This window comes from Ammodytes marinus (genome assembly GCF_949987685.1).
Source record: "Ammodytes marinus genome assembly, chromosome: 14".
NCBI lineage: Eukaryota > Metazoa > Chordata > Actinopteri > Uranoscopiformes > Ammodytidae > Ammodytes > Ammodytes marinus.
Window position 1 is genome coordinate 25,983,490 of NC_137218.1, and position 117,500 is coordinate 26,100,989.

The 117,500-nt window shown below is 40.5% G+C and overlaps 6 protein-coding genes across 6 annotated transcripts; 5 read left to right on the forward strand and 1 right to left on the reverse strand.

Annotated features, from left to right (window-relative positions):
* Positions 1-21,535: 21,535 nt before the first annotated feature.
* On the reverse strand, positions 21,536-43,016 carry gdpd5a (glycerophosphodiester phosphodiesterase domain containing 5a; the record flags this gene model as incomplete). The annotated part of the gene is made up of 16 exons (XM_080041249.1): positions 21,536-22,653; positions 23,630-23,742; positions 24,379-24,393; positions 25,073-25,155; positions 26,126-26,273; positions 27,155-27,300; positions 28,166-28,387; positions 29,121-29,271; positions 30,264-30,346; positions 32,401-32,546; positions 34,372-34,465; positions 35,157-35,255; positions 35,359-35,418; positions 35,512-35,605; positions 36,273-36,376; positions 42,900-43,016. The coding sequence occupies 16 exons, from the start codon at positions 43,014-43,016 to the stop codon at positions 22,574-22,576; spliced, it is 1,755 nt and encodes a 584-aa protein (XP_079897375.1). The 3' UTR covers positions 21,536-22,573.
* A 14,947-nt stretch (positions 43,017-57,963) lies between these two features.
* On the forward strand, positions 57,964-63,114 carry serpinh1a (serpin peptidase inhibitor, clade H (heat shock protein 47), member 1a). The gene is made up of 6 exons (XM_080040621.1): positions 57,964-58,141; positions 59,939-60,239; positions 60,690-61,035; positions 61,131-61,229; positions 61,405-61,637; positions 62,109-63,114. The coding sequence occupies exons 2-6, from the start codon at positions 59,949-59,951 to the stop codon at positions 62,409-62,411; spliced, it is 1,272 nt and encodes a 423-aa protein (XP_079896747.1). The 5' UTR covers positions 57,964-58,141; positions 59,939-59,948; the 3' UTR covers positions 62,412-63,114.
* Positions 63,115-65,166: 2,052 nt separating this feature from the next.
* On the forward strand, positions 65,167-72,721 carry acer3 (alkaline ceramidase 3; the record flags this gene model as incomplete). Its single annotated transcript, XM_080040382.1, has 11 exons — positions 65,167-65,269; positions 68,399-68,509; positions 68,693-68,745; positions 68,896-68,948; positions 69,568-69,649; positions 69,752-69,787; positions 70,916-70,974; positions 71,103-71,204; positions 71,837-71,941; positions 72,016-72,061; positions 72,157-72,721. The coding sequence occupies 11 exons, from the start codon at positions 65,167-65,169 to the stop codon at positions 72,208-72,210; spliced, it is 804 nt and encodes a 267-aa protein (XP_079896508.1). The 3' UTR covers positions 72,211-72,721.
* Positions 72,722-82,432: 9,711 nt separating this feature from the next.
* On the forward strand, positions 82,433-93,710 carry LOC307261061 (neutrophil collagenase; the record flags this gene model as incomplete). Its single annotated transcript, XM_080041498.1, has 10 exons — positions 82,433-82,570; positions 84,655-84,914; positions 85,923-86,071; positions 86,932-87,057; positions 87,684-87,845; positions 89,370-89,499; positions 89,601-89,737; positions 90,158-90,317; positions 90,525-90,625; positions 93,571-93,710. 10 exons carry the CDS (start codon positions 82,433-82,435, stop codon positions 93,708-93,710), a joined length of 1,503 nt encoding a protein of 500 aa, XP_079897624.1.
* Positions 93,711-96,336: 2,626 nt separating this feature from the next.
* LOC307260962 (collagenase 3-like) lies at positions 96,337-99,558 on the forward strand. Its single transcript, XM_080041370.1, has 10 exons — positions 96,337-96,441; positions 96,576-96,820; positions 96,911-97,059; positions 97,262-97,390; positions 97,519-97,680; positions 97,809-97,938; positions 98,046-98,179; positions 98,291-98,450; positions 98,562-98,665; positions 99,154-99,558. The coding sequence occupies exons 1-10, from the start codon at positions 96,343-96,345 to the stop codon at positions 99,261-99,263; spliced, it is 1,422 nt and encodes a 473-aa protein (XP_079897496.1). The 5' UTR covers positions 96,337-96,342; the 3' UTR covers positions 99,264-99,558.
* Positions 99,559-106,617: 7,059 nt separating this feature from the next.
* On the forward strand, positions 106,618-114,058 carry LOC307260963 (collagenase 3-like; the record flags this gene model as incomplete). Its single annotated transcript, XM_080041371.1, has 10 exons — positions 106,618-106,716; positions 107,394-107,641; positions 107,929-108,077; positions 110,539-110,667; positions 111,944-112,105; positions 112,250-112,379; positions 112,472-112,605; positions 112,704-112,863; positions 112,957-113,060; positions 113,949-114,058. 10 exons carry the CDS (start codon positions 106,618-106,620, stop codon positions 114,056-114,058), a joined length of 1,425 nt encoding a protein of 474 aa, XP_079897497.1.
* Positions 114,059-117,500: the final 3,442 nt, after the last annotated feature.

Genomic DNA, 117,500 nt, shown 5'->3' on the forward strand with positions numbered 1-117,500 from the left:
CATGTTTTCCTGCCACTAACTGGAGGGAAAGGCTACATGAAAAAGGTCTGCTTGGGAACACCGCAGTGCACCCTTGGGATATTTACAGGGCCTAGCCTTCTCAAGCCGACTTCTAGAGATAGCTCAATCAGGTTGACTTATGTGCAAAAAAAACCCTTTCAACAACATATCTCAGCCTCGAAATGTGCCACAAAGGGCTTAAAGGCATGAAGGCGCAGCGTAGGATTTCCACTTCGGCTCTGTTGACATTCAGCACCTCTGACTGTGACAGATGTTCTGCAGCAGTGTGGTCACGATCCAGCAGAGGCAGCCATAACATATTAAATATGCAGCCATAACATTTTTAATATGCTACAACACTAATAGCTACTTAGAGGATTGCCACTGACTCTAGGCCAGCTCCATCGGGCTCTGCAGTGAAAGGTATAGCCCAGAGGTTACAGACACATAGCCATTACTGTAAGAACTGCCCAGGAGCCTTTCAGCAAGGCACTTCTTAAAGTGCATAGTGGCTGGCTGTGAAATCCCCCTGTGGTTGCACTGGGCAGTGTCTGCACTGGGCGCTCCAGAGAAAAGGATTTAAAGGTGGAGTCAGCAATTCTGGAGAACGCTTGTTTTCAAAATCACTTTGTCAAAATCAGTGAATATCTCCGCATGATCGGCTACCTGTCTGTTGTGTGTGTTTGCTGAAAAAAAATCCAGTGTTAATACACAGTTTAGCATAGATGGCCATGTTTCTGCTTTCGGTGGGCCTGCTTTGTTTACATAGCCTTTTTTTCCATAACAGTACGGACAGGTAGAGGTGATCGTTAGGAGATATTCAATGGAATTGACAAAAAAGTGATTTTTACAACAAGCGTTCTCCAGAATCACCGAATACAACTTTTCATACTCAGTGAACTGCCCATTGACAAAATAAATGTTACAGGCATCCACCCTGAGTTTGGATTCAATATACTCATATCTATTTGTGAAATCAAAGGATTGAATAAGAATTCATTATTTTCTTAATTTATTGCAATTTACACAACTTTGACAACAGTATTCATCGATAAAGTGAGAGTGTTATTTGAAATCTCTCGACACCGTCTACCGCTAACCATGTGTTATATTACTGAGGCGAGATTTGATTTTCATATATCAAGGTCACTGTGACCTCATGCATCATGAGTGCAATATCTCAAGAACGCTTTGAGGGATTTGCACAAATGTCAACAAAGATGAACCAAATAGATTTTGGAGTTCCTTACCATATTGTCAGGTCACAGTGACATTGTTCCATATTGTAGCTCAGTAGGAGCTTTTCCTTCTTTAAAGCATTGTCTGCAACCACTGTACTTTAACCATTCTGCAATTGTATGCCTTGCAGTGATTCTAGTTATTCATAAAGCACTACTTGATAAGCCACCTCATTATATTTCGATGTTGATTGATTGGAATTTGGGTGTTCGTCTGACCCACTCAATTGACTTGCTTATGTTTAAAGTCCCCAGAGTATTTCCCAATCTTGAAAAGTATTTTGTTACAGCGCATCATCAGCTTGATAGGATCTGGAGTTTTGGACTTTTGGGTAGTAAAAGTGTCAACTCCTACGGTTTTGAACATTCTTTTTTTATTATTGTAGGCCCATCTCTTCTGATTATCTCAACTAAAGGGAAAGGATTAAGCTGGGATGTGTGTTGGAATGTATTATTACTAAATAATTGGTTTGGATCAATATCTGTCAAATGTAATTTTTTTTGTCTTAATAAATCCACAGATATGGATATGTATACACTGTTGGACCAGAAATAGCCAAGCTACTGAGTAACACATAAGTAGTTGCTCATGAGCGGAAAAACATTGTTCTCATTCTCTGACCTAATTCTGTAGTGGTGGAGGAGGCTGTGATCACACACACAGCAACATGAAAGGTCCTCTTTATCTCCGCCAGAGAGACTGAAAGACAGCGGGGCAGGAGAAGGTGTAGCAGGGGGGGGGGGGAGGGGAGGGGAGGGAGAGCTTTCAAGAGGGAGATTAACATTGAGGCTGACATCAATAATAATAATTGTAATAATGTTATTTTCAGAAGCCTTCTCCTCGCTCACTGTGGGACCACCGCCCGGGGGGGAGAAGTACAACCGGAAAAAAACTCTCTTAAAGGGAAGTGTTTTTTCCTCTGAATAGATGAAATGAAAATGACTGTAATAAGAGGTTTGTATCTTAGAGATTTACAGGATTTATCAGAGCGAAAACACACATATTTTTTTCTCACGTGTCTCCCCAGTTAGAGAAGAGGTAAATGTCTCTACTGCTTCCCCGGTAGAGACACACAAGTTTAAAAAATGGCGCCTCCCACTGCGATACTGCAATGAGGAAACATTGTGCTTTTGTGGGATAGGCCAACTATCCATTTTGCCTAATTTTTTTCCATCATAGAAATAAACAATGCATTAGCTCCAAGCAATTTGTCCAATTCAGGTTTGTTTTCTGGCACAAATTTAGAAAACAATGGTAAACATAGGATTAAAAGTACTCTAGGCCTATTCCTGGACGATTTACAAAGCGCATTATGCAAACCTTGGCTCCTCTATGCTTGGCTCCAGCCAGTGTCCTGCCGTACACACAAGAGATGCATTTGATCATGACATATGACGAAAGTTCAAGAAGTGTTTGTATTCTGCATGTTAAATTATAGAATGATGTTGTATATTAGTTCATAGACATATTCCAGAGTTTTTACAGAATAGATTTTGGATACATCCTCTTTATATTTTATAAATAAATATGTGCAGGTCTTAAAAATGCTTATTAAAGCATGATTTAAAGATGAAAATGTCTTATGAATCAGACAATTAACAACCTATGAAAAAATCCTTCAGTAATAACCTTTAAAATAGTGCTAAGAATGATTATAGAAAGTTAAGTGGATGTAAGTGCTTTAGAAGTTGAGATTCAGAGTATTGAAAAACAAAAAAACAAATGTTGAGATAATGGCCCTTGAAGATGGTTAGACACAAACAGACAAGGTTTAGTCAAAGAAACACATTTATGTACATGTTTGACCTTTGCTTTGGACATGTAATGATGGCAAAATACAAAAAAAATCTCAAAATAAACCAGTGCTTGAAAAACTGTGTCTCGCCTTGACCTCAATTTCTATCAATTCATTACCATAACCAGTGAAAACATAATGGCAAACAAAGGCCGGGCCAGTATTGTTTATTGTCTTTGTCTTGTCAGGGGTGATGGCCTGGACTCTTTCTGAGGCCACGGCGTTGGACAGCGATGGCTCACTGCATCTATTGGATTATGTGAAGGGATTTGACTCTTAGGATTAGACCATTGGGCTGTGGACAACATGGGGGCCAGCCTGAGCTTTTTGCATCACAGGGGTGTGTGTGTGTGTGTGTGTGTGTGTGTGTGTGTGTGTGTGTGTGTGTGTGTGTGTGTGTGTGTGTGTGTGTGTGTGTGTGTGTGTGTGTGTGTGTGTGTGTGAGAGTGTGTGTGTCAGGGTACATGTGTTAGGGAGGGCGGTGTGTGTGTGTGTGTGTTTGAGAGTGTATTGGCGTGACACAGAGGCCACGGTAGGCTGCTTGTCTACACTTGGCTCTATCCAGATATCTGGCACGGACCCTTAAACATGAACCTCTTTTGCTTCACACTGGTAAGTTACATCATCTTTAGTTGTAAACTTCTGTACATTTTAGTGGTGATTGAGGAGCACTTTGTTTAGTTCCCGAGCTGGTTAACAGAGGAGAGTCAGTGTGTCTCTATGGAAGAGGCTGGTGTGATGCTATTGATGTTGACAAGGAGCTGAAGTGCTCTCTCCGGGGGAAACCAGACAACACTGAAAACAACTTTCCCTCTCTCTGTGAGATATATTAGCTTCCATAGATGCAGTCGGAGCTTGAGCTGGGTTTTTCTGCATTGTGTTGGCTGCTTACAAATGTAACCGTACTAACTTCTTTATCATGCCAACATAATCCTGTTATCAGACACAACAATTCAACAACTTTCTAACTTTGTTCAATATAATCAGTGGCAAAATTTAGTGCATGCACACTATTTTTTTTATATTTAAGAACGTAGGCCATGCTTGGTCTTAATGTGACAACACTCAAAAATGTGATTAGTAATCAAGCAAGTAACAAGATTGGGTTGATGTTGGAAGTGATAACGTGCTAAAACATGACATAGCTGTCAACACTGTGCTGCCTTCTTAAGTGCCAGATTTTGGATTCACGGTACATTTTGAAACACGGGTACGGACACAGAACTAAATTCCATCAGCCTCACAAATTTAAAACCAACAGCATGAGAAGCTCTGCTTGACCCAAACTAAACAGACTGAGGGAAATGTGTCAGTGATTTCAAAACTGGGTCTCTTTTGTTAAATTTGAACAATTGTATGAACTGTTGTATAGACGTTTGCATTTGGGAATATAATATGAAAAGTATTATCTAAAAGATGCAGCCTGAAACACAGTAGCGTGCACAGGGAGGTGCCGGGGGATAACCACACCTTGGCCTTTTTGTTCAAGGTGCCTCACTGACCTTTATACAAATCAGTTAATTTAACCCTTTAAGCTAATGGGCTTCAACTCTTGCCATAATATCATTTAGGAGGCATTTGAGCAGCTCAGGTGCCCCTCTGGTGTGACCTTATAGGGCCTTAATTAAGCTCTTTTGTTTTACTAGGGGCACTCTAGAATGGCAGCTTTAATGGAATACCTAAATCATGCTTCGTTGTTTTCCATAATGTGACATCAGAGGGCTCAATTGCCCCTTTGGTCTGAGTTTGGGGGAGCGGGGGGGGGGGGGTCTGGACTTTCAGACTTCTAAAGATTATTTGGGGAATTTTGAATTCATTATTTGTAGTGAGGTGAGTCAGCGTTACAATGGGGCAGAGAGGGGAATGACATAAAGAGAATGACCATTGGCCGGACTCAAAACCCTGGTCTGCTGTGAAATGAATGAGCCTCATGAGGAGGGTGCACCATGAGCTCCCCCACTTTCAGACTTTTCTGTTTGGTCTGAACCGAAATGACAGGTGTTAAATGTCCCCCAGACCATACAGCTAAACCCTAACACTGAGATTATTAAGCACAGAAACTACACCAAAGTATAATGGATATCGATTATACAAGTATAAAGTGATAAACTGTACATGCAGACTAATTATACCAGTGTAGACGTCAGCTATTTAGATTAGAAGACATGTTGGTCCCTTTCTGATGCAAGGCTTCTCATTGATTTTGTGTTGTACAATCAGAATGATTGTCTAAAACTTCAATCTGAGACATCAATTTACTGTATTATTTGAATCAGGCTGCCTTCACCATGCAAAGTAATGACTTTCTTCCCCCCAGGGCGGCTCCACAGAAAGCATTTATAAACCAGCCCCCAGCCCCCCAACAGAAAAGGAAGTCCTACCCCCGTACCAGTGCAGCCCTGCCCTACGGAGCTGTAGGTCGGAATGGGGCGGCTCAGAACCATCCCTCAATACAGTGAGTTTATTAACTTTATTTGTGTTTTATCCAATACTATACCTAGGCTAGACCCGATCAAACATTGATGATGCACAAGTGGACAATTTCCAAAGACAGGATTTCGAATCGACCACTTTGGAGACACTCCTCAGAACACTTTCTGGCTGTGCAGAGTGCTATTGTGAAGTGGGAAGAATACTTACTCTGCACAACCAAGGGTCAACCTCTGTTAACCAGACAGAGAGCCACAAAGAGGTGACCTGCTGATACCAGCCTGGTCTCACAAGCTTCACATTCATTTCACTTCCGCAGATAAGTCTAGGATTTCTCCAATCGCTGTGGGGAGGAGACATTAAAAAAATGACCGGGCCAGTTAGGACCCGAGTTCTGAACTAATGTGTGTCCCTGGTTGGTTTCACGTAGTCGTCGATCAACTCTCAACATACAGAAATTGGGGAGGGGCCTGGTCTGACTGGAGCCTAGATTGATGACTATTGACTACATGAACCAATCAGAAGCTGCTTGTAATGTTTTGGCTGGCTCCTCCCCACAGTGATTGGAGAATTGTCAGACTGATCGAATTCTTCTTTAAATGAAAGTTATTTGAATTTGGCGAATTCAGGCCGGTCTCACCAGTTCACTGTTCAGGCATGTTGACTGTTATCGTTCATTTATCCTACTAGACTACTGGATTTAAGCCTGTTCCCATATTGTGTATTGCTTGATTCTGCACACCTGATGCAGGTACATGCAAAGCTGTGAGAGGTATTAATAAGGCAATAACAATAAGACTTTACAGCCATGCTAGTGGATCTTTGAGGCTGTACATTTGGGAACAAAATGCTAGCGTCAGCATGCCCAACATAGTGTGTTAGCAGCATGTTGGTAAGTTAGTTTTGTGTCATGCACATGGCCAAGTGTCCAGACAGGGAAATACTGTAGCTTGACATTGCATTGCAAGCATGCTTACATTTGCTAATTAGCACTAAACAAAGAAGCCTACAGATGAAGATGGAGTCAGAGATTCTGGGGAACTTGTATTGTCAAAAACTGATGTGTCAACAAAGGGGTATGTGAACAAAGGGGCACAGTAGCTAGCTCCATGCCCGTTGGCGTTTACAGATATTACGCTGTGTATAAACACTGGATACAGGTAGCAGATTTTGAGGAGATATTCACTGATTTTGACAACAAGTGATTTTGACAACAAGCATTCTCCGGAATCGCTGACTCCACCTTTAATTTAGTCCGTGTCAAAGTTGTGGAAGGACCAACATTCATGGAGCTCCATAAAGCCATGCTGCTAGCATAGCTAAACACTGCTGTTATTGCAGGGATCTGCACACCTGTTACAACAAAAGCGTTGTCCAGATTAGTTGGCTAATGGGTAGGGCATTCCAATTATCATCACTTATTTTTATCAGTTGTGTCTGTCTCTATTTCCATAAGGACCGACCACCCAGTACAACAAAGTCGAAAAAGAATCACAGAAGGTATGGGAGTTCTGCTAGCTCATTTTGTACAGTAATGTCGAAGGATTTATTGTGTTTGTACATCAATCATCATAGCTCACATTAGGAGAATAAAATATGTGTCAATTGTCTTTGTCACTTCAGGTCATGTGTGCCAACATCTGCTTCGGAAAACCAAACCTTAGGTTGGTACAAAATGGTCACAGACATTTTAATTTTTTATGATGGTTTAGGGCTCCTGTAGCTTAGCACTTTATGCAAAAGTAACTTCAGAGTCACCCTACTCTTTTTATTGAACTAATTGGTCACATGCTTCCCCTTCCCATCCTCAATTCTTTGCAGACAAAGACATTAATTGCTGGAGTGACAATAAGGACTTTTCTCATCAAATGAAAGGTAAAGACTTTCTACTTGAGCTGAACCAGAGTGCTAACCCATGGCCCACTGAGATTAAGATTTGAGTTAATGTAGAATGTCTGACTGAGTGTATGACAACTGAGTGAAGCCGGATATAAAATGGTGAGGTGAAGACGAGATGGTGTTATTTACCTTGCTTGAAGGATCAATGCATATGAATTATTATTGCTGTGGTAGGATGTCCTAGCCTAGAGAGGGAAGAGGGCTAACCACAAAGTCGCTGGTTGGATCCCCGGCACCGGACAGGAGGGTGTTATAGGTGGCTGCTATTAGACTAATACCCATCATCTGCCCATCATCTCTATCATTGTGTCCTTGAGCAAGGCCAAAAAACTGCTCCAGGGGCGCTGTACTATGACCCTGCTCTCTGATCCCCTCCGAAATGTGGTAACTCGAGAGGGGATATGCGCAAAGACACATTTTAATGCAGCCTAGTGTTATATAATAATATAAGATAAAAGCAACTTAACTGAATTATGTATTTGTATGATTGACTATATAAATTAGGAGGGAGTAAAGCATTGTCTGACCTGATTGGATTGATCCTACAGAGATGTGTAAGGCGCCCTGTCAGAGCAGCGACAGAGTAAAGAGGCCCAACTCTGACCGGACACGGACAAGTCTACCAACACAGGTAAACCATATTACTGTCACCTTAGAACCTGGTTCACTCTCCACAAGAGCAACATAATGATCTATATACTACACTACCAATGGTAAAAGTTACCCTAACAGCATGAAAAAAATCACATTTTGGATTCAATCATTTGCTCAGACACAATCATACAGAAGAGTTTTAGGGCCACGAGAGAGAATAAGAAAAGTAAGAGGAGGAACTTGTTTGTTTTTTGAACTATGCAATTCCAGAAAGAAGACAAAATGTGATAAAGTCGAAAATGTAAAAAAATAAAGAGTAAATATTCCGTGAGAATAAACTCTACAGTTGACGACTGCGGTGAAGTTAGAAAGATGTTGACAGATTCAAACTTCCAGTTTCAATTACTTGTGTGTCTCTTTTTCATATTAATGAATGTCAGTTTCATTCAAGCCATTGCCAAACGAGTTGACACAAAGTTGATCAGCTCCTCAAAACTCTCAGTATTTCTCAGTATAGCAGTGTATAAAAAGTGTTTGTTGTAATTACTTAGAATTGCTCATCGGGACGACAGAAGTTACACACTATAGCTTTAAGTAAAATGTTATTAAAATGCACAATGCATCTATGCTTCAACCAAAGGTTTTCTACCAAAGACATCTTCTAAGCTCAACTAATAATTTCACTGCATCAGAGTTAAGATATTGATTCCTTTTCTCTCATTCATTTAGGTAAATAATTCATTTGTAGCCCATTGTCTGCCTTATGATGATAGCAAAGACCCATTGATGGTGTTTTATTAACGTTTGACTTATGTGTTATTGATCCCGGGAGTCCAAATGTGTTTAGATCTTTCTACCGTTACCACAGTCATTACCCGTCGAGATCATTATCAACATCGCATTTCGTCTTTACTCTTGACATTTTGACTTTTTTTCACTCTCCCATGGCCCTAATACTCTACCATACAATCACCGCAAATTCTAATTGTTTGCAAAGCTGCGCCGGTGGCAGAGGTTAGTCTTTTTATAATCCACAGAACAGTGTGTGCCAAACGGGCTGGCAGACACCTGACCTACTCTACCTGCGTGTCTGTGCACATGTCAACGCTCACAAGCGACATGTCAGGGATTGTATGCTCGTCTCCTGAACTCTGCTTATGCAACCGAGGGCTAGACTTAATTACATTACAGCCATGGCATCTGTAAGGTCCTAATAAAGACACCCTATCAGGCTATTTTGACAGTACATAAAAGTACATTTGATCTTTTGTTAAAAATATCTGAAGTGAAACTGGCCATCCTTTCACAGATAACTCACTTCATATATGAACGTGGTACAGAGGTTATAGAGGGGTAAGAAGTGAAGGTGGAGTAAACCTGGAGGAGGTCTGTTGTTTGTCAGCCAAATCAGATCTACCGTTCACTTAGATCTGCTACATAATCTTGTATCTCCTGCTTAAGGCCGTCCCCTTTTAAAGCTGCCCTGTGCCCTTTAGAACTTAGAATTAGATTTTGTAATTATTTTCGTGCCAACAGCTGATTGTTGAAGCAGGGGGCATGACAACAGACTCACCCGCACTTAAAGGGAACATGTAAGGCTTTTTGTTGACTTTATATACAGCAGGGTTTAGCTGAGTCATCAGCTTAGTTGTAACATTAAATTAAATGGAGACAGTGACAGAAGAAATATTCAGGTCCTGTACTTAAGTAAAAGCACTAATAGCACACTAAGAAAGTAGTACAGTACATGTAAAGGTCCTGAGGCCTGAATGACTGTGTGGGAGTATGATGTGACAAAGAGGAAATCCTCAGGTAAAGTATAAATACCTCAAAACTTTACTTAAAGGTCAAGTCAGCGATTCTGTGTGCACTGAAAATAAATACCAGTGTTAATACACAGCCTATAGACTCCATAAACGGGCATGTTGCTGGCTACATTGGGCCCCCTTTGTTTACATAACCTTTGTTTACACACCCGTTTACAGAACCTAGGATGATAATAACACCATTTTTTTTTCAACATACAATGTACAGAGAGGTAGCGGATCGTGAGTTCACTGATTCACTTATTTTGACAACAAGCGTTCTCCAGAAACTCTGACTAATCCTTTGATTAGAGCACTTCCAATCCAATACCAGGCCATTCTTTTCCACTAAAAGTAAATGCCAATTATAGAGGGTTCGCAATATGTTTGTAAAATCTCTATTCCCCTTATACACCACTGTGTCTGTAATGCGTTGTGCACTGCATTGAATTTTCTTATTCTTTATTCATTCCAGGGCAGTGAAACAGCAGCTGACACAGCAGAACCAATACACAGCACAGGAAGAAAGAAGAAGTTACAGAAGCAGGTGCATCAGAGTGGTGATGAAAAATGGAGGAGCACATCTGAGAGCGATGGTGAGTTATTGTGGAGGAGTTTTCTTCAACCTATTCAAGACGCTGCATTCAATCTGTTAATATGCCTCTTCGCCAGTCTTAGCCCAAGGCCGGAGGCATTTAGTTTTTGGGTTTTACGTCCTTCAGAGGATACACTGATAACATGTTGGATGTCAAAGGTCAATGTTACTGTGACCCTGCGTATCGTGAGCACAATATCTCAAGAACGCTTTGAGGGATTTGTTCGCAAAAATGTCCACTCTGACTCAAAGATGAACTTTGGAGGGGACCTTACTATTGTCAGGTAGCAGTGACATTGTGACATAGTGTAGCTTCTTAGGAGCTTTACCTTCTCTAAAGCATTGCCCACTACCACTGTACTTTAACCATTCTAAAACGGTACGCCTGGCGGAGGAATATAACTGCCAGGTAATATTTCTAGATTTTAACATGAATCATTTTAGGCTCATCTTCATGGCATTTTGACAGATGTGTCGAGTAACAATCCAGTGTTGACCTGCATGGGCCTGGGGAGGAGAACGGAGAAGAAGCCCTCTAAGACTGCCACATCACTGCACCGGGAGCAGCAGCAACAGGCCAGAGCTCCCCAGGAAAACTCAGACGAGGAAGGGGTCTGGAGCCCACGTCTGAGAAACGATCTGTGGAGCCCGTGTGACTTCTACCACAGCTGTCAACAACCTCGACACGAGCTGCGTCTGTGCGGCGGCGCCTTGTCCCTGCCCTGGGCAACAGAATGGGATCGCTTTGAGAGCTTGATACAGGAACTGGACAGCAAGCAGTCGGACCTGTCCCCTCAGCAAACCATCTGCCCAGACCCGGACCTGCCTCTCACACAAAACACAGTAAGATGGTGTTGAAATCTTGAAATAAATAGTTTGACGACCTTGTCCCCTTCTATTTTACATTGGTTAAAGCTACGGTACGTTACTATTCAAGCCATTGGCGGAATTATTTGACAGTCACAAAGTTGATTCAGCTCTGCAAAAATCTCTGTTTGGAAATGTTTACAAACGTGTGTCGCCCCCCCACAGTGGTTACACACTAGAGCTTTAAACATCAAGTTATAATGTGTTATTCAGTGAGCTTTAGTGGAGCTGTTACCTATGATATGAGAGTGGTATGCTGTATATTTCCTTGTTGAACTCTCTGCACTGATAATGTTGAACTATTGTTACTGCATTGCTCCACTGCTCCACTGCTTCTGCCAAATATTATCGCCACAAAACTTTATTTCCATTGTAGTTGTAAACCTGCAGGCCTACTTCCTATGGAATTTATGGAATAGCGCAAACCATCACTTTTTTTTACCAGTATAGGCTTATTATGTCTCAAATGATGCTAACATGTGATCTTTAAACAGCTTTGGTTTGACGTGTTAAGTAATTCCTCCCGTGTCAAAGTACACTCTATGATTCCTCTCACTCTCTCTGTAGTTGCAGTTTAGTCATAGCCTTGCTCCCACCATCTCCAAAGTATCATCAAACCGTGCTTTGCTGGGCCTGGCTCTGTAATTGCACCTCAGAGCTCTTCAGGGAACATAGGGCAAACTAAACAGTGATTAGAATTTCCAGCTAATTCGTCATACTTTTTTTTTTATTGCTTTGAGGGAAATTCTGAACCAAACGGTTTTGGAGCTTTGTTTAATTGTTCAGCCTCAGTTTGAAACGCCAATGTGTTTTCCATTTAATAATATTATATGTAACTAGTACTAGAACAGATGATGTGTACCCTACTAACTATGTGTGTACCCAAGGTTGAGTGTTGTTGAGCCTAAACAAATACAAAACATGTTACAGTTGATATGACATATGGAGTGTGGGAGGCAGCAGCTTTTAACAAACACTTTTCAAAGTTTTTGATCAAAAAAAATAATAATAAAAAATAATAATTTATTTAAATGGTAAATATCCATGTTTAGGGGAGAGTGGCCTAAGTTGTGCCACTTTTTACTCAAAGTGACTTTAAAGTGAGGCTTTGACAGTAACATCTCCAACTCTCATATGTACATACATTTTAGGGTGTTGTGCATCCCTGGCAATAAAAACTTTGGATCTGGAATAAACTGTTGAAGAAATATAGCTTTCGGAAAAAAAGTTGTCTTGTGGCACAACTTGCCCCCGGTGTGGTGTAAGTTGTGCCGTTGGAGAGAATACCATGGGGTAAATTGTGCCATTGATATATATCTCATAAACTGTAATGCAAGATAAATCCATTAGACAATCACTTTATTTAAGGTGTATTTAAAGTAAATAAAGTAAATATTTTACAAAGATTGAAGGACAATTTTCTTAAACAAGGCCTAGCAGATCTAATGGTTTTACCTGCAAAAGCTCACAATGACAAAGTCACCATCATCATCTTTCTGGCCATCTGAACTCTCCTCAGTGGTGTCGTTAAGTGGAATGGAGATGTCACTCTCTTCTGAGCTACTGTACACAATCACTTTCTTTTGGTGAGCAGCGTATACAGCCATGCCAATGGCACAACTCTCAGAAATGTACTTTGCACTAGCTGCTCCGCCCTTTTAGAACCAACTGCCACCTGGCATATGCGATTCCCCCTCCATTTCTGACTTTAAATCAAGGCTCAAAACCCATCTGTACACCCTGGTTTTTCCTCCCCATTAACTATCTTACCTATGCACTACTATCTTTGTTTATATGTGGATGCCTGGGCTTTATGACTTTTATTTTAGTTATTTTACCTTCATTGTTTACCTACTGAATGCACTATGTTCAGCCCTTTGGACAGTGCAAACTGTTATAAATGTGCTTTTATAAATACATTTTACTTACTTACTTACTTACTTACTTACTTACTTACTTACTTACTTACTTACTTACTTACTTACTTACTTACTTACTTACTTACTTACTTACTTACTTACTTATAACTCACCTTGGCCCTTTGGCACAAATCACCCCAACCCCAGAATTTTGGATAATAAGCATGATGCAGCAGTTTAGGGCTGACATTGTGCTCACTATATAGACACAAAGTGTAGCATACTAAAGCACTAAAACATGTGTCAAATGTTTTCAAACGTGTTTATAATTGTTCAGACACAATAATAAAAAAACCTTGATCATGGAAATTTTACTTTGAAAGGCCAAAAACTGTTTTTTGAGTTTAAATGTGCTTATATATTATTCCATGTTTCTCCCTTCTTTACAGGATGAGTTAAATGGATGGCTCTTCTTAAATATGTAGTCACATTTCCAATTTCTTCTTTGGTTTTCTAGAAACAAGGGGTGGCACAACTTCCCCACCGGCACAACTTAGGCCACTCTCCCCTATAAAGAATGGTTTTCATCATAGCTTATCTGGCTACTTTGTGCATGACAGTGAGGGACTCTAACTAACGGTCAATGTTGGGAACTGAGCCAAGAGTCAGTGTAACAGATGTTCCTAGTGCTGAATGAACTGAAGCAAGCACACAGCTGACTCATTGCGTCAATACTGTCTCCTAATTTTCTTTCAAACTACGCTGGAAAATGTAAAAATGTAGGTCAGCACAATACACACATTTAGCAGGATGGACAAAAAAAACAGGGAACCTCTCCCCACGTAATACTGAAATAACATGTGTTTCTTTAACACAAAACAGCAAATAGCACAACAATAATAATTCAAATAGAGGCCACAATATTTTGACAGAGATTATAAATTATTATAAAGAACACACAGCATGCCTAACTAAGAACTGTACCACTGCCAGGGTTTAACCTAATTCATCATAAACAGGGAATAAACACCCAACTGTTTGTGTTGTGCGGTCACACTAAGAGAACAGACACACACACACACACACACACACACACACACACACACACACACACACACACACACACACACACACACACACACACAGACACACACACACACACACACACACACACACACACACACACACACACACACACACACACACACACACGGTTTGTCCATCTGTCACTACAAAACACACATTTTAATCCCTCTCTCTTTTGTCCAAACAGTTGTGCAGCTTTGGGAGATTTGACGCCTCCAAACAGCACTCGCCTTTAATGAAACCACAGGATAACGACAGCCCTCTGGTGAGAGAAGCAGCCCCCTCAGTCTGCCCGCTTGTCCTTAGACAGTCAGTGTTCACAATGTTTATTTGGCACTTGCAGGGGAGCTCCCATTTTAACAATGTGTTGTGTTATAACAGCTAAAGCAGGAGCATACCGATGATCCAACCAAGTGTACGGTGCAGAGGAGGGAGAGCGACAGGACGCACGTCAGGCCGTCACCAGAGACAAAGCTGACAGGCATCACTGTATGTCACGCACTCTACAAAGCTTATGTTAATTCAGCCAGTTTGAAGCCCATGTCACCCTGCATTCTCTTTGTGGTTCACACACCTAATGAAATAACATCTGTTACCAACCTGACACCGCTGTCAGCCAAACACACCTACTCTGACACACTTCAAATTAACAATCAAACTATAGTACGCCACTTTACAGAAAGGGCTTCACATACTAGTGTTGAAGTTAGAATGACAGGTCCAACAAGAACAGCTTTAAAAATAAAACGTGGGTAAACATATGCATTTAGTTTATGAAAAGTCTCATCTGAGGGGAGTTTCAATCATAATTGTATTTGTATATTTGCTTGCATAAAATGACATCCCGTCATCCAGCCATTTTATTTCATCTTGACCAGACTCACATTACAAGCATTAGTGATTCATGGATGACAAGTCGAGACATTGATTCATTCAAAATGCAGGTGTCACGTTATGATGACATAAGGGTGAAGAACACGTGCTTACTTAAGTGAGGCATAACTAATGCATGAGCCATGAAGATTTAATGCATGAATGAATGCCGGATGTATTATGGATTTCCTATGCACAGTTGAATGATTTTGCTTAACTGCACACATGTCATGAGCATGTTTCTCTGAATAGCCCAAAATGCTCAAGAGGACAACTTGACAGTGCTAACATTGATGCTGTACATATATAACAAGGTGCTGTCTAATTATTAAACAAGCTCTATCATCTAATAGCTGAAGTCACTTTTCAGATCTTGTTTTTTTATTCAAATTAATTATAATAGAATAAACAACATCACAATTAGCTACCCAACAAACAACACATAGTACTCTAAAGGAAAAGGGGTAGGCGTAGGCTTAACAATCCTAAATCCTATATTTAGAGCACTACAGAAAAACCTAATATTCAAATAAGGGCAATACGTTTAGCATTTCCTTAGTCCCACAACTTGAAAATAGGGTGCATTGTGCACATACACACATTGTGCTATTCGTAGGGGCCAAGGCAAACTAAAATTACATTTCATGTATTTACCAAATTAATACCGGTCAAAAAAAAATCACATTCAACTTACAATAACAAGTGAAATACAAGAACATATGGAAAGGCAATACACTCACTTAATCTCACACAACCATAGGTTTGATGTGAATCACAGGAACAGATGGCCCTCACATGTGGTTCAGTGCTGCGGCCAGTCAGAACAAAGGATATGGGTGGCAAATCTATAGATAGGTGGGACTGGGTGGAACTCCTCCACAGGTAGAGGATGAGTGGTGGGGCTTTTTTCTACAGTATATGACAAGTAATATTTGATTAAACTTTGGATAGTGTTTATTTGGTGTCACCAAACAATAATGGTAGAAAAATCTGCTTAAGAAAGCATAGTTGATGCATAAGTCATAACGATTTAAAGATGGATTTACCACCGAATCAGCATAAAGGAATCATAACAGTTTATTTTTCTCTATACTTTTTTTTTGATCAAACTGACATATGATACATTTGAAGACAAATTACATGCTTTCATTTAGACACAAAAGTTAAATAATAAGACATTGACCAATTAGCATTTTTGAATTGCTCTCATTTCTCTACAACATCCCTTGCTTTAGATGCTTGACAATTTCAATCAAATCTGATCATCATTTTCCAGTTTGCATTTTACGTGCAGCCCTTCCAGAATCTTACACCTCAGAAACTGCACATTAATAGACCAACAGGAATATGGTCCTTGGAGTAAATGAAAGTCCCCGTAACAGGAGCAGGGGAGTTAAAAAGCTGAGTACAGGTAGTTGGGGGATTAAGCTCACCATCCACCTCCTCAGTCTCTGTGCTATAAAAAGCAAAGGCAACTCTTTCAGGATTAAGTGTTTTGCTTGCCAGAGGAGCTGCGTGTCCCGGCATACACTAGGGATCCTGAGCTGTTTTTGTCACACGAGGAATCAAACACAGCGTCTTAGGGCCCTGACTCAGCTCTCTGCTGGGTTGGCTTAGGCTTTTGTTTGCTTGTAGTGGAAGATAACAAATGACAGAGGGTCAAATGCATATAAGGCAAAATAAAAAGTGTGACTGTGTTTTTACAATCCTCTCTTTGGGAAGATGTTTTTTTTTATCATGCATTTGACCCGTCAGAGTGTTTCAGGGGATGCAGGACATCCCGGACGAGCCCCCAAATCAGTTGTCTGCCATGACAGTTCGCAATTTAAAATTAAATAAAAGTAATTACATTAAATGATCAGTAGATCTTTATTGCTTGCAAGCAAGAGCCATCATCAGCATGCACAGACAGGATTGCAGATATGACTGAGAAACACCACATGACAGAGCATATATGCCAAATAAAAGTGTGACTGTGTTTTATTGTGCAGAGTGGAAGCACGCAGAAGGACGAAGCAGAGAAGAGGGAGGTTGGTGGTTGTGGGGGGACACTTACTAACGACCACAGGCGGTCCAGTCACTCTCAGGAAAGCCTCTACAGCATCAACAGTGGCCAAAGCTCTTCCAGTAAGCACCTTCAGGAATAGAGCCAAGCCTACTCTACACACCACAACCTGATGAATTATGCAACCCTTGCTTGTACTGTACACTTACCCAATCCTGAGCTCAGCATCAAGTCTTATTATTGACATGTGGATGAATCAATCAGACAATGGTAGAATTGAACTGCCTATGGGAATGCACTTGATTAAGGTCTGGTGGAAAGATGCACTTAATATACTATCACAAATTGTATCTGAGAAGCTAATTATATGTCCACAAATGTGCAATCTGGGACTATTCCCCCAGGGACTGAAAATAAATGAGATCAAGAAGAAAGTTATCATGTGTTTCTTCTCCAAGCTAAACACACAATTTCTCTATTGAAAAAAAATACTAACCATTGGTTCAGGGACCTTTCTTTTTGCCTTGCTTTAGAAAAATGGACATTTACTATATTTTATATAAAATAACTCTTTAGGCCCTGCACTGAGTAACTACACAAAATCGTCTAAATAATTAATAAAATAATCGTCTGTTTAAATTCTTGTTTTAGAATATTTGTTAGCTTTTATTTTAAGGAGGGATTTAATTTACGGTATTGCTTATTTTATTCATATGTGTAATTTTACACATGTATAACCCTCTTGTTTGTCTGCTGTTCCCTAGGTGGAGTCACCGGTTCGGGCTACTCCAGTAACAGAGACAGTCTGAGGTTGGAAGAAGATGCATTGTACACTAGACAATTGTGTGGCAGAGCCAGAGTCCATACAGAGTTTGTGCCAAGTCCTTATGACACTGAATCCCTCAGACTCAAGGTAAACAAGTCAGAAAAGTCAATGAAAATAAAATGAACTAACTGTAGGACAATAATTATATACCAGGTGTGGACTGCCAAAGGTTGTACGAAAAGTATTAACTATTGAACTATATATATGTGTGGCTCTAGGAAATGTATGGTTGTGTATTGGTAGGTCTATTTTGGTTCAGGTAAAATACACTGGTTCAGAACATTTTACTACAGGCATGCATTGTGACCAGAGGATGAATCCTAGTGACTTTAGTGATACCCTAGACTTCTCCCATGGTCCTACCATGACAATGAAAAGATATACCTTCTCAATATGTTTTCAATATTCAGGGACAAAATCCACAGTCCTCAATCATTCAGTGTGAAAAGTATTAAGTATTCAAAAGTGCATCTGAAGTTCATATGAGGATCCAGCTATCGGAGTTAGCCAAAGGTGAAGTCGGCGCGTCAAAATTACTTTTTGTCAAAATAACTTTTTGTCAAAATAACTTATCAGTGAATATCTCCTCACATCGTTACCTCCTCAGGTTAGCTTCAGTTAAACTTTTGAATTGCACGATGTGAAGACAATGACATTTTTGAAATTTGAAACCTGTCCTTCAAGTGAAATATTTTGACAACTGTTGACGGAGCAGCTCAACATTTAGTTCAGATCTTTCCTCTAGCTGCAGCATGGGGTTGTCATGTGAGTGAAATGTCTTGACAACTATAGACTTGCTTTATACTTTCATGTCCCCCTCACAGAGTATGAAGATGTATTTTGTTCATTGGTCCCAGTCAACTCAATGTAATAAAACTAAACTATACTTTCATTCAGGTTGGAGACGTGATTGACATCATCGCCAGGCCCCCCATGGGAATATGGACAGGCGTGCTGAACGGCAGAACGGGAAATTTCAAGTTCATTTATGTGGATGTGCTGAGAGAAAAGAGAGCCGACACACACGCCCAAAGAGTGAGACAGAAATCAACGGTCCAGGAGCTGTTAAAGCGACTCAGTTTGGAGGTATTTTGTTCCTATTCAAGTTTTGAATGATTGTAATGATGCAACAATCACCTTCCAAACACAGGTGCATCTCAAAGAATTAAAATATCATGGATTTTTTTTCTCTCAGTAATTCATTTCAAAAAGTGAAACTTTAATATACTCTTCTATACAAAAAGTTAAATTTTGCATTTCATTTGAAAATCAGGGTCACAGAGTCTGGTGGAAGAGTGGAGAGGCAGTGTCCAGTGTTAAGTCTCTACAGTCAGTTTTGAAGGACTGACATATTTCACTTAATGTGTAATGAATCGAGAGTATAAAATATTCACTTTTTGAATTAAAGCTACAGTGCGTAACTTTTTCATATAAATGATTGCAATTACATTCAAGCCATCGTCAAGTGAGTTGACAAAAGTTGATTAAGCCTATCGGCACACTTACAAACTGGTGTTGCCCCCCGACACAGGCACAGGAGCTCAGAAAAATCCCAAGAAGCGCCTAGGAAATGTTTCAGTTGTTGATACAACTGCGTTGGTGACGCACTATAGCTTTAAATAATCAGAAAAAAATTAAATTGTCGCTGATATATTTGAGATGTACTTGTGAGAGTGTCTTTCAGTGTCTCATTTGTTTTTTTGTTTCCCCCACTTGCTTCCCCAGGAGTATTCCCCGTCTCTGCAGCTCAACGGTTACCAAACAGTGGAAGACCTGACCAGGCTAACGGAGCATCACCTGATGAAGCTGAATGTGACTGATCCAGAGCACAGGCATCGTCTGCTGGCCGCTGTCCACTCCCTGCAGCTACTGCACTGTGAGTAATAGCAAACACAGAGGAGGTCAGGCAAGGACAGTGTCATCTCACACACATTTAGTGACATGATGAAAGAGAAGAGAGGCCCAGACGTTTGGATTCAGAACAGAAAGGGCAAGACAAGTGACAAGTAAGACTGAGAGGACCACGGCTAAAAAGACTGACTGACTACTGAAGGGAAATTAAAATTGAACATTAGAGGCCTTAGAATTTAATTGCCAATGACTGCTACTGTAATTGTTGTGCATATGACATATAAACGTCTTGAATCTTGAATCTTACAACAACAACAAAAGCTGACCCCCACCCACCCCATTACCAACCTAAACTAGTACTACTGTACTACCTGTGGTAAGCCACACCCCCAGATTCACCTGAATCTAACTGACAATTCAGTACAAACCGACAGATTCCGGGCCAATCAGAGCAGACTTGGCTTTTTGGAAGACGGGGCTTAAAGAGCCAGGCTTTTAAACGGAGCGTTTCAGAACAAGGCTGAAAAGAGGAGATTCAGCAATGGCGCTGTGAGAAATACAAAGGGTTCTGTGGACATTACACCATGCAAACAGTTTCTCCTAGACACCCGATTACATTTTGAATATTTATTTTTGACCCTGAAAATTAGCATAATATGTGACCCTTTAATGCACTGGATTAATAGCTGTGTAGAGGATAACTTACCAGTCCGTCTTCTCTGCTTTATAGCTGACAGACAGTTGGAGAATGAGGACAATCAGGAGACCCAGACCCCCAAGGCGGATATGAAGAATCGCCCAAGAGACTCCGGCTGCCACATGCCATCTGACAACAGCACAGAGGACACATACCTTCACTTTATCACCGACTCCCCTCTGCCTGCTGAGGCCACAGCTTCCTGAGAACAATCCACTCTTTGTAATGTCGGTTGAATTTCCCATTTAAATGACATTTGTTTTGTTCATTTCTTCCAAAAGGGTGATTTCTAACTATGTATAATCACATTTGCCATGCTGAGCCTTTACCACTGCCAATCCTCAACTCCACTGCTGGACGTGTGTCAATAAACTGAAAGATATTGTTTTGTTTCCTGAAATAAAATATTTTATGAATCGTGCTACTTTCATAATTATTACTGTATGTGTTTCTATGGGCTATAACAGACATCAGAGAGAGAGATGATGCGTAGGAATGCTCATTTACTGTATGTGCAACATTACAGTTAAGTCTATTGACTCCACTGAGGAAAAACTATCATCCTACAAAAACTACACTATAATAAGCAATATGGATGTTTACAACCAACATTTATTTCCATAATAAGTTATGGACCACTTATTTTCTTGATTAAAGAAATTGATCAGTCCATAAAATGAGGGAAAATTGTAAAAAAAATGCCGATCCCACTCAACACTTTATAGAAAGTAGCAAGATGTGAAGCAGCAAACAGCATCTGTGTTTAGCAGATACTCACCATCTTAATTCAATTTAAGTTGGCTAAGTACAGCTGAGACAGATGTGAAAGTCGGTAGTTTTGCAGGTTTTTTGTCATAACCAGATTAGGACAATTAACATGTATCCTGGAGGGTAGATCTTAACAATTCACATTGTCTGCCCTTGTTTAAGGTGAGTCCATTTTTTATTTGCATTTTGAGAATTAACCTCAATTTACCTTCACATTTTCCACAAAAGACAAAAGTGCACATTTGTCAAAGGGAAAATATCACATTTATTGAACAGTGGACATGTCTGCAGCTAAAAGTTTAGTCGTAACTTGACATTAAGTAGCCTAGCCCTATTATTAAACTAAAAAAACACAATATATTTTACAATATCCTACCAGTCTATTCATTAACAAAAAGGCAGCCATGTGAGTGTTGTAATATCTAGTATGACTACAATGTAAATCAGCCATGGCATGACAGAAAGGAGGCAGAAAAACACCCACCAAACCGCCTGCATCCCACTGCATTACTATGTCTGACTCAATTTGTCTTTCACACTTAGAAGAGTACATCAGTCATAATGATAATAAATGCAAACATCAAATATACAATTGAAAAATGTCCAAACCATTTAAATCCTCTCAGAGGGGAACAAAAAAAAAATTAAAAACATGTAAAACAACTCATATTTACATCTGTTTATAATACACAACACTAAGCAGCCCATTTCCTCTGTTATAAAACAACAGTGAAGTAAATCACATGGAAAAAAAATACACAAGATCACAGCCTTCATCAGCTCAAATAGAACTATTGAGAAGGTCTTTTGTTTTTTTAAATCGCGATTAATAGAATTGGGGTTTTTTTAAACAGAGAAACACAAATTCTACTTGATCGTCATTGGATATGACTGGTTATGTTATTCAGGTATTAACCCATTGGTCAGCTAACACAGAGAGACACCTGTCCCCATTGCAGCTGTATACTTGCAAAAATAAATAATGAATTTAAGAAAATGACTTCTTCTTACAGCAACTTTCAAAGTAAATGAGGAACTATTTTTGTGGAATGTGGCTGGCAGACTCTCAGTCTTTCACAGTATTACGGAAAAAAATACACATAACACAATTAAATGACATACGCTTATAACATCTTGCACATAAGCGAGTGAATAAACTGCTGAATCCATGGGCCAAATGGAAGAGACTTTCACTGTGCATACTTTAGGCAGCATTTTGGGAGCCATGCTGTCATCACTTCCAGGGTTAAGTTGACTAACTCGTCACTTTCCATGGTTGCCTCCTTTTTCTTCTAACAAGAAAAAATAATGTTCCGGTAACCACAGAGCTCTGAACACTGGTTGAACAGCCATGATTTGCCAAGCCGGGGCAGTGCGTTAGGTATCAGCGAAGAGAGTATCTGGCATGACCGTTCTCTGGAAACAGAGACAGCTCCTCTGTACTGCCGATTCCATTGTTCACTTCTGAAAAAAAGATGACAGAAGAAAAGTGCATTTTAGCGCCTAAAACAGCAAGTGTGGGTGTATATCGACAGTCCTCTTCTGCTAAAGCAAATAGTTGCTTAATAATGTTTATTTTATATTAATATGTGCCCACTGCAGTAGCTGTTTTGTAAAGGTTACAACCTCAGATTCCCAATTCAATGCATACCTTTGTCATTGCACAGTGTACAACTACATTTAAAAACTCCAGTGGATCATAAAAAGACATACAAATAAAAGAGTGTGCAGAATGATCCGCCCCATGCATCCCACAGCCCATAGCGTTGTGGCTGACCCAGGATCAGTAGCTGTGCGCGGCCAAACATAGCAGCACGCTATTCTGTGTTTTAAACTGCTAACCACGGACATATAACTGCTGCTAACGGCCACGTCTGTGTCGCGGGCGGCAGTTGCTCTCGGAAGCAACAGGAGAAACATTCTGCTCCGTTCACGGGAGGAAACAAACGTGTGCAGTTTTCAGAGGTGTGTGTGATTCATACGTGACAACAAAACGTCGGCTTTCTGTTACAAATGAACAGCCCCATAGAACGTGGTCGCGCGTGCAAACACACACACACACACGCACACACACACACACACACACACACACACACAAACACACACACACGTGAGCGAACTGTAATCAGGTTGTATTCAGGAATGCAAAACCATGGATTCACCAAATAAATGCCATTCTAATAGAGACAGCCACAGAATCCTGTGATTAATCTGATTAAAAATTGTAATCGTTTGACAGCCCTAGTAAAAACATAATGCACATACGCATCACTAATGCACAAACCCTGCTGAATAGTTATGGTTCAGAGTTAAGTATTCCTTTAAGTTCTCTAATGGCACTAGGATACAAACTGTTCTTGAATCTGGATTTAATGCATGTTTCCTCTGTCCAGTTTGAACCTGAAGAGCCATATTATTTCCAGGTGAGTGAGATGCTGACCTGAGAAGATGAGCTTCTCCTTCATGATGTTGACGTCGCGGTTGGTCTGGCGCGTCACAGCGCTCAGCATGATCTGCTCCGGGTTGTAGTTCTGCATCCCGCTCATCCTCCACCTGTTAAACGCAGCCACACATACAAACTGTTACAAGCACATGGAAGCAACGCGTCTCAGCCATGCCATTAAAAAGGTACAGTGTGTAATATTTAGAAGGCATTTAGTAGCGAGATTCTAGAGTGCAACGCACCCTCCGCTAACCCCTCCCTTTCTGAGAATTTACAGAAGCAACGGTGGCCTTCAAGGACAAGAATGCTAGTTAATAAAGATGGCATCATCCACAACTGCCTCAAGTCTTTCAACAACATCAAGTGATGAGGTGAAGATGTATCTAGTTATTTATTCTATAGAAGTTAGTAGCAATATAGTAAAAATAAAATCCAAGCCAGTTAAAAAATACTTTTGAATATTGTATTCCATTTCTACCAAGACCTGTTCTGAAAATTGCAAATAAATTCTACACAATGCACCTTTAAACGATGCAATTCAATAGTGCCAGACTGGGCCTTTAAAGATATAAAACACATGTCAAATAACACCTACACACAGTGAAAGGTACCTTGCGCAAAACAAACAAGTAGAGAGTGATTGGGCTAGGGGTGTCGGGCAGAAAAAAGCAAAAGGAGGACAGACAGACAGACAGACAGACGAAGGAGGCAGAAAAAACAAAGGCCAGGGCAGTGGCAGCAGTTACCTGATCACATGATAGCTGACAGGTGCCAGCGGGCAGCGGAGGAAGGTTGCATGCAGATCAGCCAAGAGCACAGGACAAAGTTAGAATGTTAAAAGAGGAAGAGGGACAGAGAGGAGCAGCAATGGAAAAACACATACACAAGACTAAAGACAACAGTACAGGAGAAAGAAAAGAGCAGTATGAACAAGGGCCAGTCACACTCAAGAGGCTGCTGCTCACTCTATGGTCACGGCGACCTGACAATATGTAGGGTCTCAGTAACATCTGACCTTTGACCTCCAAAGTGCATGAGGTGGAATGAGGTCACAGTGACCTATATACTATGACCTCCAGAATCTATTCAGTTCATCTTTGAGTCAGAGTTGACATTTGTGAAAACTTTGAAGGAAATGGCTCAAAGCGTGAGCACATGCCAACTGTACCAGTTATGACTCACCGGAGAAAAGCATGAATAATTAAACCCAACTTTTTTCCTTTCTAATTAGTGAATTGTCCAGCAACATATTTAAAACACTAAACTGTATATCACAAATGTTGTTTTATTAAGTTAATACATGATTTATATAATGGCTTTAAACTTTGCACATTTAGACTAAATGAGAGGTTAAGTTTATTTAAATGACGTATGTGTTTGATGTGATTTTCTAATAACAGGCGCTTGGTTAGTCTCGACATGTTGACCATCCAAACTCACTTCTGGAAGCAGAAGATCCCGATGACGATGAGGAGGGAGAGCAGATCTGAAGCCATCCAGATGAAGTTGTAAGCACTCCGGCTCTGTGAGACAAGAGAGACAAAAAACGCAGTTCCAAGTCAGCGCCAGCGGGGGGCACCATTAACATGTGTGTCCCTGTGTTCCAATCCCCATACTTCCATACTATTTAGTATACCAGAACAAGATTTAGGATGTCCCAATACAAGCACGTTAATTGAAGTATGCTGAAAGTACATAAATGCCCCCACTTATTCGTCTTTATTCTTGACATTCCTTGACATAATGAAAAAAAAAACTTCCTTATCAGATTTTTTTCTCGCCTGTGGCCCTTAAACTCTACTGTACTTTAGTATGTGTAGTAAAAAGAAAGAGTATGTGATTTGGAATGCAGGGTGAGTTTTCATGAAGCCTACACCGGGCTCTGACTGAGGCCAGAAGCCTTGTGGACAGCTGCTTTTTACTGAAGATCGTTTGCCCTTGTGTCATCCTGTCCCACACTCTTTGTCCCAGGGTCTTATTGTTGTTGTCTCCTGCTGCGCTCACTAACATTTCACTATGTCCTTGGCCCTCAAGTCTCGCCGGGCTGCCGTCAGTCTCTGTCCTCTTGTCTGGCCGGGTGACCTTGTCTATGTCTGCGTATGTGTGTGTGTGTGTGTGTGTGTGTGTGTGTGTGTGTGTGCGTGTGCTATTTTGTGTGAGTATGTTTGTATTTGTGTGTGTCAGTTTGTGTGTGTGCTATTTTGTGTGAGTATGTTTGTATGTGTATGTATGTGTGTGTGTGTGTGTGTGTGTGTGTGTGTGTGTGTGTGTGTGTGTGTGTGTGTGTGTGTGTGTGTGTGTGTGGGCTATTTTGTGGTGTGAGTATGTTTGTATGTGTATGTATGTGTCTGTGTGTGTGTGTGTGTGTGTGTGTGTGTGTGTGTGTGTGTGTGTGTGTGTGTGTGTGTGTGTGTGTGTGTGTGTGTGTGTGTGTGTGTGTGTGTGTGTGTGTGTAGTGTCAGATGAGAGACAGAGGGGAGTGGAGCTGTTTACCATGAGCCAGATGGGGTAAGGCACCTTTCGGAGGACTTGGGGGGCGTCGGAGGACACGGAAGGCACCCCGCTACACCACAGGATGGAGTACAGCCACGGATCATTGACTGGGTAGACGGTCACGCTCACGTTATTGGCCAGATACTCCCTGGAAAAGAAAAGCAACAGCACGGAAAATGTTGTCACCTGTGAGTCAGAAATACATGCTTGTGAAAAAAAAATGTTGTGTCCATGATGAGGGCAAAGTATGCGCTTCATTGATTATAAAAGTTTAATTCTGAGATGATCCCTGACTCCATGTGAGTACAAGTATACTGATTATGCATTTTGAATATGCACGAGCACAAAGTTTTCGCAACAGTTTGAGGTGATTTTCAGTCTGTGTTGTCTCACTAGTTTGAGGTAACCTTAAAAGAGTAGACTACTCCACCCACTGATCTAGCAGATAACAGTGTCAAACTCGTGATTGTTATCGTCTTTTTCATTCCATGAATTTTTTCTTCCTGGCACCTACATTACCCTCAATACAACGACGACTAGACTGTCAACAGTGCAGTTGAGATGCTGGTAGCACTGTTAGTAGCCTGGAGCCTTTAGACTGTAGCAGAGATGAGGAACGGGCTATGGAGGTCTGGTTAGCTCAACTATTTCTCTAATGCCACAATCCCAGATATGACTCTTTTTTTTCCACATAAGCAGTAGTACCCAACAACTGGAACCAAGTGTAGAATCAGTGGAGGTCCTTTTATAATATCAAATCTCTTGTAGGCATCAGAGGAGATCTGAATTTGATTACCTCCACACCTTTACCACATTCAATCAAGCCGGCTACTGTACAAGTCATTTGACCACAGCAGTAAAAAAAAACACATTACTTTTACAGGAACATTTGTTATCAATCCAGAAATACAAGAAGTTGTAGTGGATTTATTATTTGCTAAAATGTAAATATTCACAAGAGAGCATTATATTTTCAGAAAGTCCATGAGGCGATATAGAAATGATGGTTGGATTTAGGTTTGCTCTTACTGTATGTCTCTGTAGCTGGCCTTGCTGTAGTGGAGGACCAGGCTTGTGATGCCCCTCTGCCTCATCTCTTCCACTGACAGCTTGTCGTGTGCGGCCTGCTGAAGCCCCCGCACCCTCCCCCTGTCTGTGTCCGGGGTCCACGTCACCTTACACAAAACACACACACACACCCTGGTCAGACAGAATGTGCTACATATCAAGAGATGTGACACTTTGTATGGTAAAAAGGTGCTACTTCAACATGATGCTTGCAGATACACTGTACATTTTCTAATATTGCACTTTACATACTTGAATGACAGCTGGACTGCTACACAAGAATTTCACTGCACGTTGCTCTGTGCAATTGTGTGTGATGAATAAATAAAACTAAATAAAACTAAACTAAAATATACATCTAGTGTATTATTGCCTAGTAAACTGTGAAAACTGTAACACTGGTTGTCAAAGAGGATGTGTTTCAGTATTCTTTGGCCTAAAACACTAGCTTGGAATAGATAAGTCCTTCAGGCTTTCAATCTTTGCCATATTTTTCAGTTTTCATCTTAAAAAATTGTAACCTCTAATATTTTGTTTCAACTGAGCAGCACAATTCCGTTCGGTTCGGCATGAAACGGCATGAAAAGGTTAGGTACAGAACGGTAACCAAAGATCTGGATTGCGTTTCCACTGCCGAAAGTACCCTTACTTGGTAGGTGGGTTGTATTCCAGACAGCGACAGCAGCGGTCAGAGTATATACAGTCTACTGGTCAGAGCAGTCGAATGACGCTTATTTTGGTACCCTTCCCAACTTTAGACAGTGGAAATGCAAATAAATATGTGCCATGCTGAACTGAACCGCACTGCTCAAGTGGAAACAAGGCGTAAATGGCCCAAAAAAGAAATACTGAATAAATGTGCTGTGAAAGTCAGTAGGATAATACCAGCTGCCAAACTCTTTATTACAGCCCAACAAGCAGCACCTTTAGGCATTATTAAAGATGAGTAATGAGGGCACCTACAGTCCTCACCCTCTTCTGGGGGATCCCTGCTTTCTGCACGGCCCACAGTGTGTCCATGAACCAGTTGCGGTAGCGGGGGTGCTCTGGAGGGGGCCGGCGGATGTTGAGCAGGGCAGAGCTGTTAGCCCTGGACGCCAGACGCAGCATCTCCAACAGACTGGCCACCGTCTGGTTCCCTATCCGCCCCTTGTCCCTCGCTGTCAGGCTCTCCACTGTCCAGTAGGGGTCACTCTGGGAGCAGCACAGAGGTGGACACTTAACATGGAGCATACACTAGGTTCTACATTGTGTAACGTGAAGGTTCAATGTGTGGCTCACTCTTAATAAGAATAAACAGCAGGATGGAAACAGACAACTTTCGTAAGCAACACTTTACTGTTATTTTCACTTAATCAACTTCCACTCACATGTCACTCATTCGACCAATCAGAAGCCAAGAAGAATTCATCTAAGGTCAATATGAGGAAAACCACAGGGGTGGATTCAACCCATTATTGTAACTGTTTTAAAGATGCTGATTTAAGCCTGTAAATAACTGTGTAATATGGAGTCACTTTGTGCATTTTTACCTAGTGAAAAAATATAAATCTGTATACTTCATTGCATCATTTCATATTCATCATTGCAATGCCAAGCTTGTTGTCTAAGTAATGGTTTGCAATGCAGTGACCTTTACCCTCAAAATCAGCAGCATGCCGGAGCAATTATATCTGATAAGGCAAAATGTTGCCAATTTCGTCATTAGAAAAAGCTTATTTATTTCTAAAGCTCTTTAGCATTTCTGTTAGCATGTTCTGCTCTTAAAAAATGTAGGGTTCACTACCTGTTATGGTCACAAAAACTCAATGTATCATATTGTAAATACAGTCCTAAATGACTTTTGTGCAGTAAGAAAATGTGCCAAATGATATGGTGACTTTCACGGGGGGAACCTGCACGGACACATCATGGTGGATTTCAGTACCTCCAAGAACCACTGGCCTGCGTTGAGAGAGCGGATCTCTGTCCAGTTGAAGAAGGAGGCGTCCTCAAACTGTCTGGCTGGGAAGACCTTCCTAACATCAGTGGTCCGTCTCAAGGTGTGGTCTCGCATGAGGAAGGGAACTCCGTCCACACTGGAACAGACAAAATGGTCAACCGAATGTCCAACCTCACCACTTTCTTTAGTTGACATTTTTTTTTATGATTATTTTTTGGCATTTTCAAGCTATATTAGACAGTACAGAGTTGAAATGGGGAGACAGAGAGAGGGGGGATGCCCTGCAGTAAAGGTCCACGGGTCGGATTTGAACCCGCAACCACTGCAACGAAGGCCGGAGCCAATATGGTATGCGCTCTATCCACTCTCATTATGTTTTTTGTTCTTGAGAACACAATATCTCGTAGAGGGAATTTCTTCTAACTTTGCACACATTTCCACTCTGACTAAATGAGGAACTGATTAGGTTTTGGAGGTCAAGGTCACTGTGACCTCATGCCTCGTGACCGCAATATCTCAAAAACTTGAGATTGACACGACAAATTTTGCAAAAACTCACACTTGCGTATTGTGAATGCAATATCTTTGAGAGGATTTTCTTCAACGTTTGCATAAATGTCAATTCTGACTCAAAAACTGAATACATTTTGAATGTCAAATGTTACCGCGACCTTTCATATTGTCGGGTTGCAGTGACCTTGTACCATATTGTAGCTTCTTAGGAGCTTTACCTTCTTTAAAGCTTTGCCTATACCACCACTGTACTTTCACCATTCAGTAATTGTATGCTTTGCAGAGGCATAGAACCACTAGGCGGTGTATTTCTTTTTATTATTCCTTTTTGCACTTGACACGTTTTGGCCCACCTTCGGTATAAGGTAGTGAAACATGTTTAAGACCAAAACAGCAGCTCAGCAAGTTATTTGAAAAAGCAGAGTGGTCTTCTGCCCCTTACATTGCTTGTGTTTAGAAATCGGACTATATTTCGCTTCATCTCCCAGTTTTTAAAGGCCAATGTTCCTAACCAGACAGCTATATCTCAGCTGTGGGTCAACGTGTGGGACAACAACACTACATTCATTAAAACATAATCCAGGATTAGATTATTTTTAACGTGTGGATAATAACCTGATAGCGACGTCTGCCTCCAGAGAGCTGGCTCCTTGCTGCAGGGCTCGGTTAAAAGACACCATGGTGTTTTCTGGAGCCAGCTAGAGCAGAGAGAGAGAGAGAGAGAGAGAGAGAGAGAGAGAGAGACGGACTACTGTCAGTCACACAACACATAGCAAGGGCCAGTGATAGGAATATAGAAGGCAAGGCAAGGCACATTTATTTATATGGCACAATTCAGACACAAAGCTATTCAAAGTGCTTTACAGGGGCAAGATTAAAATACATAATACACATTAGAAAAGCGAATGAATAGAAATAAAACATTTAAAAGCTAATGAATAGAAGAGAACATTTAAATTAAATAATAATTACAATAAAATAAAAATTACAAGAAGAACAGTTAAAGGTGCATTATGCAGTTTCAGGGAAGGGGGATTCGTTAACATTTGCAGAACCTGCAGTTAGTTCACAAAACATATTTATTCTACATGTCATTCTTTGAATCGAATAATTCTATCATCATAAATCAAAATAAAATAGTTTGAAGGCACTTAGAACCAAACGTAAGACTAGAATATGTTTGTGAAGAAAACTGTAAGCCCTGCTGCTGTAAACAACAACAGTGAAACAGTAACTTTTAGGGATGCTTCTAACTTCAAACAGTGTTTCAGGGATTACATTTTCTTGGGAGGAAAGTTTGTTTATTCAGTTATGAGAATATAACTTACAAAGAGAACCTTTAACACACACCCTTGTAACCCCCATAAACTGTGAATATATGCACTTATCTGATCACTGTGCCCACTTTGCTCACTTTCCCAGCTCATCTGAAAGAACTACCAACTGCACATATCTCCTCTTTATACAATATTATTAAATTTATGCTTTCATCTTTAATATTTTTATTTTATATTATTTGACTTCCCTTTAACTTTGTTATCTAAGTTTATGTTTGCTGCATGTTTATTGGTATACATTACCAAAGCAAATTCATTGTATGTGTGAATGTACCTGGCAAAAAAAATGATTCTGAATCTGAATATCGTCGTAATGTTTGAATAATTCAGATGGTGCTGTGTTGATGTGTTATATTAAAAAAAAAAGTATTTATTCAAAAGCTTTTGGTCGTCGGTATATTTAAAAGCATTTCATACAGCTGAGACTCAAAAGCCAGGTTTGTGTGTGTGTGTGTGTGTGTGTGTGTGTGTGTGTGTGTGTGTGTGTGTGTGTGTGTGTGTGTGTGTGTGTGTGTGTCTGAACATCACTCTACATTTGTTGATAGCCAGTCATCTGGAACAGTATTAGCTCTCCCAGCTGTGAAATGACAGTTCAGTGTGTTGTTGACTCTCATGTGTATTGAGCCTGATAACAGAAGGCCTGTGTACTGTAGCTGTACACACTCTGCTGTGTGAAATATAAATGCACAGGCTAGGAAGAAAATAAGCCTATCCATCAGCATAGGATGTTTACCAGACAGGTCTCAAGAGGTACAGTAAATGCATCTCACCACAACACATTAAGCAGGTAGGCCAGTGCCAGGGGTGGACAAAGTGCAACCCCAGTACTTAAGTCAAAGTATAGAAACTCCTGGTCAAATTTTACTCAACTACAAGTAAAAGTTGCCCAGTAAAATGGTCACCCAAGTTAAAGAATGAGAGTTTTTGCTTTTAAAAATACTTAAGTATGCAATAGAACAAAGTGTACATTTTTGCTAGAAATAGGCAAAGGATTGACGTAGGTATCAGGTTCACAAGACAATGGGATCACATGGAGACGTGAAGGGAACCATAATATATTTCACTCAAATTATAATGTTATACAATTACATTCGTTAGTTGCATAAACCTATACAATCATGACAACATTGCATGCATTATAGTAAATAACAAATCAACATCTGACTTCAAGGCTTTGCTGAGCATGAAAGTAACGAGTAATGACAAGTTTCCTAGAATTGTAGTGGAGTCAAAAGCACAATTTTGGTTTTGGAGATATAGTGGAGTGTAAGTCACAAGTTTCCAAAAATAACAGATACTCAAGTAAAGTACAAACACACAACATGTACTCAAGATCGGTACTTAATTCAATTTAATATCCATATAAAATCCTATCTGAATAAGACAGTAAAAGGTCAAGCAACGCCCAGACTCACCATGGGAGCCCCACGTCGACCTACGATGTCCGGCCGTGGTTTGAGGCTGTGTCGGTCCATGATGCAGGGGCAGCTGAAGGTGAGTGGAGCCAGGTAGAGAGCCAGCAGGATCACTATGTAGATCAGCAACATCATCACCTGGAAATCTAACCAAAGACAGGAGTAAGAGGGGGCCTTTAAGGGTGTATTCACACTGGGAAAGTCCGCTAGTGCACTTGCTTTGGTCCAGACCAAATAGAGTTTTGATTTTTTTTGTTTGGTGTGGTCCACTTTCATATTGCCCCTTTTGCAAGTGAACCAGCATTACGAAGCAAAACCACACGTGATCTGAGGTCATTCATTCATTGGACAGACATTCTGGGGTGGAGAGAAACAGGAAGCACGAAGTTTAAACTGCGAAATATATATCATTGATATAATATGGGGCTAAAAATAATAAAAGGGCCTACATCTAACCTATAAATAAAGAGGAAAAACATCAAATTATTGTTGTTTCATATGGTCATAATGTGTAGCCTTATGTCAATGCCACGTTATGTGGCTTGTAGCCTACGATGTGAAACATAATTTTTACTGTATTTTTGGTGCTGGATGCGCGTCACGCGAGAAGAATAGGCTCAAGCTGACACTTAGCTGATTAAGCTGTGTATCAGCTGGGTCGGCGCAGTTCAGCTCCAAACTGACACGGGGATAGTATTGACGGTCCCGTACATGGGAAGCAAAATAAAAACACACACTTCTTGCGCAGCGTGAACCTGTTGGCACTGTGCGAGAGACGCTCCCCTCTCCTTCATCTGATCGCTGAACACATTCAGCATTTATATTGTTCTGGGCTCCCGGTCAAACCACAACTAATCTTCCTAATAATGGTGACAACAACACTTTCCCATAATGTGAAGCTGACGGCTATTTATTAAAAAAGAAAAGAAAGAAAAGGCACAGTGCCTCCTGCATTTGGGTCGGATCGAGTCCGAACAAATTCACACCACAAACGAACTGCAGCAGAGTGCGTTTGGAAACGCATCGAGACTACCTCTTCAGCTGGGTCTCGGAGCGTTTGTTTGGTCCGCACCCGAGTGCGATTGCTGTATTCACACCTGCCTGAAAGATGCGCACCGAAGGCAGAAGTGCATCTGAGTTCGTTTCAACCGAACTAAACACGGCATGTGTGAATACACCCTAAGAGTCACTTTGCTTCTCTTTTTCAGCCAATATCGTCTAGTCATAACAAGACACCTGTGTTGGTTAGAAAAATATATTTTTGAGTACCACAGCAAAGGAACAAAATTATTTGTCAGTGCCGGAAAATTCATCGAAAAGCACAAAAAAAAATCAAATTATGATAGATAGATATGCAGTGAAACACCAATGCCGTACCACACGACATCTTCCCGTGTTACTAAATTATTACAGGATAACACCTTGTAATTGAAACGGTAGGAAAACTATAGCTTTATTTATGATACAATCATACGCATGATCTTAAAGGTTCAGTAAGCGGAATGGTCAGTTTAGCTCACTTCCTGCAGTTAGCAGTCCTCTCCCTCGTCACCACATTAATGCACTGTGGTCTTCAAGCAGCGAGTTATCTAGCATCATCTCAGATAAGTAAGTGTGATAAAACATGATGAAAACCATCAAATCAGACATCGGGAAGGATTTTTACCTGCTCTGCCATTGTAGGCGCATAAACATTCACCCATCTGTAATTTTGCGCGTGCACCGGCAGTGAGACGGGTGCCGGAGATCGGCTTTATGAAACGCGCACACTATGTAACTGATCACTGTATGAATAAAGAGCGATTTAACACTTATATTAACATTAATAAATCGCTTACTTCACCTTTAAGTCTTTATTACTCTGGGTAACTTGAGAAGGGTTATGCGAAAAGACACATTTCAATGTGCCTTGTGTGAATTGAGTATTAAGCAAAAAACTAATCTTTACATCAAATTCAAGTCAGCACTTACTGGATCTCTCTCTGCGGACCACATATCCAGCTACCAACCAGCTGATAGCAGTGACTGTTGCCAGGGCTCCAATGTGCAGGAAAGGTGCTGTGGACTGGGAACAGAACACACATACAGAACACTGCTGTGAAATGGTGAAGAGAAAACAAACATAGTAGATCTGTGAGAACATGTAAATAGTAAATAAACATGTTGGCAGCAGGTTAACAGTGTGATGATCGGAGCTCTTTTGGATTTAAACGGGAATGCAGAATGCTTGTTTCTCGAAATCGCTTTTGGTCAATGTCAGTGAATATCTCCTCATGATGTAAACAAAGGGGAATACCGTCACTAGCAACATTCCGAGTACAGAGCTTAGGCTGTATATCAACACCGGATTTGTTTTTCAGCACACACACACACACACACACACACACACACACACACACACACACACAATACGGACAAGCCGCGGATCATGAGGAGATACTCACTGATTTTGACAACAAGCATTCTCCAGAATAGCTGACTCCACCTTTAGCCGTCACTATATGTACTAGTCTACACAGTATATGTAACTTCAACCAAAAACATAGGGAAATAGACATTTAGAACCACAATAGCAGGAAACACAACTTGATGTAAGCTTATTGCCGTTTGTCATGTCATTCTGATTGTAAAATGGTAAATGGACTTGACTTATATAGCGCTTTTTAGCCGATTTTCTCAGCCCCAAAGCGCTTTAAAATTCTTACCACATTCACCCATTCATACACACACTCATACACCGATGGCATTAGACCAACCTGCAGTGATACAAGCAGGATGTCCCACTCATCTGCCCATATGTCATCCACTGAGATGACACCAGAGATAGTGGTGATCAGCGTAGCCAACACTCCAATCTGCACAGACAAAGACACACATTATGAAGAGATCAGATGTGATGTCAAACGTGTGAGTGGATCAAAAGCATGGCAAACATTCGAGATGTGTAGATCACAGCACCTTGTGAACCCAGTAGAGGTTCAGCTGCTGGCCCAGGGATATGTGGAAAAGTGCTAAGATCTGAAACAAGAAGGAAGTGAGCATTCAGTGAGTTATATATATATATAGCATAAACAGAACAATAAAATGGAGGGCTTTGAAACAGACTGTTACCATTAAGAATGTGACGTAGCTGAATCCCACGGTGGTGGATGCCAGGATTGGGATTGTCTCATCCCTCCATTCTCCAGAGCGGTTGTATACTGACCTGCATTGTGAACAGGTTAAGGTTGGAATGATCTGTGTTGATGTAAAACTGATTAAAGGTGAAGTCAGTGATTCTGGAGGATGTCTGTTGTCAAAATCACTTTTTGTCAAATTCAGAGAATATCTCCTCACGATCCAATACCTGTCCATACTGTGTGTGTGTGTGTGTGTGCGCTGAAAAATAACCTTCTGTTAATACACAGCCTAGGCTCTGTGAACTAGTATGTTAACAAATGGTAAGTAAACAAAGGGGCACACCATAGCTAGAAACACAGCTGTTTACAGAGCCTGTGCTTTGTATGAACACTGGATTTCCCCCCCCCCCCAGCACAGTATAAACAGGAAGTTGATCGGGAGGGGATATTCACTGATGACAAAAACAGATTTTTAAAACAAGCGTTCTCCAAGTCACACACACACACACACACACACACACACACACACACACACACACACACACACACACACACACACAGTGAGTCCAACTTTAAAATTCTATCATGATATTCTGTCCTACTCTACAATAGCATTAGTTCTCAAAAGATTAAAAATGCACATGCTAGCTGACACCACCATGCGTGCTGCGGTAAGGTCAGAACCACCTATCTGTACAGTAGCTAGTTCAATGCTAACAGTCACATACAGTAGCAGCATAGTAAATGACTCACCAGTTGAACTCATTGAAATCATTTTGAGCCACCAACCAGAAGTAGGCCCAAAAGAGAAGCAGTAGGAAAGAAGTGCACAAGATGATGAACCATGCACACTCCCACTGTGAAGGAAAACACAACACAGCAGTTTACCTAAAAGGTTTTCAGAGCTTAAAGTCAGACCATTTCACACATATTGTATAAATCACTGATTCTCAAACGATAGTCCCCGCAAGAATCTCAGAAATATTTTTTCTTAACATAAATAATACATTTTTAAAATAAGTAATACTATCAAAATACTCAAACAAATCGAATGAAAATACTTAAAATACAAGCCTACAATTTTCAGCTATGATATTTTTCATAGGTTTTCAGCCTGCTACGCGCATACAAGCTAAACTGTACAAGCAAGAGAGAAGTATGGAAGTATAGTAAAGAAAATAAGTACAGATAAAATGAACGGTTCACAAACACAACAAGCGTGGCTCCAAATGGGAACTATTCAGAAGAAAAGAACATATCGAGAAGAGAATATTTCGAGCATTATTTGTATTTTAAAGTCAGTCATGATAGTGCTACTTGGAGAGCAGAAATGTGTTGGTGTGGTACGTCCGAGAACCCCTAGTCAAGAGTTTGACAATAAATTAAGATCAAAGCCACTAATATCTTTATATATTATACTAATGGCATATTAAATGTCTACATATAGAGTGAAAAGGGTTGGCCGCAGGGACAAAACCACACATAATTCACCCCTATACTCTGCAGTTTAGCACCTGCATGGCACTTGTCTTGAACGTCTGTTAATTTGATTTTGCAGCAGCTTGATTCACACCTGTGCTCTCATAATGTAGTTACCAGCAAAACCTCTCCAAAGTCCCACAGCACAGTACTTGCCCAACTCCAAACAGCTAACACACATAGCGGGTGACAAGCTGGTCAGGTAGTTAAAGGTGGAGTCAGTGATTCTGGAGAACACCTGTTGTCAAAAATCAGTTACTAACTCTGTAACTGTAAACTGGCATGTTGCTTGCTATGGTGCCCCCCCCCCCCCCCCTTGTTCACTTATATGTTAAGTCTACGTGTTAACACATTTCAGCACACACACAGTACAGACAGGTAGCAGATCGTGAGGAGATAATCACTGTTTTTTTGACAAAAAGTGATTTTGACAACAAGTGTTCTCCGGAATGGCTGACCACACCTTTAACTAGTGAAGCATTTAGCTGTTGAAGAGTCTGATATAGTTTGTGTGCAGATCAAAACCAGAGCTTACAGAACAGTGAGTAGTGGAACTACAATCACCAAGTGGCCATAAACAACTCCAAATAGATGTTCCTTGACAGCCAGCCTTATTTCAAAGCTGTTGTAGGTGTGGTGTCTCTTTTGGTGGAGCTCTAATCTGTGTGTTTTCAGTAATTATGCTATTGCTCTTCAGGCTAACTACCAAGTTCTACTATTTCCTCATATTCTATCCCTGCATTCCATTACAAAGACAGCCAAGGCCAAAAAGTCTTAAATAGCACATTTGTAATATGTGTTTTATTATTACAACATATTGTCAGGTTACCAGCTTTATTATTTGTTACCCCCTTTGCATACAGTCTTGTTGCTGGCCATGTGGGACAAAGGTGTAGAGGAGAAGCTTGTGTTGCCTTCAAGGACTCTTGCCTTCAGTAGTTAACAGGATTAAGAGGTAAAGCCATGTGAGGGGAGGTGTGTAGACTATGATAGGCCAGTGCTGTTGAGAGCATTGATCAGCTTTGCACCACACCGTGCTTTGGCCTTCCCCATCTCCAGTGGCTTATGTCGGAGCCTGGGAGATAATTAGATGTGTTTGAAAGGTATGGAGCAAATGGCTGCACTGATGAGGCACGTCCATTCTATACAGAGAGATCTATGGAGCTTCTCCAGGAATGGAGAGGGCATGGCAGGGTATGATTTAGGGACTATCTTCTAAACCTGACGTAGTATTACCAGGAGAGAAGAAGAAGAGATAAGACAAGTAGCAGTGGCACTTTAGCAGCCACCTGGAGGTCAGGTCACCGTATACAGCTAGAAGGCACAGAGCTATAGAGTTACACCTTGACCCATTACCTGTGCACCAAACCACATGGAAATATTCTCCTAAATATAAGTCACTTGATATATTGATTCCAGAATTATTCACAGAAACAATTTTTTAGCCCATTTAGCCAAATTTAATTTATTTTCATATTTAAGTCACTAGCCAAAATGTGTGACTTATATGATTCTAATATGATTCTGGTTACCACTTTTAGTGAGCCTGCATTGGAGAGAAAGATCAAAACTCTGCTGTAAAATATATTTCAGGCAGGGGGTTAACCAGTTGGCGCAAAGAAAGATTGTTAGGTTAAAGGTGAAGTAAGCAATTTATTTATGTTAATATAAGTGTTAAATTGCTCTAAATTCATACAGTGATCACTTATATAGTTTGCGGGTTTCATAACTCCGATCTCTCAGTCACCCACTCTGCATGTAATCAGCAAATACACTTTTCTGGGATCCCACAACTGATATCCAATCAGAAGAGAGAACACTACAAACCGCCACGTCTCACTGCCGGTGCACGCACAGAGCGACAGATGGGTGAATGTCTATGCGCCTACAATGGCGGAGCAGGTAAAAATCCTTCCCAATATCTGTTTTGATGGTTTTTATCATGTTTTTTCGCACTTACGGATCTGAGATGATGCTAGATAACTCGCTGCTTGAAGACCGCAGCGCATTATTGTGGTGACGTAGGGACGAGGGAGGGGACTGCTAACTGCGGTCACTGACAGGAAGTTAATTAAAAGAACCATTTCACTTACAGCACCTTTAAGGTTAGGTTAAGTTCTTCCTGGCTGAGAAAATCTGCTGACGCCTCTGAAGAACGACCCTCAAAAGGACATGATTCGGCCTTAGTTATAATACGTTATAATAAGTTAAACATTTCATAGTTGAAGGATATCTAAAGAATGGTATATACAGTACGTGTTTGACAAACAAGGTCATGGGCCAGATGTTAGAGGGTTTTTTTTCCTAGTAGTGTGCTACTGTAGGTTAATATATATGGTCTATCCATTAGCATTAGCAGGCCACTGACTCTCACTACAGTGTACAGCCTCTCAGAGCTCTGTGATATCTGACACTTTCCCCTGAGTGCTACAAGGCCTTCAAAGGTCTCTCCATCTCCTCTATTAGAACTGCCCGTGCCCAATACTGACAGCGCTCATAAATCCTGATATATGTCCCGACTTCACCAAATGACCCCACCCCCCTTCACTCTGCTGTCTGATAAATACTCAGACAAGGTCAGTGTCCTCCGGCCAGACACTTAGAAAGCAAGTACACATACACACACACACACGCACGCACACACACACACACACACACACACACACACACACACACACACACACACACACACACACACACACACACACACACACACACACACACACACACACACACACACACACACACACACACACACACACACACACACACACACACACACACAGTGTTCTATACACCATATCTTTTAAATGTGTGTCCATCCAGGGAGAGGTTATCTCTACTCTATTGCTCAGTGTTGCAATGTAGCTAAGTACATTGACTCCATTTTTGTATTAAAGTACAATTTGGAGGCACTTTACTGTACCTGAATATTTTCTTTCCGTGCTCCTATATACCTCTCCTCCACTACAATTCAGTGGGAAATATTCTACTTTTTACATTAATATTACTTTATGAATTCTGAGTGGGGGCATGGCTACCACCCTTATACACACCTGTCTGTTGCTGGCAGCAAATTAAAAAAAATCTCTATTTTAGCTGGGTTTTTAAGTGGACTCAATCTTTTGATGAAACATCTGGCTCTATAACTGGTAACTACATTTTCTCTTCTTCACCAGCTAATTATAACATTGCTGGTCAGGCACTTGCCGCTGGTTTATCACAACCTTTTCTCTCTAAAAGGACAAAGCTGCCTGCAGGTGTGTGGAAACTACAGCAGGCTGATGAGAGCAGTGACAGTGAAGCAAACTAGTAAAGGTGCAGGCTGTAAAAACCAAAACAAACAGCTAAAAGATGCTAAAAGGTCATGTGGGGCTTTATGAAGTCATTTCATCCATGCACACAAACTCTTTAGTTTACACCTTGCATCTACTTTGAGTAGCGATGTGATGTTTCTGTGAGCCACAATGCCACAGAGCCATCATTCCACTACCCAAACTGAACAAGTGAGTTAAGCAACGTTCAGAAAACTAGCAATGTCCAAGAGATCATTAAATGCTTATAGGGTGTAATCTTGCCTTACAAATGGAGGACTACAATAACAGTCAGCCACACATGACTGTGTTTCAGTGTAAACAGACAGCATTTCAGCACAAGAATGCAAACCTCTTTGCTAATGTGCAAGCGCTGTGTGTGTGTGTGTGTGTGTGTGTGTGTGTGTGTGTGTGTGTGTGTGTGTGTGTGTGTGTGTGTGTGTGACTATATATAAAGCTTTGTAAATGGAGACAGAGAGGGGAAAGAGGCGGCAGTGTGCACAACATCAGTGCCAGGCTCACACATTCAGTAAATGGACTCATTTATGGCCGAGCCGCCGGCCCCTTTGTGACAGAGAAGACCTCCAGCAGCAGTTAGCTGAGGCTGCCCCAGTGGGTATCCAACACAGCTGGGTGTCTGGCTCCGCTTTACATGTCCGCACACACTGCACACTTGCTTTATTGGAAGGATGATTTTTCTTCCCCAGTTACTATGGACCAGTCTAGAAGTTACTTAGGAATTCAGTATAAAGAGAAAATGAATGAGATGAAATCAACTATTAATGGACTGGACAAAAACTAAATTGAAAATAATGAATTAAGTTAGACTTAAATGAATGGAGCTGCAAATTCATTAGATACCTTCATACAAACACATTGGAAATATATATAAAAAGTTTGACTAGGATAACAATCATGTCTTTAAGTATAATAATAAGTTTGGATTTAAGTAGGCTTACTTAACCAAGGAAAAGCTCTTTTAACTTAACCAACATATTTATGAACTCTTGTTGTGATGGCATGGGTATGATAACATCAGAAATCATTTGGGGTGTCATGGTAGCATAGGACCTTAAGACTTAATCCCATCCATGTTATGAAAAGCACAAAAAAAGTGGAACTTCATAGTGAAACTGACTGTGTGCGTGTTGTACTTCAGCGTTACTGTTTCGTAGTATTATGTCACCGTTCACAAAGCCTGACCTATTTTTTTCTTCCCCCCCCCTCCCCCTCCATAACCACAAAATGGAAAATCATTCATTTCTTCCTGAGGTGTGATCAGGTTTCAGTGCAGACTCAGCAGGTTTGGGTTGTCTCATTATCTCTGTGCTTTGCTCTGCTGCACACTGTGGACAGTGAGCCAACGGCCGCTCACTCTCCACTCAATACACTCTCTTTACTAATGCTCATCGACAAATCACTGCAGAGAAATAGAACACTTGGAAGTAGAGATCAGAATACCTATTTGAAATGCTCTTAAGCCTTTTATCATAGGATCATGTGAGTAAACAGAATTTGACAAATGTATGTAAAAAAGGAAAATATAATCTGTTATTATGAGTAATGAATGATTTACTTTCTGTAAAGGCATATAACGCTTTACAGTCATGCTCAACTGAACTTTTTTTCTACAAAGAATAGTGCGTTGGTTTTGGAAATTCGGTTATTATAACATTCTGGTTTCTAATGGCGGTAAAGCTCTGTTACTATGATATGTGCAGGTACAGCTGTTACCTGTCTTACCGTGAGGAAGGTTGGGGTTGATATCAGTGACTCATTCATTCCAAAGCATTTTTCTATTTGGTTTTCTATCTATTTATTTATGTATTTGTTTCTGAGTTCCGGACTTCTGGAACACTTTGTACAGTGAACTGAGGCTAAGCCAGCTCTTGCTTTCCGCTCAGTGGACCACAATGTCTTGTTTACTAGTTCCACACGTGTTACATACAGAAGATATGCGTAGTGTGCGGGTATGGAGGATTTGGACTTGTTTAAAGTCTCCTCAAACAGAGCTGGAGCTGTGGAAAGCCACAAGTAACAGGCAATATATTGCACTATACTTTTTCGTATGACTAATGCAATGTAATTACTTTACAATTAGTCATTTGTTATAAGCAATTCCAAAAAATAAAATGAATCATGTCTGAGTTACAGACTGTATAATGGGAGAATTTACAAAGATAAAGGCTGTGTATTGGACCTCAATACACAGCTTTTACACGGTATCAAAAAACTGTCAAGTACGGAAAGCCATGACGAATCACATACAATAATCATAATAGCACTTACAGCAACACAGTAAGGTTGTAACGTGATAGAAAGTTATTGCTCTGTTTTTATGAGTGCGCCAAGGAAGTCAAATAAACACACATTTACTATTGTTATCTTTATGGTATCCATACTTAACGATCAGTAGCAGTAGTGTTGAAATTGAAGCTGTGAAATTTATGATTCTGTGTTATGTGTTCTTTTACCCTGTGACCTAGTAACCGTTCAAGTACCATCTGTGAAAATGTAATACATATGTGAATTACAAAAACAAACAAACAAAAAAAAAAGTAGTATAGTAGTGTTATAGTAGTCTTACCCTGGAGCTGTCGTCTTGGGAGCGCTGGTAGCGTTTCCAGCGGCAACCATAGATCCCAGTGACGAAGGACACAAAGACCTGCTTCTCGTAGACCTGTAAGGGTTGGTGTTTCACCATGCTCCGTCAGCCTTAACGCGCTGCCAGGCCCTTAACATCCCACACAGGACTGGGGGAAACCTGGGGAGAGGAACAAGGTGTCACTGAACAGAAGAACCAGCTTCAAATCAAATCAAATCAAACTTTATTTGTCATTATGCACATGTCACACGTACAGAGCAATGACATTACCAGTTACACCCCGTCTAAGAAACATAAAAAGACAGTGACCAATAACATGGGAGACAGGAGGGAGAAACTGCTTCCAACAAAGAGCTCAGGCTTTTGCTCCATATACAATTTGACTTGTCATCCACATACCCAATGTAACGTCATGTCTGAGCTATATTGTCACTAAACACAAGGGGCTATGTTGACAGTCCTGGGCCTTGTTTGGAGTGACAACACATGTGAGCGGAAGTCAACACACTACTAGACAACAGTGAGTCATGTCTGCGGACAGACATAATAACATAGCATATGCTTTACAGTCACATTACAAGGATTTACGACTGTGGAAAATAGCATAGTCTATAATAGGTAGGTATCATCCGTACAACGTGATCCTTTAACATCAGTCAAACAGAGTCTGGGTAAAGCCAGTGTGTAGCTCCTGCCTCAGTGAAAGCCCTGTTGCCTTGGTGGCAGGTGAAAATGTCTTGGCACAGAAGCTGCTGTGTTTTTTCATGGCTCTCTGGAAGAGAGTGTGTTGTGACTTGACTCTTTTTTCAGGGTCTCTTATTCCTCAAAAGAGACATTTTAGGTGTATTTTTTAAACTTTAAACATTGTCAGACCATTTCTGTGTGCAGGTTTTTATAGACATAGTTACAGTATTGTACGGAAGCCAAAAAGAGCCATGCTTGTTGTTTTATTTTTTTAATTCCTTTATATCCCGTGTTCACAAGACATTTATCTTATAAGAAAGCTTGTTTCCTCTCATTACTTATAATATAAAGGTAGCCTAACGTTATCTACATTTAAAAAGGCTTGTCTGGTTCATTTGATCACACCGGATTTTAGTATGAACTAAAGAGTTAGTCAAGATGGTTGCTGCTTAGAACATATGTTATAGCAAACACTCATATTGAATCTGGCATTAAGCAAACAATCATATTGATTTTGATATTGCACAGTTGATGAGATTGCCGCAGTTGTCAGATGCATATGCAAGCAATGTAAAGTACAGTATAGCTTTAGTATATATGCTCTGACCCATATTATCGTCGTGACTATTGCTGTCCAGCATAAACCCCGCCTACCAAAAGGGTGGAAGAGTGGTGGAAACGCAAGACAGATCTAGCTGAACCGAGTTGAACCGATCCGCGCCAAGCCGACCTGCTGCTGTGGTCTCGCTTGGCGGCAGGGTCAGGCTTTGGTTTGATTTTAACGTAGGCAACCAGAAACCCTCCACATGTGATCAAGGTATATAGGCACTGTTTATACTGCGCCAACATAGTGTAACAGAAGACCGAACCAGCAGTGCTAGCTTGGTGCCTACCGCAACAGAATGGAAAAGCCCTTTAAATGGAGGCCAGCTCAACTTTTTTTTAAGTCATCTGGACTAAAGTCAAAAGCATGCAAAGAGAACAAGCAGGGCAACACTTTCAGAGGGATTAAGTCGATGTGTTGCAAAGCCTACCTAGACTGAGTCTTACTGGGGTCAGCTGTGTGTCACTGCCCACAATCTGCTGCCCCTCTGCAGGTAGAGTTTTGCCCATACGACCAGGGAAGAAGGGATGAGGTATACACACACCCTTGAGGCCTTGTTTGGGGCAATCTAACAACCCCACCCCTGATCCTTACACCACTACCGTAAGCAGAGACAGTTAATGAAGAACGTGCTGTCTAGATTGAACACTCTCACCCCCTAAACAGATAACAAGTAGCAGGCCTACAGAGTAAAACCTAGCCGAAATAAAACGGCTACTATTTCATTGTTTATCTTTTATGATAAAAAGGGTGACAATGAAAAGCAATTTCCCAGCCAGATAAAGGTGGATAGGGGGGCGCGTTGCCTGGTCAACGGTCCTGAACCAAACAAACTGCTCCTTTGTCCTTATCTCAGAGCAGAGAAATCAGCCCATGACAGGCGGAGCGGACTGGGCTGAGTGTGTCTGGCTGTGTCCATGTACAACCATCATCTCACTTTTATTGAGAAGATTGATGAGATTCAAAAGATTTTCAATAAGGCAAATATTGAAGAGCTTAAGTCAGAAGCAGTTAGATGAACAAACAGGCCATGTAGCAGCTTTGGAGTAGGGTTTAATGTTAAAGGTGCTACGAGGAACTTTTAAATATTTCATATTATATATATACAGTCTCAGTTTTCCTCTGATGATTATAAATCACTGATTCTTGAGAAGTGGGAAAAAATACATCTGAAAATATTTAATATTGTAGATGTTAATAGAATGTATTGAACACATTAAATTACACAGTTCATTTAAAGAACACAGAGGAAAATTGTTATGAAGATGGTATTCATATAGCCTGGAAATACAGACCCATATAACGATAGAGGGTCTGGCCACGATCAATAGTAATTTCCAACTCCAGGGGCGGCTCCTACTCGTGCATTTCAAATGCCACTGCACGCAATTGGATAGCACTACAACCAATCAGAGCAATGAACAAGGTGACGTATTAAGCCCCGCTCGTTTAGCGAACATTAAGGCAAGGACACACCGGTCCGACTACCCGAAAATGGAGTCTGCCGTTTCAGGCAGCTCCAGTCTGCCCGTCGTGGCCAAAAAAGTGCCAAGAACACACCGAGCCGACTACTGACTTTCCGTACGCTCTGCGCTTGCGCGGGACGTAATGTCTCCATAACAGCAGGCGGCGCTAATCTGTATTGTGGCCCAAAAAAAGACGGAAGCTGGAAATGATGGGACAGCTGTCTAGTCCATAAACATAGATAGAAATACGTATTTATATCTCTGGACCATAAAGAGCACCATTTTTAGCAGAGGAGTGTCGAGCCTGGTGTTGAGCAGTCAAGGAGGGTTGATGCATGTGAGTACTCGCTGAACGAAACAAACAAACACATTAAAACAATGGCTAGCGATGCGATACTGTTTGTGCTACCCGCCTCACTTCCTCGCTTCACTGATTCGCTAGCCCTCCACCAATCAAATTGCTCCAACTGAAAGGCCGGTGTCGGGCCGGTGTGTCCTGACCAACTAACTGACAGCCTGACATTGCCATCACTATATAAATGAGCAATGACTCATTTATAATCTGAGGATGTAATTGTAGCCTGGTCCTAACAGACCATCGTACTTCATTTCATTTGTACAGAAGGTCTGGAACTGCTCTATTTGGCAAACGTTCACTCACTTGGAGGCGGGTGTCTGTTGAAGTTTAAAACTATTGGATCTGCCCAGTGCCACTCTGGATTAGCCAACTAATCGCATAACGTTTGGTCGTGACGTATGTCATGAGCCGGCTTCTGACGGTGCGTTCCAGTTGTACTGGGAATTCTGAAATTTCCGACTTCACTACATATTGTAGTCTATGGATCTACCGGTACCTGGCAACGGTAACGTGCCTGAGCCTAACGTTTAGTTATTTGGATGAGAAAGGTTGTAGGAGTCCATTCTTTCGCGAGCAGATGCACTGGAACACAGACAGGTCGGAACTCGGAACTACCAAGTCAGAAATATCCGAGTTCCGAGTATAAAGGAACGCAGAATTCAACTGAAACTGGAGCGCGACTTCGACGTCATCCTTCTTAGCCACTCGCTCTGTTCGCTGATTGGACGGCCGGAGATTTTCCTGAGCTAAAAATGAGAAAATCACCGCAGCCCCAGACTGACTACTGAAGGGAAAATTGAATTTGAGCGGAAGTAGGTAGGCGGGCGGAGCCAGGCTAGTACAATTGTAGGTAAACTGATACTGCTCCCAATCCGCAATCTGGACCTTGCCCTTTTCAGCGTTTATTTTATCGAGGCTAACAATATTTTAATATTCTAGTCTCCTGTAGCTCGCTGTTGGACATTTTGCAAACCAATCTTCAAAACATAAAAAAAAAGTTCTGTATGCTTTGCTACAACCCACACTTTAAGTGGCCTCTTTTAACTATTTCTGACAAAATGGTTAAAATCACCTCAAAACTATTTAAAAAATGACTTTGTAATCCACAGTCCGATGAATACAATACATTTGTTTGCATACTACAGCATAGTGCCTGAGCTGTTGATCCTATTTGACCGGATAAGAATGAAGGTTTGTTTAGGATTCCCCGCTTAATCTACACAACACTCTTCAAAAGGAGGAAATTGTTATGGGTCAACATTGGAGATCCGCAGCCTTTGATTGGTTATTATTTGGGAACTCCCAGGCCTGAGGGAGCCCCCTTCTCCACAGTTGGAAGGATCCCAGCATTCACATCCTGTCCCCATCCTCAAACAAGGACCAACTGGAGCTGAAATCACAGAGGCCTTATTCCAGCTAGGTTGGCCTATTGTCCCACTGTGGCTTTCTACCATGGTGCTTCTGTAACCATGAGGTAAACTAGAGCAAGTCAGTCAGAGAGTTGCTGCGTGATCTCAAGCTTCTTCTTTTAAGTGAAGTGAAAATAAACGGCTGTTTGGCGGCAAACTAAAGCTGTGGAAAAATCTCAGTTTAGCGTAAAATTGAGCGGATATTTAAATGGTAGGTTAGCATTTATTTATATGGTGAAAAAAAAACCATCTTTCTTCTGGCCCTGTCTGAAACAGTACAATGCTGACTTCTATCTACAGAGACGTCTCCCCCAAACTCCTTACAGTGACTGAACTGATCTCCATAAGGTAACAGACTAACTATGCCTAAGTACCCCATACTACCCCACTTCAAAAATACTGTATTACCCCTTTAATGATTATGAAATGGTCTTCTTCCCCAAATCCACCTTTCTCTTCCACTGGCTGTAAGAGCTACAGGCAAACAAAGGCAATGCTCTTTGGAATACAAATGGTTATAAAGGGTTGTTGTTATTGGGGGAAATGACATGCAAAGTGTTCCTGGATTTCCATCAACATTGGCCAGTAAAAGGTGAATCTTCTATTATGTAAATATGTACAGCATGAACTAGAGGGCCTCCGCAGGAAAGTTCTATAGACAATAACAAAAACACTGTGAGCAACCGCAAACAGATTATTGACTATGAGCTTTTGACATTATCAGTGGGTTTGGATGAACCTGCCTTTATACTCATAGGAGGAATATACTATTTACTGGTCTTAGTTAGAAGTTCAATGTGGTTACGTCTCATTCAACCACAGGTCAAGTTTACCTGTCCTGTCATCAGCCTTTGACAAAGCTCTCTGTTGTTGACGTGCAGCTGGCTTCTTCTTCTGCTGACTTCAGACCAGTTTGCTCCAGGAACCTGCCATGTATATACCTGATAGGCCTTTCACACCGCCGCAAAATCGGCGCTAGTTCTGGGCTTGTTCGGAGTTAGAGCCAGTGTTTTGGTTTCACACCGCCAGAGAGCCTGCTCCGGGCCGTAAAAACCGGGGGAACTCATACCCCAGGATTGAGCAGGGTTTGATAAGAACTGCTTGCGCGAACGGTTGGGGGAGGGATTATCCTGACCAACCAGAGCAACTCAAACCTCATGCCCGCCATATTTAAAAACACCGCTACTACGAGACGTAAACATAACATAATTACCGAACGTAGCGATCAAATTGACCGGCGAGAATACGCTGTATGGGTCCTGTTTGCTTAAGAAAGCAAAGCGAGAGCCAACAAGTGTAAAAATAAGACGTATTCGCCGCTGTTGTTGCGCTTAAAGCTAGCGGTAGCTTTAGCGTTAGCCACAAGAGCAGCGGCGTCGGGTGACGTACACACACGTTTACAGTGACGTCATGACGTTGCTCTCTTGCCGGCTCCATGGCTGTCTCCGGTCGATGTGAAACCAACCGGTTCATAACTGGGATAAGGCTGTAACCAGTTTTGAACTGACCCCAACACCAGCCTGGACCTGACTCTTGGTTCATTTTGGTGTGAAAGGCCTATGATAGGACTTCACTACTGCAAGCAGGGCTGTGCTAAAATATGTCAGCTCCAGTATCGATATTTTTTTAGAAGAAAAAAAAAATCAAGTTTTAAACGGGTTGAGAACTACAAACTCCATTCATGTAGATGTCTCAGTACTGCTAGTTGCCTCAAATTGACGGGATTTGAATTTGAATGGAAGTATGCGCTTAGTTATCAATATAATGTGATGTGATGAACCACCCAGATCTTACACAGCAACTTGTATTTCAGATCTGTTTGTATCGCAATATTAGGCAATATGTCAGTGCAGTGTCAAAGTTGTCCGTGGAGTATGAATGATGTGCTCATTGAATAATAATACCATAATCCACTAAATCTCAGCCAACCAACTGCCACGGCGCCTCTGCCATATAAGTCTAATTTTAGCCTCTTATCTCGGTCACTGTCTGTGCCTCTTTCCGGGCTTCCATCCTTCACCCCTTCATGAAATTTATATATTTATGCATGCATTAATAGCCGCCTTAATCTTTCAGTGGATTTTTGCCCAAAATAGAGTTTCCATTAGTGCCGGGGGGGGGGGGGGGGGGGGAACAAAGCTGGGGTTGAGCTTGGTTCAGTAAATGCAGCCCTCAAATGCAGGTGTTCATAAGATTTGAGCTTCTGCTTGTTAAAGGGAGACCCTGCACACCAACACACACACACACACACACACACACACACACGCACACACGCCTGCACGCACACACGCAGGCAGGCAGGCTGGCGCACACACACACACACACACACACACACACACACACACGCAGGCAGGCAGGCTGGCGCACACACACACACACACACACACACACACACACACACACACACACACACACACACACACACACACACACACAGCCAGCCAACACCTGCCAGTTCAAGAGGCAACCTTTTATTTAAAGGTGATTTGAGTCTGATACACTGTGAGTGGTGGTGCTGCAGGGAAGGCCCGGGCGCGGAGATAGTAGTCAGATATGTCTTCTGCTAATCAGGTTTGAGAGGACAGAAGGACAGGCCAATGTGATTAAAGCTTGATTAGTTTGCTTTGTAAAGATAATGAGCAATCACTAGTCAGTTGTCACATGCCTTTTAGTTAAAAAACATCTGGTTAAAAAAAGATATAAGATCACCCTCTAAATACCTTAATTGCATGTTAACATTCATTCAATTGAAAAAACGTGGAATAGAAGGATTCATTCATATTTCCAGTAATAGTTTAGTCAAAGAGCCTGTTGGCTTCAGTAAGAGCCATGTCAGGAAAATGCTGTATTGTGAAGTGGCATGCATGATGGGAAATGGAGTCAGGTCAAAATAATTCAGTGTGTATGTTCATGTAACCATGTTTTTGTTGGTGAACCGTTTCTTTCCTAAGGCCATCCCCACTCTACATCAACATACCAAATGAACATGTCACGTTGCACTCTCTCAATAACACTGGATGGGTCAATCAGACAAACTCTGGCTCTTTATATTTATTGAGTGCAATGTTTTCTCTTTTTTCAATACAATATGCTAGTGTTTAAAGGCTGTATGCAATGTTTGTTTTATCCACCAACCAGGAGTGGCACTCTTTATTCCGCTGTGTCCTGCACTATACAATGACAATAGTGGCTTTCTATTCTATTGTATTTAATGTATTTCCGTGTACATCCAAACATTAACACTGTCTTTGCTTTGTCTGCACCCATTTGAACTCTAGGACAGAGCAAGCAAAAACATTGATTTTTCAAGCATTGGTCAATTTTGGGATATTTTGTATATTTTTCCTCCATAACATTCTTTTGTACTAGTAAAAAATAAATGGTCCAAAATGTTCATTTAGGTGTTTATTTGAATACACCTTGTCTGTTTGCGTCTCTATATTTCTTCTACAACCATCTTTAACAGAAATTATCTTAACATTTGTTATATTCAATACAAAAAATATAATCAACTTCTAAAGCACTCACATTAACTAAACGTTCCATCATCATTCCAAGCACTACCCTGAAGGTTATTACAGAATGATTTGTTCTGAAGTGTCTGATTTATGATACATTTCCTGTTTTATTAAATGCCGAAAATGCATTTTTAAGACTTGGACAATAAATTAGATATTGCCAAATGTGCATATACATTGAAACATTTCTGACAAGATCAATTAATCATAATGTAAGTAATCAATTGGCAAAGTTTCATGACGACACCTAAGAACGTTTAGCCTATTCACCTGTCTCGCCTTAATACTGTAACTCTGTTCTGTAGCAGGTGCCACTGGGATTGCTCAATAAACCAGTTTCACAACTCATCAGAAAGAGAGTGAACACGAGATGAAAACATATAATCAGTGTTGTTCCACTACTTTTTAACCTGACAAATCTACCGTTATGTAGCTATGGAGATATTAGATAATAGTATTGCCATAACAACACAAATCTATATGACAAGTTCTTCACAGGATCTGAATGGAAAACACACACACACACACACACACACACACACACACACACACACACACACACACACACACACACACACACACACACAACTCAGACCGACCACTCAACTCAATGTCATTAACTGATCCCACAACAACACAACACAGCTAGCCAAAGTGACAGTGACAGATTACACAAGGATAAGCCGATGAAGTGCGCACTGACACTTACCTTACCTCCACGGCAGCCTTTTGTATCTGGGACAATGTTTGGGAATAAAAACGTCTGTCTGTCAGTCACTCAGTCATTTCCATGGAGTGTTGACATAGGCTATACTGTCGTCGGTCGCCACTGCACAAGTTGGACTTTACCGTTTCATAGAAGTCTCCAAAGTTACTGTGTGCGTCCGCGCGAGGCAGACCAGTGGCACACATCAACCCGACCGGCGAAGAGCAGCCTTGAACGCAACACTTCTGATTTTTTTTTAAATAGGCCTATAATAAACGCTTTAATAAATAGGATAGTTTGTCCTCGGTCCCAGGCGTACGTCCAGTGTTCATAGAATAGTTAAAAAAGAAAAAGAAAAGGGTGTAATCCGTCGGACACTTTGTGGGTGGAGCTGTGGAGTACACTGCAAAAAAAGAGATTCCATCCCAGCAGCTTTTAGAGCGAGCGCACAAGCGGCCGGTGTGTTGGAATCATAGATAGTATGTAAAAGGTTGGAATGGACTCTTTTTACAGTGTGCACGTCCACTGTGCCAGAGGTAAACGGACCGGGGCAGCAGCACAGTTACAGGTAGCCTACTAATATTGATACAGGATTGTTTTATTCATTCTGTAACACAGGAGAATACATAATTGAATGCAATATAGAATACCTGAGATCCTCACTGCATTATATTCCATTATATTTGTGTCACTTGTAACACAAATGTTGTCTTTCCCCTACGTAAATAAAGACATTTTGGTAACACTTTACTATAAGGGTACATTAATTAACTATTAGTTAATGCTTATCTAATGCTATATACGATAAGGTAATCCTTATTAAGCATTAAGTAACTGATGCTTAGTTATTAATGGTGAGTCAAGCATTAACTATGCTTAGTTGACTAATGCTTATTTAGGTATTAACTGCATGAGCATACTTGTTAGTTAATGCTTAGTTAATGCATATTAGATATTAACTAGCAGTTATTAACGGTTAGTTATTGCTTTGTTGATACAGATTAAGCATGAACTAAGCATTAAGTAACAGTTAATTAAGGTACCCTTATTGTAAAGTATTACAGATATTTTCAACATAAATGAATGCAGCAAAGAAACAAAATGGTGATGTGTCCACCACCTGAATGTCAAAACAAAGCCCACCCTATGCAGCAAACACAGAGTGCTTCAAACGTCCGTTTTGCTCCGTTCTGCAGACATAAATCCTTCCCCATAAATGTTCCATTACGGATATTAAACTTGCAGAAGGAGAAGACGGCCGAGACAGAGGAGATGGATGCAGAGAGGACACATGAGGAGTTATGAGCTCTCTTCTGAGATGTGAACTTTTATCCCTCTGCTGTCCCCAGCATTGGTTGTACCATGGGCAGAGGTTTAGTTTCAACATTGGGGGGGACACTTCATGTACTGCATGTTGGTGAATTTTTATGCACCAATTTGTGCCTTTTCTGCATCCATGTTTGGACAAAATGTCTTTATTTCTGTAAAAAAAAAGACAACAATTGGGGTTCACACACATATAATAGGTAATATATATATATATATATATATATATATATATATATATATATATATGGCTAAACAAGGTAGCTATAAGCTTTTTTTTTACATGTTCTAATTATCCGTCTGGCTAAATCAAGTAAGGCTGGTTTTAATGTTGTGTGTAGAAGTCAGGAGGGAGACATCAAAGGGGGATGAGAGAGAAATCACTTCATTAAACTTCTCTATGGGGGGGGGGGGGGGGGGGGTGAAGTCTCCAGGGAGAGTAGAGTTGGCATTGGCTCAGTCCCTGGGAAATGTTAGTGTTTCCCAGAATGTACCTAGCACCTCACAGTGAGGGGGGAGTTTCCATGGAGCACACACACACACACACACACACACACACACACACACACACACACACACACACACACACACACACACACACACACACGTTTTTAATGAACAACAGACAATGTATGGGGTGTGAAAATTGGGGAAGGACATTTATCTGACATTATCCATGTTTATCTCAAAGGGTTTATTTAGCCTGTGCATGTGGTCAGAAAATGCTCTCAACAAGAAGGAGAACATTTTACAACCCCTATACGGTGCTCCAATCTTCTCAACACCACTCTCTTTAGGCATTTTAATTACTTGTTGCCTTGTAACCATACAAGTACATTAGTGTATTACCAACAGCTGGCTAGAGGCGAGGCAGAGCAGATGAGCAGCGCCTTGTCACAGGTCTATTCCAGGCCCAGCAGTCCACAGATTAACCCTTGGGCTGGGGATAATTACGTCAGATCCCTTTAATCCCAAACAATTAAGCAGTGACTGTGTGTGAAGGTCCCTTTGGCTAGAGGTCCTTTTCACAAGATGAAATGCATGCTGGTCCGGCGACGGAGTCTTTTGCAGAAAGGATAAAACGTCAGAGATGGAAAATTAATAAAATGTGTCAGGAGACCCTTTTCAAATGTGCTTTACAAACATCTTTACTTTTGTGCTTGTGACTCAACTCACTCTTCTACAGTAGTAATAGAACGCTATTTTAACCCCTGATTTAACTGTTAGCTCTTTGTCGGCCTCTGGTGGTCATTGGAAGTTCCACTGCTCAGTTCAAAGTTACTATTTCATCCAGAGGGCATCTGTTCCCACCTTTGGTCAATGATTTCTCTCACTCTCTTTTGAGTGATAGTGGAAGAAAAGGCAAAACATTTGCAGTGAATAAATAAATAACAAACAAACACTGCAGGGCAGGGCCCTTTGTTGAGTTACATGAAAGGTCTTTCAAACAAATATCAAATATGAGCTACACACAGCCGGCCAGAATGCATCAAACAACAAATAAAAACATCCATTCAAAATGGATTTTCTACTGCTCATTTGAACAGAAAACTTTTCTGGAATTAGTTGGTAAACTTCAACCTGGCTGTTGTTTGGTCTGGCTATGTGAGATAACTTCAACCTAATGATATACAATGACTGGCTTCTGCAGCAGTTTGGCCCCTGAGTATACACACACACACACACACACACACACACACACACACACACACACACACACACACGCACACACACACACACCACAGGTTTCCAGCACCGGGGTTTGATCCCATGTCACGTCACCAGGTGGCGTCCTTTATCACTGGACCATCTTCAGCGCTGATGATTCATTTTGTTACAGAAAGGGTTGGCAGTTCATTCTCTAAACAGTCAGGATGGTGTCCCCCCCCCCCCTTTCACAGCCCTGTATGAAGGGGGAAAGGGATGGGTACATTTCAAGCTTGTTATGCAAATACGTTTTTTGGCTTGTTGAAACATCAACTAACGTCTGTTTATCAACTTGAATTGACTGAATTCATTTAGTAATTGGGCCTGTTAATACAATGGGTATCAGGGCCACTGAGAGAGAAGGAAAAAAAAACATCCTCAAAAATTATGAGACCGGGAATCGTACCAAGGTCTCATGCATGACAGTTGCTGATCTTTTATATACTATATATAATCTATGTCAGTGATGTTATTCACCAAACATCCATAATCATGTATTTCTTGGTAAAATACCTCTCTTCTTTCTACCCCCTTTCTTTTCAAAGTGGCCCTTATATGCTGTTAACAACATTTGGGGGCCCCCTAGTGAGTGGCAGTGCCTTGGGACCCTAAGCAGCTGCTTAGGGTCCCAAGGCAACTAATATGGAGGGCAGGCTCTAAGTGCAGCACTCCTTTTACTGTAACTAAAGAACAACCCCATAGGGACATACAATCAGGCTTTCTACCTGACATACATAGTTGTTCAATAGAACAGACTGAAAACGGACCAAAAGCTCACAAAAGTAAGAAACAACATTATCAGCAATAAATATCTTTCCCTCTGAGCCAATGCATTTTATAATATCTGTATTAAGAATGGCATACAAATACAGCAGCAGGAGCATGAATGATATACAGTATGGTTACATCAATGTTTCAACAATGAATCAAAAATAACTGGTCATTGTCGTGTCAATCTTCAGCATCATGATACAAACCTTAACAAATTCACTTCAATGATTGAGATTTACATATTTGTTAGGCCTATAGAATATTTGTTTTTCGAAACTCTCACCTCTAAATATTTACTAGATTCTTGTTAGATAGAATTTTTCGGCAGCTGGACAACCGATCCATAGTTTTTGGTGTGTGTGTGATCAAATGTTCTGCATGCTTGTACAGTATGATAGATTTTTCATCAGGCATAACAACAGCTGCAGTATAGATGTGTAGGCTATTAATCTCCAGAGAAAAGGGGACGAGTTGCTACGGACATGCATCCGCTCCTTCTGTAACTTCCTGCAGCCTGGTCTCACTTCCACACAGAGACACTCCCCAGCAGAACACCAGGGAGAAGAGAAGGACGCATTCATGGGGGAAAACAATGCAAGTGAGTCAAATCTGCCACAGGCCAAACAGAGTAGGGATACATGTCATAAACAGACAGGAACCACAACCAATCCAGTCTCTTCTCCTGCTGTCCCCCTTCCGTTGCTCATGGGACTGGCAATAAAAAAATCACACCATGTCAGCACATTTAAAGCTATAGTGTGTAACCCTCTGTCTCCCCCATGAGGAATTGTTTAGTTTTTACAACAACACTGTCGGCGCAACTTCATGAGGTGAGCCTTCGGTGATCACGCCATGGATATGTATCCTTCCTTCTGCTGTTTGTCCAGTGACTGAAACATTTCGTGGGCGCTCCTGCATCAGTGTCGGGTGGGAGAGAAATACAGAGAGAGTTTTGAGGAGCTAAGCTAAGGTGATAATCTCAATCAACTTTGTTTCAACTCGTTTGGCATTGGCTTGAATGTATCCAACATTTATTAACATGAAAAAGTTACGCATTATAGCTTTAATGACGATAACTGTATAAAGTACCTGCACTTTTCATGCCGTCACATACTTTGTTGCTGCCAAGTCTACCACAGTTGTATCAGTAGGGTGCTAAACCTGGACAAACCCAAACTATCAGCCCTGCATGTTATGTAACACAGAGGTATCAGACATGTAGCTCCAGGTTATGTCTCCTTTGTGTTGTTGTTAGACGGACCGGTATGCATTCAAAGACCATGCTGCTGTCTCCTGCAGTTACCTGTACATTTCACTGGTGGAAAAGCTCTGCACTCAGCTAACATACAGTATGTGACCTGCTTTCTCTTTTTTTTAAAGGGGCACTCCCCCAAATTTACAACATTAGGCTAAATTTACTTATGATGATGATGTCTTTTGTGGTTCTTGGGTAACTTTGTACAGTCTGACATCACTAGTGCTGTTTAAGGTGATTTGCTCAAGTTAAGCCTGAGACTTCAAATATTTGAGAAAAAATGCATTCAGCCTATGGGCGTGGACTTTGAAAAGACAAGGGGATCAACAGGCAGTGGAGGTCTAATGAAAGTAGCATTTTGAGTTGCATTATGGGATTTGTGTTTTTTAAAGCTTGACTCACAGTAGGGCCACTGCTGCTTTGGTTTTGTCAATTCATTTTTTCATATATATCATATCTAGACTCCCAACTTAATAGACATACAACACTAAATCACTGGAGTGCCCCTTTGATACGGGAAATGTGGGAAACCTTCTTGTTATTTGATTATAGTAAGAAATAATTAAAAAAGACGTTTAGCCTCAATGAATGTTTTGCTTCTCTGTTGCTGTTTAATAGATGTATGTCCTGCTCAGGTAGTTCATTCCGCTCATGGCACCTGACAGGAAATCTCGCATTTTTGGATTTGGTTGGAATTGGAAAAATGTCATGGCCTTAACAAACAGGTGAAGCTACAACAATAACTTGCTATTATTACACTTGTTTTAGGCTCAGGACCTCCTTAGGCCACCCCACTATAGTGTCTATGGTCTGTTCAGCAAAGGTCCAATAACAGTGTGGGGGAGGGAGGAGGACAGGCAGTGGAAGCACTGACACAATAGTAAGATCATTAAATAAAACAGCTCTATCATTTGCGACATGCCCTAAATGGAAAAAAAGCCAGCGTAAAAAGGAGAATTTAAAAGCATGTATAAAGGTTTCTACATCAAGATAAAAACATTGTTTGGCTATTTCTCATGTAAATTCTAACCATGCCTATCCAAAAGAGAAACATACACTAACTTAAGCTGATACTAACTTTGTTATAGGTCACTGGTGGTACTTGTGGCAGGTTTTTGAGTGTTCAAACTGGGCTACAATATCCCTGGCTTTAGGACCTGGGAGGAAGGGGAGGATTGCTCTCCCACTGCCCCTGGATACTAGGCGGGACCAGCCTGAGAGAAAAAAAAAAGATTCCAGAGCAGAGATTTTTATGGTCTGACAACCGGGGAATGAAAACTCCTGCAACTGCCTCACACTGCTCTGAATCTAACCATTAAAAATACCATAGCTTGATACAGAGAAGGCCGGCACTGGGAAGTCAGCACTTTGCAAGCACTTTGAGGAAAACCGGCCAAATCACTTGATAGAGCCTAAAAAGGTAAGAAGATACAAGTTGATGGAGTTAGGAGGGGGGGAAGGGAGATTATCCAGTGAAGTGTTCAACTGGTAGGAAATGCCCAGGCATGTGGAAGAGAGGCCACAAAAGTCAGATGTATGATCTGCCTGCGGGGCTACCAATTCTGTTGTAGACTTAAGCAGTGTGTGGTTGATTCAAAGTTAAGTTTTAAAGGGGTAGCAAAACAGGAGAACATGTTCAAATACTTTTTGTTTAGCAAAGAGTTAGAGAAACATTCAGGGAGTTGGCTGCATCCCTTGACCTGAATGCATCTGTGGCATGGGAAATCTTTGACCTCATATTACACTGTGGTTACACACAACGTCATCCACCACGCTAATCTAAGACAACAGGGAAAAGGAGCATTGTTCTTCATTCATTCATTCAGACAAAGTCAAATGTCCGGTTAGATGAACTATTCCAAGGAAACAGACTCAGGGGGAGTGATTTGAGCGCTCGAAAAAAGTATATAACAGCTTAGAATTTGTTCATGAATGGAAATACATACAAACCATATTTACCAAAGTTAGTCATTGGGGTCATTTGATCACTGTATGCTTTCAAAATGTCAAATGCAGTGTTACTTTTCAAATGCTAGATTTAGATCTCTCAGGTCTCATTTTAGAGTTGAATTCACCCTTATTTGTTCTGTTTTGAACTGAAAGAGTAATCACCAAACACTAAGAGAAGTAATACTACCAAAGACACAGTTAAGAATAGTAATGTATAGACACAAAACTAAACTTAAAGTTTTTTCAGAGATATCATCAGTGTTCTCTGTGGGCCTGTGTGAACCTGTAGAAATATGTCTGAGAAGCTGCAGGAGGGAGATTCTAATCCTTCTACCACAACTGTTCATGCATTTTATCTTAGAGGCTGATAATTGGTCAATTCATCTGTCGGAACACAAACTTATTTTCGTAGTTTATATGACCTCAGCTATAGTGGTCCTGGCCAACGTTGGCTGTGTGTGTGTGTGTGTGTGTGTGTGTGTGTGTGTGTGTGTGTGTGTGTGTGTGTGTGTGTGTGTGTGTGTCTCTCTCTAGTGGTCACTTATTTGAGGAACCAATCTGCATCAACCATATTCATTCCTCCATAGAGAATTCTGGAAATCTTAAATCTTTTGTGTTGCCAACAGCACACAGCAGCAGGCTTATGTTTTGGCTGGGATACATCCCGCAGCTGCCTACGTGGCTGCTGTGTAAGTCTTGCCTTGAGGTCTAATACTGTGAGAGAACTCATTTGAATGTCATGAGGCTAAAACCCAACTCCCCAAGCTACTATTCTCCAGACTGCAGAGGAAGCGCAAACTATGCCACAGAATGACTATGGAAAAAGTATGTCGAACAAGAACTTTTAAACTGAAATGGAAAGAAAAATTCACTCAGGCAAGATGATGACTCTCTTCTTAAAGGCAGAGTCCTTGATTCTGGAGAATGCTTGTTGTCAAAATGTTTTTTGGTCAAAATCAGTGACTATCTCTGAAAACAATCTGACTTTAATACACATCCTAGGCTCTGTAAACTGGTATGTAAACAAAAGCAAGGTAAACAAAGGGGCCTATGGTCCCATTTACAGAGCCTCAGCTGTGTATTAACACTGCAATGTTTCGAGCAGACACAGAGTATGTACAGGTAGCAGATCGTGAGGAGATATTCACTGATTTTGACCAAAAAGCAATTTTGACAACAAGCTTTCTCCAGAATGGCTGACTCCACCTTTAATTCAGTCACCTACATTATGACTGACGTTTGTATTTGTGTGTTTTTTTCTGATTAGCATTAACACTATGTGGGTGACACACCTAGTAGCCCTGGTGCTCCTGGCTGGCAGCCCGGTCTCAGCTGCCACTCCGGCCTCAGCTGCCACTCCGGCCTCAGCTGCCACCGTGGCTTCACCAGACAAAGTCCTGAGTAACCACGCCACCATCCTGGCCGACAATAGCGCAAACCTGGCCTTCAGTCTCTACCAGAACATGGCCAAGGACAAGGAGGTGGAAAACATCGTCATCTCCCCCGTGGTGGTGGCCTCTTCTCTGGGTCTGGTGGCTCTCGGGGGCAAGGCCTCCACCGCCTCGCAGGTTAATACCATTCCTTTATTTTTATACTGTTTATTTAGTGAGGAGAGACATAACAAGTGTAAAGAAAGGCAACACACAAGACAGAGGGCAGTACTTTGGGTGACACAATACTATAGGGAATGTTGGAGCAGCAGTTGGAGATATAAAAAAGCAACAACAAAAACAAAAGGCAATTTACATATTGGGAATATTAATGTGAGTCAGTGGGTGTGTGTGTGTGTGTGTGTGTGTGTTTGTGTTTAAGTCACATGCATGGCAACTATGAAAACAGTAATAAAGGGGAAGAAAAATAACAAAGGTATAGTTAAGCGAGAAGATCATTTGAATATGGTGATATAACTGATTAGAAAGATATAGGTCAGTAGATTTCAATTGAAGCCAGGGGGGAGGGGGGGGGGGGGGGGGGCACGCAAACCCCCAGTTACTAATATAATTTTTTTTTTTTTTCAGGTCAAAACCATTCTGAACGCGGCCAAGGTTAAAGACGAGCAGCTTCACTCTGGTCTGGCCGAGCTCCTGGCCGAGGTGAGCGACCCGAAGACCCGCAACGTCACCTGGACCATCAGCAGCCGCCTGTACGGCCCCAGCTCCGTCACCTTCGTGGACGCGTTCGTCAAGAGCAGCAAGAAGCACTACAACTGTGACCAGTCCAAGATCAACTTCAGGGACAAGAAGAGCGCCGTCAACTCCATCAACGAGTGGGCCGCCAAGTCCACCGGCGGCAAGCTGCCCGAGGTCACCAAGGATGTGGAGAAGACGGACGGGGCCATGATCGTCAATGCTATGTTCTTCAAACGTCAGTCTTGCATAGAGAGCCTGCTCTGCATATACAGTTCATTATTATTCCTTTAAATGCTCTAGAAATTAATTAATTTTTTGCTTTTCTCACAGCTCACTGGGACGAGCAGTTCCATCATAAGATGGTGGACAACCGTGGCTTCATGGTATCCCGTGGCTACACCGTTTCAGTACAGATGATGCACCGCACAGGTAGGTGGAGACAGTCCCGTTAGGATGTTCACAAAGAAAATGTGTATTTCATGCAATACTAAATACTGTTTTTATATTGCAGTACATTTAACCCGCGTTAGTTTAAGCGTTTCCTTGGAGTGCATTGTAGGCAGTGACTGCTGATATTCTTTATACACTGGATTTGTTTCCCCAGGTCTCTGTGGCTTCTTTGACGACAAAACCAACAAGCTGACCATCCTGAGCATGGCTCTGGCCCATAAGAAGTCTACTGTGGTGTTCATCTTGCCTTACAGTGTGGAACCTCTGGACAGACTGGAGAAGATGCTGAACAAGAAGCAGCTGGACACGTGGATGGGCAAGCTGCAGCAGACCGCAGTGGCCGTGTCTCTGCCCAAAGTCAGCATGGAAGTCAGCCACAACCTGCAGGTAAAAGACACAAGAGAGGGAAAAATGAGTGTTACCTTCTGCCTTAGCGATTTATTTTATATGAAACTGAAATACACCTTAAAGGGGGAATCACCAATTCTGGAGAACACTTGTTGTCAAAATCACTCTTCAGTCGAAATCAGAGAATATCTTCTCACAATCCACTACCTGTGCACTGAAAGAAGATCTGGGGATGATACACAGCCTAGGTTCTGTAAACGGGCGTGTTGCTAGCTACGGTGGGCCCCCTCTGTTTACATTTACTTTGTCAATATACCAGTTTACAGAGCCTAGGCTGTGTATGAACACATCCTAGTTTTTTTCTCAGTGCACAGACAGTACGGACAGGTAAGCGGATCGGGCGGAAATATTCACTGATTTCGACCAAAGGTGATTTTGACAACAAACATTCTCCAGAATCACTGACCCCCCCCCCCACCCCTCCCTCTTTTATTAATCTTCCCATTGTAGAAGCACCTGGTGGAGCTGGGCCTGACGGAGGCGGCGGACAAAGCCAAAGCCGACCTGTCCAAGATGTCTGGGAAGAAGGACCTGTACCTGTCCAGTGTGTTCCACGCCTCGGCCATGGAGTGGGACACCGACGGTAACGAGATCGACATGAGCGTCTTCGCCTCGGACAAGCTGAAGAACCCCGAGCTGTTCTACGCCGACCACCCCTTCATCTTCCTGGTGAAGGACCAGAAGACCAACTCCATCCTCTTCATTGGCAGGATGGTCCGGCCAAAGGGTGAAAAGATGAGAGACGAGTTGTAACCACTTCATTGACTTTTAGGGTCTGAACAAGTGGCTGAATATGTATGTATTATGTACGTACGTGTATGTATACTTTCTCCTGCGGTATGCTGAGAGAAGTGTTAAAAGAAACAAGCATTCCTCAAAGTCACATGTCAACAGCATTCCACAAAACAAGGCTGAATGGATGTATTTAAACATTTGTGTTTTAGGGAGCAAAGCATTGTGCACCCGATGTCTTGAAGAATATTTCATATCACTATGTGTTTTTTTTTTTTTTTTTTGTATATTGGCGATCACATTATGGACTGAAGACTTACATTAAGTATGATTTACCTGATAAATGCCTTAAAATGTCAATGCACAGGAGAACACCTGTGGATATGTTATCATTAGTATGTGTCAGCACAAAAATCAATTATGTTGTTAAGTCTTAACAATCCTTTTAAAAGATGTTCAATAATATTATTTTTGGAGAAATTTTAATAGGGCTCGCCACTTCTTTAACTAAATATCCTTTGGCTTTTTCCAGCCATGGCAGCCTTTAATTTGTTGAGTCCCAAAGATTGTGTTGGTTTTGATCTACCCTGAATGCACTGGTCTACACTGGCAAAAACAAACCAAATTATGGCTGATATATGTTTGCACATGTGGTTTGATTATTTCAAAACATGAATGGTTTTAGGCCGTTACAAATGTCTGCTTCTTGAAATAAAAGTGTGAAACATCAACACAAGTGTGATTTTAATTTCAGATATTTGGTGCTGGCGTTGCCCATCATGTAGCTGGGGTTTCACGTCAAGTCACCTTTGTTGGCATTCTGCAATATGTGTCAGACATACTGAGGAATTGAAAATAATTTCTTCTCCGACCCAAGGTGTAATAATAAGGATCAAATAAGAAGTAATACAAACTGTACAATAAATACATTCTAGATAGAGTGCAAAAAGTAAGGCAAAACCAAACAACATTGAAAAGGAAATACATTGAAAATGTGCAATACGAAGAACATTATTGACAATATGTGCCATACACAGTCAATTAAAGAAATTCAAATACAATATGCCAATGAGCATACTGAGTGTAAATTGATACACTTGAAAAGCACTACCAAAACATCTCATTCACTCAGTTTTGTCTCTCGATTTCATTGTCTGTCTCAGACTGTCTGTCTGAAAGTCTGTTTGTAATAGCAGTTCAGCCTTGGGCCGGTGTGTTGAAGTCTGGCCTGCAGCTAGTCAGTGAGCGTTCCCATCTGAATAACATGAGAAACATTCCAGTGAGGATCACAGTGTGACCTCCTGGACAGCTCTACTCGGGCAAAGGAATGCGATATAGTTTCAATGTTATGCTCTATATGGTAAACTTACCATCCTAATGATTTAGACCTCAACTAAATATTTGGGAAAGTACGTCCAGATGGGCTCCGCAGCTGCTCCAATGGAAGGAGGACTTGCCGGAAGCCAGCATCAACATTATAGGTTCAGAATTAGGTTCACAACAACAATGTCTACAAACACAGGTTTATTGTTTAATGGTTGAAAAGTCCAGTAAGATAGAATAATACGATTTACATGGCAAAAAAGAAGATTAAATAGGTGGTTAGTTTTAGTACCTGTGGGTATTTTGAAATGTTTGTATTGTCTCAGTGTATTCTGAGAGATTTATTTTAGAGATTTAAGTGTATCACACCACCTAGTGGACACCTAGAGTCATGACAGAAGAGTGACATGTTTGTCATGTAGTAAACAGTTATGTGGTAGAGTTTACACACAATTCTATCAAAAGACATAACTTCCTTCATTTTATAAAATAACAAAAAATTAAATATATTTTTCCTTTATAACCTGTTTTATAACTAGTGCATATTTCTGTCAAATGATTGCTGATGATGCAATACATGACTGAACTGGAACTGTTATTATTAATTGGTTGCTATGGGCTGCTAAGCTATTACTATATAAGTACTACATATAAGCTATACTTGTGGTATGTTTCAATTAGGCCCAGTAATAACAGAGGCCTATCACGCTGCAGGCCACTAGCATGCGATTTGGGAGAATGCTTGTTGTCAAAATAGCTTTTTGTGAAAATCAATGAATATCTCATCATGATACACTACCGGTTGGCCTGCGTCGTAGCCTACTGTGTGCACTGAATATATTATATGATAAAATATTGATTTGTTGTATTTATCTCTATTGTTTTTACTATTTGTTTTAACTAGGCTATTATTAGTAAAGCACTTTGTAACTTTGCTTTGAAAGATTTCAGGCTATATACATAAAGTTATTGTTATTGTTATTATTATTATTATTATTATTATTATTATTATTATTATTATTATTATTATTATTATTATTATTATTATTATTATTATTATTATTATGTTGCTATCTATGGTGGGCACATCAATTAAATATCACTGATTTTGACTGAATTAATTAAGCTATGACAACAAGTGTTTTCCAGAATTGGTAACTTCACCTTTGATGTGTATGCTAACTAAAAAAAAAAAAAGGAGTAGGCTACAAACCTAGCTGCAGGCTCAGGGAGTCTCCACTACTGGAAACCACCTCCATTGTGCATAGGCTGTAACAGAGAGGTGTGGACCTGGATAGACAAAGCAGTCAGAGTTTGGTGTTGTCTAGTGTAAACACACTGTCTGTTGTGTATGTAGCCTACACAGTGATAAGGATGAGGGCGGGAGCAGTGCTCGCGCTGGCTGTGATGAGACTACAAATCCGTTAGTGCACTGCCCACAGCCTCTTCCATCATGGCTCCCTCGATAGACAGGCAGGGATACTGGGGGCCGCCGACCTCAACGCTGGACTGGTGTGAAGAGAATTATGTCGCCTCCTTTTACATCGCGGAATTTTGTAAGTGAAGTACAACGTCACCGTTTACAGTAAAAAGAAAAACAATGTTAAAATGGTGTTCATAGGAGAAGGGGACTTAGCGGAGGACGGTCATATGGTCGCCCCTCAATAACGTAAACATGAAGTAGGACCAGCGGCGGTAATAGCCTACTTGGGTTTGTCTTGTCGTGTCGTGTTCGCTTGGCTCATTTTCTTTTTAGGTCACTTGGAGTAAGCTACATGTTAGTCTCACACAGCCAGACCAAACTACAGCTAGTAGTAAAGCCAGGGCTTGAAACCAACTGGAGCTGCAGTTAGGGAAGATATAAGGTGTCGCGGAACTACAGTCAACCTGTTCAATGTGGAGCTCATTTGCATACGTAACGTAGCTTTACTAGGTTATTATTCCGCTAGTGTTAGCTAACCGTGTCAATCAGAGACAACATCAACATTAGGCCTATGTCGATTTAACGTTATTCCACACTGTAGCTATTGTATTTCAGCGCAGCCCCGGGAACTGTTCTTGAACCCCGCTGTACGCCATTCATACGCTCCACTTGAAACTTGATAAAACATTTCCTCGTCACTGTATGAGGGCGCCTGTCTTAGGATAAAAACTGGTTCCTCAGGAACCTTTATCTTAGATTTAAACCTTAGTCTGTCAAACTGTTCTAAAAAGTGCCTTGTCAGCCAGACTTCATGTACAAAGGTCTAATGTTCAGAAGCATCAGACCAAACTACACCGGACAAACATTCCCACTGAAAATAATAAGAATGTAAAATAAAATAATTAAATTTTTATTGTGCAATAATTGTACATCTTTGAAGTAGCCTAAACTATGGTAAATAGGCCTGTGGCTATTCATGTGTAATACATTGGAAAATACCGTCAATTTATGACCGCCAATAACTTGTCATTCAGCCTAGAGATCATATTTTCTATTCTAGTTTATTTTCTAGTGTGGAGCATAGTTCCCTGCTACTGTTGTCCATGGTGTTCAAGGTACTAAATGATGCAATGCAACAGTCGGTCCAAAGTAAATTCAAGCTCAGTGGGTCAGAGTGTAGTGACACTTGAAAACTCCTACCCTGAGTCAACAGTCAGTAGATGCACATGTTGCAGGTATACTGTATTGACTTAATTTAAATTCTTCTGAACATTGGCTCCTGTGTGAATGCAGCTGTTGACAGTGACAGTTGAAGCCTTTGTTTGCACCAATGAGTTTACACATGCCAGCCCCTAGCTACAGATAGTGGGCCTTTTAGCCACAGCAGAAGAAGAGTTAGGCATTTAAATGCTGATACACATTACAATGGCTGGAATGTGGCTTTAGAGATATCCTCTTTTGATGAATGCTTTTGTGCATTATCTTTCTCTCTCTCTCTTTCTACCGTGACGGGGCAGGCTTCTCATCATGTTCAAGTGTTTCCAGTTGTCACTTTAAATATGTTAAACACCAAACACCAACATGCTGTAGTGTTCTTAGTGTGTGTGCACTATTATCAGTAACCAAAGTCCAGACATTTTGAAATGGTCACTCCATGCACTCCAATAAGAAAAGACCTTGTCTGTAATCACACACGTGCAGATAAAGGGATTGTGATGTGAAATACCAGTAAGCGGTATTAGTTTTCAAACTAGCTGATATCCTGGTAAGCCTGACAGTTTTCCACCCCTGGCTTTGTACATCACCACACCCAGAAAGAGCAGCTGTAGGATCAGTGTTGATCTCTGTTTTATTAGCTTCTCTGTGGGTCTGATGATGTACAGTACCTAGTGTACACAGCAGTGGTGGGCAGGGGAGGGACTTGTACGTATGATTGACACCAGTTCAACCACAGGCCAGACTTCAACATTAAGCTTGAAGCCAACTTCAAGATAGCCATTTTCAAGTCCACACCCAAGGTTTTCTCAGCTGGTTTTAGTTGCTGGTTACTTTTGTGTTGAATCACTAAAACAATAGGAAGGGTTTCTAAAGAAAAAGAAAAAGAAAAAGAAATCATTAAAGATCTACTTCACCGGTGGAAATATGAAGGTGTATTGAACTCTGAGATCCTATGTAGTATAAATGTGCAAACATTTTTGAAATCGGTTCATCCTAGCCTGAGAAAAGGCAGAAAGAGAGTCTTATGGTCTCACTGGCTAACCCTACATTTTACTTGTGTGACATCACACTAGTAAAAATGGAGGGGTTAGGATTAACAGGACAGCTGGGCCAAGGGAAGACTGAGGGAAGAAAAACCTCATTCATTATATTATAATACTATAATTTTATAATGATAGAATGCCGGTTGCATATGGGTGAAGTATTCCTTTGACTATTTGTCCATTATCTGTACCTGCAGTTTCAAACCTATATACTTCTATGTTACCAGCGTTTTAAAGTGATAAGTGCACAGCAGTTCAAGTATTTCACTGCTGCACATTCTCTTTCAGTTACATGATAGAAAATCCATGTAATGTGGCAGCAAACAAAGCCGCAGTAAGTGTGTGCATGCACTCATAGTGCACGGATCAGGTGTCTGTAATATAAGATAATACAATACAAAATCACAGTGGCGTTCAGAAGAGTTCAAATTAGGGCTGTACCCGTGTGACTATTCCTCATACTATATGGAAATCAAAAAGTGCATTTTATTTATATTTACCTGGCCTTCCGTCTACTCAAAAACGGTGAAAAACAAGTTTCTTTCACTGAGAACTAAGCTTTTAAACAACGCCCTCCAGGGTGTAGTAGATGTTTGAAAATACAATACGTTTAGCCTATATTCATGCTTACAGGTGGAACAGGGGTTTGAGAAGCAGCTAAGGCGTGAACAGGCCTCTGCCGATACAGACAGCTGCATTGATTTGAAATGAGAGTGTTTCTGTTGTATGAGACGTGTGAGTAAGAAACGCCATGGTTAGACTGATGCTTGCGGTCTAAAGAAGGTGTTCAGCTTAGTTGTTTACCAGGCAACACACATTTAAAATATTACTACGTGGAATCCACAGTTTTTTTGTTGCTCAATGTGATGTTCTGTGGTGTTTGACCTGACGTGACACATCGGCACTTACTAGCCTGGCATTATTACGCCAGTGTTAAGCCTACCCTCACACACGTTATGTGGTCCAGCTCTAATGTGTCTCTGTTTGTTGTGCCCTTACAGGGAACACTATCAGCAACCTGATCATGATTCTTCCTCCTATTTTTGGGGCCATCAAGACGTATCGGGACGGCCTGGAGTTTCGCTACGTCTGCTCTTTCCTGGGACTGGCCGGTGAGTCTGTTTATAAACCTGGCTCTACACTAGGGTTAATACTGAAGCAAAGACAGCTCTCGTTGACAAGGCACAGTTATTGACAGCAGCATTTTAGAGTTGTGCAGTATTTTCTGCCGACGCCATCATTAATCATACCTGTGTACCTGTGAGAATGTCCTGACCTGTCTGTGTGTCACACAGCTGTTGGTGTGGGCTCCTGGTGCTTCCACATGACGCTGCAATATGAGATGCAGGTGAGCATAGTTATATAACGTTACATTAAAAACTTCAATGGTAATATGAGGTAAATGTTCAGCTGCCTAATGCAATGTACGGTAATGCTGAAACAATGTCATTCTACAGTCAAGTATTAATCTGTATTTTCTCCGTATTTTCATTTGCAGTTACTGGATGAGTTGCCAATGATTTACAGTACATGCGTCTTTGTCTACTGTATGTAAGTGGCTTTTTTATTAATCAATGAATAACAAAATGTTTTACATGCCTATGTGCTGGCTATCAGTTGCCACAGGTGATGTGTCTTAAACAGTATCCACGGCAGCTGGCCAGTGGGGGTACGGTGGAGTGATAGTCTCTCCACTCAAAGAACCTTAGCCTGGTGAGACCAGCCTGATGTCACAAGCTTTACATTAATTTCTATCCCAATGTTCAGTCTGGACTTACTCCTAGCTCCATGGGGAGCATCCACGGTTTAAGAATCAGACATAACACATTTGTCCGGTTATGAAGGCAGCCACTGATTGGTTCAGGTACCGTAGTCTTCTATATAGCCTCCTAAGATCAGCCGTCAACGACTACATGAACCAATCAGTGGCTGCCTTCTGCCGAACTGACAAATGTTAGGTGTGTACGTGGGCCCTGATTAGAAAGATTGGAGAAAGTCCAGATTAATCTGCGGGAGAGAAAGGAACGTAAAGCTAAGCTAACAAGATCCGGCTAGTCTCACCATGTCAGGAGAGCCTGGGTTACACACTGAAACTCAGGCTATATACTCTCTCTTCTTATGGTCATTTGAGCTGAACACGTCAAATAAACACTTGTCTTTATTCTTTCAGATATGAGTGCTTCAAAGAAAATAAGGGGATCAGCTTATTTCCTCTTGCTTTATTATTAATCTTCAGTGTCTCTGTCACTGTGGTGAGTAAACACTTTTTATTAGAACTGGGATCATCATTAACTTTGAACTGTATTGTTAATAAAGCACAGCATAACAGGATTCTGTTTCTTTGTTTTTTGTAGGTCTACTTGCAGTGGAAGGAGCCAGTCTTTCACCAGGTAAGGCCACATCACGCCCACTGGGTCAGATGGCTCATTGTTTGCTATTTGGGCTCAGTGTGCCCTCAAGTCATTTGTACCTTGTGTACACATTGGGCTGGCCAGCACAGCACATAACTCATTTCCAAGGTGGTTGTTAAAGGGACACTGTGCAACGTTTTAAGTAATTTATACTATTTTATTTGACATAAAGCAGCATTTCATAGAGAAGGTCAATCGCAAATTGCAACACCGTTTGTTGATAATCCGTTAAGTGTTATTATGGTCTAGCATTTAATGAAAACACAATGGAACCAGATTAGAGCTATTTGTTGCTAAGAAGAAGAATCTCGTAACCTGACTCTCCCTGACAACCTTTAAAGGAAAACACAGCACTGTGTGTGTGTGTGTGTGTGTGTGTGTGTGTGTGTGTGTGTGTGTGTGTGTGTGTGTGTGTGCTCCTTTAAGGACAATGTGACAATGCTGCCATGTTTCTTTGGAGCTGACTTTGTTTAGTAATCAAACTCAAAAGCGAGGTTGATAATATTGGCCCAGTTTGTGCAAAGTGAACCACTCCATAGAGTTTGGTTTAAATGTTGATAGTATATATTTAAAGGTGCTACTACAAGGAACTTTTTTAATATTTCTGAAACAGTCTAATTTTTCCTCCGATGATCATGAATTACATGTAACAGCAAAGAAGAGCATCAGTGCAATGCTATTTTTATAAAGTTTTTCTTAATTCCTTACGTCATAGGTACGCTCACCCAGGAACAACAGCTGGCGTGGTACAAAACACCACTGCTGAATGATCATTTAGTCAAACAGCAGAGGAAAACTGTTAATTATAATTGTTCGTAATTATAAAAGAAAAATTACTAGGAAAATGAATGTATGTATTGTTTAAAAAGACTACAATTCTGTATCTCTGATAGAGAGATATGCTTTTAATGATAAGTGCTCATTCCACTTAGAGAAACACAATGATGTATTGAAGGAAACTTGAGAGACAGATTTTCCACAATTAGAGAGGCTACACTTATACGCTATGTAAGAAAGCTATGTAGCTGTATACTCAATGTCCAGTTTAGGTTGTGATGAATTCAACAAGTAAAAAACTGTTTAATAGTGTTTCCCTTCTTCTTCTAGGTCATGTATGGTGCTCTAGTAGCTTGCCTGGTGGTGCGAGCCATCTTCATCGTTACATGGTACGTTTTTTCTAAGAGGACCATTCATATGAGAAACATGAACATATCATATGAATAGTTTACATTAATATTCAATGTGTTTAACTACTTGATTGTATTTTTTCTTTGTTGTTTTGTTTCCATGTTAGGGTGTATCCATGGATCAGACCGCTGTGTTACACGTCCTTAGGAGTCTTTCTGCTAGGCTTTCTATTGTGGAACATTGACAATCTGGCTTGTGACTCTTTGAGGTGAGTGGCGGTGGGAAAGTAAGTGGTACGAAGGGTCTTGTTTTTTTATGTATTCACTTGCTCAAAATAAATGAGGGAATTCTGAACAGTAGTGGTGTGGAAAAAGTCAGAGGCATTAATTTAAGGCATTTTTTTTTTTTCAGATATTTTTTGGGCATTTTTATCCTTTATTGATAGTGCAGAGAGACAGAGGTGAAATGGGCCAGAGAGGGGAGTGACACGCAAAGAACGACCGCGGGCGGGAATCAAACCCGGGTCTGCTGCTGGGCCCGGCCCGGGGGGGGGTACGCCCTACCAACTGAGCTAAGGGCGCCCCCAATTTAAGGCATTTTCAAGTCAGGCTAACTAATATAATCATAAAAATAAATAAAAATATAAATTATAATATAATTTCAGTGTCTGGTAATGTGTCCGGCAATATACTTTGGAATAAGACATATTACTTCAACTTTATTTATGTCAAATAAATGGTCTAGACTCAAAGATGCATGTTTTAGGTTTTGATTTGAAAACCTTTATAAAAATGTGTTTTAGAGGACTCACCAGCATTTATTTCTGGAGATTTTGGTACAGTAGGGAGAAGTCATGTTGGTTTAGTTAAAGATTTTTTTTTCCCCCTTGTGCTCTCTCAGAGCCAGTAGACAAAGACTGCCCCCTGGTGTTGGAGTAGTCACACAGTTCCATGCCTGGTGGCACATCTTCACAGGCCTGGGATCCTACCTTCATATACTCCTCAGGTAAGTAGGTGACAGGAGTAAACTGCAGCGAGTATTATTGTGCATTCAGATCTAATGTTTATCTTCTTTTATAGCCTTCAGATCAGGTTGACCTACCTCAAGTACAGTCCAAAAGTAAAGGTATGTTTAGCCCTAAGCGTTTGTCTACTGTATATTGTTGCTTTGATTTAATTGTATTCATTCATTTGTCTTGTCCTTTCCTTAACTTTGTTCAGTTTCTCTGTGGAGTTTGGCCCACGTTGCACATTGAACCGCAGAAGACCAGCTGAAATGAAGAGATGGGGAAGAAGTTCTGGATGGAGACTGCCACGTCCAGACACCATGGGCACAGGGACCTGCCATATCCCACTGCTAGGGGGACTCAGCCCACAGCTTAGGGGGCAGGTGTACCCCAAGGCACCATCCCAGGGTACTGCACTTTTGGGATTAGCCAAGTACAGTATAAAACACTGAGACCAGTTTTAAGAAATGAAAGATGTTCTTGTTGAATCATAATTTATTAGAATAGCTTTTTCTGTAATTTAATTGAAGTGTAATAATTGTATATGTTTGTTCATTTTCAAAACTAATATGACATCTCATTTAGGGTTTGGGAAAAGGTAAACCAATCAGTGTTGTTTATTCAAAATTGACAGCATATTTATTGGTGTATGTCTGATTCTGCAGATATTTGAATCTCCCAAGCCGATATTTACATTGATGGCTGAACTACAGTAAATGTATGACTTTTGCTAATGTGAAGTTCTACGTGTAGCTGAGGGAGCTTTACTTACAACACAGTTGTCATATCCATTGTTAAGGTGGCCTGAATAGTTTGGATGTGCTTACTACACAGTATCTACCAGCTATAAAGCCGCACTGCTCAGTGGAAACAAGGCATTAATGAGACTGTGTTGATCCTCCTTCATTTACTTAACATTAACCTTAACATTTCCAATCAAAATATGCCAAGACTGGAATTCTTAATTTATTTTATATTTTTACGTAGCAGAAGCTGGTCTGGGATTTTAAACAGCCAATCGTTAACATTGTTATAATCAAGATAGAATTGGACTTCTCAGTGTTTTGATAAATAACATCATTCCAGTGAATTTTGATTTGGTTTATCGTCAATTTGTCCGAGGTACACAGAGCAAGGTAAACCACTTTCTCCATTTGGAGGTTTCTGTGGACAGAAATGCTCTCACATTTCTGAAAGTGATACTGCACATACATTCTGTGAAGGACTAGTATTCCACACCCACCCCTCATGCCTACAGGGGGGAAGTGAGTGTCGGGTTGTATCCCAGTCACAATGAGCCTCCCTTTAGGATATATTTTCTTAAGAAAGTCCTTTTTCAGGATTTGACCAGCAACTGGTGGGTCTGATCAGACACAAATAATGCAAAAATGCCGAACCAGCATTGGGAATGCATAAGCTCACCTTGCCTGTCTATCAAGCCATTATATGTGACAGGATCCTTGTGCATGTTCTCTGGGGCTAGTTTGACTCAAAATGCTAATAGTTAAAAACTCAGCTAATGAAGCCAACTAACACAGACAAGATGTTCATGAGGAAAGTGTCCCTTTCCTGTTTGTAAATGTTAACATCCAGTCTAAGGGCCAAGACAATGAAAGGAACAATGGTTACATTGTTATAAGCTGCAGGGAATGGGGTTGCTACAGCCAGTTCTTAGTATGCTTGTTGTCTACTGCTTGGTCACACCAAACCTCCCGTAACACCTGGTGTCACGCTATAGAGGTGAACGTTGGTTGCGTGCCATCCCTTCTTTAGACAAATATTTGATGTAAGTCAATGTCAGACTTCCCTTTATCAACGGGTGCTCTAGACTTAACCATATCCCACAATACTACTATAATGTATCACATATCATTTTTTAATTGTCCTTTTTGCATTCATTTATGCAAAGGCATGAAGTTGAATAGTCAAATGGCACATATACTTCACCTCGTAGACTAGAGGAATATCATTGTGAATCAGTGTATGATATGCCCACTAGGTGGCAAACATTTCCATCTTATTTCAGACATTGCCAAGCATGTGCACTGAAAAACGTCTAGTGAGGATGTTTGCCTCTGTTCTCATGTTCTGGATCTGTGGTGTGAAATGAAGGGCTTTTCATTTACACTGCTACTGTGAAATGGTGCCTATATAAAGGTAACGATAGAACCCGGATCTTGAAGGAGTTGTGGTAAATTGTAAGGTGCACAACATACTTGCTGTGTCGACGTATTTGTATTTGTTTGGCCTCCTAAACCGCTGAGTGTGGGATCATCTCCTAACACATACCACATTCATATTTCATTATGCCTTCATGCTGTAAAACTCACATACCGCATGCTTGGACACAACATATTGTGATCCAAGCGTTCATAAGCACAATGTATGAAAGATAAGTATTAACATTGTTCAGATGTCCGTGTGGAATCCTCATTGTATGTCATTGTCAAAGAGAGGGTGCCTTATTATCCATGCAGTGTAATCCAAGTTGCCTTGATGTTTATGACAAACCAACTATTCAAATGGTCCCTTGTGTTGCACAGTGAGCCCTTTCCCCGGACCATAAGCAATGGAAGCATCACACAGGACAAACAATAACGGCTTCTCATTCAAAGTCTATGTCTGGTTGTTTGGCCTTACACTCATTTCATGTGGCCAACATTCACGTTACAGGTCGTTCAAGCGACCGTTAACTGCAGCTCTTAGTGATAATATTTGTTGTGTGTCAGAAGAGCAAACTCGGCCAACATTTTTTTTGTTAAACCATGGTCATGTGCCAGTCTTTTATGATGTCCTACGTATTGTCAAATAAAAAAAAATGTCTCAGACAATGTGTCTACAGAAGAATTTTATGTTGTCTTATCCTTAACTTTTGAAACTGCACTGTTATTCACTTCATGTTTCCAACACCTTGAGTTTTGGTACCTGCCCAGAGCAGCCAACTTGACACAATGTCAATATGACAGGTAGGCTGTAGTATCAATTGCCTATGGAATACAAAGGTGTGACTCGCGATCTGTTTTGAGCATCTTATCACTGATAGTGTTATGTTGTAAGCTGGTATGAGATGAGTCATGAAGCTCACAGGTGTGGCAGTCACTTATTGACTGTGGCTTAAACACTGCATGTACCAGTATTCCTACTATGCTCCTCTGATAGGGATGGAGCAGATCCGATCAAATATCGATATCGGGTCCGATATGGCAGCATTTTACGTATCGGATATCGGACTGACAACTCCGATAAAAAAAATATTAAAATCTAAATGATTTAAACTTTGAAAGAAATTTGAATTTTCAGACCATATCTAGTATGTGATATAGCACAAATAAATATTAGAATTTAGCTAATTCAAAAGTTGAGTTCTGATGTTCTTCTGCATTCAAAGCAGTTCAGATAAACCTTAATGCATTTGTGTATATTTGTTGTTTCTTTAACAATAGAATTGCTGTGTTGCTTAAGCCTTCCTAACCTTCCACATAACATCACCACCAACAAAGAAATGTAGAATAATTATAATACCGGACAGTATCGGTAGTGGCCAATATCCAAAATCCAGATATCAGAATCAGATCAGAACTTACACCGTGCCACGAGTGCCCCCTGTAAGTATGGACTTTTAATACATGGGCGCACTTACTGATTTGCTCCTTTAGTATTTGAGTTCTTGGTAAGTCACATGGAACCGCCCATCGGTTCCAGAGAAGCGCCTCTGAGGTCTAGGGGTATTTTCTCAGATTTTACATACTTCTATAAATACCTATTTCAAATGTGCAAGATGATAAATTATAGCAAAGTGTTTTATATGGAAATGTTCAGAACACATTAGGCCTTTGTTTTCTGAGGTCTACTTATGTCCTAGACCATTGTGTATATAAATAATTGGCTTAAATGCTGAAAAATGTATTTCGATTTTTGAAAAACCTGGAAATTTGTGTGAAAGAAGAACCTTTAGGGTGTATTCACACATGCTGTGTTTAGTTCGGTTGAAACGAACTCAGGTGCACTTCCACCTTCGGTGCGCATCTTTCAGACAGGTGTGAATACAGCAATCGCACTCGGGGGCGGACCAAACAAACGCTCCGAGACCCAGCTGAAGAGGTGGTCTCGATGCGCTTCAAAACGCACTCTGCTGCAGTTCGTTTGTGGTGTGAATTTGGCCGGACTCGATCCGACCCAATTGCAGGAAGCACTGCGCCTTTTCTTTCTTTTCTTTTTTAATAAATCGCCATCAGCTTCACATTATGGGAAAGTGTTGTTGTCGCCATTGTTAGGAAGATTAGTTGTGGTTTGACCGGGAGCCCCGAGCGAAAATATTACATTTGATAATGATGCGTGCGGATCAGCGATCAGATGGAGAGGAGCGTCTCCCGTAGCCTACAGTGCCAACAGGTTCACGCTGCGCTTTGCATGAAGTGTGTGTTTTTATTGTTCTTCCCAACGGGACCGTCAATACTGTCCCCGTGTCAGTTTGGTGCTGAACTGCGCCGAACTGACACCCAGCTGATACACAGCTTAATCAGCTGTGTTTCAGTTTGAGCCTATTCTTCACGCGAGTCGCGCGTCCAGCAGCAAAAATACAGTAAAGATTATGTTTCACATCGTAGGCTAGAAGCCACATAACGTGGCATTGTCATAGGGCTACATATTATAAACATATGAAACAACAATAATTAGATTTTTTTCTTCTTTATTTATAGGCTAGATGTAGGCATTTTTATTATTTTTAACTCCATATTATATCAATGATAAATTCGCAGTTTTTACTTCGTTCTTCCTGCTTCTCTCCACCCCAGAATGTCTGTCCAATGAATGAATGACCTTAGATCACGTGTGGTTTTGCTTCGTAATGCTGGTTCACTTGCAAAAGGGGCAATATGAAAGTGGACCACACCAAACAAAAAAATCCAAATTCTATTTGGTCTGGACCAAAGCAAGTGAACTAACGGACTTTCCATGTGTGAATACACCCTTAGTCATCCTGTTGAGTTGTTTTGGCTCTTGAAATTGCTTCTCATATGCCTTAGCTTCAAAAATGCAGTGGACATTTTCCAAAACACAGTAGGGGAGTACACAAAACATGACTAATATGAAATTTGGTCCAGATCCTTTTTGGTAGAAATGTTGTCTCTACTTTAAAAAAATATTAGGAAATTAGACTGAATGAAGACTTTGAACCACATATGATGATTCATGGGATGTACACTAATAAAAGAGGAAGCATCACCATTTTTTTTCAAACAAACCATTAAGTAAATATAAAGACCATAATAACAAACTACTTTCACACTATATACTCTATGCACTATTTACAAGCTAAGTGGTAGCTGGGGAGCTTCTGGGTCTTGCTTCTCACAGTGTTTTCTACGCCTCTAAGGGACTGACAGTATAACAAGAACATTCCCTGGAAACAGGAGAGCCTCTAGTTTGAGATGATGTTTTCATTTTATTTATCAGCCATATCTTCAGGAAGATATTAATAAAGATATACGCGCGCCGGCGCGTGAATACACACTTTTAAAAGAATAAGTAAATATTTAATTACATACCTTTTTGTTTTGTCTGCTTAATCATACGATGAATTGGTGATATTGTGCATATTTTAAGAATAAATAAGGGTGCGGATTGCATATGTAAATTAATATGGGGAATCCAAATTAATATTATAGTAAACAAGTTGGGTTAAAGAACCTAGGGCCCTGCCCTCTATACAGGGCTGTACGCTTACATTTAAAAGTGGTAGCACTGGTGCTAGCAAGCCAAAAAATTCAGTAGCACAAAAATAATTTTGGTAGCACACATACTATAGTCAAAAAATATATTTTATTCAGATATACAGTAAAGTGACAATGCACATATTAAATAGTAAAGTGACTGTAATAGCCTTTTCTTTTTACAAATCAGCAGCCATAAGTGGTGAACACATTCAACAAAATTCAACACAGCACTCTGTCATGCATTAAAATACATAAATAGCCAGGGATAACACAAACAAGCCGAAGGCTTATTTCCATTGTGGTCCCTGTTGGGCAGGAGAAGAGGGCAAGCAGCAGCAAATCACACATCAAACAATCACAAAATTTACACAATACATAAAAATCACACACATAATAAAAATCACACACATAACAATGAACACCATTAAAACAAGTCTAATATTGTCTCTATCTTATCGTTTAGTCTTTCAACATTTTACACCTCTGGAATAAAGTGTGGCCACTCCTTGTAGTTAGGTCTCCTGGACCGTTGAGAGGAGGAAAGCCACTGCATTGCGGAGGTCGAGGGGTCAAAACTCTCCAACGGACTCTTTTCATGTCGTCCGCAATCTGTCCGATCATCTCAGCGCAACGCACATGATTATCATATGTCGGATTCATTTGTACACCATTCTTTTTATGAAGTAAAATTAGTGAAGCGAATTTGGTGAATGGGAGCTCCTCCTTTGCGATGCAGTAGGCAATATTCATTTTCATTTTCATTTCCCTAATAATTTCCTCGTTCACGCTTTTGTTTTGATTTATCACAGCAGCGGTGATGGAACCAGGACGGTTGACCTGTGTTTTTGCCAAAAACGTCTCCCGGGAAGCGATGTGTCGCTTTGACATGTTGTGCTTGTTAACATTGTCCCTCTTGAAATTTGTGTTGCCTGTAATGTAGGGTGTCTTACCAGCTGTCTTTTCCCCTGCCTCAAGGCAATATTTACAAAACATAGACTGCTTTGATTGGTCGTAGACCAGCCAATTATAGGATTTTAGCCACAAGGGGTTAAACCTGTACATCTTCTCTTTGGCCGAGACGATATCATGGGCGGAGCAGGCTTCGTCCGCTGGTGCCGGTTCTGTGGAAGTGGTCACCGAGATTGACTCTTCCATGCGTTGATTCTTTTCTGAGTTTCCATTAGAAGAACTTCCGAGAACGGAGAAATACCTCTTCATTTTTCAAAGTTTATTTACCCCTCGACCGTAACAAATCCTCTTCCGCAACGTGCGGATGTTCGGGAAATGTAGTGTTTTAGTAGTTGAGCGGAACTGGCGAGCCTAAAATTCGAAATACATTTCCCTAGATGCATCGCTCCCATCATAGTTTTAAAGATACAGAAAGACGTATATTTTTTGGCACGGGTCCTTAACAACCAATCGCACCGGTGCTAGCGGATGTGAAATTATTATCGCACGTGATCAATTTCAGTAGCAAATGCGATCAAAACTGTCGCACTGTACAGCCCTGCCTCTATATTATTGGGGTAAAAGGGGCTACATACACAACAAAGGAGCTGCTAAAATGATCAAACAACAGTGAGTAGGGCCTACACACTGTTCTCTGTCACTTTCGTTTCGTGCAGGCATATACAGTAAACATACAGTATGCCCTGTGTACTATTTGGCCCCGATTGTCAGTCTCTTGACATCTCTTTAAGAAAGAGCAAGTTTAGACATAGAACCACTTTAAAATCCATAGGCTACATACCATTCCTCTGCATACACGTTGTTGTGAAAGATGAGGGGATGCTCAATCTTCCATAATAGCTGTTAGTGTTCTCAACAGTTACAGTATGAACACAAAGACATCCTTTCACTGTCATTTCTCTCAACAGGGGTTTTGGTAATGTTGGTGACGGAAACACATCTGTCCGTATGGTGTCATTGGTTTTTTCTGTACATGCATCAATCAGGCTTTGCAATAATAGCATTATACACACACACTGTCATCGATCAAAGTGTGTAGCAGAACGCATGCAAATAAACACACGCATTCCACAGCTGGTACAGCTTTAATAGACTTGTTTGACACAACTTAGACGGTTGATTGCGAAAAGGAGGGAAACAAGAGGTGTTTCCCTCCACTGTGGTGACCAGTCCGTTAAAATCCCCTTCCTTCCTCCTCCTCCTCCTCATTCAACTGCCTGGCATGTGAACCACTCTGTTGTTTTCTTTACAGTTTTAAACACTGATATAAAAGTTTGGACTTTGATATTTAATCCTATAAACCTTTTCAAATGAGAACAAGTCCCCCCTCATGTTGACCAAAGGAGGAAATGACAAATGATTAAACAGTGTGATGTTCAAATCCTTCAAAAAGAAATGGCTTTTTAAAGAAGAGTATTGGATCAGAAGTCAACAGTAGTTTCTAATTGAAAAAGCATAACATCTCCAGGTATTGCGAAACAGCTCTTTGATGTACCACTGAAAGGTTCAAGTTGGAAGCATCCCATCCAGTCTCAAAGCCTCCAGGGACAGCGGGGAATTATTATTAATGAGTCAAGCTTTTGTATTATAGTGTCATTAGCAGGTTTTTCAAGTGCACCCACATCCTTTGACTCAGATGTCCTTGTATTTACTGGAGATTGTGAGTGGATTGTGTCGAGCATAGGGATTTTAACAGATGTGGTTCAGGTGTGTTTCTTTCCCGGCTTCGGAACAGTTAGAATGTGGGTGGCGCACTTGGTAACACTTGGAGCTGACTCAGGCTGGGAATGCCCGAGTTGCCCAAGACCTGGAAAAAAGGCCTCATGACAAGATCAGATTCTATACGATTTGTGCTGATAACAATCCTGGCAACAAAACAAAACAGATCCTGATCATTAGCAGTGATAGAAATCCTTCAAATATGTTTATTACAACAAAAGTGAGATGATCACATTTGGGCACAAAATGGACATTGAAATGTAATTGATTGCCATCTTAAGTAATTTAGCAGTAGTTGTTTTGGACAGTCCTTAGCCGAACAATCTCAAGATCCTTTATGACAGAGTATAAGTAATAGAGTATACAGCTGAATGTTGCATGATGACTAGTGTAGTATTACAACACACTTGTGCAACAACCTGTCTACTACATAAATCTACTGCATCCTTAATTAGTGTGTCAATCAGAAGCTTGCCTCGTGGGAACCAAAGGTCCAGATATCTGTTATGTTATGCCACTGACTGTTGAAGTATAAGAGATTTAAAGTTAAAGGCTCTTTATATGCCTTTACACACAACGGTGAAGGCCAAAGGCTGGGTGCATTATGTTTTCGGGTTGTCCGTCTGTCAGGGACATTCTTGTGAGAGCATTATCTCATGAACACTTTGAGGGATTTTCTTCAAACTTTGCTCAACTGTCCACTCTGGTTCTAAGATGAACTGAATAGATTTGGGAAGTCTTAGGCCAGGGGTCAAGGTCACTGTGTTACCGCATTCCTCATGAACGCAAATTCTCATATTTTTGTCAAATTTGGCACAAACTCACACTATGATCAGAGGATGAACCGATAACATTTTGGAGGTCAAGACCTCCTGTATTGTGAACACAATAGGACGCTTTACATTACCTTAAAGCCATAAAGAAAACTGTAATGTATAGGGTGGAGCTTTAAGTGGATGTACTGTTTTATCGCCAATATCATTTTTCATTACTTGAGTAAGAAATAAAGGATGCAGCACATGACATTTCTTCTTTTACCTTAAAACAGTTGAAGTGTGAAGGTAAAGACTATAATAACGTATGTCTGTGGGCTATAAAACACAGCGCATATCTGAGTTTTTAACCCTTCAATTATTCCCCATCGTAACATAGGCCTGCAGTGTTCTGTCGCACGTCAAATATGCAAATCCATGACATCAAGGATCCATTGCTATATATTTATTTTACCGATAAATACGACACACACACACACACACACACACACACACACACACACACGTTAAAGAACAGCTGGTTTTCAATCATTTCTGACATGCTTTCTTTGTCTCCGTTGTTGTCTGCTCCCCATAGTCCAGGTACATTGTTGAACCCTGGGCTTTTTTTTTGGCCTCAAGATTAAGTATCACACAATACCAGTTTGTGTTGATTCCTTCTATAATCTCATATTGTGCCAAGGAAATGTTGGATCTTTGAAGTACAATCAAATGACTTCCAGTGGTTCTATCTCAAATCATCCCCATTGTAAACGTGGTTGGCGGGATGTTTTCACAACGTGTAAAATGAAAGGAGTTGTGATCAGCCCAGCAGTCCCAGTTCTCATGAAAGATTCTTAGATTGGCACCTCGAAGAATCGTTCAGAAGAAATTTAGAGCTTCATCTTCGTAGCATCCTTGATGTCCTGCTGGATGTTTTTGATGCAGATGTTGTCACTGTCTACTATGTCATTCTAAAAACAGCTCTGCAGTTCCCGTGAAGCCCACAGGCGATAGTCTCCTACACTTGATTTACAATGTTGATAACTATATGTTTGTTCTCCCAAAATCTAAAAGTCAAACCAAATGTCTGACAATGCAGGTTTGGACTAATTTCGTGCCCCGTAGACGCTAGATAAAGAAGGGTCCTTGGTGTGTCTGTGGAGAGACATTGAAGAAGACCATGTCACAGTAAGTGTGGAGCCACCTTGCTGTTCTTGTTGAGACAGGAGCATAATTAACAGGTGGACCCCACTGCAGCTTTTGCATATACAGCCCTGTGACCCAGCAGCTGTTCATCTCTTCAGACACACTGACTTGCTGCCTGTCAAACATGAAGATGCTCTGGCTGAGTCTTCTGACTCTTATGATGCAGGTCCAGAGTCCTGTCACAGCCTTCCCTCTCCAGAGCCCACACCTGACCACACAACCCCATGCTGGACCAACCGAAGCCGACCAGGAGCTTGCAGAGGTATTTACCAGTTTATATACACACACACACACACACACACACAGACACATACACACACACACACACACACACACACACACACACACACACACACACACACACACACACACACACACACACATACATCGATGTCCTCGTTTTTGTCTTTATTTCTACTGTATTTGATGTCTTCTGTATTTTGTATTCATGTGTAACTTTTAGTCACAGCCAAATGAGGGACAGGGGTTGCAAATGAGTCTGGACTAGAAACCTGTATGCATTTTATGTTTTTATATGAAACAATGTAAAATGTATCTCAATAAACTTCTAAAAAAAGAAAAATGGGATAGTAACCCCCAGGAAGAAAAAGCTAGATTTACAGGACTCTGTGTTGGGATAGGCTTGCTTTATAATTAGGAGATTCAATCAGATTTATAGCCCCACTACTTTGGCCCTGAGCGGCACTTTGCTCAAGGTTGTGTTTTGTTATTTCAGCTAAGTGCTGGATGTCTCTAAAAGCCTCTTTATTGACCTTTTTGTTGACCCACTGATAGCATCTGTGTTTGTGCTTCCAGAAGAATGGCTCCAGACATCATGTTACACAGCTCCACCTATATAGAGATGTCTATGTGGGAATACTTTAACCTGTAACAGGAATATTGACTTTTATTATGTTGTTGAATTATTCAAGGTAAAACATTTCATTGTGGCTTTTATAAACACATATTTCTATAGATGTATCATTTATATCAATTTATCATTTTCTAATTGGTATTTTTGCTTCATTAAAATCACTGACGGAAAGCGCCTACTTGTTTTTATTGTGGATCAGTCACCTCTATCAGTCTGACTACTACCTTGTTAAGAAGGCAGGACAGTGTTATCTTTTGGAAAGAGATATTGAAGTCTGCAGATAACTTTCATCTCATGTCTTGATGGACTAATCTTGAAAATACATTTTCCAAATGTATCCAACAGTTTTCTGAAAAATCCTATTAACGGCTTTATTAAGATATTTCATATAAAAAATATGAATTTAACAAGACACAATGATTATTGTTAATATTTTTTATATATATTATTCTACACACTGTTTCAAAGCCTTCTCCACACTGCTAGGAATCTAATTCAATTGTAGAGATACTGAGACCTTAGTAGGCCATGGGTTGGAATGAAATACATTCTTACAATTGATAATGGAATTGAAAGTATTGGGAGTTGGTACCATATTTCATATATTGTGAAGAAAATGTCATATATTTTTACATTTCCGAAAAATAAGGTATTATATAGGCATATATTTCGATACATTTTATGGCCCCAAAATAGAATAATTATAAATTATAATCAATAAATTATAACGTTAGTATATTCTGTCTTTAACATATGGGTGTGACCCTGTAACTGAAATATTCTGGTGCACATGGACTTTTAATAATAATTTTGATAATAGTAATAATAATATTTAAAATACTGTATGTGTTACACTCAATGGACAATATGGCCATGGAGATTACTGAACATGTTTCTATTGAGCTGCAGTCATCATATACAGTAAGTCAGAAACTACAGAATGTAGCTGTTGTTGACACCTACTATTACAGGAGTGCAGCCATGTTTGGGCAACATGCTATTATTAAAGGTTTGAGCAAATGTTTGGAATGTTTACTGTAAAGACAGTATGGCAATGCAAGGGAAGGCAAGGCAAGGCATGTCTATGTACACCTATCAACAACCAGGCATTTCACATGAGACGGAATGGTATCATGAAAAGTAAGAAGATAACAAAGTATAATAAACAGTTTACAGTGGTAGCATGCTGCTGCTTGGCACACATTCATAACCCCTTTTTAGCATTTTTGCTTTGGAGAGACAGAGGGGTTGGGAGGGGAATGACATGCAGAAAACGACCCAGGCTGGATTCAAACCCGGGTCTGCTGTGAAGAGGACTGAGCCTCTTTTTTTGGGGGGGAGGGAGGGAGGGGGGGGGGGGGGGGGGGGTGGGTTGCTCTGACCACTACACACCAAGCGCCCCCATACACATTCATAACCCTTTAACTGACTGCAGTAAGGTACCATTTTACACTCCGACTGATCTTCTTCAGGCATATCTACGGCACTTCTATGCCTACCAGCCCAGATCGGAGAGACAGAAGAGGACAGTGGAGGACCCAGATGTGAATGCTGATTGGAGGACTGGACTCTGTGAGAAGGTCAAGGAGATGCAGCTCTTCCATGGTTTGCCTCCAAATGGAGAGCTGACCCAGGAGACCCTGGCTGTTATGAAGAGGCCTCGCTGTGGTCTGTCTGATGTGGAGCGCTTTGGAGACACAATACGCTGGAAGAAGAGCTCCCTCAGCTACAGGTAAGAAGCCAGCAAAGTTAGTGTGTGTGTGTAGGGCAATTTTGTTATCTATTTTTTATTTTTTTAACCTTTTATTTATACAGGTATATCCCATTGAGACCGAAGACTCTTTTTCAAGGGAGACCTGTTTTCCTTACCCACGTTACCATTCACACACACATAGCAGGCTAACTATCGACATTCACACGAGGCAAGGTGGGTGAAGTGTCTTGCCCAAGGACACAACAACCATGACACAGGTGGCAGGGCGGGGATCGAACTTCCAACCCTTTGATCATCGGCCGACCCGCTCTACCAACTGAGCCATAGTCGCCCAATGAATCTGATGACATGTCCGTCTTAGCTGTGGGCTATTTGTGTGTGTGTGTGTGCTGCATGTGTTATTAATAAGAAGCTGATGTGGTGTTGTTGTAGGATAAAGGTTATGTCCTTGTGCCTAACCTTGTGATTCTGATTTGTATAGAGTTGTTTACTTAACAATGTTTTTGATCAGACACTGACATCCACGACAGTAATACATCTCTCTACCAAATGGTCCCGGCATTTGTATAGTCATTGACATTTCACTAAAAAGCGACAAATTTTAATCTGATGGTGTCACTACAGGAGATGTCAGAAAAACCGTTAAGACAATAGGTCTCATCATCCGGAAACCATAAACCTTAACATAAAGTTTTGTGCCCAATCAATCGGGGAAAATGCTGATTTATTTCAGTCTGGACCTAGGGGACCTACATGGCTGAAAATGCCATGCCAAAAAAAGATTTGTTCTAATTTTCTGAAGGGGGGGAGAAGAAAGCAATAGATTTCAAGATGGAGTTGGTTTTTATTGTCATATGCACAACAATTACATAAAAGTCGCTGGCAATAAAATTCTTTAGTCTTTAGGCTCCTCCAACAGAGCAATATAAGACAAATTAAAAGTATAAGAGGAACACAAGTAGGAGAGCAGAGACCTATTACATGTATGTACCTGATTATGAGTAAAAGTCTATCATTGTTCATTAGGATCTCTGGGTACAACCTCTCCATCCCCGCCTCCAAGGTCCACAGAGTCTTCAGAGCGGCATGGAAGCTCTGGTCCAACGTCGCACGGGTGAAATTTCGCAAGCGGAGCAGGAGAGAGGCCGATGTCGTCATCTCCTTCTACCGCGGCGGTGAGACAGTCTGAAGGGAAGAGATATCCCCCAGACAAGATGCAATGAACAGTGATCCTGATATGAAGGATATACTCTAACCCTGCATTCCAATACCCATACTTTCATACTATTTAGTATGCCAGAAAAAAGATTTAGGATGTCCCAATACATGCAGGTCAATTGCAGTATGCCAAAAATACGTAGATGCCCCGTTAACTCCAATTGCATTTTGCAGTATTTGTCTTTTTTCTTGACATTTCTCGACATAATGAAAAAAAACTGCCTTAAAGGTGAAGTAAGTGATTTATTTATGTTAATATAAGTGTTAAATCACTCTTTATTCATACAGTGATCACTTATATAGTGTGCGCGTTTCATAAAGCCGATCTCTCAGTCACTGGCTCTGCTTGTAATCTGCAAATAAACTTTTCGGGTATCCCGAAACTGATATCCAATCAGAAGAAAGACCGCAACAAACCGGCACCCGTCTCACTGACGGTGCACATCCAGAGCGACAGAGGGGTGAATGTTTATGCGTCTACAATTGCGGAGCAGGTAAAAATCCTCCCCAATGTCTGTTTTGATGGGTTTTGTCATGTTTTATCTCTTATAGATCTGAGATGATGCTATATAACTCGCTGCTTGACCGCAGTGCATTAATGTGGTGATGAGGGGACGAGGGAGGGGACTGCTAACTGCAGTAACTGACAGGAAGTTAGCTAAAAGAACCATTCCGCTTACAGCACCTTTAACTGATTTGTTTTTCTCTCCCGTGGCTGTAAAACTATTCTGTACTTTAGTATGTAGTGTAGTAAAAAGAAAAAGTATTTAATTTGGAATGCAGCCAACATAACGGTTTACTGCACTGTTTGTTACAGAACATAAAGATGGCTCTCCATTTGATGGCAGAGGAGGAATCCTGGCTCATGCTTATCTACCTGGGTTTGGTATTGGTGGAGACGTGCACTTTGACGCTGATGAAGACTGGAGTTTTAATACAACAGGTACATTGCTTCATAAGGTAGAATAATATAGATTTCATTTTACCATTTTGAAACTTTGCCAGTGGATTTAAAATTTAAATCAATTTATTTTTTGTATTTCATTTTATTTGGAAATGTTTGAATAAATATTCAAATTTCACCAAATCTAACTAATTATGCATACGTTAGCATCTTTAAAAAAAACTAAAAACTTGATGATGACACAGGTCTTTCTTCATTTTATAAATCATCAACATCAACAAATCCTTCTGTAACAGCCTTCATAATAGTGCTCAGAGTGATTATGCAAAATTTAGTTCAGCTTCAGAAGAGTGTTGAAAAAAAATTAAAGATGGTTGTATAGGAGAAATATACATACACAAACAAACGAGGTTTAGTAAAACCTTTTATTCATACTGGTTTGAGAAGAAGAGACATTATGGAAGCAAAATAGCCAACAATCTAATAATTGACCAATTCTTGATTTTTTTAAAATATGGAATTAAATATACCATTGTTGGGACCGGCATTTACCATTACTGAGCGGCACATGCAATGGTATGTCAGTGGTCGCTGTTACACATGCCACAGGCCGAAAAACGATCTTGGCCCTACTGGTTTCTCATTCCTGTCAACTGTGTGTGCAGGTTTCAACCTGTTGGTCGTAGCAGTCCATGAGTTTGGCCATGCTCTGGGTCTGCCCCACTCGCCTGACCCCGGAGCCATCATGTATCCATCGTACAACTTTGCCTCTAACAACGAGCTGCAGCTTTCCTTCCGTGATGTCAAAGATGTCCAGCACCTGTACGGTACGTTCAGCAGGGTTTAAAAGATGAACCATCATTTCTCCACATGGATTCAGAGAGTTTTTTGCTTATTTTCGAAAAACAAAATGTTAGAAACTGCATACAGTATGTAACAAAGACCTTTGCATTTCTGAATGATCCTTTAGACAACGCAAAAAGTAACACAAACATTAACAATAGGCTACCTAATAATAATAAAGCATACTAGTTATACATTCCATTCACTGTGTCTGCATTGATATTAACTGTTTAGTATTTATTAACCTGCAAGCTTCAAAATAACCTTATCTTTCCCTTTAAATCGAAAAACACATGCACATTGGATCAGTTTTTGTGAAAATAGTTGCACGTCAGTTCAGTAACATGCATAAAATTTCTCATGTTTACTCATGGTGATATATTTATAATTTAAAGTAATGTGATAACATACTCACTCAGTGGTGTGAGAACTAATCCAAAGGCTAAAAACCACAACATCTGGTTTTCATCAGCGTACAGTTTGGCTACTCGATAGTGACGCACGTCAAAGCATTTTAAATCAAAGTTCCCCATTTGTAACAGTCTCAGATTTCATCATTTCAAACCCACTGTCTGTGAATATGTTGACTCACTTTTTGTGTCTAATTTTAGCTCTCATAGCAACATTAGCCGTTCATATTATTACAAAGTGTACATCTGAAAGGAATACATAAAAGTGTCAGCTGCATTTTAAGATACTTCCATAATGTTAAACATACGGTGTATTATAGATTGTCGTCTAGGTTTTTTTCGTTAGCTAAATGGTTCTTTTGATGTGCCTGTTTGTAGCGTTCTCTTCTGATTGGATATCAGGTTGTGGGATACCAGAAAAGTTTCTCGCCGATTACGTGCACAGCAGAGTGACTGAGAGGCCTGTGTTATGAAGCGTGCACACTATACAAGTGACCACTGTGTGAATACAGAGCGATGTTACACGTATATAAAAATTAATATATCGCTTACTTCTGCTTTAACTACTGAAAATGTTTTGGTCGCTTCTTAGAATTTTTCTGCGATCCTTTACCAGTGTCAGGGGGGCGACACCAGTTTGTAAACACTGCAATACTGAGAAATACAGAGAGTGTTATGTGGAGCTGATAGACTTAATCAACTTTGTGTCAACTCATTTGGCAAAGGCTTGAATGCTACCAACATTCATTTAAATGAAAAAGTTACACACTATTGCTTTGAATAAATGTCCCATTTCATAAAAGCTGTAAGCAGGTGCTTTAGCAGATGATTTGGAAGAAATACATCTTTATTATATCATAAAAAGAAATGCTGAGAAAGGTGTATTCCATATAGCATGAGCCTGTTGGTGCGACGGATATAAAAGCTGAGGCGCAATGTTATGATGAAATAAATAAGTAAAAGTATGTCCCAAGTGTATGCCTAGTGCATCCTTACTAGATTATTTTTTATGATGAGATGTAGTATGTAGAATAGAAAAAAAGAAAGAGTATGCAATGTGGAACGCATGGTTAGACTGTTTCCTTCTGTTGCCTGCAGGTGTCAGTCCACATTTTGCTTCAATATTCACTAAAAACCCTCCTCCAAGAACACCTGACAAATGTGATCCAGATTTGTCCTTCGATGCCGTGTCAGAACTCCAGCAAGAGCTCCTGTTCTTCAAAGACAGGTGCGTACCTACGACAATACCTGTATGTCTAACTTCTCCAGATTAATGAATGAAACCATGTTTGAAAGGGTGTTTTGAGAGAAATTTCTACCTTTTTTCAGATTCATGTGGCGCAAACATCCCCAGTTTGAGGAAACAGGGATCACCCTGATTAGCAGCCTGTGGCCAGACACTGTCCCTTCATACCTGGATGCTGTCTATGAGAATGTGGAGAAGAATTTGATTGTGTTTTTCAAAGGTAAGATAAAGTCATATTCTCCAAGAGCACTTAAATTCCTTATTTAACATTTCGGTAACACTTTGCAATAAGGGTACATTAATTAACTGTTAGTTAATGCTAAGTGAATGCTGTTTATGGAGTTAATGCATAGTAAATGCCTATTAAGCATTAAGTAAGCATAAATGCTAAGTTATTAACGTTGGTTAAGTTTTGTTTAGTTGGTTAATACTTAGTGTATGTTTATTAAGCATTTACTAAGCATGTATTAACAGTTAGGTAATGCTTAGTAATTGCTTATTAAGCCTCAATTAAGTATTAACAAAGAGTTAATCAATGTACCATAGTTGTAAAGTGTTACCAACTTTTCTAATGACCGAAGCAGGTAAACAAACAAATTTTACTTCATCCGAACATAGACAGTACTGTTTTTTTTTATAGGTCAACAATTCTGGATGCTGAGGCAGTTAAATCTTGAAGAGGGTTTTCCGAGAAACATCTCAGACTTGGGCTTCCCCTCCAATATAACATCTGTAGACGCTGCCCTTCACTTCAGAAACGAGCGCTACACTGTGTTCTTCGTTGGCCAAGAGTGTTGGAGGTATTTAAGATCCGACAGCTTTCCAAAGCTGTTTGCACTGTTTCCAGTCTTATGCTAAGCTAAGACAGCTGCATGCTGGTTGTACATTGAAATTAAAGGAGTAAAGTGAAGCAGAATGACTTTGCTATCACTAGCTCATATTAATCAGGATGTTTTTGCAACACTGACCAAAGGAGCTCATTATGTTTCTCTATGCACGTTATCCAGGTACAACGAGAGACAGAAGACAATGGAGGCCTCACCGGCTCTCATAGAGCAGCAGTGGCCGGGGATTCCAACTCCACTCGATGCAGCTGTCGTCCATGAGGGTAATTAATAATTATGTCACATCCTTTTCAGTTTCATAAAAAAGGTGCTACACATAGAACATGCTTCCTTTAAATTAAATGTATTTCCACATTAGAAAAAACATAATAGAAAGAAAGAATATTTTCAGTCAATAGTGATAAAACAATAAAGCCATAAATGTTCATTTCTTATTCCTTCCATTAACTCCATGCAATAACAAAGTAACAAATAAAGAGCAAAAGGATGAATGTCAATGAGGCTGCAGCAATACAGACAACATGCAGCATTCCCACTGTTTCCCTGAAAATGCAATGGGAGCTTAGATCCATTCTGGTGCCTAAGCTGAGGGCTTTATCCAATGCTGATGCTGTTTCTCTTTTCAAAAAAATAGAATCTACTATTTATTTAAGCTATCCATCTATATATTATAACTACTACTGCTGCTGCTCTGTTGTAGTTCACCAAACACCTCTTCACAGGGAACGAGTGGGCGGGGTAAATGAGACTAAAGATGATAAGGGTTATGTTGTGAACAAATGCATGGTCTATGGTCTATAGCAGGGCTATTCAATTAGTTTTGAATGGGGGCCGGTTGGTGGAAATGATCCAAAATGAGGGGCCAGAAAAAAATGCCTAAAATTGATGAGCATCACATCAATAGCTACATATACTGTAAAACACTACAACGACATAGGAGTGCATATATTGTCTTTATTTTATCAAATAGAGTTCACCAGCTTATCAAAGATAATCCCTATTTGATTAACATAGGCTGCCTGTTGTTTAAGTGTTTAACAATCTTATCAGTTCAGGAAAACACAATAGGTTAACTCTTCAAAAGTTTATCAAAATACACAGAAATAAATGTACTCTAAGTGCAACAGCTTATCAAAATACAGGTAGGCCTAGGTTTACCAAGAGTGCAACAGCTTATCAAAAAACATATAAATAAATGTAGGCTACTCTAAGTGCAACACCTTACAGTGGTTCCCCCCCAAAATGTGTTTGTCAAGGGGTCACTGTCCAGGGTCATGGGAGGCGCGGCGCAGAGCGCCGCGGCAACATTTTTGGCTGTATTTTGCTCAAAGATGCCAATGCACAGTACAGAAATAAACAACTGCTTATTTGAATACAAAAAAACTACAGACACTGACTTTACAGTTGTGCAATTTTGTTTGCTATGTGAAGGTACAAATTTTGTGCAAACATGCAAAGTTCTACTGGTGCAATATTATGCAGACACACTAAATACAAATAATGGACCATACACTTACACTGCGGTACAATCGCGCCCGCAAAGCTGCATACACAGAGCAGCTGATAGAGAAAAGCTTGGAGACACATGTGCACATTTATTTACTGCAGATCGCGGCCTTTCGTGTAGTTATGACCATGCAAAAGCACACATCACACGAGCTAGTACATTGATTGTGCACCACTAAAAAAAAAAAAAAAAAAAAAAAAAGGTTTTTTTTTTTTTGTTTTTTTTTGGTTCGGTCGGTAGTCAAGGCGGGGGCCAGTAAATATTCCTTCGCGGGCCGCACCTGGCCCGCGGGCCGCCTATTGAATAGCCCTGGTCTATAGTATCAAGAAAAGTTGTATACAGGAATAGATCAGATACAACTAGAAATACTGCTTGGTTGTTTTACTGTATGCCTCCATGGAGCATACACTAAAACAACAAAAAACAGTTGTGGAAGGCAATGCTTTAAAAGGTAAAGCTCCAAAGACTCAAAACTATGGTACAAGTTAACCGTGACCTGACAATATGTGAGGTTGCAGTAACATTTGACCTCCAAAATCTATCCAGGTCATCTTTGAGTCAGGGTGGACATCTGTAAACACTTTGAAGAAAATCCCTCAATGCGTTCTTGAGATACTGCGTTCACAAAATGTAACAGTGAAGTTGACCATTGTCAGCACAGATTCATAACGACAGCAGGTATACGTGTTAAAATCTTTCATCTCACTGTGTGGGCGTACCAGTGATACATTGATACAATCACTCTTATGGTGATGGAAATAGAAACGTGTTTCCACTGACAACTTAACAAACAAACAGATCAGGAGGAGGTGTGTTTTTCTAAATAACCTAAAATGGCTCTTAACACCTCACTGATTCCAGAGTTGTGATGAAAAGAGGAACTGTGAACTGTCCGTTTGGAAAGGTAGAAAATTAATTACTGTGAGGAGTGTCTGCAAATCCTTCAATTTAAGGATCATTCTTCCTTTCTTAATGTAAAATTAGGCTGTAGCTCATAACCTCTTAACTAGAAGAAGCCATACAAACATCAACTTAACATAATTGATGGAAACGATAATGTGGATATTCCTGTCTGGTTGATCCGTTTGCAAAGTTCTGTATTGTTGCTGCCAGTGTTAGTCAAACCAGACTGATGGAACACTGAGCTTGAGATTCTATGGCCATCCTGTGTGGTATAACCTAAATGCATGTGCTGCTACAGTCTCTTCCATGTTCATTGATTTTCGGTACTGAAATAGTAATTGTCATTGTAAGTAACTGACTTCTTTTTTTGTGGCTATAAAACATGTCAACATATTTAGGATAAAAACAGCTGAAGGTACAAGTGAAACTCTGCAGCTCCCTGCAATGCCGGATGTTGGAAGAACTTCCTGTCCTGATAAAGCAAATGATGAAACAAGTTTACGTAATAATGGACTTACTGTAGCACCTTGCCTGAATGAGCTTTAATAAAAGTTAAACACCCCTGGGGCGCCCTTAGCTCTGGGGCGTCCCCCCCATGGGCCTCGGCCAGCAGCGGACCCGGGTTTGATTCCAGCCCGCGGTCGTTCTCTGCATGTCACTCCCCTCTCTGCCCCATTTCAACTCTGTCTCTACACTATCAATAAAGCATAAAAATGCCAAAAAAAATATCTTTAAAAGTTAAACACCCCGACAATGAACGTACCCTGTATCACAATGACCGATCTTCACTCGCAACAGGTTTGGTGCACTTCTTCAAGGGAAACATCGTCTACAAATTCGACCTGAATGCCAAGCGTGTCATCTCTACCGGCCATGCCAACGACCTGCTGGACTGTAAAGAGACAGACAACAATGAAATACTGACAGAGGGGAGATGATTGAAAGAAAGCACTGGATGGTGACGGTGCTGTGTATCTACTGCGTGTACACATTATATCGTATCAAAGACCATATGCATATACAAGCAATAACCACAATACCAAAATGGGAACTAATGAATAACCAGGGAAGTGGTTGAAAGTGTTACCTCAGTGTGTGATACAATGTTGTAATAATGGCATTTGTACCTTGTATCAAAGTACATGCTTGTGTGTGTGTGTGTGTGTGTGTGTGTGTGTTTGATTTTAAAGTTAATGTTACGAATGTGTTGCACGATTGCATGATACCTACATTTTTTCTAAAGATTCTGGCCATAATGTATTTTATGGTTAAAAACTGTGACAGTGTGATCTGTTGGTGGCCGAACTTTTGGGTCCAAATTTGTTTGAAAAAACAATTGTTGCTTTTTCACTGCAATACATTTCCTCTGTGCGAACGTCTGCATTGACTGAAGTTGATCAATTTTACCGGAGACAATACATTGCACCAGACATTACTGGACCTCTATGCCAACTATTAGGAAAGCTTGACCAACATGTACTGTAGCTTTCCACTAGTTCCAGCTTACTACCGACATGGAAAATAACCACCTGTAGTTGAATGACTGGCGCCTCAATCAAATGAATAATTTAGTGTGGCCGGTATTAATAATCGGTTCATAATGGCAAGACGTGACGCAACACGCCTGTTTGTTCCCAAGGCCTGTCACTGTTTGTTTCACAGCAGTGTGAAAATCTCTTTGAGTTTGTGAGTCAAAGGTCTGACTGCTGATGACAGAGACAAAATGGGAAACTACTATGTTTCAAATTAACTTAAATAAAATGAAAGGCCTACTTCACCGGTGGGAATATGAAGGTGTATTGAATTCTGAGATCCTATGTAGTATAAATGTGCCAAAAAAATTGAAATTGGTTCATCCTAACCCTACATTTCTCTTACTGTGACATCACAGAAAGAGAAATGTAGGGTTAGACAGTGAGACCATAAAACACTCTTTCTGCTCATTTGTACTACATAGGATCTCAGAATTCAATACACCTTCATATTCCCACCGGTGAAGTAGGCCTTTAAGCATAGCGGAGATAAATCTGACATTTTGTTCTAATATTAAAAATATGATAAAAACGTAATATAGAACATGTTCACTATCAGCTCTTACCTCTTCAAACAGGTTTACATATGCTTTTTTTTCTATCATTCACTATTTTATTAATGTATTTACTGATTAGATCATCGGTAAAGCTTGTTTTTTTGTTGTTGCACATGGTCCATTGATTAGCTGCTCTGGAGTTTTCTTTCTCCTCTTCGTCAGGCGTCCAAAGAAAATACAATTTTGGGATTTTTAAAGAAACTATGGCATGAACAATTGCACTGACCTGAATTAAAATAAACTCCCACATGCATGTCTATCACTGATCAATATCTGGAGGTAAATCTGGATCCTTATACAAATCTGAAGATCCTGAATTTCTATACTATATTACTATATGGTTGTAAAAATTAAATTCATTTATATCTTTTTTAACATATCCCAAGTAGCAATTGAGTCACCTGTCACTCAAATGAAAACTGATTATGTGTAATAAACCACATTTAAAAATCTGCAAAAGAGTCTAAAAATGATATACAGTCACTTTCTGTTGAAACTTGAAACTGCTTTCTCTGCCTTTCCACTCTTCCTCCAAACTATGGGACCTTGATTTCCAAATGAAATGCAAAATACCATCTGGATCAGTGATGATTTTGATGAGCTTCATGGAGATGCCCATTCCCTTTTCCAGCAGGACTTGACACCTGCCCACAGTGCCAGAAACCACTCGTAACTGGTTGGCTGACCATGGTATTACTGTGCTTGATTAGCCAGCCAACCTGAATCTTATAGAGAATCTATGGGGTATTGTCAAGAGATGAGACACACCAGACCCAACTATACACATGAGCTGAAGGCTGCTATCAATGCAACATGGGCTTCCATAACCTCAGCAGTGCCACAGACTGATCACTTCCATCCCATGCTGAATAATTAATGCAAAATAAGATCCCTGAACAAGTATTGGGTGTATAAATAAACATACTTTTCAGAAGGTTGACATTTCTGTATTATAAATCCTACTTTTGATTGGTGTTATGTAATATTCTTATATTTTGAGTATTGCTCTATTTTTTTATTTTCAAGAGCTGTTAGACATAATCAACTAAATTAAACAAAATTGTCCAGACATATTTCACTTTGTGTAATGTATCTAGATTATACTTAATGAAAGTTTCACCTTTTAAATTAAAATACTGAAGTAAATGATCTTTTCCATGATATTCTAGATGTTTGAGATGCACCTTTACATAATATAGTACTTTTTCATGGCAGATTGATGAGATTGTTCTAATCTTTTTTTCATGAAAATCTTCCCACGCATAGACTGCTAGATGTGACAATATGTGAATGTGTCATTTCATCATTGATTACAGTGTCGCTCCTTGGGAAACTTATTTGGATGAGCAATCAAAGCTTCCTCATTAATCCCTAGAAGGTAATATTGAGTCACTAGGGAAGTTGCCCAACACGCCCTGTCCTCGGCCTATATAAGTAACAGCTGCCTCCAGCAAAGACACACAAGTTGCAATCAGCAAAACATGAAGACTTTCAAACCATTCATTCTACTAAGCCTGGCATTGGCAGTTTACGGTGTGCCAGTGCCACAAGTTACTGTCCAAGATGAGAACCTTGCAGAGGTATGTATGCTTGCTTTGCCTTTTTATTCAGACCTGTGTTCTCAAGATTGTGCATTTAAGGGCATGAGGTAAACGTTGATGTGTTGGGATATCTGAGTGTTACACAGTTATAGACAACCCTTGTTCTCTTGCAGAGCTACCTGAAGAAGTTCTATAACTTGACAGAGGAGACCGGCCCGACCGTCAGACGTGGGATCAGCCCTAAGATGAAGAAGCTGAGTGAGATGCAGAGATTCTTTGGTCTCCAGATCACGGGGATGTTAGATGCTGACACCCTGAAGGTGATGAAGCAGCCTCGCTGTGGAGTTCCAGATGACAACGTCGCTGATTACGCCACCTTTGGAGATCTCAAATGGCAGACCAACAGCCTCACCTACAGGTGAATGATCTAAAGAGAGCGTGTGTGAGAGAAATCTACTGTAGGCTTTGCAAGTAATTCATTGTTAAAGTGTATTTTTCTGTCCCACAGGATAGAGAACTACACACCAGACATGCCTGTGGCAGAGGTGGATGACTCCCTGGAGAAAGCGCTGCAGGTTTGGGCCAAAGTCACTCCTTTGAGATTCACTAGAATCTACAGTGGCATCGCGGACATCATGATCTCCTTTGGCGGCCAAGGTGAGAAAAAAAAATCTGTTTCTTTCCCAGTCATGTACTCTCCCCACGCTCTGTTAACGTTGTGTTTTTGGTTTCTTGAATCACGTTGGACTACTGATCAATCATAGAATTCTGAAAACCATTTGCTGTTTTTCACACTAATCCAGTAAATGGCCTATGGCTCTATTTGGTTTGCAAAACTTGAATATGTCCTTTCCGACAGATCATGGTGATTTTTACCCCTTCGATGGCCCTGATGGAACCCTTGCCCATGCCTTCGCCCCGGGCCTGGGCCTCGGAGGAGATGCTCATTTTGATGAGGACGAGACCTTCACTTTCCGCTCCAATACAGGTCAGTTTGTCATTGACGCTCTGCATTAAGTCTCTTAGACTCGCCAGTGTATGTTTTGACTTGATACATCATGCTCATCATCAAGAGGAGCCGTAGCTGACCTGTTATTGGGTGTTTTTGTAATGTAGGGTACGTCCTCTTCATGGTGGCAGCTCATGAGTTCGGCCACTCCCTGGGCTTGTCTCACTCTGATGACCCCGGTGCTCTCATGTACCCCGTGTACTCATTCAGAAACCCTGACACTTACGCTCTGCCCCGGGATGATATCAACGGCATCCAGTCTCTCTATGGTTAGTACTCATCACTGGCTTGATTGTCGACGACACAAAAAACCTCCTAGAACATATACTCCTAAACAGTCCTTGGTAAAGTCACACAAGTTTATTGCAATGACATGCTGATTTCATATAACCTCCAGGCCCAAACCCCGACAAGGATCCTCTGAATCCTAACCCAGAGCCCCCCACCACCCCCGATGCCTGTGATTCATCCCTGGTCTTGGACGCTGTCGCAACCCTGCGAGGAGAGATGCTCTTCTTCAAGGACAGGTATTGGAGCAAGACAGTCCAATGTTCAAGTATGTCAATGTAAGAGGGTTTTTTCTTTCATACAATATCTGACTTACACAATATTTTCTCTTTTTGTGTGTTCCCAGCTTCTTCTGGCGTAGCTTCCCCCAGAAAAGGGAACCCCAGCAGCTCCTCATCACAAACTTCTGGCCTAATGCCCCCATTGACATTGACGCTGCCTACGAAAGCCCGGAATTAGACAGTGTCTTACTCTTTAAAGGTATTGTATTGATTCTCTCTATCCACCTAAAGCTCCTTATCTGACATTGTTTTCAGTTATTTACCTTGACATGCGTGTACTAAAAAGGCTTTTCTATTCATCTCTATACAGATCGGAAAGTGTGGGCTTTCAGCGGCTATGATCTCAAAGGAGGATATCCCAAATCAATTTCGAGTTTTGGCCTACCAGAAAGTGTGGACAAAGTCGATGCGGCCCTTCATGATGCAGAATCTGGCAAAACTCTGTTCTTTGTAGGCAGCGATTACTACAGGTATGTTATGTTCCAATACCGTAATGTTGAAATAATTCAGGTGACTGATGATGGTTTGAAAGACGGTTTACAAATGGTCAATTAGTCTAATGACTGTATGTGGTTCTTCAGTTATGATGAGGCCAAACAGACTATGGACCGGGGATTCCCCAAGCGGCTGGATCAGGCCTTCAACGGCCTGTACAGGAAGGTGACTGCAGCTTTGCAGTACAAAGGTAAGAAGCATCTCAAATGTTCCATGTAAAAAACTGCTTTAAGGAGAGACACTGCAGGTGCACTTATATCATCATAAATCTTTGCCAGTTGATTACCTCCTTTACCTTCATTTAAACTTGAGAGATCAATTGAGGGAATATCCTCATTAGCAATGACGTCGAGTCAATACCTTTGTTAAAACAATTAACAAGATATGCAAATCCTTTAAATAATGATTGTTGAAAGTTGAGTTGATGTAGGCTTATGTGCTTTAAAAGTTGAAACCTTTCATTAAGAGTATTAAAAAAGACTAATGTTGAGATAATGGCCGTTAAAGATGCTTGTATAGGACAAATATACAGAAGCAAACAAGCAAGGTTTAGAGAATTAAACACCTCAATGTACATTTTCAACCTTTTATTTGCTTGCATTGTCTCAAATGAAAGAGAATGACTTAATGAGAAAGACTTTGAATGGAAAGATAACCCTGAGTCTCCTTTTTATTCAGGTTTTACTTACATCTACACTGGACCCTACATGCATGAGTACAGCCTTAGGAGTGGGAGGTTGTTCCGTGTTCTGAGAAACAGCTACTTCCTGCGCTGCACCAACTACTAGACCAGCCTACCTGCTAATCTGTTAATGATGACCCCACAGTTAGCCATAATGTGTAATAATATATTTCAATAGATGCGAATAATGATATTGTTAAATGGGTACAGGTATATCCTGGATATATACCGTTTCAGAAAATAGCACCTTAAATGTTTGTTTTCCTAAAGTATTATCTTGTTTTTTGTATTATTCATCATTTAAGTTAATTTAACTTGTTTTATTTATTCATATTCAGAGTGAACATATTGCGATTGCACTTTTCCACTCAGAATTGTAAAGCACTGTGAAAGAACATATAAACATGTGTATACGAATGATTTAAAAAAAACTGTGATGAGTGAAAATAGATTTTGTACTATCAATTTGCAAATAAAAGGCATTTCGATAACTTTCTAGTTGGTCAAATATCTTCTTGTCATTTTTGTAATTGTAATTTATCAAGGGAAACCAGTACGGTTTGAGTGTACACACAGTTCTATGAATCTGAATATTTTAGTGCACTATCACTTTTTGAGTTTTGTCCATACCCAACCTTTTGATGTGAATCCTTAACACAGTTTTATTAATGTATCCTAAGGGGAAAATGTCCAAACTGAATGTTCAATTCATCCAATAGTTGTTGAGATAATTCACTTATGAACCACTATGACCTGCTTGTGGCGCTACAATACAGTTCAAGGGATGGCCAGAGTAAGTGGTGTGATCTATATAAATCTTATCAATTATTATTATTATTATTAAAGGTTCATGGGATATATGAAAAATTATTTCAATTTAGGCAAAATCCATAAAATAGTGTCATGTTTTCCGTATGTACAAAAACAAATTGACTGGCTGACATAATAATCCATTCAGAGTTTACACAATGTATGTGAGTGTGTGTGTGTGTGTGTGTGTGTGTGTGTGTGTGTGTGTGTGTGTGTGTGTGTGTGTGTGTGTGTGTGTGTGTGTGTGTGTGTGTGTGTGTGTGTGTGTGTGTGTGTGCGTGCGTGGGTGTGTGTGTGTGTGTCTGTATCAACCACATTCCTACTAATAATACACTGGTCACTGATGAATAATGTGAGGGTGGTATGACGTGTTAATGTCAGCATGTATTGTAATGTTGTAATGGTAAGGTTAAAGTCCCCTCAAATGAATGTTTGTAATGTTTTAGTTAGAGTGTTGTGTGTCTTGTTGATTTGTTACACATTGTGCAAAATAATAATGATGATAAAAAATTATAATTATAACAATTCCACCTACATTTATAAAACAAATGTTGGTGGATATTTTTTACAGTCTTCAATAGACTTATTTTCCCTTAAATATGCATGTTTACAGATGATGATACAGTACCAGTAAAAACTTAGGACACACCGTCTCATTCAATGGTACAAGCAGCTCTATCAGGTAGTCACCTGGAATGGTTTTCAATTAACAGGGGTCAAGAGTTCAATTCTGGAATTTTTCCATCTTAAAGATCTCCTATTATACTACTTTTCTGGTCTTAATTTCTCATTTATGACTCCTATAGAGCAACCTGACACGAATCATAGCACAAAGAAACATGTAGATTTTCGGGAAACTCTTCCTCTCATCTGGGTGCATTCAGCAGTCTCTGTCCACACTCGGCTTTGTGCTTCTCCGCCCCCTCACCGAGTGTGCCTGAGCACGTTGCAGCATTACCATACATGGAAAAATCCGGATTTGTTATGCAACTAATCCCGGAAATTTGAACAAGTGAATTCTCGACCGGCTGCCCTAGTGTTTAGCGCTCTGCACAGCCACCCCAGACATTCGGAAGGGAATACATCTAAATGCATGTAAGTCATTATTTGATACTTTAGTATGGTTAAATATGACTATAAATCATTATAACAACGTGTATAGGTCATAAAAGTCGAAAAAGTATAATAGGTCCACTTTAATGTGTTTGAGACCATCAGTTGTGTTGTGCAGAGGTAAGTTAGTACAACGGTCTCTATACAGTGAATATCCATATTTGACTACTGTACTAACCAATATAATGGCAAAAACCACTCAACTCAGTGACAACAGTCCATTCTTACTTGAAGACATGAAGGTCAGTCAATCTGTTAGAAGAACTTTGAATGTGGGCCAAGGAACACCAGGAATGGAGATTAGGGTGTATTCACACGTGCCGTGTTTAGTTCGGTTGAAACGAACTCAGGTGCACTTCCGCCTTCGGTGCGCATCATTCAGGAAGGTGTGAATACAGCAATCGGACCAAACAAGCGGACCGAGACCCAGCTGAAGAGGTGGTCTCGATGCGCTTCAAAACGCACTCTGCTGAAGTTCGTCTGTGGTGTGAATTTGGCCGGACTCGATCCGACCCAATTGCAGGACCGTCAATACTATCCCTGTGTCAGTTTGGAGCTGAACTGCGCCAAACTGACACCAAGCTGATACACAGCTAGCTGTAGTTTGGTCTGGCTTTGCGAGACTAATGCCTACACAGCTAAATCAGCTGTGTTTCAGCTTGAGCCTATTCTTCTCGCGGGCCGCGCGTCCAGCAGGAAAAATACAGTAGGCTATACATTATGTTTCACATCGCTACATATTATAACCATATGAAACAACAATAATTTGATGTTTTTCTTCTTTATTTATAGGCTAGATGTAGGCCTTTCTATTATTTTTCACCCCATATTATATCAATAATATATTTCACAGTTTTTATTTTGTTCTTCCTGCTTCTCTCAAATCCAGAATGTCTGTCCAATGAATGAATGACCTCAGATAACGTGTGGTTTTGCTTCGTAATGCTGGTTCACTTGCAAAAGGGGCAATATGAAAGTGGACCACACCATAAAAAAAAAATCCAAATTCTATTTGGTCTGGACCAAAGCAAATGAACTAACGGACTTTCCATGTGTGAATACACCCTTAGACCAGTGAGTCCACATTTTAGATTTTTGGTTCGACCCTCCATGTCTTTGAGAGAGCAAGAAAGGGTAAGCGGAAGGTTTCTGTATGTGTGGTGAGGCATGGAGGAGGTGGTGTGATGGTATGGGGGGGCTTTGCTGGTGACACTGTTGGTGGTTTATTCAATATTTAAAGAGGACCTATGATGCTTTTTGACTTTTATGACCTATAAACGTTGTTATGATGATTCATAGTCATGCTTAACCATACTAAATTATCAAATAATGACTTACATGCATTTCGACGTATTCCCTGCTGACCGTCTGGGGTGTCTGTGCCGAGCACTAAACACTATTCTAGCCAGTCGAGAAGTCACGTGTTCAAAGCGGTCTACCCTTTGTAACTTTGTGACGTCGCATGTAACTTTGTGAAGTCACCACGCGGATGTTTCCATGTATGGTAATGCTGTCACTTCCCTGTTCGCGTCTGCCTCGCGTCTGCCTCGCGCCCTTATAGGTCCATGCTCGCGCTTCCCGCCACTGAAAGTGTTCCGGAAGGAAGGTAACCAATCACAACGGAGTGGGGTTTGCGGGAGGGGGGGAGGGTAGCGGAGATGGCCGATGCACAGGCGGAGGGAGCGGAGATTGCCGAAGCACACACTCAAGTGTTGACAGGACGTGCTGGATCGCCAAAATAAGAGAAAGAGCTTCCCGAAAATCTACATAGTTTTTTGTGATGTGATTCGTGTCAGGTTGCTCTATAGCAGTGTAAAACAAGAAATTAAGACCAGAAAAGTAGTATAATAGGTCCTCTTTAAGGGCACACTTAACCAGCATGGCTACCACAGAATTCTGCAGTGTCATGCAATCCCATCTGTTAGTTTAGCTTAGTGGGACCATCATTTATTTTCAACAGGACAATGACCCCAAACACACATTCAGGCTATGTGAGGGCTATTTGACCAAGAAAGAGTGATGGAGCGCCGCATCAGATGACATGGCCTCCACACAGGGGCGGATCTAGAAAAATATTCATGGGGTGGCAAGAGGGTGGCAGGAGATTTTAAGGGGTGGCAACCTGTGGCGGATGTATACAGTATGCCGATTTAATTAAAGCCATATAAATAAATATTTACTTGGGAAAGCCCCCACATTTAGATATGTTGACTAAATAACATAATACTTAATGTATTGTAGCACAAGTGAAGCCTTACATTTAAACATGAAAGGTGTCAGACAAAATGTTAAAGATTATTATTACTGGGGGCGCCTTTAGCTCAGTTGGTAAGGCGTCCCCCTCCCGGGCCGGGCCCAGCAGCAGACCCGGGTTCGATTCCCACCCACGGTTGTTCTCTGCATGTCACTCCCCTCTCTGCCCCATTTCACCTCTGTCTCTCTGCACTATCAATAAAGCATACAAATGCCCAAAAAATATCTTTAAAAAAAAAAGATTATTATTACTGAATAATTACTGCATTACCTGCCTCACAACAAACTCCTGCACTAATACACCAGCATGGGGCTCAAAATCTATGCAAATAGGGCTGCAATAAGTAATTAGTTAACAGTGAGTCTTTGGTATTTGTCTGTGTTAATATGAGATACTCCCATCAGATGTCAATCATCAGTCTAACTTGAGTTTAAATATCAAGTTATTCAAATACTCTAGTAATTTACATACAATACAGATAAAATCATTCATATAAATATTGTGTGTCATTTTCCTATGTTTGGTCACAAACAGTGACCTGTTAAACACACTGTAAATGGGAAGAGGTTCAGTAATGTCCAACACAGAAATAGGCCTACTGCAGTGGCGTGCACAGGTAGACCTGAAGTGGTGCTGAAGCACCTGCCCTTTCCCCTGGCCCAATCAAGTGCCCTTTTGAAAAAAATAAAAAATAAAAAAAATCTGAAAGTTCTTTTTTTTTTCTTTTTTTTTTTTACAGTGTATGTGGCCCATGCCGACATTATCATCTATAAATGCTCAACGATTAAAAACGTTTGACAATAATGCCCCAATAAATATGCCCCCCTTCCTCCTCCTCCGCACACACTTCAACGTGAACGCGCAAAGTGGACACAAACGGAGGCGCGTTGCCGCAGCAGTTCACAGCTGCTGCACACACACACCTACTCCCCGGCCTGCCCTGCCCCACCAGCGAGGTAACACATACATGAATGGAGTCAAGAGTGTATTGTTTGCCCCCAAAGCCTCAGTTGCCAAGCTATAACTTGCATTTATCTGTCTCTGTTTTAAAGTAGCCTCTATCATGCAGCGCCACACAGCTGAGCATAAATTAGCCGACTGTCCTGCTTAACAAGCTAGCCCAAAAAAAAAAATAGATATGACGTGATGAACACAACTAATTTCGGCGGAGTTTGTCACTGGTACAGCATGTGAATCTATCAGTATGCTGAATATTTAGTGTTGTTTAGGTTTACTTTATGCTATATAATTAACACATGCAGTAATTTATTTGCTAAATGACAAACAGGCAATTCCCAATTGCCTGCAGATAAAGTAGCCTTGTGCCTGGTTGTAATGTAACCAAGCAGTCTTATTTTATATGGTTGGTCTCTTTTTATTTACAAATTGCAGTATAATGCCTAGAAAGGAGAGGTTAAAAAGGCAAAAGAAAGGGAGCTACAGCAGGCAGCCCAGGGGAGCAGCTCTCTGCTCTCCTGGATGAAAGCATCCACCAGCAGCAAGGAGGAAGATGAAGATGAAGGGTCAGAGTCAAGACCAGAGTCATGTTAACTGTCCATTCTTAAGCCTGGTCTTAACTACGCCCATTCTTAAGCCTGGTCTTAACTACGCCCATTCTACGCCCATTCTTAAGCCTGGTCTTAACTACGCCCATTCTTAAGCCTGGTCTTAACTACGCCCATTCTTAAGCCTGGTCTTAACTACGCCCATTCTTAAGCCTGGTCTTAACTACGCCCATTCTTAAGCCTGGTCTTAACTACGCCCATTCTTAAGCCTGGTCTTAACTACGCCCATTCTTAAGCCTGGTCTTAACTACACCCATTCTTAAGCCTGGTCTTAACTACGCCCTACTTAGCAGTTACAACCAGGCTTAGTTAAGACCAGTTGGTGCAACCGGCCCCAGGGCCTTTTAAAGCTCAGATTTTAATGTTGAACTGTTCCTCAAATGTTATTGAAATATCTTAAAAGCTGTCCACACATTTTATTTTAACTACGCAAAGTGGGTTGGTGGTACTAAATCATGAAGCTATATAAGCTAATTATATTATTTTGTCCCAACCACAAGTTATTTCTATGTTACCAGACTTGCAGTAATCTTGTATTTACCTTAGTAGGATATTATTAGTACGGAGATCAGGGGCCTAACGAAGACTTCAAAGAGATAATTCGGGATAAGGGATTATTTAAAAAAATCCGAAACTGACTGTTTTTTTTTTCAAACATGTACATTTTTTCTTTCTGCTTTTTGGTAATTCTGTGTCTCCAAATTATTCCAGAAAATAGTACTAAATAGCCCACATTGACACAGGTGATTTAGCCTTAGCTTTCTTCTCAAATTGCACCTGATTGATGAATTTTACTTTAAAAGGTTAAAATTTTTCTTCCGGGGGAGCATTCCCCCTGACCCCCCTAGAAGGTCCAGGGTCCCAAACACAGTCTCCCAAATTCCTTTGAGAAACACTATGTGTGGCCGGGTATTAAAAGTCATTAGGCCAGGGGGGGATTTTGTACAAGTACCCTTAAAATGATTTGGTCATTCATCGATAGAATATATTGTGCACTTTTTTTTGCAATGAGCACCTGCCCCCCAAAATGTCTGTGCACGCCACTGGCCTACTGGTTATTATGAGCAATTGATAAGCACGACCTAAGACTTTAATTTAAAATAGTGTGATAAGAATTAGGAAGTATCCTTATACAAAGGCCTATAGATACAATTAAACAAAATAATTAATGAATTCCAAGGGTGTAGGTTATGATTAAACCTTGGTTTAGGATACTTTTTAAATGGGAGGTCTGGGGGTGCCCCCCCAGAAATTTTTGAGCATTCATCACTTCATTTCCTGCATTCTGGTGAATTTGTTTGCATCACGTTTATGTAAAGTAATTGACAACATTTAGGTTCCCAGTGACAAAAATAGAATAAAATAAAATGCAGTAATATCATGCATTCTGTATTGCTTTCAAATATTGATTCTCCTCTATTGTTAAAAAAATTGGTTTAGATAGTAAAAAAATAAGAAGTGATTATTCACGTCTATCATTGAGAATGTAGTGGCTGGTGGTATTTTACTTGCCTGCAATCTTCAAATATTCAAAAATAACAAAGTGCAAAATGAGGTTTTAATCCTCATGTACTTCCTTTAAGGTACTAGTGACTGAGTGTGCAGTGGACAGAGGGAGGAAGAGATTGCTTTACTCCACCTACCTATATACCGCTCAGCCTACTATATATGACAGCTGACTCCAGCACTGATGCACAAGTCACATTCAACGAGGAACCATGAGGTCTTGCAGTCTTTGTATCCTAATTAGCCTGGCAGTTGCAGTTTACTGCGTGCCAGAACCAGTAGTTACTGTGCAAGATGAAAGTTTGGCAGAGGTATGTATGTTTTCTTTGGCTTCTCATGCATTTGGTTCTCACTATTTTGCATTTAAAGTGAGAGACTGCAGGTCAATAGAGAAACAATTTTAACTTCTAGATATCATCATGACACTTTGCCAGTTGATTACCTACATTAAAACAATTATTTTGTGTATCACATATTTTTTAACAACACAAACATTTCAGAAAATATGCTAATCTGTAAATATGCTAATTTGACAATGTCCGACAGAATAAAAGCAATCAGAAATCAGAAAATTAACATCATATAAACTAATCATTATGTAAAAACCCTAGTTTAGCACTTGGGAATAGTGCTAAGAAGGATTATTGAAGGTTTAGTTGACGTAAGTGCTTAAGGAGGTTGAGATCTTTGGTTCAGATTATTGACAAAAAAATGATGTTGGGATAAAGTCTGTTAAAGATGGCTGTATAGGAGGAATATACAGTCGCAAACAGACAAGGCTTAGTCAAATAAACACATGCATGTACATTTTGGAGCTATGATTTACTCCAGTATGGAAGGAGACTTGTTATGGAAGCAAAATAGACAACAATCTCAAAATTATTTTTACCTGTATTGTCTCGATGTGTTAAATATGTTGTTTTTTGTTCTACAAATTCTCAAGAACATTACCGACAACTAGGTATTACAAACACGCCTTCTTTTACAGAGCTACCTGAAGAGATTTTTCAACCTAAAAGAAGAGAGCAGTCCTAGTGGCAGACGTAGGATCAGTCCTGTGAGCAGGAAGCTGAGGGAGATGCAGAGATTCTTTGGTCTCCAGATCACAGGGATGTTAGACACAGACACTGTCAAGATGATGAAGCAGCCCCGCTGTGGAGTCCCAGATGTCAAAATCGCCCGGTTCTCCACCTTTGGATATAATCTCAAGTGGCAGAAAAACAACCTCACCTACAGGTGAATGACCTGAAGAGAACCTGTGTGTGTGTGTGTGTGTGTGTGTGTGTGTGTGTGTGTGTGTGTGTGTGTGTGTGTGTGTGTGTGTGTGTGTGTGTGTGTGTGTGTGTGTGTGTGTGTGTGTGTGTGTGTGTGTGTGTGTGTGTGTGTGTGTGTGTGTGTGTGTGTGTGTGTGTGTGTGTGTTTATATATGCTGGCTGCTGGAACACCTACATTTCCCTGCTGGGATGAATAAAGTATATTTTATCTTTATCTTCTTGTTAAAGTATATTTTTTCCAAACCGCAGGATAGAGAACTACACACCTGACATGTCTGTGTCAGAGGTAGATGACTCCATAGAGAGAGCGCTGCAGGTTTGGGCCAAAGTCACTCCTTTGAGATTCACTAGAATCTACAGTGGCACCGCGGACATCATGATCTCCTTTGGCCGCCAATGTGAGTACAGGGGGGCATGGTTATGATTCATATTGAACATTAGGCATTTATCAAAATTAAATAAGAGGTTATAAGGCTGAGGAAATCATATTTGTTGAGGATTTTACAGTGATGGTAATTATTTGGCTTAAGGGGACTTAAATAATAAAGTAATCAGGATTTACCATGTAAATCCCTTTTTAAAATCCAAAAACACAGCTCCTGCCACACCCTCTCTATCAAGACATCCTTTGGTTTACCCAAAAAAACTAAAAAAGTGGAGTGATGTTTTCAGAAGCCACATTTCACTGGATGTAAGGTTAAATTACCTTAATTAAAACTAACTGGCCACAAATTACCTTTTTGCCAGTTGACGTAATTGGGAGAATACCAATTGGGCTATAATTTGATGTGATGGATTTTCCCCTGATTTAGAGACAGGGCGGTACTGCAGTCCAAGAAACAGGAAAGTTGCAGTTTTATTATATTGATTTTTTTCTCTTGAAACATAATATATTAGCAAAACTATTTAAAAAAATACTTATGTAAAGTACATGGTCTTAAAATCTAGGGGAGAACGGGGTAATGTGAGACACTTTTTACATTTGCTCTCCTCTTAGCGAACTACAATTATTTATCAGACAAATGTACACATTTCCCATTAATTCAGGATGTTTCCTAGCAATGTGTGTTATCAGAATTTATTCAGGATGAACTGCAGTGAAAATATGATTGTTTCAAAAAAAGTTGTCTGTGTGTCTCACTTTACCCCAATTTCGGGGTAAACTGAGACAGACCAAAAAAATCAAGGGAGTAAACTGATCCACTTACTTTATCCACTCTGAAACTACCATAACAACACATGTTGTAACAGTTACAATCCTGACAGCTAGCTTGAAAATCAAATATTCCAAAACTAATGTCGGACGAGTAACAGAATCATGGGGTTTGGTCAATTTAGCAAAAAAAACAAATCTAAACACTTGAAAGTAACTCTGATCAAATACAACATATAATTCATATTCAATAATTATCATTCAAATGAAAGATAGAACCAGTAAGTGGGGTCAGAACACAAGACCCTTAGAGCCAGCTAGTGTCTGGGGGTCAGAGCAAAGGACAATCAGGACCAGCTTGAACAGCCTGGGACTCAGAACACAGGACTAGACCCAGCTGTCATTTTCCATCTTTTGAGTTTTTGATTAATATTTTTCTGCATTTGTTTTATTGGGATCATTCATTTAATAAAGACATATTACTTAGAGTCCATTGAAGTTAAAGGTCACTCTTCTGTCCCCCAGATACATACCTGCCAAACCATGCCCTTGCTGACACCCCTATAACCATTCAACCCCCATCTCTGGCCTGCATTGTCTTTTGTCCTATTCAAATTAGTCTCCTTGCTACCTCAAATATTATAGATTCATTAAAAGAGGGTACAGACACTGTCTCACTTTACCCCACAGCATTTGTCTCACTTTACCCCACTGCCACAATTTGATAAAAAAACTACCTCTCTCAGCATTTCAGGCTAATCTTCAGTTTTCATCATCACATGGTTTCATATGTTGGTAGTTCATCAACATGTATGATAGAAGTGTTTCTACCTGAATCAATTTGCTTTGGCACAACAGTTGATTAAGTTGACAGCAGGAAAATGTACTTTTACATTCAAAAAATATTTTTTTGTGAAAAAACATGCTTACAACATCACCATGAGGTCCTCTCTTTCATGGCCACGGGGAAATGAGAGGGGCTTGAAAACGTATATCTCACATGACCAAAAATGTGTTCCGTTGCCTAGATACAGGGGGTGTCTTAAATTACCCGATGTCTCACACTCGCCCGTTCTCCCCTACATATTTATTTATTTATTTCACCATCTGTTTGTGTTGTATCCCTTTCATCCAAGTCTCTTTCTAACTTTTTCAATGTTAAAAATGTGAAAGTTGCAGTTTTGCAACATTTTAAAAAGTACCATAAAACAAATGCTTATCACTTTTAATGTAGAAACGTAACTGCAGTTTGAAGAATCAATTTTAATCGATCCAGCAAGAGAGAGTGTCCGAGGAAGCTCGCTAAAGTACAATCTGTAGTAATTTGTCCCTGAATGACTGACTATGGACCATTCCTTCATTCACAGTGAAGTTACATAATGCATGTCACGCAACATGACAAAGACACAACAATTATAACTGGTGACATGTCAATGCTTGCAGCCATCATGCAGCTCATTTTATAAATGTTAAGAGGGTGTTGATATTGGTGCGTTTACCTTGGCACGTATTTGTGATTGTCATATCCCATAAAGCACACATAGATAATAAATTGGTTAGTGTTTTTAAATACATTTGGCAATCAGATGTATATGGGACACTACTTTCGGAGTTTTTAAATTTTTTTACAATATAAATCATATTTATTGGTGGAAGTATTTTTATCCTAGTTTTAAAACATCTACATGTGTGCATCTCGCTAACAGGGCATGGTGATTATTACCCCTTCGATGGCCCTGGTGGTACTCTGGCCCATGCCTTTGCCCCGACCCCGGGCGTGGGAGGAGATGCTCATTTTGATGATGATGAGACTTTCACTTTCCGCTCATACAGAGGTGAGTTTGTTACATGGGACCGTGGTAGGAAGTTACCAAGCACATGTACACAGCTGCTGTTGAGGAACTAGTACTTTAGTCAAGTATATCCAATTTGTGATGCAATTGTACTTGTGCTGCATTCCATTCCAGAGGGAGATATTTTACATTTTATCTGTCTCCTCTGCTTTCAACCGTTGTAGCTACGAGTTACTTTACATATTTAGATTATACAGTACATTAACACACATAAAAATGTGGTAATTTGGTACTCTCAAAAACTGTGTTTATTTTTATTTAATAAGCCAAAGGTCATTTTCTACCATGGCAAAATGCCAATTTGATCAAAGACATTCGCTCTGTTAACTTCTCACATGATTTCATTGAAACAGCTGTTGATTCTTATGATTCACTGGAAAAAAGCTAAGAAAAAGACACATTTCCTCAAATGAATGAATTGTCTTTGCAGAAGAACTTTTCTTTAATCTATTAATTATCTCAAGATAAATCTTTAGATATCTGATGTCCCTATTATTAAGGAGCCAGTCTCTTTAGTTTGGAAACACTGGACTTAAGGAACATAATTAGTAGTAGTTAAAATTTGCACTTAAAGCTGGGGTATATGATTTCTGATTGGTCAAAGTTAACATGAGCTGTACACTTTGACCAATCAGAGCGAGGCTCCGATTCTCTGTTCTTATTGGCTGTTGGGACTGTCCATTCACTTTGGCACGACTTTGTTGGTGTAGAGCGTGTCAGAGAGGCACCATAGGGGAGGGACCAAAGAGAACAAGTGGAGTGGTTGAGGTATTTTAATTTGAATCTCTATCCCAACTGCCATTTTCTCCCCAAATCCTCCACCCCAGCTTTAAGTAATTAAAACCTGCAATACTGAAGCAAGTACTAAAGCAAAATTATGCTAATGCATTTTTGATACTGTACTTTTATATAAGAAAGCTTAAGGTCACCTATTAAACAAAATTCAGTTAATTCAATTAAATTTTCAATATTAATATGGGTTCCCGGGTTGACCAGTGACTCCAGTGTGTTCAAAAAAACCTGTAAGATCTCTCTGCTCATTGTTCCCCTTGTGACCTCATAAGGAGAATAATGAGCAGAATATATGACCTTTAAGTTACAATGGACTGTTGGTCGTTTTGCCTGACTAAGGAAGTCCTTCAATCCTTCATCCACCACTGGTATGGGATGATATTTTAAAGAATAACTCCGCTGTGTGTATGTTGACATGAAAACTCAAATCATTCGGTAGAACTAATTGTATCTGGATTTACTGTAGGTATCGTCCTCTTCATGGTGGCAGCCCATGAGTTCGGCCACTCCCTGGGCTTGTCTCACTCTGATGACCGCGGTGCTCTCATGTACCCCCTGTACTATCCCAGGAACCCTGAAACCTTTGTTCTGCCCCGGGATGATGTCAACGGCATCCAGTCTCTTTATGGTTAGTGCTCATCACTGGCTCGATCGTTGACGGCACAAAAAACCTTAGACAATCTCTTGCACAATCTTTGGTTATACTCTGTTTGGGCTTTGTTGCAATGTGATACTGTGTGACTCTGACTAATTTTTAAATTTTTACCTCCAGGTCCCAACCCTGTTAAAGATCCCTCTGTAGTTGAACCTGTGGCCCCCACCACCCCCGATGCCTGTGACTCCACCATGGTCTTGGACGCTGTCACAACCCTGCGAGGAGAGATGCTCTTCTTCAAAGACAGGTATGGTACAGGCGAATGCTAAAGCTTCTGCATCCAAAGCATTTTTCGTAACCATAAGTGGCTCATGTACAAATGTTCTTGTGTGTTCTCAGCTTATTCTGGCGTAGCTACCCCCAGAGCAGGACACCTCAACAGAGTCTCATTACAAACTTCTGGCCCAACGCCCCCGTCAACATCCACGCAGCTTATGAAAGCCGTCAGTCAGACAAAATCTTCCTCTTTAAAGGTACGTGTATCTCCTTATCTAGCCGAGGTACTGATCTCAGAACAGTTCAAAGTGCTCAAGTGCTCATTGTCCTTTTTTTAACCCTTTCCCACTTTCAGGTCGTAAAGTGTGGGCCTTCGCTGGCTATGATCTTGTACGGGGATATCCCAAAAAGCTTACCAGTTTAGGTTTTCCAAGAGGCGTGAGGAGAATTGACGCAGCCCTCTCTGACACGGAAACTGGCAAGACTCTGTTCTTCGTAGGCCACCACTACTTCAGGTGAGTTCAGACAATATGTTCATTTCTGATTTCACTACAACAACCATTTGACCCTTTAATGAATGAATCTAATTACTGTCTGTGGTTCTTCAGTTATGATGAGTCCAAACGGACTATGGACAGGGGATTCCCCAAACGGGTGGATCAGACCTTCTCTGGCCTGTCCACCAAGGTGACTGCAGCTTTCCAGTACAGAGGTGAGAAGCATGTAGCATTTAGCGATTATCGATACAAGGTCTTCAAATAAGATCTCCAAAGTTTTACTGACAAATTCAAGATTCTTTGTTCAATCTTTACAGACTTAAAAAGAGTAACAGACATTTCTTGCTGAAATGAACTATTTCTTTAAGTACACTACTTGAGTTAATGTAGGCTAAGGCTACTTAAGTTATATTCCACCTCTGCATGTCTGTAAGTTAAACAGGAAGCTAGAGCCAGGGGACAGTTGGCTTAACTGAGCTTAAAGAATCATGGTTCTGTCCAAAGGTAACACAATCTGCCTACCAGCTCCTCCTAACATCACTAACTACCATGTTACATCTCAATGGTTCAATCCGTTTATTTTTTATTTTTTTTAGATATTTTTCTGGCATGTTTATGCTTTATTGACAGTGTAGAGACATAGTTGAAATGGGGCAGAGAGGGGAGTGACATACAGAGAACAACCGCAGGCTGGAATCGAACCCGGGTCCGCTGCTGGCCGAGGCCCATGGGGGACGCCCTACCAACTGAGCTAAGGGCGCCCCCGTTCAATCCGTTTTAACCAAACAAAAATGATAAGTTATGGGGGGTGTCTCAGCTATGCACACAGTGACTTCCCGAGGTCTCTGCTAGTTGCTTGAAAATATGTGATGGTAAAGTGTTAACTAGTGAGCTTTAAGTGCCAATTTGAGATTATTTACCTGCTGACATGCCTTTATTTCAAGCTAAGCTATCTGTCTACTGACTCTAGCTTCATATTCAAAAGACATAATGTGGTTATAATTTCTTCGCTCTTTCAGCATGAAATAAGAACATTACCCAAAATATAAAACCATTCCCTCAACAAGCACAACAAATGAAATGGTAAGCCTCTGTTGTTTCAGGTTTTACTTACATCTACAGTGGACCCTACATGTTTGAGTACGACATGAAGAGCGGGAGGTTGTACCGCGTGCTGAGGAACAGCTACTTCCTGCACTGCACCAACTACTAGATAACTGGTTCAATTGTTTGTCCATCCACTTTGAATGTACACCAACAGTGTTGAAATAGTATATTTTAAATATTTCTATTATTCCAAATATTATATTTTCAATATTTATTCTATCAAAGGTGTTACAGCTGTAAACAGTGTTTTTAGACATAGTCTGCATGTCTGTTGTATGTACTTTGCAGCATTGATGTATGAGACTTTTCCGTATTCGACAAATTAATAATGAACAACATGATTAATAAACACATTGAACTATAAAGCTACATGTATGGGTAATGTGTATTTGCACAAAAATTGATGTAAGGGTCTTCCACACTGAATGTATCATCGTATGCATGTGAGAGTGACCCAGGTTCTAAACATTTGGGAATATCAATTCCCAAATCATTCCTTTTGTGAGATGTATAAATGTTTGTATTTTGCAGATGAAAATCAAAATATGTGGTAAGTGTGCAGTTTTTGTCAAATACTAAAGTTGAATTACATTTCAACCTGACATAAATAGCCTGTTCAGTGGCACAAAAGTCCTGTTAATAAATAAATAAATAATGAGATACATAGCCTACAATACTTTATTAATCTGAATGTAGAGCATGTTCACGATGTGTAAGGTGGCCGCATATGAACGGCACGAGGGCTGAGAACTATGCTACTGATCCGATAAATGATCGATCAAACGTAAAATCATCAGGAAATGATAAAAACATCCCGATGGAGATTTCTATGGAGTGATTTTGCTTTAAACTGTACAGGGTCGTGTTGTGGCAGTGACACTCTTTCTTCAGTCGGAGCTGCAGCGTAAAGTGAAAACAAACTCAGAGTAGTTCAAATCACCTATCCAGCAGGTTAGAGCCACAGCGTATGTTGTTTCTTATACTATCTATGATGTTGCCGCAGTAAACCAGCTACCTGAAATAGGCCCCTGGCCACATGGCCGCCAGTAAAACGAAATGAAGAAGAAGTTAGCGTATTTCGGGTGGAGCAGGTTTCGTGTTTCCGGTGGACCTCCGCTCCCCCATGGGTCTGCAAATAGGCACTCTTGGACACAACTTCTCAACTCAGTACAGGAATCCAGTAACCATTGGCTCTAATTGTGTTCATGGTTAGGCCTCTTTCCTGAATGCTGTATTATCAACTTTGTCACTTGATTCTTTTTGGGAAAGACCATCTGTGAGTGACAATACAAAAACATCCCATTGACGCAGCTTGACTTTCATTGTTTAACAGCCTGATTTATTTTCAATTTGTTTGGATTTATTTTGACTGAATGTGGACTATCACATGTTCAGCACTTTATATTCACTGTAGAAGGTGCATGTGATTTGATTTGCTGCAACTGGCTTAGACTGGCATCATCTAGTCCATCTTTCAGTGGAGTATGCTACAATGACCATAGCACATTTAGGTCACCAACAGTGTTGGGAACGTTACTTTAAAAAAGTAATTAGTTATAGTTACTCACTACTTGTTCCAAAAAGTAACTGAGTTAGTAACTGAATTACTTTATAATAGAAGTAACTAGTTACCAGGGAAAGTAACTATTTGCGTTAGCCTACTGTAAAAAAAAAAAAAAAGCTGCTAGGCCTATATGTCAACAAATTTGGATTTTTCTGAGCAGTTTTCACAAGTCAGTTGAAATGACAGGTCACCAACAACTTCAAACTCAGGAAACCACAAAAATGGGCCGATGTTAAAGGTGAAGTAAGCAGAATGGTCAGTTTAGCTAACTTCCTGTCAGTGACTGCAGTTAACAGTCCCCTCCCTCGTATGGAATCAGACGGGTATCAATATTAATGAATGCACAGAGAAGGGTTCACACTTGTATTTTGTGATTTATATATAAATGACTCTCTTCTCACAAATACATTTCAATGCACACACAAATGGATACCGTCATATATACAGTCCCCTCCATAAGTATCGGAACAGTGAGGCCAATTCCCTTATTTTTGCTATAGACTGGAAACATTTGGGTTTGACACCAAAAGATGAATATGAGACAATAGCTCAACATTTCAGCTTTCATTTCCAGGTATTCACATCTGGATCCGATACACAACTGAGGAGATATCATTCTCATCTATGCCAGAGTGAATGCTAGTGTTGAAGGCTAGTGCGACATTGAGCCTGAACCTCTCATCTCAACCCGGGACACTGGAGGACAGACGATGTGACCTACACCTGCAGTAGTTAAAGAAACATGGAGAAGAAAAGGAACAGAGGTATGATGAAGAATCTACTCATGCTAATGTAGTTAAAGATATCCTAAACTAAATGGAACTCTCTGTATATTCTATTTGATAGTTTCACTTAATAAGCTTATTAGGTGAACTAGCACACTGCATTTATTCTTCTCATAAGGACTGTTTTCTTCAGTGTCATCATTGTAAATATATTCACTTTCTTCTTAAAAGCAGAAACAAGGTTTTACTCAAAGACATCTTGAAGCTCAGCCCACTGTACCAGACCTCCAACTTGGAAGTCGTCAAGGTGTTGTCCAGGAGTGTCCACTGGTTGTCTCATTTTCATACTTTGGATGCAGATCAGGTACGTATGAATACATATGCTAATCTTATAGTGTATGTACAATAAATGCCCAATAAACAATTAACAAACAACATATTGTACTTGCAGGTGTTCCTGTGGAGAGTGCCAGACGACGACAGTATTTGAAATTGTATATTGCAGTTTGTAACATTGGTGTGCAGTAAATAATACATTTATTATACCTCTCAAATCTCTTTATCTATATTCTGTGATGGCCTACATTGGCTGAAGGAGCATAAACTAAATTACTTTTACTATGAAAAACATTTTGCTGTACCAGTGCATGTCCCTTTACAATAATACTTTCTCCAGGTCAGGAACGAGGTGCTTCAGGAGCCTCCAAAGTGCAGGACGCTTCTTCAAGGCCTTGAACCAAATGTTTCTCAACCCTTATGCCTTAGAAGCTGCTCTACGTATATATAGGGCACATTATGGAACCCTGCCTTTGAGAGGGAAAGCAGCTTACTAGATAACTCAATATCCATCATTCTTCAATAATACTGTATCTACTATTTGAAAATGCTTCATCATTTATTACACTTCAATTATATTATAATTAAAATAATTATTTTAAAATTCATAAATACACATGCACACAGCGTTGAATGAAAATATGTGAGGCTTTATTTAAAGAGTTTGAAGTCAGTAGGTCTTTGAGCAGGACACTTCCACAAAAACACTTTGTCCTTTCTCGTCCAGTTCTTGATAACTGCAACACAAAAGCACAGTGACAGAAAATAGGTAAAGGTTTGCTTATGGTTAACACACACACACAGGCCTGGCTAACTGTTGTCAAATGATCTACAGTGGGTTGCAAAAGTATTCATACCACTTGAACTTATTTTATAAGCCACACTTTTCAGTTTTTTTATTCATAATTTTTATAAAAATAAAA

What these genes read in the sequence shown, in the direction of transcription:
- serpinh1a (XM_080040621.1), top strand. Translation starts at nt 59,949, where the DNA reads ATGTGGGTGACACACCTAGTAGCCCTGGTGCTCCTGGCTGGCAGCCCG. An exon ending in ACAGATGATGCACCGCACAG is followed by an intron (nt 61,230 to 61,404) that starts GTAGGTGGAGAC and finishes TTGTTTCCCCAG; the next exon opens with GTCTCTGTGGCTTCTTTGAC. An exon ending in AAGTCAGCCACAACCTGCAG is followed by an intron (nt 61,638 to 62,108) that starts GTAAAAGACACA and finishes TTCCCATTGTAG; the next exon opens with AAGCACCTGGTGGAGCTGGG.
- LOC307260962 (XM_080041370.1), top strand. Translation starts at nt 96,343, where the DNA reads ATGAAGACTTTCAAACCATTCATTCTACTAAGCCTGGCATTGGCAGTT. An exon ending in ACCAACAGCCTCACCTACAG is followed by an intron (nt 96,821 to 96,910) that starts GTGAATGATCTA and finishes TCTGTCCCACAG; the next exon opens with GATAGAGAACTACACACCAG. An exon ending in CACTTTCCGCTCCAATACAG is followed by an intron (nt 97,391 to 97,518) that starts GTCAGTTTGTCA and finishes TTTGTAATGTAG; the next exon opens with GGTACGTCCTCTTCATGGTG.